Genomic DNA, 101,989 nt, shown 5'->3' on the forward strand with positions numbered 1-101,989 from the left:
TCTCCCTGTACAGATATCAGAGACAGTCAGACCAGTTACCCACTCATGTCTCCCTGTACAGATATCAGAGACAGTCAGACCGGTTACCCACTCACATCTCCCTGTACAGATATCAGAGACAGTCAGACCGGTTACCCACTCATGTCTCCCTGTACAGATATCAGAGACAGTCAGACCAGTTACCCACTCATGTCTCCCTGTACAGATATCAGAGACAGTCAGACCAGTTACCCACTCATGTCTCCCTGCACAGATATCAGAGACAGTCAGACCAGTTACCCACTCATGTCTCCCTGTACAGATATCAGAGACAGTCAGACCAGTTACCCACTCACATCTCCCTGTACAGATATCAGAGACAGTCAGACCAGTTACCCACTCATGTCTCCCTGCACAGATATCAGAGACAGTCAGACCAGTTACCCACTCATGTCTCCCTGTACAGATATCAGAGACAGTCAGACCGGTTACCCACTCATGTCTCCCTGTACAGATATCAGAGACAGTCAGACCAGTTACCCACTCATGTCTCCCTGTACAGATATCAGAGACAGTCAGACCAGTTACCCACTCATGTCTCCCTGCACAGATATCAGAAACAGTCAAACCGGTTACCCACTCACATCTCCCTGTACAGATATCAGAGACAGTCAGACCGGTTACCCACTCACATCTCCCTGTACAGATATCAGAGACAGTCAGACCAGTTACCCACTCATGTCTCCCTGCACAGATATCAGAGACAGTCAGACCGGTTACCCACTCATGTCTCCCTGTACAGATATCAGAGACAGTCAGACCAGTTACCCACTCATGTCTCCCTGCACAGATATCAGAGACAGTCAGACCGGTTACCCACTCACATCTCCCTGTACAGATATCAGAGACAGTCAGACCAGTTACCCACTCATGTCTCCCTGTACAGATATCAGAGACAGTCAGACCAGTTACCCACTCATGTCTCCCTGTACAGATATCAGAGACAGTCAGACCAGTTACCCACTCATGTCTCCCTGTACAGATATCAGAGACAGTCAGACCGGTTACCCACTCACATCTCCCTGTACAGATATCAGAGACAGTCAGACCGGTTACCCACTCACATCTCCCTGTATAGATATCAGAGACAGTCAGACCAGTTACCCACTCATGTCTCCCTGTACAGATATCAGAGACAGTCAGACCAGTTACCCACTCACATCTCCCTGTACAGATATCAGAGACAGTCAGACCAGTTACCCACTCATGTCTCCCTGTACAGATATCAGAGACAGTCAGACCAGTTACCCATTCACATCTCCCTGTACAGATATCAGAGACAGTCAGACCGGTTACCCACTCATGACTCCCTGCACAGATATCAGAGACAGTCAGACCAGTTACCCACTCATGTCTCCCTGTACAGATATCAGAGACAGTCAGACCAGTTACCCACTCACATCTCCCTGTACAGATATCAGAGACAGATAGACCAGTTACCCACTCATGTCTCCCTGTACAGATATCAGAGACAGTCAGACCAGTTACCCACTCATGTCTCCCTGTACAGATATCAGAGACAGTCAGACCGGTTACCCACTCATGTCTCCCTGCACAGATATCAGAGACAGTCAGACCGGTTACCCACTCATGTCTCCCTGTACAGATATCAGAGACAGTCAGACCAGTTACCCACTCATGTCTCCCTGTACAGATATCAGAGACAGTCAGACCGGTTACCCACTCACATCTCCCTGTACAGATATCAGAGACAGTCAGACCGGTTACCCACTCATGTCTCCCTGCACAGATATCAGAGACAGTCAGACCGGTTACCCACTCATGTCTCCCTGTACAGATATCAGAGACAGTCAGACCAGTTACCCACTCACATCTCCCTGTACAGATATCAGAGACAGTCAGACCAGTTACCCACTCATGTCTCCCTGCACAGATATCAGAAACAGTCAGACCGGTTACCCACTCATGTCTCCCTGCACAGATATCAGAGACAGTCAGACCAGTTACCCACTCATGTCTCCCTGCACAGATATCAGAGACAGTCAGACCGGTTACCCACTCATGTCTCCCTGTACAGATATCAGAGACAGTCAGAACAGTTACCCACTCACATCTCCCTGTACAGATATCAGAGACAGTCAGACCGGTTACCCACTCATGTCTCCCTGCACAGATATCAGAGACAGTCAGACCAGTTACCCACTCATGTCTCCCTGCACAGATATCAGAGACAGTCAGACCGGTTACGCACTCATGTCTCCCTGTACAGATATCAGAGACAGTCAGACCGGTTACCCACTCATGTCTCCCTGTACAGATATCAGAGACAGTCAGACCGGTTACCCACTCACATCTCCCTGTACAGATATCAGAGACAGTCAGACCGGTTACGCACTCATGTCTCCCTGCTCAGATATCAGAGACAGTCAGACCAGTTACCCACTCATGTCTCCCTGTACAGATATCAGAGACAGTCAGACCAGTTACCCACTCATGTCTCCCTGTACAGATATCAGAGACAGACGATGTGTAGCACCAAATTTCAGACCATTTGCCCATCGCTTTAAGATCCTCAATTTACTTGAGGTTCAAACATTGTTGGCAACAGGGAAAAGTTTCTGAGATGCTGAACCTCTTCAGAACCTGATACCTCTTTGTTTTTCTCAACTTACAGAGACATAGAAACAGGCCACTTGACCCTGTGTGTCAATGCTGACCCTTAGCTTAATTATACTAGTCCTCTTGCTGGGATTAATTCCACATCCCTCTGTGCTCCGATCATTCAGCTACCAGTCCAGGCATGTTTTCTATGTCGTTACTTTTGAACCTCCTCTGACAGCTCAGTCCAACACCAACTACCAGGTGAGTAAGACAAATTTAACCTTCAGATCCCCTTTAAACAGCTCTCTCTTAATTTATAGTTATGGATTCCCCTCTCATGGGAAAAGGATTTTTTCTAATTCTCTAATATGTTTCTCATAATCTTATACACCTCCATCGTGTAACCAGGGTAAACAGTCCCACCCTAGCCAATCTATTCCTTAAGCCCACAAATCTAGGCTACGTCCTTGTGAATTTTTCCTGCCCGCTTCTAGCTTAACAACATCCTTCCTGTAATATCGTGGTCAAAACTGCACATAATGTTTCAAGTGTAACCAAACCAATGCTCTGTCCTACTGAAGGGTTTTGGCCCGCAATGTCGATTGTATTTTTTACCATAGGTGCCGCCTGGCCTGCTGAGTTCCTCCAGCATTTTGGGTGTGTTGCTGTGGATTTCCAGCATCTGCAGATTTTTTCTTCTTTGTACAAGATGACATCCCAATTCTTGTACTGATTACCTCAGTCAATGAAAGTATATGCTTCCCTTTGTTGGCCAAGTCTCATAATTAAGCAGCAGTCTGTTATATTAATTCTTCTTACGGTCTTGTTTTCTCCACTTATCTTTGCTTCATCAACGAAGTACAGGTAAATTGATATTCTCTTCCCCACAGAGATGGATATGAAACCATCCCCACCCAGTACCCTGCCCTGCTTTAGGTCAGTTTGTGTCTTTCTCCCCACTGCTGTATCATGAGTAACACACTGAACAGGATCTCTGTTCTCCCCTTTCAAATACAAATACCTCGCACTGACTGGATGTTTCTTATCCATTCTGTGCGTTATAGCCTGGGTGTGAGTGTGAGAGAGATCACGTGGATATTATGGGGCATTGTGAGTGAGTGTGTGTTGTGTGAGAGTGTGCAGTGTGCGTGTTCAGTGTGCCAGTTGAGTGTACTCATGAGATCAGTGAGATAGAGGATTGAGATAGAGGATAGAAGATTTAACATCAGTTTGGCTGTGATACGTCTGTGAATGAATTGCCTTCTAACACTACCCAATGTTGCCTGACCCTAAGAGAGTGTGTGTGTATGTTTGTGCATGTGCTTGGGTCTATGTATGTGTGTTTGTGTCTGTGCTTATGCCTGTGTGTGTGTGTGTGTGTGTGTGTGTGTGTGTGTGTGTGTGTGTGTGTGTGTGTCTGCTTCTGTGTGTGTGTGCTTGTGTCTGTGTTTGTGTTTGTATCTGTACTTGTGTGTGTGTGTGTGTGTATGTATGTGTGAGTGAGAGTGCTTTGTGTCTGCGTGTGTTTATCTGTACTTATGTCTGTGCATGTGTATGTGTGTCTGTGTGTGTTTGTGTCTGCGCTTGTGTCAGTATGTTTGTGTCTGTATGTGTGCCTGTGCTTGTGTTCATATCTCTCTGTGTGTATCTGTGTGTTAGTACATGTGAGTGTGTGTGCGTGTGTATGTGAGATTTCTCCCCCAGTCTCTCCTTCCCCTGCCAACCACACACTCTCTGCCTGTCCTGAACTTGTTGCTATGGCTCTGCTCTCTCTTAAAGAGACTTCTTAAAGTTTGTGCAATTGGCTTCACTCCCCCTCCCCTCGCCTTTATTTTCCTGCTGAAACACTGGGAGATTGTCGGCTGAATCCTATTGTGGACAACAAGCATTCCCACTCTTGGCTCCTTCACACCAAACTCCTTATAAGGCAATCGTCTCCTTGGCAACGGTCCGGCTTCGATAGCACTGTCAAATCCCTGCACATGCAGTCACTGACTCTCATCTGCTCTATTCACAAAAATCACCCTCGTAACCTCTCCTGGACCTCGCATCTCCTCTCTCTCGCCCCTTTGCCTGTCCCAGCCTCTTGCAGCCCTGGGGCTGAGTCGCAGATGAGGCCACAGTCCCCCACAACTTGTACCTGCGTTCAATGGTCTCTGCTCAAAATCAGCTTGCGGAGGATTCAAGGAAACGAACTTCAAACTTTGTGAGTTCCACTGACGGATGAGCAAGCTGCACTTTTGTCTGCAGACGTAACTTTCTTCCTGGGCTGAGGAGTGCGGGCTGAGCCACACAGCGAGGAAGGCATGTGAGGTTGTTTACACATGACTTGCTCCTGGCCTCCCGGCGCAGTACGTTTGCTCTCCATCTAAATCGGACCAGTTCCTGGGGGAGGACAGCAGGAACTGCACTGTCTAAAGGACACCAACAATGTCTAAACAACTCGCCGTGCATTCCCAACTTCAGCATAGCCAGCCTGAATCCACCGATACTTGTGCTTTCTGATTCCTCGCTGGTGTTCCCGGAACTCCAACTGGATCTCACTTCTGTGAGGACGATACTGTTCCTTCCCCAGTTCAGTCGCACCAAGACTCCACCATTCTGCCTCCTGCTAACCGTCTGCAGAGGAGACTGGGCACAAGCAAAGGAGAGACTGACGGCCAGGCAGCAACGAGGGAAGGAGCAGGTGAGAGAGGGGACCGAGAGCATCGGGCTGGTTAGATGCCAAGCAGTGCAGAGATGTCCAGTGCTGCCACTGAGTGGGGAGACTCCCAGGATGACAACAAACCCTACAGCCACAATGGCACTGATGAGTCCCTGGAGAGTCCTGCACCATCCTCCTCGCAGACTGGGGGCAGTGACCTGGAGCTGGCTGATCAGGACAGGCAGTGTATGCAGGTTGACTGTGTGGTGTGTGGGGACAGGGCCAGCGGAAAACATTACGGCCAGTTTACGTGTGAGGGATGCAAGAGCTTCTTCAAGAGGAGCATCCGCCGGAACCTCTCATACATCTGCCGCTCGAGCAGGGACTGCCAAATAGACCAGTTCCATCGGAACCAGTGCCAGTACTGTAGGCTGAGGAAGTGCTTCAAGGTTGGCATGAAACGTGAAGGTACACACTCCCGATGTCCGGCCTGGTAGGGGGGTGGGGGGTGTGTGGGAACATGAAACGTGAAGGTACACACTCCCGCTGTCTGGCCTGGTAGGGGGGTGGAGGGGGTGGGAACATGAAACGTGAGGGTGCACATTCCTGATGTCCGGCCCTGGGGGGTTTAAACATGAAACGTGAAGGTACACACTCCCGCTGTCTGGCCTGGTAGGGGGGTGGGGGGTGTGGGAACATGAAACGTGAGGGTACACATTCCTGATGTCCGGCCCTGGGGGGTTTAAACATGAAACGTGAAGGTACACACTCCCGCTGTCCGGCCTGGTAGGGGGGTGTGGGAACATGAAACGTGAGGGTACACACTCCCGATGTCCGGCCTGGTAGGGGGGGGTGGGGGTGTGCGGGAACATGAAACGTGAGGGTACACATTCCTGATGTCTGGCCGTGGGGGGTTTGAACATTAAACGTGAAGGTACACACTCCCGCTGTCCAGCCTAGTGGGGGGGGGGGGGTGGGGGGGTGTGGGAACATGAAATGTGAGGGTACAGATTCCTGATGTCCGGCCCTGGGGGGGTTTAAACATGAAACGTGAAGGTACATACTCCCGATGTCCGGCCTGGTAGGGGGGTGCGGGAACATGAAACGTGAAGGTACACTCTCCGGATGTCCGGCCTGGTAGGGGGTGGGGGGGGGGTGGGAACATGGAACGTGAGGGTACAGATTCCTGATGTCCGGCCCTGGGGGGTTTAAACATGAAACGTGAAGGTACATACTCCCGATGTCCGGCCTGGTAGGGGGGTGGGGTGGGAGTGGGGACATGAAACGAGAGGGTACACGCTCTCGATGTCTGGCTCTGGGGGGGGGGGTGGGAGTGGGGACATGAAACGAGAGGGTACACGCTCTCGATGTCTGGCTCTGGGGGGGGGGGTGGGAGTGGGGACATGAAACGAGAGGGTACACGCTCTTGATACTCTGGTCCTGGGGGGTTTGAACATTAAACGTGAGGGTACACACTCGGGATGTCCGGCAATGGCGGGTTTGAACATGAAGCGTGAGGGTAAACACTCCCGATGTCCGGTCCTGAGGGGTGGGGTGGGGTTTGAACATGAAACGTGAAGATACACGCTCCCAATATCCGGCCCTGGGGAGTGGGTCATGATACGTAAGGGTACACACTCTCGATGTCCAGCACTGGGGAGTGGGTCATGATACGTAAGGGTACACACTCTCAATATCCGGCCAGGAGGAGTGGGTCATGATATGTGAGGGTACACACTCCTGATTTCAGGCCCTGGGGAGTTTCAACATGAAACGTGAGGGTACACATTCCCGATGTCCGGCCCTGGGTGTTTTCGCCATGAAACGTGAAGGTACACACATCTGATGTCTGGCCCTGGGGGGTTTAAACATGAAATGTGAGGGTACACATGCCCGATGTCCCGCCCTGGGATGATGGGTCATGAAACGTCAGGGTACACTCTCTCGAAGTCCGGTCCTGGGGGGAGGGGTTTATGGGGACATGAAAAGTGAGGGTACACACTCCCGATGTCTGACCCTGGAGTGGGGGGAGGGGTGGGAACAGGATACGTGAGGGTACACACTCCCAATGTCCAGCCCTGGGGGGGTGGGGAGAGGTGGGAACATGAAACATGATGAAACACACTCTCGATGTCTGGCCCTGGGGGTTTGAACATGAAAAGTGAGGGTACACTCTCCCGATGCCCAGCCCTGGGGTGTGGGGCATGAAATGTGAGAGTACACACTCCCGATGTCTGGCCCTGGGGAGTTTCAACATGAAATGTGAGGGTACATACTCCCAATGTCCAGCCCTGGGGGGTGAGGAGAGGTGGGAACATGAAACGTGATGGAACACACTCTCGATGTCTGGCCCTGGGGGGTTTCAACATGAAACGTGAGGGTACAGACTCCCAATATCCGGCCCTAAGGGGAGGGGAGGGGTTTGAACATGATACGTGAGGGTACAGACTCCCAATATCCGGCCCTGAGGGGAGGGGAGGGGTTTGAACATGATACGTGAGGGTACAGACTCCCAATATCCGGCCCTGAGGGGAGGGGAGGGGTTTGAACATGATACGTGAGGGTACAGACTCCCAATATCCGGCCCTGAGGGGAGGGGAGGGGTTTGAACATGATACGTAAGGGTACACACTCCCAATATCCGGCCCTGCGGAGCGGGTCATGAAACGTGAGGGTACACATTCCTGATGTCCCCCCTGGGAGGATAAAAACATGAAACGTGAGGGTACACACTCCTGATGTCCGGCCCTGGGGAGTTTCAACATGAAACGTGAGGGTACACACTCTCGATGTCCGGCCCTGGGGAGTTTCAACATGAAACGTGAGGGTACACACTCTGGATGTCCGGCCTGGTAGGGGGGTGGGGGGGATGGGAACATGAAACGTGAGGGTACACATTCCTGATGTCCCCCCTGGGGGGATAAAAACATGAAACGTGAGGGTACACACTCTCGATGTCCGGCCTAGTGGGGGGGGGGTGGGAGGGGGTGCGGGAACATGAAACATGAAAGTACACTCTCCGGATGTCCGGCCTGGTAGGGGGTGGGGGGGGGTGGGAACATGAAGCGTGAGGGTAAACACTCCCGATGTCCGGTCCTGGTGGGGGGGGGGGGGTTATGGGGACATGAAACGTGAGGGTACACACTCCCAATATCCGGCCCAGGGGGAGTGGGTCATGATTCGTGAGGGTACACATTCCTGATTTCCAGCCCTGGGGGGTTTAAACATGAAACGTGAGGGTACGCATTCTCGATGTCCGGCCCTGGGGAGTTTCAACATGAAACGTGAGGGTACACACTCTGGATGTCCGGCCTGGTAGGGGGGTGGGGGGGATGGGAACATGAAACGTGAGGGTACACATTCCTGATGTCCCCCCTGGGGGGATAAAAACATGAAACGTGAGGGTACACACTCTCGATGTCCGGCCTAGTGGGGGGGGGGTGGGAGGGGGTGCGGGAACATGAAACATGAAAGTACACTCTCCGGATGTCCGGCCTGGTAGGGGGTGGGGGGGGGTGGGAACATGAAGCGTGAGGGTAAACACTCCCGATGTCCGGTCCTGGGGAGTTTCAACATGAAACGTGAGGGTACACACTCTGGATGTCCGGCCTGGTAGGGGGGTGGGGGGGATGGGAACATGAAACGTGAGGGTACACATTCCTGATGTCCCCCCTGGGGGGATAAAAACATGAAACGTGAGGGTACACACTCTCGATGTCCGGCCTAGTGGGGGGGGGGTGGGAGGGGGTGCGGGAACATGAAACATGAAAGTACACTCTCCGGATGTCCGGCCTGGTAGGGGGTGGGGGGGGGTGGGAACATGAAGCGTGAGGGTAAACACTCCCGATGTCCGGTCCTGGTGGGGGGGGGGGGGGTTATGGGGACATGAAACGTGAGGGTACACACTCCCAATATCCGGCCCAGGGGGAGTGGGTCATGATTCGTGAGGGTACACATTCCTGATTTCCAGCCCTGGGGGGTTTAAACATGAAACGTGAGGGTACACATTCTCGATGTCCGGCCCTGGGTGGTTTCGCCATGAAACGTGAGGGTACACACTCTCGATGTCCGGCCCTGGGGGATGGGACATGAAACGTGAGGGTACACACATCTGATGTCTGGCCCTGGGAGGTTTAAACATGAAAAGTGAGAGTACACACTCTCGATGTCCATGCCCTGGGGAGTTTCAACATGAAGCGTGAGGGTACACACTCCCAATGTCCAGCCCTGGGGGGTGGGGAGAGGTGGGAACATGAAACATGATGGAACACACTCTCGATGTCTGGCCCTGGGGGTTTGAACATGAAAAGTGAGGGTACACTCTCGCGATGCCCGGCCCTGGGGGGTTTCATCATGAAAAGTGAGGGTACACACTCTCGATGTCCGGCCCTGGGCAGTTTCAACATGAAACGTGAGGGTACACACTCTCGATGTCCGGCCCTGGGGGGTTTGAACATGAAACGTGAGGGTACACACTCTCGATGTCCGGCCCTGGGCAGTTTCAACATGAAACGTGAGGGTACACACTCTCGATGTCCGGCCCTGGGCAGTTTCATCATGAAACGTGAGGGTACACACTCTCGATGTCCGGCCCTGGGCAGTTTCAACATGAAACGTGAGGGTACACACTCCCGATGTCCAGCCCTGGGGGGTGGGGAGAGGTGGGAACATGAAACGTGATGGAACACACTCTCGATGTCCGGCCCTGGGGGGTTTGAACATGAAACGTGAGGGTACACACTCTCGATGTCCGGCCCTGGGCAGTTTCAACATGAAACGTGAGGGTACACACTCTCGATGTCCGGCCCTGGGCAGTTTCATCATGAAACGTGAGGGTACACACTCTCGATGTCCGGCCCTGGGCAGTTTCAACATGAAACGTGAGGGTACACACTCCCGATGTCCAGCCCTGGGGGGTGGGGAGAGGTGGGAACATGAAACGTGATGGAACACACTCTCGATGTCCGGCCCTGGGGGGTTTGAACATGAAACGTGAGGGTACACACTCTCGATGTCCGGCCCTGGGGAGTTTCAACATGAAGCGTGAGGGTACACACTCCCAATGTCCAGCCCTGGGGGGTGGGGAGAGGTGGGAACATGAAACATGATGGAACACACTCTCGATGTCTGGCCCTGGGGGTTTGAACATGAAAAGTGAGGGTACACTCTCGCGATGCCCGGCCCTGGGGGGTTTCATCATGAAATGTGAGGGTACACACTCCCGATGTCCAGCCCTGGGGGGTGGGGAGAGGTGGGAACATGAAACGTGATGGAACACACTCTCGATGTCCGGCCCTGGGGGGTTTGAACATGAAACGTGAGGGTACACACTCTCGATGTCCGGCCCTGGGCAGTTTCAACATGAAACGTGAGGGTACACACTCTCGATGTCCGGCCCTGGGCAGTTTCATCATGAAACGTGAGGGTACACACTCTCGATGTCCGGCCCTGGGCAGTTTCAACATGAAACGTGAGGGTACACACTCTCGATGTCCGGCCCTGGGCAGTTTCAACATGAAAAGTGAGGGTACACACTCCCAATGCCCGGCCCTGGGGGGGTTTCATCATGAAACGTGAGGGTACACACTCTCGATGTCCGGCCCTGGGCAGTTTCAACATGAAACGTGAGGGTACACACTCTCGATGTCCGGCCCTGGGGGGATAAAAACATGAAACGTGAGGGTACACACTCTCGATGTCCGGCCCTGGGCAGTTTCAACATGAAACGTGAGGGTACACACTCCTGCTGTCTGGCCTGTTGGGGGGGGTGGGGGTGTGTGGGAACATGAAATGTGAAGGTTCACACTCTGGATGTCCGGCCTGGTAGGGGGGTGGGGGGGATGGGAACATGAAACGTGAGGGTACACATTCCTGATGTCCCCCCGGGGGGATAAAAACATGAAACATGAGGGTACACACTCTCGATGTCCGGCCCTGGGGAGTTTCAACATGAAACATGAGGGCACACACTCCCAATGTCCGGCTCTGGGGAGTGGGTCATGATACGTCAGGGTACACACTCCCGATGTCTGGCCCTGGAGGGTTTAAACATGAAAAGTGAGGGTACACACTCCCGATGTCTGGCCTTGGAGGGGTTTCATCATGAAACGTGAGGGTACACACTCTCGATGTCCGGCCCTGGGGAGTTTCAACATGAAACGTGAGGGTACACACTCCCAATATCCGGCCCTAAGGAGTGGGTCATGATACGTAAGGGTACACACTCCCAATATCCGGCCAGGAGGAGTGGGTCATGATACGTAAGGGTACACACTCCCAATATCCGGCCAGGAGGAGTGGGTCATGAAACGTGAGGGTACACATTCCTGATGTCCCCCCGGGGGGATAAAAACATGAAACGTGAGGGTACACATTCCTGATGTCCCCCCTGGGGGGATAAAAACATGAAACGTGAGGGTACACATTCCTGATGTCCCCCCTGGGGGGATAAAAACATGAAACGTGAGGGTACACACTCTCGATGTCCGGCCTAGTGGGGGGGGGTGGGGGGGGTGGGAACATGAAGCGTGAGGGTAAACACTCCCGATGTCCGGTCCTGAGGGGTGGGGTGGGGTTTGAACATGAAACGTGAAGATACACGCTCCCAATATCCGGCCCTGGGGAGTGGGTCATGATACGTAAGGGTACACACTCTCGATGTCCAGCACTGGGGAGTGGGTCATGATACGTGAGGGTACACACTCCCAATATCCGGCCCTGAGGAGTGGGTCATGATACGTAAGGGTACACATTCTCGATGTCCGGCCCTGGGAAGTGGGTCATGATACGTGAGGGTACACTCTCTCGAAGTCCGGCCCTGGTGGGAGGGTGGTTATGGGGTCATGAAACGTTAGGGTACACAATCCCAAAGTCCGGCCCAGGGGGAGTGGGTCGTGATACGTGAGGGTACACACATCTGATGTCCGGCCCTGGGGGGTTTAAACATGAAACGTGAGGGTCCACATTCCCGATGTCCCGCCCTGGGGAGTTTCAACATGAAACGTGATGGAACACACTCTCTATGTCCGGCCCTGCGGGCTTTGAACATGAAACGTGAGGGTACACACTCCAGATGTCTGGCTCTGTGGAATTTCAACATGAAACGTCAGGTTACACACTCCCGATTTCCTGCCCTGTGGAGTTTCAAGATGAAACATGAGGGTACACATTCCCAATGTCCGGCCATGGGGGATGGGTCATGATATGTGAGGGTACACACTCCCGATGTCCGGCCCTGTGGAGTTTAAACATGAAACGTGAGGGTACACACTTCTGATGTCCAGCCCTGGGGGTTACAAATGAAATGTGAGGGTACACACTCCAGATATCAGGCCCTGCGTGGTTTAAACATGAAACATGAGGGTACACACTCCCGATGTCAGGCCCTGTGGAGTTTAAACATGAAACGTGAGGGTACACACTCCCAATGTCCGGCCCTGGGGAGTGGGTCATGATACGCGAGGGTACACACTCCCAATGTCCGGCCCTGGGGAGTTTAAACATGAAATGTGAGGGTACACACTCGCGATGTCCAGCCCTGGGGAGTTTAAACATGAAATGTGAGGGTACACACTCCCGATGTCGGGCCCTGGGGTGGGGGGAGGGGTGGGAACAAAATACGTCAGGGTACACACTCCCGATGTCTGGCCCTGGAGGGTTTAAACATGAAACGTGAGGGTACACACTCCCGATGTTCGGCCCTATGGGTTGGGTCATGAAACGTGAGGGTACACACTCCCGATGTCCGGCCCTGGGGAGTTTCAACATGAAACGTCAGGTTACATACTCACGATTTCCGGCCCTGGGGAGTTTCAAGATGAAACATCAGGGTACACACTCTCAATGTCCGGCCCTGGGGGGTGGGTCATGAAACGTGAGGGTACACACTCCCGATGTCCGGCCCTGGGGGGTGGGTTATGAAACGTGAGGGTACACACTCCTGATGTCCGGCCCTGGGGAGTTTCAAGATTTAACATGAGGGTACACATTCCTAATGTCCAGCCATGGGGAATGGGTCATGAAACGTTAGGGTACACACACCCAATGTCCAGCCCTGGGGAGTGGGGCATGATACGTGAGGGTACACACTCACGATGTCGGGCCCTGGGGTGGGGGGAAGGGTGGGAAAAATATATGTCAGGGTACACACTCTCGATGTCCGGCCCTGGGGGGTGAGTCATGATACGTGAGGGTACACACTACCAATGTCCGGCCCTGGGGAGTGGGGCATGATATGTGAGGGTATACACTACCGATGTCTGCCCTGAGGGGAGGGGAGGGGTTTGAACATGACATGTGAGGGTACACGCTCCCAATATCTGGCCCTGGGTGGTTTAAACATGAAACGTGAGGGCACACACTCCCGATGTCTGGCCTTGGGGGGTTTCAACATGAAACGTCAGGAAACACACTCCACATGTCCGGTTACTGGGGGGTTTAAACATGAAACGTGAGGGTACACACTTCTGATGTCCGGCCCTGGGGGGTTACAAATGAAACGTGAGGGTACACACTCCAGATACCCGGGCCTGCGTGGTTTAAACATGAAACATGAAGGTGCACTCTCTCGATGTCCGGCCCTGGACAGTTTCAACATGAAACGTGAGGGTACACACTCCCGATGTCTGGCCCTCTAGGGTTTAAACATTAAACGTGAGGGTACACACTCCCGATGTCTGGCCCTGGAGGGTTTAAACATGAAATGTGAGGGTTCACACTCCCAATGTCCGGCTCTGTGGGGGTGGGGAGAGGTGGGAACATGAAAGGTGAGGGTACACACTTCTGATGTCCAGCCCTGGGGGGTTACAACATGAAATGTGAGAGTACACACTCCAGATTCCCGGCCCTGCGTGGTTTAAACATGAAACATGAAGGTCTCGATGTCCGGCCCTGGGCAGTTTCAACATGAGATGTGAGGGTACACACTCCCGATGTCTGGCCCTCTAGGGGGTTAAACATGGCCCTGAGGGGAGGGGAGGGGTTTGAACATGAAATGTGAGGGTACACTCTCCCGATGTCGGGCCCTGGGGTGGGGGGAGGGGTGGGAAAAAGATACGTCAGGGTACACACTCCCGATGTTCGGTTACTGGGGTGTTTAAACATGAAACGTGAGGGTACACACTTCTGATGTCCAGCCCTGGGGGGTTACAACATGAAATATGAGGGTACACACTCCCGATGTCCGGTCCTGGGGAGTTTCAACATGAAACGTGAGGGTACACACTCCTGATGTGCGGCCCTGGGGAGTGGGTCATGATACGTGAGGGTACACACTCCCAATGTCCGGCCCTGAGGGGAGGGGAGGGGTTTGAACATGAAACGTGAGGGTACACACTCCCAATGTCCGGCCCTGGGGAGTGGGTCATGATACGCGAGAGTACACACTCCCAATGTCCGGCCCTGGGGGGTTTCAACATGAAACGTCAGGAAACACACTCCACATGTCCGGTTACTGGGGGGTTTAAACATGAAACGTGAGGGTACACACTCCCGATGTCGGGCCCTGGGGTGGGGGGCGGGATGGGAACAAGATACGTAAGGGTACACACTCCCGATGTCTGGCCCTCTAGCGTTTAAACGTGAAACGTGAGGGTCCACACTCACGATGTCGGGCCCTGGGGTGGGGGGAAGGGTGGGAACAATATATGGCAGGGTACACACTCCCGATGTCTGGCCCTGGAGCGTTTAAACATGAAACGTGAGGGTCCACACTCCCAATGTCCGGCTGTGGAGGGGTGGGGAGAGGTGGGAACATGAAAGGTGATGGAACACACTCTCGATGTCTGGCCCTGGGGGGTTTGAACATGAAACGTGAGGGTACACACTCCCAATGTCCGGCCCCAGGGAGTGGGACATGGTACATGAGGGTACACACTCCCAATGTCCGGCCCCAGGGAGTGGGACATGGTACATGAGGGTACACACTCCCAATATCTGGCCCTGGGGAGTGGGTCATGATACATGAGGGTATACACTCCCGATGTCCGGCCCTGAGGGGAGGGGAGGGGTTTGAACATGACACGTGAGGGTACATGCTCCCAATATCCGGCCCTGGGTGGTTTAAACATGAAACGTGAGGACACACACTCCCGATGTCTGGCCCTGGGTGGTTTAAACATGAAACGTGAGGGTACACACTCTCAATGCCCGGCCCTGGGGGGTTTAAACATGAAATGTGAGGGTACACACTCGCGATGTCGGGCCCTGGGGTGGGGGGAGGTGTGGGAAAAAGATACGTCAGGGTACACACTCCTGATGTCTGGCCCTGGCAGGCTTAAACATGAAACGTGTGGGTACACACTCCCGATGTTCGGACCTGGGGGATGGGTCATGAACCGAGAGGGTACACACTCCCGATGTCTGGCCCTGGGGGATGGGTCATGAACCGTGAGGGTATACACTACCGATGTCTGCCCTGAAGGGAGGGGAGGGGTTTGAACATGACACGTGAGGGTACATGCTCCCAATATCTGGCCCTGGGTGGTTTAAACATGAAACGTGAGGGCACACACTCCCGATGTCCGGCCTTGTGGGTTTTCAAAATGAAACGTCAGGAAACACACTCCACATGTCCGGTTACTGGGGGGTTTAAACATGAAACGTGAGGGCACACACTTCTGATGTCCAGCCCTGGGGGGTTACAACATGAAACGTGAGGGAACACACTCCAGATACCCGGCCCTGCGTGGTTTAAACATGAAACATGAAGGTCTCGATGGCCGGCCCTGGACAGTTTCAACATGAGATGTGAGGGTACACACTCCCGATGTCTGGCCCTCTAGGGTGTTAAACATGAAACGTGAGGGTACACATTCCCAATGTCCAGCCATGGGGAATGGGTCATGATATGTGAGGGTACACACTCCCAATGTCCAGCCCTGGGGAGTGGGGCATGATATGTGAGGGTATACACTACCGATGTCTGGCCCTGAGGGGAGGGGAGGGGTTTGAACATGACACGTGAGGGTACACACTCTCAATGTTCAGCCCTGGGGAGTTTCAAGATTTAACATGAGGGTACACATTCCCAATGTCCAGCCATGGGGAATGGGTCATGATACGTGAGGGTAAACACTCCCAATGTCCGGGCCTGGAGTGTTTCAACATGAAACGTGAGAATACACACTCCCGATATCTGGCCCTGGGGAGTTTCAACATGAAACGTGAGGATACACACTCCCAATGTCTGGCTCTGGGGGGATTGAACATGAAACGTGAGGGTACACACTCTCGATGTCTGGTCCTGGGGTGTTTGAACATGAAACGTGAGGGTACACACTCTCGATGTCCGGCCCTGGGGAGTGGGTCATGATATGTGAGGGTACACACTCCCGATGTCCGGCCCTGGGGAGTTTAAACATGAAATGTGAGGGTACACACTCCCGATGTCCGGCCCTGGGGAGTTTAAACATGAAATGTGAGGGTACACACTCGCGATGTCCAGCCCTGGGGAGTTTAAACATGAAATGTGAGGGTACACACTCGTGATGTCGTGCCCTGGGGTGGGGGGAGGGGTGGGAACAAAATACGTCAGGGTACACACTCCCGATGTCTGGCCCTGGAGGGTTTAAACATGAAACGTGAGGGTACACACTCCCGATGTTCGGCCCTATGGGTTGGGTCATGAAACGTGAGGGTACACACTCCCGATGTCCGGCCCTGGGGAGTTTAAACATGAAATGTGAGGGTACACACTCTCGATGTCCGGCCCTGGGGAGTTACAACATGAAATATGAGGGTACACACTCCCGATGTCCGGCCCTGGGGAGTTACAACATGAAATATGAGGGTACACACTCCCGATGTCCGGCCCTGGGGAGTTTAAACATGAAATGTGAGGGTACACACTCCCAATGTCCGGCCCTGGGGAGTTTAAACATGAAATATGAGGGTACACACTCCAGATACCCGGTCCTGGGGGGTTTGAACATGAAAAGTGAGGGTACACACTCCAGATGTCCGGCCCTGGGGAGTGGGTCATGATACGTGAGGGTACACACTCCCGATGTCCGGCCCTGAGGGGAGGGGAGGGGTTTGAACATGACACGTGAGGGTACACACTCTCGATGTCCGGCCCTGGGGAGTTTAAACATGAAATGTGAGGGTACACACTCCCGATGTCCGGCCCTGGGGAGTTTAAACATGAAATGTGAGGGTACACACTCCCGATGTCCGGCCCTGGGGAGTTTAAACATGAAATGTGAGGGTACACACTCCCGATGTCCGGCCCTGGGGAGTTTAAACATGAAATGTGAGGGTACACACTCGCGATGTCCAGCCCTGGGGAGTTTAAACATGAAATGTGAGGGTACACACTCGTGATGTCGTGCCCTGGGGTGGGGGGAGGGGTGGGAACAAAATACGTCAGGGTACACACTCCCGATGTCTGGCCCTGGAGGGTTTAAACATGAAACGTGAGGGTACACACTCCCGATGTTCGGCCCTATGGGTTGGGTCATGAAACGTGAGGGTACACACTCCCGATGTCCGGCCCTGGGGAGTTTAAACATGAAATGTGAGGGTACACACTCTCGATGTCCGGCCCTGGGGAGTTACAACATGAAATATGAGGGTACACACTCCCGATGTCCGGCCCTGTGGAGTTACAACATGAAATATGAGGGTACACACTCCCGATGTCCGGCCCTGGGGAGTTTAAACATGAAATGTGAGGGTACACACTCCCGATGTCTGGCCCTGGGGGATGGGTCATGAACCGTGAGGGTACACACTCCCGATGTCTGGCCCTGGGGAGTTCCAACATGAAACGTCAGGTTACACACTCCCGATTTCCAGCCCTGGGGAATGGGTCATGACACGTGAGGGTATACACTACCGATGTCTGCCCTGAAGGGAGGGGAGGGGTTTGAACATGACACGTGAGGGTACACGCTCCCAATATCTGGCCCTGGGTGATTTAAACATGAAACGTGAGGACACACACTCCCGATGTCCGGCCCTGGGGGGTTTAAACATGAAACGTGAGGGCACACACTCCCGATGTCCGGCCTTGTGGGTTTTCAAAATGAAACGTCAGGAAACACACTCCACATGTCCGGTTACTGGGGGGTTTAAACATGAAACGTGAGGGCACACACTTCTGATGTCCAGCCCTGGGGGGTTACAACATGAAATGTGAGAGTACACACTCCAGATACCCGGCCCTGCGTGGTTTAAACATGAAACATGAAGGTCTCGATGGCCGGCCCTGGACAGTTTCAACATGAGATGTGAGGGTACACACTCCCGATGTCTGGCCCTCTAGGGTTTAAACATGAAACGTGAGGGTACACATTCCCAATGTTCAGCCCTGGGGAGTTTCAAGATTTAACATGAGGGTACACATTCCCAATGTCCAGCCATGGGGAATGGGTCATGATATGTGAGGGTACACACTCCCAATGTCCAGCCCTGGGGAGTGGGGCATGATATGTGAGGGTATACACTACCGATGTCTGGCCCTGAGGGGAGGGGAGGGGTTTGAACATGACACGTGAGGGTACACGCTCCCAATATCTGGCCCCGGGTGGTTTAAACATGAAACGTGAGGGCACACACTCCCGATGTCTGGCCTTGGGGGGTTTCAACATGAAACGTCAGGAAACACACTCCACATGTCCGGTTACTGGGGGGTTTAAACATGAAACGTGAGGGTACACACTTCTGATGTCCGGCCCTGGGGGGTTACAAATGAAACGTGAGGGTACACACTCCAGATACCCGGGCCTGCGTGGTTTAAACATGAAACATGAAGGTGCACTCTCTCGATGTCCGGCCCTGGACAGTTTCAACATGAAACGTGAGGGTACACACTCCCGATGTCTGGCCCTCTAGGGTTTAAACATTAAACGTGAGGGTACACACTCCCGATGTCTGGCCCTGGAGGGTTTAAACATGAAATGTGAGGGTTCACACTCCCAATGTCCGGCTCTGTGGGGGTGGGGAGAGGTGGGAACATGAAAGGTGAGGGTACACACTTCTGATGTCCAGCCCTGGGGGGTTACAACATGAAATGTGAGAGTACACACTCCAGATTCCCGGCCCTGCGTGGTTTAAACATGAAACATGAAGGTCTCGATGTCCGGCCCTGGGCAGTTTCAACATGAGATGTGAGGGTACACACTCCCGATGTCTGGCCCTCTAGGGGGTTAAACATGGCCCTGAGGGGAGGGGAGGGGTTTGAACATGAAATGTGAGGGTACACTCTCCCGATGTCGGGCCCTGGGGTGGGGGGAGGGGTGGGAAAAAGATACGTCAGGGTACACACTCCCGATGTCCGGTTACTGGGGTGTTTAAACATGAAACGTGAGGGTACACACTCCCGATGTCCGGCCCTGGGGAGTTTAAACATGAAATGTGAGGGTACACACTCGCGATGTCCAGCCCTGGGGAGTTTAAACATGAAATGTGAGGGTACACACTCGTGATGTCGTGCCCTGGGGTGGGGGGAGGGGTGGGAACAAAATACGTCAGGGTACACACTCCCGATGTCTGGCCCTGGAGGGTTTAAACATGAAACGTGAGGGTACACACTCCCGATGTTCGGCCCTATGGGTTGGGTCATGAAACGTGAGGGTACACACTCCCGATGTCCGGCCCTGGGGAGTTTAAACATGAAATGTGAGGGTACACACTCTCGATGTCCGGCCCTGGGGAGTTACAACATGAAATATGAGGGTACACACTCCCGATGTCCGGCCCTGGGGAGTTACAACATGAAATATGAGGGTACACACTCCCGATGTCCGGCCCTGGGGAGTTTAAACATGAAATGTGAGGGTACACACTCCCAATGTCCGGCCCTGGGGAGTTTAAACATGAAATATGAGGGTACACACTCCAGATACCCGGTCCTGGGGGGTTTGAACATGAAAAGTGAGGGTACACACTCCAGATGTCCGGCCCTGGGGAGTGGGTCATGATACGTGAGGGTACACACTCCCGATGTCCGGCCCTGAGGGGAGGGGAGGGGTTTGAACATGACACGTGAGGGTACACACTCTCGATGTCCGGCCCTGGGGAGTTTAAACATGAAATGTGAGGGTACACACTCCCGATGTCCGGCCCTGGGGAGTTTAAACATGAAATGTGAGGGTACACACTCCCGATGTCCGGCCCTGGGGAGTTTAAACATGAAATGTGAGGGTACACACTCCCGATGTCCGGCCCTGGGGAGTTTAAACATGAAATGTGAGGGTACACACTCGCGATGTCCAGCCCTGGGGAGTTTAAACATGAAATGTGAGGGTACACACTCGTGATGTCGTGCCCTGGGGTGGGGGGAGGGGTGGGAACAAAATACGTCAGGGTACACACTCCCGATGTCTGGCCCTGGAGGGTTTAAACATGAAACGTGAGGGTACACACTCCCGATGTTCGGCCCTATGGGTTGGGTCATGAAACGTGAGGGTACACACTCCCGATGTCCGGCCCTGGGGAGTTTAAACATGAAATGTGAGGGTACACACTCTCGATGTCCGGCCCTGGGGAGTTACAACATGAAATATGAGGGTACACACTCCCGATGTCCGGCCCTGGGGAGTTACAACATGAAATATGAGGGTACACACTCCCGATGTCCGGCCCTGGGGAGTTTAAACATGAAATGTGAGGGTACACACTCCCAATGTCCGCCCTGGGGAGTTTAAACATGAAATATGAGGGTACACACTCCAGATACCCGGTCCTGGGGGGTTTGAACATGAAAAGTGAGGGTACACACTCCAGATGTCCGGCCCTGGGGAGTGGGTCATGATACGTGAGGGTACACACTCCCGATGTCCGGCCCTGAGGGGAGGGGAGGGGTTTGAACATGACACGTGAGGGTACACACTCTCGATGTCCGGCCCTGGGGAGTTTAAACATGAAATGTGAGGGTACACACTCCCGATGTCCGGCCCTGGGGAGTTTAAACATGAAATGTGAGGGTACACACTCCCGATGTCCGGCCCTGGGGAGTTTAAACATGAAATGTGAGGGTACACACTCCCGATGTCCGGCCCTGGGGAGTTTAAACATGAAATGTGAGGGTACACACTCGCGATGTCCAGCCCTGGGGAGTTTAAACATGAAATGTGAGGGTACACACTCGTGATGTCGTGCCCTGGGGTGGGGGGAGGGGTGGGAACAAAATACGTCAGGGTACACACTCCCGATGTCTGGCCCTGGAGGGTTTAAACATGAAACGTGAGGGTACACACTCCCGATGTTCGGCCCTATGGGTTGGGTCATGAAACGTGAGGGTACACACTCCCGATGTCCGGCCCTGGGGAGTTTAAACATGAAATGTGAGGGTACACACTCTCGATGTCCGGCCCTGGGGAGTTACAACATGAAATATGAGGGTACACACTCCCGATGTCCGGCCCTGTGGAGTTACAACATGAAATATGAGGGTACACACTCCCGATGTCCGGCCCTGGGGAGTTTAAACATGAAATGTGAGGGTACACACTCCCGATGTCTGGCCCTGTGGGATGGGTCATGAACCGTGAGGGTACACACTCCCGATGTCTGGCCCTGGGGAGTTCCAACATGAAACGTCAGGTTACACACTCCCGATTTCCAGCCCTGGGGAATGGGTCATGACACGTGAGGGTATACACTACCGATGTCTGCCCTGAAGGGAGGGGAGGGGTTTGAACATGACACGTGAGGGTACACGCTCCCAATATCTGGCCCTGGGTGATTTAAACATGAAACGTGAGGACACACACTCCCGATGTCCGGCCCTGGGGGGTTTAAACATGAAACGTGAGGGCACACACTCCCGATGTCCGGCCTTGTGGGTTTTCAAAATGAAACGTCAGGAAACACACTCCACATGTCCGGTTACTGGGGGGTTTAAACATGAAACGTGAGGGCACACACTTCTGATGTCCAGCCCTGGGGGGTTACAACATGAAATGTGAGAGTACACACTCCAGATACCCGGCCCTGCGTGGTTTAAACATGAAACATGAAGGTCTCGATGGCCGGCCCTGGAAAGTTTCAACATGAGATGTGAGGGTACACACTCCCGATGTCTGGCCCTCTAGGGTTTAAACATGAAACGTGAGGGTACACATTCCCAATGTTCAGCCCTGGGGAGTTTCAAGATTTAACATGAGGGTACACATTCCCAATGTCCAGCCATGGGGAATGGGTCATGATATGTGAGGGTACACACTCCCAATGTCCAGCCCTGGGGAGTGGGGCATGATATGTGAGGGTATACACTACCGATGTCTGGCCCTGAGGGGAGGGGAGGGGTTTGAACATGACACGTGAGGGTACACGCTCCCAATATCTGGCCCCGGGTGGTTTAAACATGAAACGTGAGGGCACACACTCCCGATGTCTGGCCTTGGGGGGTTTCAACATGAAACGTCAGGAAACACACTCCACATGTCCGGTTACTGGGGGGTTTAAACATGAAACGTGAGGGTACACACTTCTGATGTCCGGCCCTGGGGGGTTACAAATGAAACGTGAGGGTACACACTCCAGATACCCGGGCCTGCGTGGTTTAAACATGAAACATGAAGGTGCACTCTCTCGATGTCCGGCCCTGGACAGTTTCAACATGAAACGTGAGGGTACACACTCCCGATGTCTGGCCCTCTAGGGTTTAAACATTAAACGTGAGGGTACACACTCCCGATGTCTGGCCCTGGAGGGTTTAAACATGAAATGTGAGGGTTCACACTCCCAATGTCCGGCTCTGTGAGGGTGGGGAGAGGTGGGAACATGAAAGGTGAGGGTACACACTTCTGATGTCCAGCCCTGGGGGGTTACAACATGAAATGTGAGAGTACACACTCCAGATTCCCGGCCCTGCGTGGTTTAAACATGAAACATGAAGGTCTCGATGTCCGGCCCTGGGCAGTTTCAACATGAGATGTGAGGGTACACACTCCCGATGTCTGGCCCTCTAGGGGGTTAAACATGGCCCTGAGGGGAGGGGAGGGGTTTGAACATGAAATGTGAGGGTACACTCTCCCGATGTCGGGCCCTGGGGTGGGGGGAGGGGTGGGAAAAAGATACGTCAGGGTACACACTCCCGATGTCCGGTTACTGGGGTGTTTAAACATGAAACGTGAGGGTACACACTTCTGATGTCCAGCCCTGGGGGGTTACAACATGAAATATGAGGGTACACACTCCCGATGTCCGGTCCTGGGGAGTTTCAACATGAAACGTGAGGGTACACACTCCTGATGTGCGGCCCTGGGGAGTGGGTCATGATACGTGAGGGTACACACTCCCAATGTCCGGCCCTGGGGAGTGGGTCATGATACGCGAGGGTACACACTCCCAATGTCCGGCCCTGGGGGGTTTCAACATGAAACGTCAGGAAACACACTCCACATGTCCGGTTACTGGGGGGTTTAAACATGAAACGTGAGGGTACACACTCCCGATGTCGGGCCCTGGGGTGGGGGGCGGGATGGGAACAAGATACGTAAGGGTACACACTCCCGATGTCTGGCCCTCTAGCGTTTAAACATGAAACGTGAGGGTCCACACTCACGATGTCGGGCCCTGGGGTGGGGGGAAGGGTGGGAACAATATATGGCAGGGTACACACTCCCGATGTCTGGCCCTGGAGCGTTTAAACATGAAACGTGAGGGTACACACTCCCAATGTCCGGCTGTGGAGGGGTGGGGAGAGGTGGGAACATGAAAGGTGATGGAACACACTCTCGATGTCTGGCCCTGGGGGGTTTGAACATGAAACGTGAGGGTACACACTCCCGATGTACGGCCCTGGGGGGTGAGTCATGATACGTGAGGGTAAACACTCCCAATATCTGGCCCTGGGGAGTGGGTCATGATACATGAGGGTATACACTACCGATGTCTGCCCTGAGGGGAGGGGAGGGGTTTGAACATGACACGTGAGGGTACACGCTCCCAATATCTGGCCCTGGGTGGTTTAAACATGAAACGTGAGGACACACACTCCCGATGTCTGGCCTTGGGGGGTTTCAACATGAAACGTCAGGAAACACACTCCACATGTCCGGTTACTGGGGGGTTTAAACATGAAACGTGAGGGCACACACTTCTGATGTCCGGCCCTGGGGGGTTACAACATGAAATGTGAGAGTACACACTCCAGATACCCGGCCCTGCGTGGTTTAAACATGAAACATGAAGGTCTCGATGGCCGGCCCTGGACAGTTTCAACATGAGATGTGAGGGTACACACTCCCGATGTCTGGCCCTCTAGGGTGTTAAACATGAAACGTGAGGGTACACATTCCCAATGTTCAGCCCTGGGGAGTTTCAAGATTTAACATGAGGGTACACATTCCCAATGTCCAGCCATGGGGAATGGGTCATGATATGTGAGGGTACACACTCCCAATGTCCAGCCCTGGGGAGTGGGGCATGATATGTGAGGGTATACACTACCGATGTCTGGCCCTGAGGGGAGGGGAGGGGTTTGAACATGACACGTGAGGGTACATGCTCCCAATATCTGGCGCTGGGTGGTTTAAACATGAAACGTGAGGGTACACACTCCCGATTTCCAGCCCTGGGGAGTTTCAAGATTTAACATGAGGGTACACATTCCTAATGTTCGGCCCTGGGGGATGGGTCATGAAACGTTAGGGTACACACACCCAATGTCCAGCCCTGGGGAGTGGGGCATGATACGTGAGGGTACACACTCACGATGTCGGGCCCTGGGGTGGGGGGAAGGGTGGGAAAAATATATGTCAGGGTACACACTCTCGATGTCCGGCCCTGGGGGGTGAGTCATGATACGTGAGGGTACACACTACCAATGTCCGGCCCTGGGGAGTGGGGCATGATATGTGAGGGTATACACTACCGATGTCTGGCCCTGAGGGGAGGGGAGGGGTTTGAACATGACACGTGAGGGTACACACTCTCAATGTTCAGCCCTGGGGAGTTTCAAGATTTAACATGAGGGTACACATTCCCAATGTCCAGCCATGGGGAATGGGTCATGATACGTGAGGGTAAACACTCCCAATGTCCGGGCCTGGAGTGTTTCAACATGAAACGTGAGAATACACACTCCCGATATCTGGCCCTGGGGAGTTTCAACATGAAACGTGAGGATACACACTCCCAATGTCTGGCTCTGGGGGGATTGAACATGAAACGTGAGGGTACACACTCTCGATGTCTGGTCCTGGGGTGTTTGAACATGAAACGTGAGGGTACACACTCTCGATGTCCGGCCCTGGGGAGTGGGTCATGATATGTGAGGGTACACACTCCCGATGTCCGGCCCTGGGGAGTTTAAACATGAAATGTGAGGGTACACACTCCCGATGTCCGGCCCTGGGGAGTTTAAACATGAAATGTGAGGGTACACACTCGCGATGTCCAGCCCTGGGGAGTTTAAACATGAAATGTGAGGGTACACACTCGTGATGTCGTGCCCTGGGGTGGGGGGAGGGGTGGGAACAAAATACGTCAGGGTACACACTCCCGATGTCTGGCCCTGGAGGGTTTAAACATGAAACGTGAGGGTACACACTCCCGATGTTCGGCCCTATGGGTTGGGTCATGAAACGTGAGGGTACACACTCCCGATGTCCGGCCCTGGGGAGTTTAAACATGAAATGTGAGGGTACACACTCTCGATGTCCGGCCCTGGGGAGTTACAACATGAAATATGAGGGTACACACTCCCGATGTCCGGCCCTGGGGAGTTACAACATGAAATATGAGGGTACACACTCCCGATGTCCGGCCCTGGGGAGTTTAAACATGAAATGTGAGGGTACACACTCCCAATGTCCGGCCCTGGGGAGTTTCAACATGAAACGTGAGGGTACACACTCTCGATGTCCGGCCCTGAGGGGAGGGGAGGGGTTTGAACATGACACGTGAGGGTACACGCTCCCAATATCAGGCCCTGGGTGGTTTAAACATGAAACGTGAGGGCACACACTCCCGATGTCCGGCCTTGGGGGTTTCAACATGAAACGTCAGGAAACACACTCCACATGTCCGGTTACTGGGGGGTTTAAACATGAAACGTGAGGGTACACACTTCTGATGTCCGGCCCTGGGGGGTTACAAATGAAACGTGAGGGTACACACTCCAGATACCCGGGCCTGCGTGGTTTAAACATGAAACATGAAGGTGCACTCTCTCGATGTCCGGCCCTGGACAGTTTCAACATGAAACGTGAGGGTACACACTCCCGATGTCTGGCCCTCTAGGGTTTAAACATTAAACGTGAGGGTACACACTCTCGATGTCTGGTCCTGGGGTGTTTGAACATGAAACGTGAGGGTACACACTCTCGATGTCCGGCCCTGGGGAGTGGGTCATGATATGTGAGGGTACACACTCCCGATGTCCGGCCCTGGGGAGTTTAAACATGAAATGTGAGGGTACACACTCCCGATGTCCGGCCCTGGGGAGTTTAAACATGAAATGTGAGGGTACACACTCGCGATGTCCAGCCCTGGGGAGTTTAAACATGAAACGTGAGGGTACACACTCCCGATGTCTGGCCCTCTAGGGTTTAAACATTAAACGTGAGGGTACACACTCCCGATGTCTGGCCCTGGAGGGTTTAAACATGAAATGTGAGGGTTCACACTCCCAATGTCCGGCTCTGTGGGGGTGGGGAGAGGTGGGAACATGAAAGGTGAGGGTACACACTTCTGATGTCCAGCCCTGGGGGGTTACAACATGAAATGTGAGAGTACACACTCCAGATTCCCGGCCCTGCGTGGTTTAAACATGAAACATGAAGGTCTCGATGTCCGGCCCTGGGCAGTTTCAACATGAGATGTGAGGGTACACACTCCCGATGTCTGGCCCTCTAGGGGGTTAAACATGGCCCTGAGGGGAGGGGAGGGGTTTGAACATGAAATGTGAGGGTACACTCTCCCGATGTCGGGCCCTGGGGTGGGGGGAGGGGTGGGAAAAAGATACGTCAGGGTACACACTCCCGATGTCCGGTTACTGGGGTGTTTAAACATGAAACGTGAGGGTACACACTTCTGATGTCCAGCCCTGGGGGGTTACAACATGAAATATGAGGGTACACACTCCCGATGTCCGGTCCTGGGGAGTTTCAACATGAAACGTGAGGGTACACACTCCTGATGTGCGGCCCTGGGGAGTGGGTCATGATACGTGAGGGTACACACTCCCAATGTCCGGCCCTGGGGAGTGGGTCATGATACGCGAGGGTACACACTCCCAATGTCCGGCCCTGGGGGGTTTCAACATGAAACGTCAGGAAACACACTCCACATGTCCGGTTACTGGGGGGTTTAAACATGAAACGTGAGGGTACACACTCCCGATGTCGGGCCCTGGGGTGGGGGGCGGGATGGGAACAAGATACGTAAGGGTACACACTCCCGATGTCTGGCCCTCTAGCGTTTAAACATGAAACGTGAGGGTCCACACTCACGATGTCGGGCCCTGGGGTGGGGGGAAGGGTGGGAACAATATATGGCAGGGTACACACTCCCGATGTCTGGCCCTGGAGCGTTTAAACATGAAACGTGAGGGTACACACTCCCAATGTCCGGCTGTGGAGGGGTGGGGAGAGGTGGGAACATGAAAGGTGATGGAACACACTCTCGATGTCTGGCCCTGGGGGGTTTGAACATGAAACGTGAGGGTACACACTCCCGATGTACGGCCCTGGGGGGTGAGTCATGATACGTGAGGGTAAACACTCCCAATATCTGGCCCTGGGGAGTGGGTCATGATACATGAGGGTATACACTACCGATGTCTGCCCTGAGGGGAGGGGAGGGGTTTGAACATGACACGTGAGGGTACACGCTCCCAATATCTGGCCCTGGGTGGTTTAAACATGAAACGTGAGGACACACACTCCCGATGTCTGGCCTTGGGGGGTTTCAACATGAAACGTCAGGAAACACACTCCACATGTCCGGTTACTGGGGGGTTTAAACATGAAACGTGAGGGCACACACTTCTGATGTCCGGCCCTGGGGGGTTACAACATGAAATGTGAGAGTACACACTCCAGATACCCGGCCCTGCGTGGTTTAAACATGAAACATGAAGGTCTCGATGGCCGGCCCTGGACAGTTTCAACATGAGATGTGAGGGTACACACTCCCGATGTCTGGCCCTCTAGGGTGTTAAACATGAAACGTGAGGGTACACATTCCCAATGTTCAGCCCTGGGGAGTTTCAAGATTTAACATGAGGGTACACATTCCCAATGTCCAGCCATGGGGAATGGGTCATGATATGTGAGGGTACACACTCCCAATGTCCAGCCCTGGGGAGTGGGGCATGATATGTGAGGGTATACACTACCGATGTCTGGCCCTGAGGGGAGGGGAGGGGTTTGAACATGACACGTGAGGGTACATGCTCCCAATATCTGGCGCTGGGTGGTTTAAACATGAAACGTGAGGGTACACACTCCCGATTTCCAGCCCTGGGGAGTTTCAAGATTTAACATGAGGGTACACATTCCTAATGTTCGGCCCTGGGGGATGGGTCATGAAACGTTAGGGTACACACACCCAATGTCCAGCCCTGGGGAGTGGGGCATGATACGTGAGGGTACACACTCACGATGTCGGGCCCTGGGGTGGGGGGAAGGGTGGGAAAAATATATGTCAGGGTACACACTCTCGATGTCCGGCCCTGGGGGGTGAGTCATGATACGTGAGGGTACACACTACCAATGTCCGGCCCTGGGGAGTGGGGCATGATATGTGAGGGTATACACTACCGATGTCTGGCCCTGAGGGGAGGGGAGGGGTTTGAACATGACACGTGAGGGTACACACTCTCAATGTTCAGCCCTGGGGAGTTTCAAGATTTAACATGAGGGTACACATTCCCAATGTCCAGCCATGGGGAATGGGTCATGATACGTGAGGGTAAACACTCCCAATGTCCGGGCCTGGAGTGTTTCAACATGAAACGTGAGAATACACACTCCCGATATCTGGCCCTGGGGAGTTTCAACATGAAACGTGAGGATACACACTCCCAATGTCTGGCTCTGGGGGGATTGAACATGAAACGTGAGGGTACACACTCTCGATGTCTGGTCCTGGGGTGTTTGAACATGAAACGTGAGGGTACACACTCTCGATGTCCGGCCCTGGGGAGTGGGTCATGATATGTGAGGGTACACACTCCCGATGTCCGGCCCTGGGGAGTTTAAACATGAAATGTGAGGGTACACACTCCCGATGTCCGGCCCTGGGGAGTTTAAACATGAAATGTGAGGGTACACACTCGCGATGTCCAGCCCTGGGGAGTTTAAACATGAAATGTGAGGGTACACACTCGTGATGTCGTGCCCTGGGGTGGGGGGAGGGGTGGGAACAAAATACGTCAGGGTACACACTCCCGATGTCTGGCCCTGGAGGGTTTAAACATGAAACGTGAGGGTACACACTCCCGATGTTCGGCCCTATGGGTTGGGTCATGAAACGTGAGGGTACACACTCCCGATGTCCGGCCCTGGGGAGTTTAAACATGAAATGTGAGGGTACACACTCTCGATGTCCGGCCCTGGGGAGTTACAACATGAAATATGAGGGTACACACTCCCGATGTCCGGCCCTGGGGAGTTACAACATGAAATATGAGGGTACACACTCCCGATGTCCGGCCCTGGGGAGTTTAAACATGAAATGTGAGGGTACACACTCCCAATGTCCGGCCCTGGGGAGTTTCAACATGAAACGTGAGGGTACACACTCTCGATGTCCGGCCCTGAGGGGAGGGGAGGGGTTTGAACATGACACGTGAGGGTACACGCTCCCAATATCAGGCCCTGGGTGGTTTAAACATGAAACGTGAGGGCACACACTCCCGATGTCCGGCCTTGGGGGTTTCAACATGAAACGTCAGGAAACACACTCCACATGTCCGGTTACTGGGGGGTTTAAACATGAAACGTGAGGGTACACACTTCTGATGTCCGGCCCTGGGGGGTTACAAATGAAACGTGAGGGTACACACTCCAGATACCCGGGCCTGCGTGGTTTAAACATGAAACATGAAGGTGCACTCTCTCGATGTCCGGCCCTGGACAGTTTCAACATGAAACGTGAGGGTACACACTCCCGATGTCTGGCCCTCTAGGGTTTAAACATTAAACGTGAGGGTACACACTCTCGATGTCTGGTCCTGGGGTGTTTGAACATGAAACGTGAGGGTACACACTCTCGATGTCCGGCCCTGGGGAGTGGGTCATGATATGTGAGGGTACACACTCCCGATGTCCGGCCCTGGGGAGTTTAAACATGAAATGTGAGGGTACACACTCCCGATGTCCGGCCCTGGGGAGTTTAAACATGAAATGTGAGGGTACACACTCGCGATGTCCAGCCCTGGGGAGTTTAAACATGAAATGTGAGGGTACACACTCGTGATGTCGTGCCCTGGGGTGGGGGGAGGGGTGGGAACAAAATACGTCAGGGTACACACTCCCGATGTCTGGCCCTGGAGGGTTTAAACATGAAACGTGAGGGTACACACTCCCGATGTTCGGCCCTATGGGTTGGGTCATGAAACGTGAGGGTACACACTCCCGATGTCCGGCCCTGGGGAGTTTAAACATGAAATGTGAGGGTACACACTCTCGATGTCCGGCCCTGGGGAGTTACAACATGAAATATGAGGGTACACACTCCCGATGTCCGGCCCTGGGGAGTTACAACATGAAATATGAGGGTACACACTCCCGATGTCCGGCCCTGGGGAGTTTAAACATGAAATGTGAGGGTACACACTCCCAATGTCCGGCCCTGGGGAGTTTCAACATGAAACGTGAGGGTACACACTCTCGATGTCCGGCCCTGAGGGGAGGGGAGGGGTTTGAACATGACACGTGAGGGTACACGCTCCCAATATCAGGCCCTGGGTGGTTTAAACATGAAACGTGAGGGCACACACTCCCGATGTCCGGCCTTGGGGGTTTCAACATGAAACGTCAGGAAACACACTCCACATGTCCGGTTACTGGGGGGTTTAAACATGAAACGTGAGGGTACACACTTCTGATGTCCGGCCCTGGGGGGTTACAAATGAAACGTGAGGGTACACACTCCAGATACCCGGGCCTGCGTGGTTTAAACATGAAACATGAAGGTGCACTCTCTCGATGTCCGGCCCTGGACAGTTTCAACATGAAACGTGAGGGTACACACTCCCGATGTCTGGCCCTCTAGGGTTTAAACATTAAACGTGAGGGTACACACTCCCGATGTCTGGCCCTGGGGAGTTTCAACATTAAACGTGAGGGTACACACTCCCGATGTCTGGCCCTGGAGGGTTTAAACATGAAATGTGAGGGTTCACACTCCCAATGTCCGGCTCTGTGGGGGTGGGGAGAGGTGGGAACATGAAAGGTGAGGGTACACACTTCTGATGTCCAGCCCTGGGGGGTTACAACCTGAAATGTGAGAGTACACACTCCAGATTCCCGGCCCTGCGTGGTTTAAACATGAAACATGAAGGTCTCGATGTCCGGCCCTGGGCAGTTTCAACATGAGATGTGAGGGTACACACTCCCGATGTCTGGCCCTCTAGGGGGTTAAACATGGCCCTGAGGGGAGGGGAGGGGTTTGAACATGAAATGTGAGGGTACACTCTCCCGATGTCGGGCCCTGGGGTGGGGGGAGGGGTGGGAAAAAGATACGTCAGGGTACACACTCACGATGTCGGGTTACTGGGGTGTTTAAACATGAAACGTGAGGGTACACACTTCTGATGTCCAGCCCTGGGGGGTTACAACATGAAATGTGAGGGTACACACTCCTGATGTCCAGCCCTGGGGGGTTACAACATGAAATGTGAGGGTACACACTTCTGATGTCCAGCCCTGGGGGGTTACAACATGAAATGTGAGGGTACACACTTCTGATGTCCAGCCCTGGGGGGTTACAACATGAAATGTGAGGGTACACACTCCTGATGTCCGGTCCTGGGGAGTTTCAACATGAAACGTGAGGGTACACACTCCAAATGTCCGGCCCTGGGGGGTTTCAACATGAAACGTCAGGAAACACACTCCACATGTCCGGTTACTGGGGGGTTTAAACATGAAACGTGAGGGTACACACTTCTGATGTCCGGCCCTGGGGGGTTACAAATGAAACGTGAGGGTACACACTCCAGATACCCGGGCCTGCGTGGTTTAAACATGAAACATGAAGGTGCACTCTCTCGATGTCCGGCCCTGGACAGTTTCAACATGAAACGTGAGGGTACACACTCCCGATGTCTGGCCCTCTAGGGTTTAAACATTAAACGTGAGGGTACACACTCCCGATGTCTGGCCCTGGGGAGTTTCAACATTAAACGTGAGGGTACACACTCCCGATGTCTGGCCCTGGAGGGTTTAAACATGAAATGTGAGGGTTCACACTCCCAATGTCCGGCTCTGTGGGGGTGGGGAGAGGTGGGAACATGAAAGGTGAGGGTACACACTTCTGATGTCCAGCCCTGGGGGGTTACAACATGAAATGTGAGAGTACACACTCCAGATTCCCGGCCCTGCGTGGTTTAAACATGAAACATGAAGGTCTCGATGTCCGGCCCTGGGCAGTTTCAACATGAGATGTGAGGGTACACACTCCCGATGTCTGGCCCTCTAGGGGGTTAAACATGGCCCTGAGGGGAGGGGAGGGGTTTGAACATGAAATGTGAGGGTACACTCTCCCGATGTCGGGCCCTGGGGTGGGGGGAGGGGTGGGAAAAAGATACGTCAGGGTACACACTCACGATGTCGGGTTACTGGGGTGCTTAAACATGAAACGTGAGGGTACACACTTCTGATGTCCAGCCCTGGGGGGTTACAACATGAAATGTGAGGGTACACACTCCTGATGTCCAGCCCTGGGGGGTTACAACATGAAATGTGAGTGTACACACTTCTGATGTCCAGCCCTGGGGGGTTACAACATGAAATGTGAGGGTACACACTTCTGATGTCCAGCCCTGGGGGGTTACAACATGAAATGTGAGGGTACACACTCCTGATGTCCGGTCCTGGGGAGTTTCAACATGAAACGTGAGGGTACACACTCCCAATGTCCGGCCCTGGGGGGTTTCAACATGAAACGTCAGGAAACACACTCCACATGTCCGGTTACTGGGGGGTTTAAACATGAAACGTGAGGGTACACACTCGCGATGTCGGGCCCTGGGGTGGGGGGCGGGATGGGAACAAGATACGTAAGGGTACACACTCCCGATGTCTGGCCCTCTAGCGTTTAAACGTGAAACGTGAGGGTCCACACTCACGATGTCGGGCCCTGGGGTGGGGGGAAGGGTGGGAACAATATACGTCAGGGTACACACTCCCGATGTCTGGCCCTGGAGCGTTTAAACATGAAACGTGAGGGTACACACTCCCAATGTCCGGCTGTGGAGGGGTGGGGAGAGGTGGGAACATGAAAGGTGATGGAACACACTCTCGATGTCTGGCCCTGGGGGGTTTGAACATGAAACGTGAGGGTACACACTCCCAATATCTGGCCCTGGGGAGTGGGTCATGATACATGAGGGTACACACTACCGATGTCCGGCCCTGAGGGGAGGGGAGGGGTTTGAACATGACACGTGAGGGTACATGCTCCCAATATCCGGCCCTGGGTGGTTTAAACATGAAACGTGAGGGTACACACTCTCAATGCCCGGCCCTGGGGGGTTTAAACATGAAATGTGAGGGTACACACTCGCGATGTCGGGCCCTGGGGTGGGGGGAGGTGTGGGAAAAAGATACGTCAGGGTACACACTCCCGATGTCTGGCCCTGGCAGGCTTAAACATGAAACGTGTGGGTACACACTCCCGATGTTCGGACCTGGGGGATGGGTCATGAACCGAGAGGGTACACACTCCCGATGTCTGGCCCTGGGGGATGGGTCATGAACCGTGAGGGTACACACTCACGATGTCGGGCCCTGGGGAGTTCCAACATGAAACGTCAGGTTACACACTCCCGATTTCCAGCCCTGGGGAGTTTCAAGATTTAACATGAGGGTACACATTCCTAATGTTCGGCCCTGGGGGATGGGTCATGAAACGTTAGGGTACACACACCCAATGTCCAGCCCTGGGGAGTGGGGCATGATACGTGAGGGTACACACTCACGATGTCGGGCCCTGGGGTGGGGGGAAGGGTAGGAAAAATATATGTCAGGGTACACACTCTCGATGTCCGGCCCTGGGGGGTGAGTCATGATACGTGAGGGTAAACACTCCCAATGTCCGGCCCTGGGGAGTTTCAACATGAAACGTGAGGATACACACACCCGATGTTCGGCCCTGGTGTGGGAGGGGGGGGGGTGGATGTGGGGACATGATATGTGAGGGTACACACTACCGATGTCTGGCCCTGAGGGGAGGGGAGGGGTTTGAACATGACACGTGAGGGTACACGCTCCCAATATCAGGCCCTGGGGAGTTTCAACATGAAACGTGAGGATACACACTCCCGATATCTGGCCCTGGGGAGTTTCAACATGAAACGTGAGGATACACACTCCCAATGTCTGGCTCTGGGGGGATTGAACATGAAACGTGAGGGTACACACACCCGATGTTCGGCCATGGGGAGTTTTAACATGAAATGTGAGGGTACACACTCGCGATGTTGGGCACTGGGGTGGGAACAAGATTCGTCAGGGTATACACTCCCGATGTCTGGCCCTGGAGGGTTTAAACATGAAACGTGAGGGTACACACTCCCGATGTTCGGCCCTATGGGATGGGTCATGATACGTGACGGTACACACTCCCAATGTCCAGCCCTGGGGAGTGGGGCATGATACGTGAGGGTATACACTACCGATGTCTGGTCCTGAGGGGAGGGGAGGGGTTTGAACATGACATGTGAAGGTACACGCTCCCAATATCAGGCCCTGGGTGGTTTAAACATGAAACGTGAGGGCACACACTCCCGATGTCCGGCCCAGGGGGGTGGGTAATGAAACGTGAGGGTACACACTCCCAATGTCCGGCCCTGGGGAGTGGGTCATGATACGTGAGGGTATACACTCCCATTGTCCGGCCCTGGGGAGTTTAAACATGAAATGTGAGGGTACACACTCCCGATGTCCGGCCCAGGGGGGTGGGTCATGAAACGTGAGGGTACACACTCCCAATGTCCAGCCCTGGGGAGTGGGGCATGATACGAGAGGGTACACACTCGCGATGTCGGGCCTTGGGGTGGGGGGAGGGGTGGGAAAAAGATACGTCAGGGTACACACTCCCGATGTCTGGCCCTGGAGGGTTTAAATATGAAACGTGAGGGTACACACTCCCGATGTTCAGCCCTATGGCTTGGGTCATGAAACGTGAGGGTACACACTCCCGATGTCCGGCCCTGGGGAGTTTAAGCATGAAATGTGAGGGTACACACTCCCAATGTCCGGCCCTGGGGAGTTTCAACATGAAACGTCAGGTTACACACTCCCGATTTCCAGCCATGCGGAATGGGTCATGATGAGTGAGCGTACACACTCCCAATGTCCGGCCCTGGGGAGTGGGGCATGATACGTGAGGGTATACACTACCGATGTCTGCCCTGAGGGGAGGGGAGGGGTTTGAACATGACACGTGAGGGTACACGCTCCCAGTATCTGGCCCCGGGTGATTTAAACATGAAACGTGAGGGCACACACTCCCGATGTCTGGCCTTGGGGGGTTTCAACATGAAACGTCAGGAAACACACTCCACATGTCCGGTTACTGGGGGGTTTAAACATGAAACGTGAGGGTACACACTCCAGATACCCGGCCCTGCGTGGTTTAAACTTGAAACATGAAGGTGCACTCTCTCGATGTCCGGCCCTGGGCAGTTTCAACATGAAACGTGAGGGTACACACTCCCGATGTTTGGCCCTGGAGGGTTTAAACATGAAATGTGAGGGTTCACACTCCCAATGTCCGGCTCTGGGGGGGTGGGGAGAGGTGGGAACATGAAAGGTGATGGAACACACTCTCGATGTCTGGCCCTGGGGGCTTTGAACATGAAACGTGAGGGTACACACTCCCGATGTCCAGCCCTGGGGAGTGGGGCATGATATGAGAGGGTACACACTCGCGATGTCGGGCCCTGGGGTGGGGGGCGGGATGGGAACAAGATACGTAAGGGTACACACTCCCGATGTCTGGCCCTCTAGCGATTAAACATGAGATGTGAGGGTACACACTCCCGATGTCTGGCCCTCTAGGGTGTTAAAAATGAAACGTGAGGGTACACATTCCCAATGTTCGGCACTGGGGGATGGGTCATGAAACGTTAGGGTACACACACCCAATGCCCGGCCCTGGGCAGTTTCAACGTGAAACGTGAAGGTCCACACTCACGATGTCGGGCCCTGGGGTGGGGGGAAGGGTGGGAACAATATATGTCAGGGTACACACTCCCGATGTCCGGCCCTGGAGGGTTTAAACATGAAACGTGAGGGTACACACTCCCGCTATCCGGCCCTGGGGAGTTTCAACATGAAACGTGAGGATACACCCTCCCAATGTCTGGCTCTGGGGGGTTTGAACATGAAACGTGAGGGTACACACACCCGATGTTCGGCCCTGGTGTGGGGGGGGGGGGTGTGGATGTGGGGACATGAAATATGATGGAACACACTCTCGATGTCCGGCCCAGGGGAGTGGGGCATGATACGTGAGGGTACACACTCCCAATGTCCGGCCCCAGGGAGTGGGACATGGTACATGAGGGTACACACTCCCAATGTCCGGCCCCAGGGAGTGGGACATGGTACATGAGGGTACACACTCTCGATGTCCGGCCCTGAGGGGAGGGGAGGGGTTTGAACATGACACGTGAGGGTACACGCTCCCAATATCTGGCCCTGGGTGGTTTAAACATGAAACGTGAGGGTACACACTCGCGATGTCGGGCCCTGGGGTGGGGGGAGGTGTGGGAAAAAGATACGTCAGGGTACACACTCCTGATGTCTGGCCCTGGCGGGCTTAAACATGAAACGTGAGGGTACACACTCCCGATGTTCGGACCTGGGGGATGGGTCATGAACCGAGAGGGTACACACTCCCGATGTCTGGCCCTGGGGTGGGGGGAAGGGTGGGAACAATATATGTCAGGGTACACACTCCCGATGTCCGGCCCTGGGGTGGGGGGAAGGGTGGGAACAATATATGTCAGGGTACACACTCCCGATGTCCGGCTCTGGAGGGTTTAAACATGAAATGTGAGGGTTCACACTCCCAATGTCCGGCTCTGGGGGGTGGGGAGAGGTGGAAACATGAAAGGTGATGGAACACACTCTCGATGTCTGGCCCTGGGGGGTTTGAACATGAAACGTGAGGGTACACACTCCCATGTCAGGCCCTGGGGGATGGGACATGATACGTGAGGGTACACACTCCCGATGTACGGCCCTGGGGGGTGAGTCATGATACGTGAGGGTAAACACTCCCAATGTCCGGCCCTGGAGTGTTTCAACATGAAACGTGAGGGCACACACTCCCGATGTCCGGCCCTGGGGGGTTTCAACATGAAACGTCAGGAAACACACTCCACATGTCCGGTTACTGGGGAGTTTCAACATGAAACGTGAGGATACACACTCCCAATGTCTGGCTCTGGGGGGATTGAACATGAAACGTGAGGGTACACACACCCGATGTTCGGCCCTGAAGTGGGAGGGGGGGGGGTGGATGTGGGGACATGAAACGTGATGGAACACACTCTCGATGTCTGGTCCTGGGGTGTTTGAACATGAAACGTGAGGGTACACTCTCTCGATGTCCGGCCCTGGGGAGTGGGTCATGGTACATGAGGGTAGACACTCCCAATGTCCGGGCCTGGGGAGTGGGCATGATATGTGAGGGTACACACTCCCAATGTCCGGCCCTGGGGAGTGTGGCATGATACGTGAGGGTATACACTACCGATGTCTGGCCCTGAGGGGAGGGGAGGGGTTTGAACATGACACGTGAGGGTACACGCTCCCAATATCAGGCCCTGGGGAGTTTCAACATGAAACGTGAGGATACACACTCCCGATATCTGGCCCTGGGGAGTTTTAACATGAAACGTGAGGATACACACTCCCAATGTCTGGCTCTGGGGGGATTGAACATGAAACGTGAGGGTACACACACCCGATGTTCGGCCATGGGGAGTTTTAACATGAAATGTGAGGGTACACACTCGCGATGTTGGGCACTGGGGTGGGAACAAGATTCGTCAGGGTATACACTCCCGATGTCTGGCCCTGGAGGGTTTAAACATGAAACGTGAGGGTACACACTCCCGATGTTCGGCCCTATGGGATGGGTCATGATACGTGACGGTACACACTCCCAATGTCCAGCCCTGGGGAGTGGGGCATGATACGTGAGGGTATACACTACCGATGTCTGGTCCTGAGGGGAGGGGAGGGGTTTGAACATGACACGTGAGGGTACACGCTCCCAATATCAGGCCCTGGGTGGTTTAAACATGAAACGTGAGGGCACACACTCCCGATGTCCGGCCTTGGGGGTTTCAACATGAAACGTCAGGAAACACACTCCACATGTCCGGTTACTGGGGGGTTTAAACATGAAACGTGAGGGTATACACTACCGATGTCTGGCCCTGAGGGGAGGGGAGGGGTTTGAACATGACATGTGAAGGTACACACTCCCAATATCAGGCCCTGGGTGGTTTAAACATGAAACGTGAGGGTACACACTCGCGATGTCGGGCCCGGGGTGGGGGGCGGGGTGGGAACATGATACGTCAGGGTACACACTCCTGATGTCTGGCCCTTTAGGGTTTAAACATGAAACGTGAGGGTACACACTCCCGATGTTCATCCCTATTGGATGGGTCATGAAACGTGAGGGTACACACTCCCAATGCCCGGCCCTGGAGGGTTTAAACATGAAACGTGAGGGTTCACACTCCCAATGTCCGGCTCTGGGGGGTGGGGAGAGGTGGAAACATGAAAGGTGATGGAACACACTCTCGATGTCTGGCCCTGGGGGGTTTGAACATGAAACGTGAGGATACACCCTTGTATCGGGCCCTGGGGGATGGGTCATGATACGTGAGGGTACACACTCCCGATGTCCGGCCCTGGGGGATGGGTCATGATACGTGAGGGTACACACTCTCTATGTCCGGCCCTGGGCAGTTTCAACATGAAATGTGAGGGTACACACTCCCGATGTCCGGCCCTGGGGGATGGGTCATGATACGCGAGGGTACACACACCCAATGTCCGGCCCTGGGCAGTTTCAACATGAAATGTGAGGGTACACAATCGTGATGTCCGGCCCTGGGGGATGGGTCATGATACGTGAGGGTACACACTCCCGATGTCCGGCCCTGGGGGATGGGTCATGATACGTGAGGGTACACACTCCCGATGTCCGGCCCTGGGGAATGGGTCATGATACGTGAGGGTACACACTCCCGATGTCCGGCCCTGGGGAATGGGTCATGATACGTGAGGGTACACACTCCCGATGTCCGGCCCTGGGGGATGGGTCATGATACGTGAGGGTACACACTCCCGATGTCCGGCCCTGGGGGATGGGTCATGATACGTGAGGGTACACACTCTCTATGTCCGGCCCTGGGCAGTTTCAACATGAAATGTGAGGGTACACACTCCCGATGTCCGGCCCTGGGGGATGGGTCATGATACGCGAGGGTACACACACCCAATGTCCGGCCCTGGGCAGTTTCAACATGAAATGTGAGGGTACACAATCGTGATGTCGGGCTCTGAGGTGTGGGGAGGGGTGGGAGCAAGATACTTCAGGGTACACACTCCGAATGTCCAGCCCTGTGGTTGGGGGGGGATTGTGGGGACATGAAACGTGAGGGTACATGCTCCTGATGTCCGACCCTGCGGGGTTTCAACATGAAACGTGAGGGTACACACTCCCGATGTCTGGCCCTGGGGGGTTTGAACATGAAGCGTGAGGGTACACACTCCCGATGACCGTCTCTGGGGGGTTTGAACATGACACATAGGGGTACACACTCCCGATGTCCGGCAATTGGTGGTGGGTCATGAAACGTGAGTGTACACACTCCCGATTTCTTTCTCTGGGGGCAGGGGAAAATCTAATGGGAGGGTATAGACTCCCGATGTCCTGCCTTGGTGGGTGTGGGGACATAAAGGATCACACTCCTGATATCTGTTGCTTGTTGGGGTGGGGTGGGGGATTCAGAAAGGCATGAAGCGTGAGAATGTACTCACTCACAGCGCCCGGCCCTGTTGGGGGAGGTGGCAACATCCCTCCCTTTGCTTCCACTGACCCACAACTGTGTCTTGCTTTAGGGTGTCAGCTCGGTCCCGTCTGGGCATGCCTGGCATCCATACGTGTGGTGAAATGTATGTGTGTGTTGATGCATGTGTATGCATGTCATAAAGATGTTCATGTATGTGTGATTCTGTGTCTTAGTGAGTGCATGTGTGAGCATGGACAAGAATGGATGTGCACTTGTTTGTATTTCAGATTTGCATGTGTGATATCTGTGTGTGTATATGAGTGTGCATATCTGTGTACATGTGTGAGTTTGTGTGTAGATGTGATACTTATCTCACACTTCTCATTCCTCTTTCCCTCTGTGCCCTCTGACTCTTTCTTCTCATTTCCCGTCCATTTCCTCCTCTCTCTCTTGTTCACCCTCTCCTACGCACTTTCACCTCTCCATTTCCTCTTTCCATTCCCTCAGTTGTTCTATTTTCCCCTCCTTCCCTCTCTCTCCTTTCTTCATCTTCCTATCTCGTGCTCCCCTCCTCCTGTGCTCTCTCACTCTTCGCACCCTACTTTCCCTCTCCCTCAGTCTCCCACTCTGATGAAGGATCTCTGCCGGAAACGTTCACTAATTATTCAGAGATGTGGTCTGAGCTGTTGAATGTTTGTGTGTTGTTCCCACTATCCCTCTGTCTCTGTCAATCCGCCCATGTGCAGGGTTGTGGGGAGACCTTGAAGTGGAGCAGAGACATCACACCCTGCCCTGCATTGCCATGCCAACCCAACCAAACCCGTGGGCTCAACACCAGCTGGTGTGGAAGGATGGGTGGTGCAACTACCAAATGGAGACGTTGCAGGGCTGATTGCACAAAATAATTCACAATATGCTGAAAACACTCAGCTGGTCAGGTAGTATCTGTGGTGTGACAGACAGGGGAGGAAATTTCAACAGGGAAAGGTCACCGATTTGAAACATTAATTCTGTTTCACATGGGATATATCCTGTTTTTATGAAAAACTTCTACAAAGAAGTATACTTTGATTAGGATTATCTGGTGTGTCTGCTCTGGAGTGTTCAGTGCACAGTGGGGCAGTGAGTAAAGCAACTGCACTGGAGTTCCAGTGATCTTAGTCCAATCCTTCCTCTGCTCTCTGTGCAGAGTTTGTACATTTTCCCTGTGACCCCATTAGTTATTTCCAGTATCATCCCACTTTGCAGAAAAGGGAGGCTTTATCGGACAATTGTTCACAGCGAATAGTTCCTACTGCATAGGTGTGTGATTGTGGTGGCATCCATCGGTCTCAAGAGACCATGGATCAGGGTTGTATGGGAGACCGGCAGTTGCCCAAGCTGCAGGCCTTCCCCTCTCCACGCCACCGAGTAGTCCAAGGGAAGGGCACTAGGACCCATGCAGCTTGGTACCGGTGACGTCGCAGAGCAATGTGTTGTTAACACGAACACGAACACGCTGCCTCAGCTGAGGCTCGAACCAGTGACCTTCAGGTTACTAGTCTGATGTCTTGCCCACTAGGCCACACGTCAACACATAGGTGTGTGGTACATAGTACACAACAGTACAGGAATAGGCCTCTTGGCCCACTCAACAGCGCAGATGATGATGCCATTACTTACTACTATCTGCCCTGCACATGCTGTGAATCCTCCACTGCCTGCCTGTTCATGGTTCTGGGGTAAATAATTACACCATGTCTTGGCTGCAGAATCAATGATGGGAATAAACTGGGTCCCTCTGAAAAAGGGTGGGGGAGATGAACAGGGGTCTATCTGAATCAGTGTGGGGGAGATGAACAAGGGTCTGTCTGAATCAGTGTGGGGGAGATGAACAGAGGGTCTATCTAAATCAGTGTGGGGGAGATGAACAGGGGTCTGTGTGAATCAGTGTGGGGGAGATGAACAGGGGTCCGTGTGAATCAGTGTGGGGGAGATGAACAAGGGGTCCATCTGAATCAGTGTGGGGGAGATGAACAGGGGTCCATGTGAATCAGTGTGGGGGAGATGAACAGGGGTCTGTGTGAATCAGTGTGCGGGAGATGAACAGAGGTCTGTGTGAATCAGTGTGGGGGAGATGAACAAGGGGTCCATCTGAATCAGTGTGGGGGAGATGAACAGGGGTCCGTGTGAAACAGTGTGGGGGAGATGAACAGGGGTCCGTGTGAATCAGTGCCATGAAGTTGCAGCATAGAGTTTAATGAGAAGCCCACAGAATCAGAGAGGCTGATAGGCAAAGAATTTTTCCCAGGGTGGAAATGTCTGATACGAGAGGGCATAATTATAAAGTGATGGGAGGAGAATATAGGGGATGTCAGGGTAGGGTTTTTACACACAGAGAGGTGGGTGCGTGGGATACACTGCCAGTGGTGGTGGTACCGGCAAATACACTAGAGGCATTTAAGTGACTCTTATATGGGCACATAGATGATAGAAAAATATTAAGGGCCAAAGGTTGGATTGATCTTAGAGTAGTTTAAAGGGTTAGTACAACATTGTGGGCTGAAGGGCCTGTACTGTGCTATAATGCTCTCTGTTCTGTGAAGCTTAGCTTTCATATCTGCTTCCACATTCCCTTGGCAGCCTGTTCCCAACACTCACCCGGAAAAAAAACCCACCTGGCAAATCCCCTTTAAACGCTCCCCCTCTTACCTTGAACTTGCGTCCCGTGGTATTTGATATTTCAACCCTGGGGAAAAGACTCTGACTGTCCACCCGATCAATGCCTTCATAATTACATCTCCACCCTTCCACACTTCCAGTAAGTAAATGAATGTGTGCGTATGTCTGTGTGCGTGTATGTGTGTGTGTGTGTGTGTGTGTGTGTGTGTGTGTGTGTGTGTGTGTGTGTGTGTGTGTGTGTGTGTGTGTGTGTGTGTGTATGCCTGTGTCTCTGTTTCTCTGATTATGTGTGTATTAATGTCTGTATTGTCTGTATGTGTGTGTCTGTCTGTGTAAGTCTGTGTGTTTTTGCATGTGTGTGTCTGTGCTGTGTGCATGCGCATGTGTATGTATGAGTGTGTCTGTCTGTTGTGTGTGTGTGTGTCCCTGCTGACAGTTTGCTGACAGGGTGTTGGATTGGTGGAGTTGCTAGTGGTTGAAGAGTGAATGCAGGGTAAACGTTCTGCAGTGGTGATTGTGTTTCGTCTTTACAGGACAATGTGGCGGGTGTTACAGGACAATGATATTCAGCACTGGCATCTACTACAATGTGCTCAGTCCTGTGAGTTACAGACACAACTCAGGGAAACAGGCCCTTCAGCCCAACTCATCTAAGCTAACCCACCTACATTTCATCCATTTTTTCCATGTTTGCGGGAATCCGGGGAGAAGGTGCAAACTCTGGACAGGCAGTGGCATTGTGCTAGTGAGGGCTGGCAGTACCTCAGTGCCAGTGTATCACAGTGTGAAAGTCCAGGCCAATGCTCTGGTGTAAGACAGAGGAGGGCTACTCCGCCTGAGATGTTAAACCTGGAACTCTCTGCTTGTTTTCTCTCCCATAGTCTGGAAGACCAGCAGCAATTCTCTACTGTTTTAGAGAATTATCCCAAAGGCTGTCACTGTACTTATGAGATCTTGCTGGGCACAGTCTGGTTGCTTAGTTTCAGGCCATGGCAAGGTCTGCCACATTGGTAGACAGAGTTAGGGAGTGCAGTGTGGTGGAAGGTGCTGTTGGAATGTGTCCCTCATTGGTTCTGCTTACACTTAGGCTCCTGTCAAACCTCTCACTCTCATTTCCACTCTCACAATCCATCCTGTTAACACCTTGCTCTCTCTACCTCTCCTTAATCACACTCTGCAGCCTTCCAGTGATGTCTGCATGCCCCCTCTCATCCCCTCTTCCTTTCAGTTCCTCAAAGTAAGTTTATTTTCTGGGTACATACATGTCACCATATTCATTTTCTTGAAAGCAAACACAGTAAATACAAACATAATATAATCAATGAGAAATTTCATCCATTTTCTCATTTAATCCAATCATATTCTGCCTTTCTCTCTTCCACTATGTCCCAATTTCTTCACTTTGCTCTTATATCTTCTGGTCTCTCACTTCCCCTGGTCTTTCATTCAGCTTCAGTGAACAGAGTGGATTTCTCTGGACTCTCTTCCAGTCTGACTTTTCCTTCCTTCCAATATTTCTCTCTCTCTCTCTTGTTCTCTCATCACCAGCCTTTTATCTCATCTATTTATTTCTTCATTCTTTCCTTCAGATAACTGATTCACCAGCCGCAAGAACATTCTGAAATTCCTCCTTTGTTTTCAAAATCAGGGAACTGATCACCATTTCTGACACAGGCATCCCCTGCTGTGCCCCACACAGCCAGCCAGTGTGTAACAACACGGGATGTGTTCTCGCCTGGGAGAAGATTGTCCGTGGTCCCCAGGGACCTCAGCTCTCACCAGGGTCAAGGTGCCTTTGACCTCGATGCAGCCGTTCCCCTCCCACTCTCAGTTACTAAACCCAAGCACCACCTGCTTGCTGCGAGCAGCACGAATTAACGCAGAGCCCAATCAATATCTTTGTGCTGGACGAGCTGTGTCCCAGTACACATAGACTCCCAAACAGGTTTCAGATGTGAGCCTTACTCATTGATGCCTCTTCAGTCAGTGTAAGAGTTAACTTATCATGCAGACCTTTGTTCTAATGTCACAGGTCACATCATAGAACAGTACAGGCCATTCAACCCACACTATCAGCATGTTCCCTGTGTGGCAAACATTATCAAATTTCCAAAAGCTCCCACTTTAGTGACAGCACCAGGTATAATCCAGGAATATCCTCTTTCCCTCTTCTACCACCAATCATTCCCCCTCTCATGTCTGGTCTCCCACCCTTTCCCTTGTATTTTTTTAAAACAGCAATTTAGGAATGTTAAGAACATGACTTGTGGTATGGAGCAGATTCCAGGCCCAGCCCTCTGGCCCTCTGCATGCTGTGGTAACCTAATACCAAACATCAATGCAGACACCATATGTCACCGTCTACTGACCTTTAGGGCATTGTTGTAACCTCACCTATCACTGCTCCAGTGTTCTGCTGCAGTTAGATAAAAACACTCCTATTGAAGCAGAACTCAGAGAGAATAGCCACAGCAACATCAGTCTGCATACTCACTGCTCTTCTGACAGGTCACCACCCCCTCCCTCCCCCACCAAGCCCTCAGAAATTGTTTAGGAAAAGTTTAAGAGCCACAAAACCAGCTCTGATCACCCAGCAAACACGAGGAAATCTGCAGATGCCGAAAATTCAAACAACACACACAAAATGCTGGTGGAACGCAGCAGGCCAAACAGCATCAATAGGGAGAAGCACTATTGACGTTTCAGGCCGAGACCCGTCATCAGGACTAACCGAAAGGAAAGGTAGTAAGAGGTTTGAAAGTAGTGGGGGGAGGGGGAAATGCAAAATGATAGGAGAAGACCAGAGGGGGTGGGATGAAGCTAAGAGTTGGAAAGGTGATTGGTGAAAGTGATACCGAGCTGGAGAAGGGAAAGGATCATGGGATAGGAGGCCTCGGGGGAAAGAAAGTGGTGGGGGGGAGCACCAGAGGGAGATGGAGAACAGGCAAACAACTAAATATGTCAGGGATGGGGTAAGAAGGGGAGAAGGGGCATTAATGGAAGTTAGAGAAGTCAATGTTCATGCCATCAGGTTGGAGGCTACCCAGCCGGTATATAAGGTGTTGTTCCTCCAACCTGAGTTTGGATTCATTTTGACAGCAGAGGAGGCCATGGATAGACATATCAAAATGTGAATGGGACATGGAATTAAAATGTGTGGCCACTGGGAGATCCTGCTTTTTCTGCCGGACCGAGCGTAGGTGTTCAGCGAAACGGTCTCCCAGTCTGCGTCAGGTCTCACCAATATATAAAAGGCCACACCGGGAGCACCGGACACAGTATACCACACCAGCCAACTCACAGGTGAAGTGTCACCTCACCTGGAAGGACTGTCTGGGGCCCTGAATGGTGGTGAGGGAGGAAGTTTAAGGGCAGGTGTAGCACTTGTTCTGCTTACAAGGATAAGTGCCAGGAGGGAGATCAGTGGGAAGGGATGGAGGGGGAATGAATGGACAAGGGAGTCGTGTAGGGAGCGATTCCTGCGGAAAGCAGAAAGGGGGGGGGAGGGAAAGATGTGCTTGGTAGTGGGATCCCGTTGGAGGTGGCGGAAGTTACGGAGAATTATACGTTGGACCTGGAGGCTGGTGGGGTGGTAGGTGAGGACAAGGGGACCCTATCCCAAGTGGGGTGGTGGGCGGATGGGGTGAGGGCAAATGTGCGGGAAATGGGAGAGATGTGTTTGAGAGCAGAGTTGATGGTGGAAAAAGGGAAGCCCTTTTGTTTAAAAAAGGAAGACATCTCCTTCGTCCTGGAATGAAAAGCCTCATCCTGAGAGCAGTTGCGGCGGAGACGGAGGAATTGCAAGAAGGGGATGGCATTTTTGCAAGAGACGGGGTGGGAAGAGGAATATTCCAGGTAACTGTGAGAGTCTGTAGGCTTATAGTAGATATCAGTAGATAAGCCGTCTCCAGAGATGGAGACAGAAAGATCAAGAAAGGGGAGGGAGGTGTCGGAAATGGACCAGGTACATTTGAGGGCAGGGTGAAAGTTGGAGGCAAAGTTAATGAAGTCGACGAGCTCAGCATGTGTGCAGGAGGCAGCGCCAATGCAGTCATCAATGTAGCGAAGGAAAAGAGGGGGAATGGATACCCATATAGACTTGAAACATGGACTGTTCCACAAAGCCAACAAAAAGGCAGGCATAACTGGGACCCATACGGGTTCCCATGGCTACACCCTTGGTTTGGAGGAAGTGGGAGGAGCCAAAGAAGAAATTATTGAGAGTAAGAACTAATTCTGCTAGACAGAGGAGAGTGGTGGCAGAGGGGAATTGGTTAGGACTGGAATCCAAAAAGAAGCGAAGAGCTTCGAGACCATCTTGGTGGGGGAGGGAGGTATATAGGTACTGGAAGTCCATGGTTAAAATAAGATGGTGGGGGCCAGGGAACTTAAAATCATTGAAAAAAATTCAAAGCATGAGAAGTGTCATGGACATAGGTGGGAAGAGATTGAACAAGGGGGGATAAGACAGTGTCAAGGTATGCAGAAATGAGTTCAGTGGGGCAGGAGCAAGCTGAGACAATAGGTCTACCTGGGCAGGTAGGTTTGTGGATCTTGGATAGGAGGTAGAAAAGGGAAGTGCAGGGTTCATGCGACAACTCTCTGATACATCCTCTTATTAAAGCCTCTACAATCTCTGCAGCTACCTCTTACAGAACCCTGGTGTGTAGTCCATCTGGTCCAGGTGACTTATCTACCTTCAGACTTTTCAGCTTCCCAAGCACCCCAAGCACCTTTTCCTTAGTAATAGCAACAACACTCACTTCTGCCCCCTGACACTCTCATATTTCTGGCATTCTGATAGTGTCTTCTACAGTAAAGATTGATGCAAAATACTTATTAAGTTCACCATTTCTTTGTCCCACATTACTACCTCTCCAGCATAATTTTCCAGCAGTCCAAAATCTACTCTCACCTCGATTTTTCTCCTTATACAGTATATTGGAAAAAAATTGTATCCTTCTATATTATTAGTTAGCTTATCTTCATTATTTCATCTTTTCTCTCCTTAGGTCTGTTTTAGTTGTCTTCTTTTGGAAGCTTTATAATCCTCTACCTTCCCTCTAATTTTTGCTATATTATATGTCCTCTCTTGCTTTTATGCTGTCTTTGATTTCCCTTGTCAGTCACAATTGCCTCATCTGCCCTTAAGGATATTTCTTCATCTTTGGGAGGCATCTTTCCTGTGCCTTCTAAATTGCTCCCAGAAATTCCAGCCATTGCTGTACTGCCACCATCCCTGATAGTGTCCCTTCAATCAACTTTGATCAGCTCTTCTCTCATGTCTCTGTAGTTAGCTTTACTCCACAGTAATACTGATATATCCAAGGTTAGCTTCTCCTTCTCAAACCGCAAGGTGAATTTTATTATAATGATCACTGCTTCCAAAGGGTTCCTTTACCTTAAGCTTCCTAATCAAATCTGCATCGTTAGATAATATCCAATCCAGAATTGCCATTCCCCTATTGGGCTCAACCATGAGCTGCTCTTAAAAAGCCAGTTCGTAGCCAGTGTGTAGGGAATATGTGAGGGGACAGTGTAGAGGGAGCTTTATTCTGTGTAGAACCCACTATCCATGCCCTAGAAGTGTGTGAGGGACAGCATAGAGGAGCTTACTCCGGATCCAATGCAATTTCTCTGCTCCAAGAATATGTGAGGGACAGTATAGAAGGAGTTTACTCTGTATCTAACTCAGCAATGGAATTTGTGAGGGGAGAGTTTACAGGAAGCTTTACTCTGTGTCTAACCCACTACCCCTGCCTTGGGAGTTTTTGAGGGACAGTGTAGAGGGAGCTGTATCCAGTATCTAACCAATGTCCTGAGAATATGTGATAGGATTCTGCCGAAGGAGATACAAGTGCTATCCTTGCCCTGTGACGGTGAGAATAATCTATTCACTGATACAGAAGAACACCCAGAAATTGGAGTGGGAGTCTAACCTACCCCACCATTTAATATGATCATGGCTGATCCACGTCAAACTCAATTCTCCTTCTGTCCAAAATGACTCTGTTCCTCCATCAAATATCTCCACGCTAATTATGTCAAATGCTCTTGTTTCCAAAACTCACCAGACAGAGAATTCTAGATATCCCTAAGACCATAAGACATAGGAGCAGAATTAAGCCATTTAGCCCATCAAGTCTGATCTGCCATTCTATCGTGGCTGTTCCCGGATTCCTCTCATCCCCATACACCTGTCTTCTCACCATATCCTTTGATGCCCTGACCGATCAGGAAACAATCAACTTTCGCCTCAAATATACACATGGACTTGGCCTTCACTGCAGTCTATGGCAGAGCATTCCACTACTGCTCACTAGCTAAAAAATTCTTCCTTACCTCTGTTCTAAAAGGTCACCCTCATTTTTGAGGCTGTGCCCTCCAGTTCTGGATACCCCCACCACAGGAAAATTCCTCTCCACATCAGCCCTATCTAGTCCTTTCAACATTCGGTAGGTTTCAATGAGACTTCCGCACCCCCCACCCCCGCATTCTTTTAAATTCCAAAGAGTACAGGCCGAAAGCTGCCAAACACTCCTCATTCCCTGAATCATCCTTGTGAACTTCCTCCGGACTGTCTCCAATGACAACGCATCCTTTCTGAGATGTGGGGCCCAAAACTGTCGACAATACTCCAAGTGCAGCCTCACTAGTATCTTATAAAGATTCAGCATTATCACCTTGCTTTTATATTAAATTCCCCTTGAAATTAATGCCAACATTATATTTGCCTTCTTTGCCAAAGACTTAATCTGCAAATTAACCTTCAGGAGTTTTGTATGAAGACTCCTAAATCTCTCTGCACCTCTGATGTTTGAGTGTTCTCCTCATTTAGATAATAGTCTGCACTATTGTTCCTTTTACCAAAATGCATTATCATACTTTTCCCAACACTGTATTCTATTTACCACTTTTTTTCCCATTCTTCCAATTTGTCTAAATCCTGCTGCAATCGCTTTGCTTCCTCAGCATTACCTAACCCTGCACCTATTGTTTTATCATCCGCAAAGTTTGCCACAAAGCCATCAATTCCATTATCTAAATCATTGCCAAACAATGTGAAAAGTAGCAGTCCCTGCAGCCAACCAGAAAAAGCCCCTGTATTCCCACTCGGTGCCTCCTGCCTGTCAGCCATATTATGTCAATCATATTGTGATCACTGGCTCCAAAGGGTTCCTTTACATTAAGCTCCCTAATAAGATCTGGGTTATTCCACAACACCCAATCTAAGAGAGGCTTTCCCCAAGTAGGCTCAGTCACAAGCTGCTCTAAACAGCCATCTCATAGGCATGCAACAATTTCCCCCTCTTGTGATCCGACACCAACCTGATTTTCCTCATCTCCTTACATATTGAAGTACCCCATTACAATTATGGTATTACCCTTATTACATGCCTTTTCCAGCTCCCTTTCTAATACATCAAAACCTACATCTTGGCTACTATTTCGAGGTTTATATATGATTCCCTAATGACTTCTTTACCTTCGCAGTTTCTTAACTCCACCCACAAAGATTCACATTCTCTGACCCTATGTCATCGCTTCCTAGAGGTGGAATTCCATCTCTTACAAACAGAACCACACCACCGCCTGTCCTTTCAATGCAAAGTATGTCCTTTGATGTTAAACTCCCAAATCTGGCCTTCTTTCAGCCACAATGTCATACCGACCAATCTCTAATTGCACCTCAAATTCATCCTCCTTATTCCTTAATCATCACCAATGTAAACCAACAGCCCTTTGCAGTTATATGCTCTGCTTCAAGACTCTCCCACTAGTGAAAATATCCCATCATTTCTCCTGTCAATCCTCTTCTCACCCCCACCATGGACCTAATATTTCGAACAAGGTCACCCTCATTTTTCTAAACTCCAATGAACCAAATAGAAAGCTATTTGGTTCTGTGCCGTAGGGCACCCTCTCATCCTTGGAATTATCCTAGCAAATCTCCTTTAGACTGCTTCCAAGGTCACTGCATCTGTGTTTTAGGTGCAGATACTGGAACTGTACATGGTACTCCAGGTGAGGCCTCACCAACAACCTATGTATTAAGGTTGTCTCCATTCACTCCATAATGCAGGCCAAAATGCCATTTGCCTCTTCACTACTTGTTGGACCTGCTTGTTGGCACTTGGACATAGATATCCCTCTGTACTTCTTGCATTTCTGTTCCACTCCTTTCAATAACCTGAACTTTGGTCTCTCTCTACCGAAATGCAAGATCTCACCCTTTCGCACATTCATCTCCATTTGACAGTCATCTGCACACTCACTCAGTTTGTGCATCTCTAGCCCACATCAGAATCGCAGAAACCTTATCACTTGTCATATCATTGGCAAATTTGGAAATGTTATACACCATTCTTTCTGCCAAATAGTGAACTGTTCTGGCCCAAGAAGTGACCACTGGCTACCTCCCAGTCTCAGAAGTCACCACTAAGTCTATCCTCTATTTTTCATGAGACATCCAGTTTTCAAAGCAATCCAAAACACTTCCACCAATTCCACAGGCTTTTAAATTATGCACCAACTCCTCCTTGTCAAACATGAATACATTATATTGACAGGTTACCCTCTATCACCTCTCTATGTCCATCTTCAAAGAATTAAAGCAAGTTGGTCAAAGGAACATCTGGCAAGTGGGAAGCTTTTAGATATGAGATAATGTGAACACAACCTCTCACCTTCCTGTTACAGTGAAGGGCAAGGCTGGCAAAAGAAAGGAATCCTGGACAAAGAAAGATATTGAGGGTCTGGTCAGGAAAACAGATGGTTTTGGTCAAGGCATCTCACATTGAGAGTCCCGGGAAGACTACAGAATATGGAGGAATGCACTCAGAAGGAAATCATACATAAGCGCAAAAGAGGACATGACTTATGACTCGATGAAATAACTTTGGCAGAGAATATTGAGGAGAATCCATATAAATTTTATATTAAAAGTCAAAGAGAAACTAGGGAGAGAATAGACTCCATTGAAGAGCAAACTGGATATTTATACATGGAACTACAGGAGAGTGGTAACGTTTTCAATCAATAGTTCTCCTCTGATTTTACTGTGAAGAAACACAGGAACACTAGGGAGATCAGGAATGTTGATAGGGACATTGTGAGGAAAATCAACCTTACAGGACAAGAGGAGTTGGCTCGTAAAGCTCTTCTGCACAGACGATAACCTTTCAACGTCAAGGTAGTGTTGATACCAGCACCTTGGGTACGGGCACTGTGTGTACTGGCACTGTGAGAATAGGCACTGTGGGTAAGGGCATTGTGTGCAGTGGGGCTGTGAGTATAGGCACAGTGAGTACTGGCACTGTGAGTATGGGTAGAGTGAGTACATTCACTGTGAGTATGGTCACAGTGACTACAGGCACTGTGAGTATGGACACAGTGAGTATGGGTACTGTGAGTACAGGCACTGGGAGTATGGGTACTGTGTGTATGGGTAATGTGAGTATAGGTACTGTGTGTATGGGCACTGAGAACAGGCACTGTGAGTATGGGCACTGTGAATATGGGCATTGTGGGTACAGGCACTGTGAGTATGGTTACTGTGTGTAGGGGTACTGTGAGTAATGGCAATGTGATTGTGCCCACTCTTAGTACGGTCACTGTGAGTATGGGCACTGTGACTATGGGCAAGGTGAGTACGGGTACTGTGTACTGGCACTGAGAGTATGGGCATTGTGAATATGGACACAGTGAGTATGGGTACTGTGAGTATGGGCACTGGAAGTATGGGTACTGTGTATATGGGCACTGAGAACGGGCACTGTGAGTATGGCCACTATGAATATGGTCACTGTGGGTACAGGCACTGTGAATATGGGCACAGTGAGTACGGTCACTGTGAGTATGGACACAGTGAGTATGGGTGCTGTCAGTATGGGCACTGTGACTATGGGCAAGGTGAGTACGGTTACTGTGTACTGGCACTGTGAGTTTGGACATTGTGAATATGGACACTGTGAGTATGGGCACTGGGAGTATGGGTACTGTGTGTATGGGCACTGAGAACGGGCACTGGGAGTATGGCCACTATGAATATGGTCACTGTGGGTACAGGCACTGTGAATATGGGCACAGTGAGTACGGTCACTGTGAGTATGGTCACTGAGTATGGGCACTGTGAGTATGGGCACTGTGTACTGACACTATGAGTATAGGACTGTGAGATTGGGTACTGTGAGTATGGGCACCGGGAGTATGTGTACTGTGTTTGGTCACTGTGAGTACGGGCACTGTGAGCATGGCCATTGTGAATATGGCCACTGTGAGTATTGGCACTGTGAGTATGGGCACTGTTAATACGGTCACTGTGAGTGTGGGTACTGTGAGTATGGGCACTGTGAGTATGGGGATTGTGAGTACGGGCACTGAGAGTATGGCCACTGTGAGTACAGACACAGTGAGCATGGGCGCTGTTAGTACGGCTACTGTGAGTACGCACACTGGGAGTATGTATACTGCATGTATGCTCACCGTGCGTATGGGTATATTGAGTATGGGCACGGTGAGTACGGGCACTGTGACTATTGCACAGTGAGTATGGTCACTGTGAGTATGGGAACTATGAATATGGTCATAGTCGGTATGGGCACTGTGAGTACGGGCACTGTGTACTGGCACTGTGAGTTTGGGCATTGTGAATATGGACACTGTGAGTATGGGCACTGGGAGTATGGGTACTGTGTGTATGGGCACTGAGAACGGGCACTGGGAGTATGGCCACTATGAATATGGTCACTGTGGGTACAGGCACTGTGAGTATGGGCACAGTGAGTATGGGCACTGTGAGTATGGACACAGTGAGTATAGCACTGAGTACAGGCACTGTGTGTATTGGTACTGTGTGTAGGGGCACTGTGAGTACGGTCACTGTGAGTATGGTCACTGAGTATGGGCACTGTGAGTATGGGCACTGTGTACTGACACTATGAGTATAGGACTGTGAGATTGGGTACTGTGAGTATGGGCACCGGGAGTATGTGTACTGTGTTTGGTCACTGTGAGTACGGGCACTGTGAGCATGGCCATTGTGAACATGTCCACTGTGAGTAAGGGTACTGTGTGTATGGCCACTGTGAGTACAGACACAGTGAGCATGGGCACTGTTAGTACAGCTACTGTGAGTATGCTCACAGTGAGAATGGGCATGGGAGTATGTGTACTGTGTGTATGCTCACCGTGCGTATGAGTATAGTGATTATGGGCACTGTGAGTATGGGCACTGTGAGTACGGGCACTGTGAACTGGCACTGTGAGTATGGGACTGTGAGTTTGGGCACTGTGAGTGTGGGCACTGTGAGTTTGGGTACTGTGACTATTGCACAGTGAGTACGGTCACTGTGAGTATGGGAAATATGAATATGGTCATAGTGAGTATGGGCACTGTGAGTATGGGCACCGTGAGTTTGGGCACTGTGAGTATGGGCACTGTGAATATGTTCACTGAGTACGGCCACTGTGAATATGGGCACTGTGAGTATGGGCACTCTGGGTACTGGCATTGAGAGTACGGTCACTGTGAGAATGGGACTGTGAGTTTGGGCACTGTGAGTTTGGGCACTGCGAGTGTGGGCACTGTGAGTGTGGGCACTGTGAGTTTGCGTACTGCGAGTGTGGGCACTGTGAGTAAGGGCACTGTGTTTATGGGTACTGTGAGCATTGGTCACTGTAAGTACGGGTACTGTGAGTACGGGCACTATGAGTACGGGCACTGTGAGTGTGTCTACTGTGAGTATGCTCACCGTGTGTATGGGTATAGTGAGTATGGGCACTGTGTACTCGCACTATGTGTATAGGCTCTATAAGTATCGGCACAGTGAGTACGGGCACTGTGAGTGTGTCTACTGTGAGTCTGGACCCAGTGTGTATGGGTATAGTGAGTATGGGCACTGTGTACTGGCACTGTGAGTATGGGCACAGTGAGTTTGGGTACTGTTATTTTGGGCTCTGTGAGTATGGGTACTGAGAGTATGGGCACTGGGAGTATGTGTACTGTGAGTATGGGCACTGTGAGTACGGTCGCTGTGAGAATGGGCACTGTGTGTATGGTCACCGTGAGTACTGTCACCGTGAGTACGGGCACTGTGAGTATGGGCACCGTGAGTACGGGCACTGTGAATACGGTCACTGTGAATACGGTCGCTGTGTATATGGTTACTGTGAGTACGGGCACGATTTGTACAAGCACTGTGAGTACGGGCACGATTAGTACGGGCACTGTGAGTACAGGCACTGTGAATATAGTCACTGTGAGTATGGGCACTGTGAGTTTGGGTACTGTGAGTACGGGCACTGTGTATATTGGCACTGAATATGGTCACTCTGAGTACGAGCACTGTGAGTATGGGCACTTTGAGTGTGTTTACTGTGAGAATGCTCACCGTATGTATGGGTATAGTGAGTACGGGCTCTTTGAGTACGGGCACTGTGAGTATGAGCGTGGACAGTACGGGCACTGTGTACTGGCACTGTGAGTATGGGCACAGTGAGTATGGTCACTCTTAGTACGGTCACTGTTTGTACGGGTACAGTGAGCATGGTCACTTTGAGAATGGGTACTGTGAGTACAGGCACTGTGAGTAAGGGCACTGTGGGTATGGGTACTGTGAGTACGTGCACTGGGAGTATGTGTACTGTGTGTGTACGCTCACCGTGCGTATGGGTATAGTGAGTATGGGACTGTGAGTTTAGGCGCTGTGAATGTGGGCACTGTGAGTGTGGGCACTGTGAGTTTGAGTACTGTGAGTAAGGGCACTGTGTGTATGGATACTGTGAGCATTGGTCACTGTAAGTACGTGTACTGTGAGTACAGGCACTGTGAGTGTGTCTACTGTGAGTATGCTCACTGTGAGTATGCTCACTGTGAGTATGGGCACTGTTAATACGGTCACTGTTAATACGGTCACTGTAAGTTTGGGTACTGTGTGTATGGGCACTATGAGTATGGGCACCGGAGAGTACGGGCACTGGGAGTATGGTCACTGTGAGTAATGCCACTGCAAGTATGGTCACTGTGAGTAATGCCACTGTGAGTATGGGCACGGAGAGTACGGGCACTGGGAGTATGGTCACTGTGAGTAATGCCACTGCAAGTATGGTCACTGTGAGTAATGCCACTGTGAGTATGGGCAATGTGAGTACGGGCACTGGGAGTATGTGTACTGTGAGTTTAGTCACTGTGAGTACGGGCACTGTGAGTGTGTGTACTGTGCATATGCTCACTGTGTGTATAGGTACAGTGAGTATGGGCATTGTGTACTCGCACTGTTAGTACGGGGGCTGTGAGTACGAGTACTGTGAATACAGGAACTGTGAGTATGGCCACTCTTAGTACGATCTCTGTGAATACGGGCACTGTGAGTATTGGCACTGTGAGTATGGGGACTGTGAGTATGGGGACTGTGAGTATGGGGACTGTGGGTACAGGCACTGTACGTATGAGTTCTGTGAGTACGAGCAATGTGAGTAATTGCACAGTGAGTATGGCCACTGTGTGTAATGGCACTGTGAGTACAGGATCTGTGAGAATGACCTCTGTGAGTATGGCCACAGTGAGTACGGGCACTCTGATTGTGGACACAGTGAGTTTGGGCACTCTGATTATTGGCACTGTGCGTATGGTCTCTGTGAGTATGGGTACTGTATGTTCGGGTACTGTGAGTATGGTTACTGTGAGTTTGGCCACTGTGAGTATGGTCACTGTGAGTGCGCGTACTCTGAGCACTGGCACTGTGAGTACGGGCACTGTGAGTTTGGGCACTGTGCATATGGTTACTGTGAGTATTGTTAATGTGGGTATGGGTACTGTGAGCATCAGCACAGTGAGTAGGGGCACCGTTGAACCCCAGCGGTAACCACAACTCCGTATTGTAATCACTTTACTGGACAATAGTTTAGCACTGACTTAAACACACAACCCACTGGATCGATGCTCAAGGCAATCACACGGCATCCAATGAAATCAATCCCAGCTGATATCCCCACAATTCCAACATTCTGGTTCCGTCAGCTACTTCAGTATCAGAGAGACACCCTCCGGCCTGGCCAAATGTAGGAGTTTGAAGTGCAAGCCTCCCAAATCCTGCTGTGTGACACAAAATCAGTACCATGAAGTAGCAGACAGTACAATTGAACGATATAGCTTTATAATTCTTAATTTGACTAAAGAGTTAGTAAAGAAAAAGCAAAACAACAAAAGGGCCATTTCAAATGAAACAGTCTAATGTGCACAAGCTGGAGCTCATGGTTTTCCCTTCGCCGATCCTCCTTCGATCTCCCCGGGCTTCATCAAAGACTTTGAATTCTTGTGGGTCGAGTTAAGAAACTGCAAGGGTAAAAGGTCCCTGATGGCAGTTATATACAGGCCTCCCAACTGTAGCTGGGATGTGGACCACAGATTACAACAGGAAATAGAAAATTGGTGTCAAAAGGACAATGTTATGATAGCCGTGGGAGATTTTAACATGCAGGTCGATTGGGAAAATCAGGTTGGTCATGAATGCCAAGAGAATGAGTTTGTTGAATGCCTACTAGATGGCTTTTTAGAGCAGTTTGTCATTGAGCCTACAAAGGGATCAGCTATACTGGATTGGGTGTTATGTAATGAACTGGAGGTGATGAGGTAACTTAAGGTACAGGAACCCTTAGGAAACAGTAATCACAATATGATTGAATTAAACGAAATCTGATAGGGAGAAAGTAAAGTCTGATAGACAGACAGACATACTTTATTGATCCCAAGGGTAATTGGGTTTCGTTACAGCCGCACCAACCAAGAATAGTGTAGAAATATAGCAATATAAAACCATAAATAATTAAATAATAATAAGTTAGTCATGCCAAGTGAAAATAAGTCCAGGTCCAGCCTATTGGCTCAGGGTGTCTGACACTCTGAGGGAGGAGTTGTAAAGTTTGATGGCCACAGGCAGGAATGACTTCCTATAACGCTCAGTGTTACATCTCGGTGGAATGAGTCTCTGGCTGAATGTACTCCTGTGCCTAACCAGTACATTATGGAGTGGATGGGAATCATTGTCCAAGATGGCATGCAACTTGGACAGCATCCTCTTTTCAGACACCACCGTCAGAGAGTCCAGTTCCACCCCCACAACATCACTGGCCTTATGAATGAGTTTGTTGATTCTGTTGGTGTCTGCTAACCTCAGCCTGCTGCCCCATCACACAACAGCAAACATGATAGCACTGGCCACCACAGCCTCGTAGAACATCCTCAGCATTGTCCGGCAAATGTTAAAGGACCTCAGTCTCCTCAGGAAATAGAGACAGCTCTGACTCTTCTTGTAGACAACCTCAGTGTTCTTTGACCAGTCCAGTTTATTGTCCATTCGTATCCCCAGGTATTTGTAATCCTCCACCATGTCCACACTGACCCCTTGGATGGAAACAGGGGTCACCAGTGCCTTAGCCCTCCTCAGGTCCACCATCAGCTCCTTAGTCTTTTTCACATTAAGCTGCTGATGATTCTGCTCACACCATGTGACAAAGTTTCCCACCGTAGCCCTGTACTCAGCCTCATCTCCCCTGCTGATGCATCCAACTATGGTAGAGTCATCAGAAAACTTCTGATATAGCAGTATTCTGCCATAGCAGTATTACAGTGGAGTAAAGGAAATTACAGTGGTATGAGAGAGGAGTTGGCCTAAGTAAATTGGAAGAAGCTGCTGGTAGGGATCACAGCAGGGCAGCAATGGCATGAATTTCTGGGGGAAATGAGGAAGGTGCAGGACAGATGTATTTCAAAAACAAAGAAATACTCAAATGACAAAATAGTACAACTGTGGCTGACAAGGAAAGTGAAAGCTAATGTAAAAATGAAAGAGAGGGCAAAAAAGCAAAGCAAAAAATAGTGGGAAGATAGAGGATAGGGAATTTTTGAAAAACCTACAAAGAGCAACTAAAAGAATTATTAGAAGGGAAAAGGTAAAATATGAAAGCAAGCTAGCAAACATTATTAAACTGGATAGAAAAAACTTTTCTCCAAGTATGTAAAAAATAAAAGAGAGATGAGAGTGGATATGTCACCACAATAAAATGAGACAGAAGAAATAATAACGAGGGACAAGAGATGGCAGATGAACTGAATGAGTATTTTGCTACAGCCTTCACTATGGAACACACGGGCAGTATGCCAGATGTTGTAGTGTGTGAAGGAAGAGAAGTGAGTGCAGTTACTATTACAAGAGAGAAGGTGCTCAAATAGCTGAAAGATCTAAGGGTACATAAGTCACCCGGACCAGATGAACTGCATCCTCAGGTTCTGAAAGAGGTAGTTTTAGAGATTGTGGAAGCATTAGCAATGATCTTTCAAAAATCATTGGACTCTGGCATGGTGTCGGAGGACTGCAAAGTTGCAAATGTCACTCCAGGAAGGCAGCAGAAAGGAAATTATAGACCAGGTAGGATAGCTCAGTGGTTGGGAAGATGGTGGAGTCAATTGTTGGGGATGAAGTTATGGAGTATTTGGTGACACAGGACAAAATAGAACAAAGTCAGCATGATTTCCTTAAGGGAAAATCTTGCCTGACAAAACTATCGGAGTTATTTGAGAAGGTTACAAGTAGGATAGACAAAGGGGTTGCAGTGCCTATTATATATTTGGACTTTCAGAGGCCTTTGACAAGGTGCCACACATAAAGCACCTTACTAAGTTAAGAGCCTGTGGTATTACAGGCAAGTTACTAACGGCGAGTGGGAATTAAAGGATCCATATCTGGTTGGCTGCCAGAGACTAGTGGTGTTCCACAGGGGTCGGTGTTGGGACCACTTCTTTTTATGCTGTATATCAATGAGTTAAGTAATGGATTAGATAGCTTTGTTGCTAAGTTTGCAGATGATTTGAAAATTGGTGGAGGGGCAGGTAGTGTTGAGGGAACAGGAAGGCTGCAGAAGGGCTTAGACAGATTAGGAGAATTGGTACAACATTGGTAAATGCATGGTCATGCACTTTGGTAGTTGAAATAAATATGCAGACTATTTTCTTAATGGGGAGGAAATGCAAAAATCTGAAATGCAGAGGGACTTGGGAGTCCTTGTGCAGAACACCCTGAAGGTTAACTTGCATGTTGAGTTGTTGGTGAGGAAGGCAAATGCAATGTTAGCATTCATCTCAAGAGGTCTTGAAGACTAGAGCAGGGTTGTGGTGCTGAGGCTTTATAAGGCATTGGTGAGGCCTCACCTTGAGTATTGTGAACAGCTTTGGGCTCATTATCTAAGAAAAGATGTGCTGGAAAGGTTTCACAAGGTGGTTCATAAGGATGATTCCAGGAATGAAAAGGTTACCATTCGAGGAACTTCTGATGGCTCTGGGTCTGTATTCGCTGGAATTCAGAAGGATGAGGGGGGATCTCATTGAAACCTTTCAAATGCTGAAAGGCCTAGACAGAGTGGATGTGGAAAGGATGTTTCCCATGGTGGAGGAGTGTCAGACAAGTGGGACAAGCCTCAGGATAGAGAGGTGTCCATTTAAAACAGAGATGCAGAGAAATTTCTTTAGCCAGAGGGTGGTGAATTTGTGGAATGTGATTCCACAGGGAGCTGTTGAGGTCAGGTCATTGGGTTTTTTTAAGGCAGAGCTTGATAGGTTCTAGACTGGACATGGTATCAAATGCTACAGGAAGAAAGCTGGAGAATGGGGTTGAGGAGGGGAGAAAAGAATCAGCCAAGATTGAGTGGTGGAGCAGACTCAATTGTCGAATGGCCTAATACTGCTCTTATCTCTTATAGTCTTTATAGAGACAGGGTTTTGAAAAGCTCTTTGTTGGACCTGCATGGGATTGTTCCTGTTGATTCTGCGCTGCAATCCAATCAACGACTCCCATCATAAAACTTGGTCCTGTGAATACTCACACTAAGAGCACTGACATTGTATTTTCAAGCAGAGTGAGTAAAGACACAAAATACAGATATTGTATGGTACAGGCAGGGAAGAAGACAAATTCAAAAGTTCAAAGATTCATTTATTATCATAGCATGAATACAGTATGCAGCTCTGGGCTTCATCTTCTCCAGACAGGCACAAAACAAAAAAAGAAATCATGCAAGTGGCAAGAGCAACAAACACCAAATCCAATCTCCCCCACCCCACTGCTCAAAAATAAAACTAATAAATTGTACCAAACAGTTACAAGAAAGGACAAGCGAAAACATATAATATGAGAAACATAAAGCTAAAAGAGGCCAATTTGAACTACAGTCCACAGGTGCTGAAGGTACAGGCGCCAAGTCTTAGAAAAGTAAAGCACGGAAGCAGGTTCTTTGGCCCATCTAGTCTGTGCTGAGCCATTTAAACTGCCTACTCTCATTAAACTGCACTAGGACCATAGCCCTTCATATCCTTATTTTCCAACTCTCTTAAACATTGAAATTGCACTTGAATGCACCACTTGCACTGGCTACCCTTTACACGATCTCATAACCCTCTGAGTGAAGAAGTTTCACTTCATGTTTTCCTTAAACTTTTCACCTTTCACCCTTAACCCATGGCCTCTGGTTGCAGTCCCACCCAACATCAGTGGAAAAAGCCTGTTTGCATTTACACTACCTATATCCCTCATAATTGTGTATACCTTTATCAAATATCCTCTCAATCTTCTATGTTCCCAGGAATAAAGTCCTAACCAATTCAATCTTCCTTATAACTCAAGCCCTTGTGACCTCTGTGGTCCTCCATGGAAAAGGGATGTAATAAAGGTAATGACACAATTGTAATGGGGGACTTCAAAGGGAATTGGGAAAATCAGTTTGGTGTCAGATCACAAGAAAGAGAATTTGTTGAATGCCTATGAGACGGCTTTTTAGAACAGTTTGTGCTTGAGCCTACTCGAGGAAAGGCTATCTTAGATTGCATGATGTGTAATAACCCAGATCTTATTAGGAAGATTAACGTAAAGGAACCCTTGGGAGGCAGTGATTATAATATGATTGAATTCATACTGCAATTTGAGCAGGAGAAGCACATCACATGTATCAGTATCGCAATGGAATAAAGGGAATTACAGAAGCATAAGACAGGAGCTTGTCCAGGTGCATTAGATCAGGATACTGGCAGGCATGATGGCAGAGCAGAAGAGGCTGAAGTTTCTGGTAGTTCACACAAGGCGCAGGATAGATATGTCCCATGGAAGAAGAAGTTCTCAAATGGCAGGATAAGCAACCATAGCTGATGAAGGAAGTTAAGGACTGCATAAAAGCCAAGGAAAGGGCATATAAGGTAGCAAAAGTGAGTGGGAAGTTGGATGATTGGGAAGCTTTTAAAGCCAACAACAAGTAACTAAAAAAGCCATTAGAATATTAAATATGAGGGCAGAGGAGCCAATAACAAAAAGCAGGTTACCAAAAGTTTTTTCAATAATATAAAGAGTGAGAGTTGATATTGGACCACTGGAAAATTATGCTGGTGAGATAGTCGTGGGGGACAAAGAAATGGCAGATAAGCTTAATGGGTACTTTTCCTCTGTCTTCACTCTGGAAGACAACAGCTTTATGCCAGAGGTCCGTGAGTGTCAGGGAGCAGGAGTGAGTGCCATTGCTATTATAAAGGAAAAAAGAGCTAGGCAAACTGAAAGGTCAGGCAGGAACTTGGAAGATTAAATTGGGAACAGATGTTCTCAGGAAAAAGTACAGAAGAAATGTGGCAAATGTTCAGGGGATATTTGTGTGGAGTTCTGCATAGGTACGTTCCAATGAAACAGGAAAATTATGTTAGGGTATGGAACCATGGTGTACAAAGGCTGTAGTAAATGTAGTCAAGAAGAAAAGCTTTCAAAAGGTTCAAAGAGCTAGGTAATGTTAGAGATCCAGAAGACTATAAGGCTAACAGGAAGGAGCTTAAAAAGGGATTTAGGAGAGCCAGAAGCGGCCATGAGAAGGCCTTGGCAGGCAGGTTTAAAGAAAACCCCAAGGCATTCTACAAGTATGTGAAGACCAAGAGGGTAAGATGTGAAAGAATAGGACCTATCAAGTGTGACAGTGGGAAAGTGTGTATGGAGCTGGAGGAAATAGCAGAGGTATTTAATGAATACTTTACTTCAGTATTCACTATGGAAAACGATCTTGGTGATTGTAGTGATGACTTGCAGTGGACTGAAAAGCTTGAGCATGTAGATAGTAAGAAAGAGGGTGTGCTGGAGGTTTTGGAAAGCATCAAGTTAGATAAGTCGCTGAGACTGGATAAGATGTACCCCCAGTCTACTGTGGGAGGTGATGGAGGAGATTGCTGAGCCTCTGGTGATGATCTTCGCATCATCAATTGAGACAGGAGAGGTTCCAGAGGATTGGAGGGATGCGGATGTTGTTCTTTTATTCAAGAAAGGGAGTAGAGATAGCCCAGGAAATTATAGACCAGTGACACTTACTTCAGTGGTTGGTAAGTTGATAGAAAAGATCCTGAGAAGCAGAACTTATGAACATTTGGAGAGGTATAATATGATTAGGAATAGTCAGTGTGGCTTTGTCAAGGATAGGTTGTTCCTTACGAGCCTGATTGAATTTCTTGAGGATGTGACTAAATATATTGATGAAGGAAGAGCAGTAGATGTAGTGTATATGGAATTCAGCAAGGCTTATTGAGAAAGTAAGGAGGCATGGGATCCAAGGGGACATTGCTTTGTGAATCCAGAAATGGCATGCCCACAGAAGGCAAAGAGTGGTTGTAGATGGGTCATATTCTGCATGGAGGTCGGTGACCAGTGGTGTGCCTCAGGGATCTGTTCTGGGACCCTTACTCTTCGTGAGGAAGTGGAGGGATAGGTTAGTAAGTTTGCTGATGACACAAAAGTTGGGAGGGTTGTGGATAGTGTGGAGGGCTGTCAGAGGTTACAGTGGGACATTGATAGGATGCAAAATGGGGCTGAGAAGTGACAGATGGAGTTCAACCCAGATAAGTGAGAAGTGATTTATGTTGGTAGGTCAAATATGATGGCAGAATATAATATTAATGGTAAGACTCTTGGCAGTGTGGAGGATCAGAGGGATCTTGGGGTCCGAGTCCATAGGACGCTCAAAGCAGCTGCACAGGTTGACTCTGTGGTTAAGAAGGCATACGGTGTATTGGCCTTCATCAATCATGGAAGTGAATTTAGGAGCCGAGAGGTAATGTTGCAGCTATATAGGACCCTGGTCAGACCCCAATTGGAGTACTGTGCTCAGTTCTAGTCACCTCACTACAGGAAGGAAGTGGAAACCATAGAAAGGGTGCAGAGGAGATTTACAAGGATGTTGCCTGGATTGGGGAGCATGCCTTATGAAAACAGGTTGAGTGAACTCAGCATTTTCTCCTTGGAGCGACGGAGGATGAGAGGTGACCTGATAGAGGTGTATAAGATGATGAGAGGCATTGATCATGTGGATAGTCAGAGGCTTTTTCCCAGGGCTGAAATGGCTGCCACAAGAGGTACAGAGGAGATGTCAGGGGTAAGTTTTTTTACGCAGACAGTGGTGAGTGTGTGGAATAGGCTGCCGGCAACGGTGGTGGAGGTGGATACGATAGTCTTTTAAGAGACTTTTGGATAGGTACATGGAGCTTAGTAAAATAGAGGGCTGTAAGTAACCCTAGTAATTTCTAAGGTTTGGCATAACTTTCTGAGCCAAAGGGCCTGTATTGTGCTGTAGGTTTTCTATGTCTCAAGGTGGATAAGTCACCTGGGCAAGATGGATACATCCCAGATTCTTGAGAGAGGTTGCTGAGGAGATAACAGATGTGCTGGTCATGACCCTTCAAGAATCACTTCATTTTGGCATGGTCCCAGAGGACTGGAACATTGCAAATGTCACTCCACTCTTTAAGAAGGGAGGAAGGTAAAAAAAAAAAGGAAATTATAGACCGGTTAGCCTAATCTCAGTGGTTGGGAAATTGTTGGTCTATTGCTAAGGATGAGGTTTTGAGGTGCTTGGAAACTAATGATAAAATAAGTCAAAGTCAGTGTGATGTCTGTAAAGGGAAATCTAGCTTGACCAACCTTTTAGAGTTCTTCAAGGAAGTAACAGGCAGGGTGGACAAAGGAGAAAAATTGGATTTCATTTACTTGGATTTTTTGAAGGCCTTTGCTAAGTTCAATATGAGGTTGCTTAACAAGATAAAATTCTATGGTGTTGCAGGAAAGAAACTGGCAAGGACAGTGGAACTGATGACAGGCAGGAGGCAGCGAGTGGGAATAAAACGGGCTTCTTCTGGTTGGCTGCCAGGGACTAGTGGTTTTCCTCAGGGGTCAGTGTTGGGACCGCTACTTTTCACAATGTTTGTCAATGATTTAGATAATGGAATTGGTGGCTTTGTGGCAAAGTTTGCAGATGATACACAAATAGGTGGGGAGGTCGGTAGTGCTAAGGAAGCAATATGATTGCAGCAGGACTTAAACAAATTGGAAGAATGGACAAGAAAGTGGCAGATGAAATACAGTGTTGGGAAATATATGAGAATGCATTTTGGTTAAAAGAATAATAATGCGGACTATAATCTAAATGGGGAGAAGGTTCAAACATGAAAAATGAGAGGAGATCTTATAAAAACATATGGAATTATGTAAGGGATAGATAAGATAGAGGCAAGAAGGTTGTTTTCACTGGTAGGTGAGACTAGAACTATGGGACATAGCCTCAAGATTCAGGGGAGTAGATTTAGGATGGAGCTGAGGAGGAACTGCTTTTCCCAGAGAGTGGTGAATCTGTGGAATTCTATGCCCGATGAAGCAGTGGAGGCTACCTCAGGAAAAGTATTTAAGACAAGATTGAATAGATTTTTGCATAGTTGGGGAATTAAGGGTTATGAGAAAAGGCAGGTAGGTGGAGAGGAGTCCATGGCCAGATCAGCCATGATCTTATTGAATGTTGGAGCAGGCTCGACGGTCCAGATGGCCGACTCCTGCTCCTATTTCTCATGTAACATCAGAGGTGCTGAGGGACTTAGAAATCCTTGTGCAAGACTCCCAGATGGTTAATTTACAGGTTGAGTCTGTGGTAAAGAAGGCAAATGCAATGTTGTCATTTATTTCAAGGGGAATAGAATATAAAATCAAGGAGATAATGCTGAGCCTTTATAAGGCACTAGTCAGGCTGCACTTAACAAGACCATAAGATATAGGAGCAGAAGTCGGCCAATTGGCTCATCAAGTCTGCTTTGCCATTCAATCCTGAGCTGATCCAATTCTTCCAGTCATAAAACCATAAAACCATAGAACATTGCAACACAGAAACAGGCCTTTTGGCCCTTCTTAGCTGTGCCGAACCATTTTTCTGCCTAGTCCCACTGACCTGCACCTGGCCCATATCCCTCCATACACCTCTCATTCATGTGCCTGTCCAAGTTTTTCTTAAATGTTAAAAGTGAGACCGCATTTATCACTTCATCTGGCAGCTCATTCCATACTCCCACCACTCTCTATGTGGAGATGCCCTCCCAATGTTCCCTTTAAACTTTTCCCCCTTCACCCTTAATCCATGTCCTCTGTTTTTTTTTCTCCCCCAGCCTCAGTGGAAAAAGCCTGCTTGCAGTCACTGTATTTATACCCATCATAATTTTATATACCTCTATCAAGTCTCCCCTCATTCTTCTATGCTCCAAGGAATAAAGTTCTAACCAATTCAACCTTTCTCGGTAACTCAGTTTCTCAAGTCCCGGCAACATCCTTATAAACATGAGGCTGCTAAACAAGATAAGAGCCCATGGAATTACGGGGAAGTTACATACTTGGATAGAGCATTGGCTGATTGGCAGAAAACAGAGAGTGGGAATAAAGGGATCCCATTCTGGTTGGCTGCCGGTTACCAGTGGCGTTCCACAGGGGTCTGTGTTGGGGCCACTTCTTTTTACATTGTATATCAGCGATTTGGATTATGGAATAGATGGCTTTGTGGCTAAGTTTGCTGATGATACAAAGATAGGTGGAGGAGCCATTAGTGCTGAGGCAACAGAGAGTCTGCAGAGAGATTTGGATAGGTTGGGGGATTGGGCAAAGAAGTGACAAATGAAATACAATGTCAGAAAGTGTACAGTCATGCATTTTGGTAGAAGAAATAAATGGGCAGACTATTATTTAAATGGGGAGAGAATTCAAAGTTCTGAGATGCAACAGGACTTGGGAGTCCTCGTGCAGGATACCCTTAAGGTTAATCTCCAGGCTGAGTCGGTGGTGAAGAAGGTGAATGCAATGTTGGCATTCATTTCTACAGGAATAGAGTATAGGAGCAGGGATGTGATGTTGAGGCTCTATAAGGCACTGGTAAGACCTCACTTAGAATACTGTGTTCAGTTTTGGGCTCCTTATTTAAGAAAGGATGTGCTGACATTGGAGAGGGTTCAGAGAAGATTCACTAGAATGATTCCGGGAATGAGAGGGTTAACATATGAGGAACGTTTGACTGCTCTTGGACTGTACTCCTTGGAGTTTAGAAGAATGAGGGAGGACCTCATAGAAACATTTCGAATGTTGAAAGGCATGGACAGAGTGCATGTGGCAAAATTGTTTCCCATGGTAGGGGAGTTTAGTACAAGAGGACATGACTTAAGGATTGAAGGGCGCCCATTCAGAACAGAGATGCGAAGAAATTTCTTTAGCCAGAGGGTGGTGAATCTGTGGAATTTGTTGCCACAGGTGGTAGTGGAGCCCAAGTCATTGGATGTATTTAAGGCAGAGATTGATAGGTATCTGAGTAGCCAGGGCATCAAAGGTTATGTTGAGAAGGTGGGGGAATGGGACTAAAGGGGAGATTGGATCAGCTCAAGATAAAATGGTGGAGCAGGCTTGATGGGCCGAATGGCCGACTTCTGCTCCTTGTGGTCTAAACCTTCTCTGCACTCTTTCAACTTTATTAATATTCTTCCTGTAATTCAGTGACCAAAACTGCACACAATACTCCGAATTCAGCCTCACCAATGCTTTATATAACCTCACCATAACATTCTAACTCTTATACTCAATAATTTGATTTATAAAGGCCAATGTACCAAAAGCTCTCTTTACTACCTTATCTACCTGTGACGCCACTTTTAGGGAATTTTGTATCTGTATTCCTAGATCCCTCTGTTCTACTGCACTCTTCAGTGCCCTACCATTTACCTTGTATGTTCTACCTTGGTTTTTCCTTCCAAAGTGCAATACCTCACACTTGTCTGTATTAAACTCCATCTACCATTTTTCAGCCCATTTTTCCAGCTGGCCCAGATCCCTCCGCAAGCTTTGGAAACCTTTCTCACTGTCCACTACACCTCTAATCTTTGTATCATCAGTAAATTTGCTGATCCAACTTACCACATTATCATCCAGATCATTGATATAGATGACAAATAACAATGGACCCAGAACTGATCCCTGTGACACACCACTCATCATTCTCACTCCCCTGCCTTTTCCCCATTCCTTTTAATGCCCTGGCTGTTCAAGAAGCTATCTATCTCTGCCTTAAATACACCCAATGACTTTGCCTCCACAGCCTCTTGTGGCAACAAATTCCATAGATCTACCACCCTCTGACTAAAGTAATTTCTCCACGTCTCTGTTCTAAATGGATGTCCTTCAATCATGAAGTTGTGCCCCCTTGTCCTAGACTCCCCTACCAGGGGAAATAACTTTGCCATATCTAATCTGTTCATTCAGAATGTTTCTGTGAGATCCCCCTTCATTCTCCTGAATTCCAAAGAATACAGCCCAACTGCCAGATGTTCCTCATATAGTAACCTCTTCATTTCTTGAATCATTCTTGTCAATCTTCTCTGAACCCTCTCAAATATCAGTTTATCCTTTCCAAAATAAAGAGCACAAAACTGCACACAATACTCCAAGGGTGGTCTCACAAGTGCCTTATAGAGCCTCAACATCGCATCCCTGCTCTTCTGGCGAGCATTCTGACAGGCTGCATCACTGTCTGGTATGGCAGGGGTGGTGGAGGTGGAGCTACTGCACAGGACCGAAAGAAGCTGCAGAGGATTGCAAATTTAGTCGGCTCCATCTTGGGTGCCAGCCAACAAAGTACCTAGGACATCTTTAAGGAGCAGTGTCTCAGAAAGGCAGTGTCGATTATGAAGGACAACCAGCACCCAGGGCATGCCCTTTTCTCACTGTTACCATCAGGTAGGAGATACAGAAGCCTGAAGGCACACACTCAGTGATTCAGGAACGGCTTCTTCCCCTCTGACATCCGATTCCTAAATGGACATTGAATCTTTGGACACTACCTCACGTTTTTTTTTAATATACAGTATTTCTGTTTTTGCACTTCTTTAAAATCTATTCAATATAGGTAATTGATTTACTTGTTTATTTATTTTTTTAAATTTTATTTATTATTTTTTCTCTCTCTGCTAGATTATGTATTGCATTGAACTACTGCTGCTAAGTTAACTAATTTCATGTCACAAGCCAGTGATAATAAACCTGATTCTGATTCTGATTATATTTTATATCTCTGGAAATGAATGCCAACATTGCATTCGCCTTCTTCACCACTGACTCAAACTGGAGGTTAACCTTTAGAGTATCCTGCAGAAGGACCCCAAGTGCCTTTACATCTCTGCATTTTGAATTCTCTCCCCATCTAAACAATAGTCTGCCTGTTTATTTCTTCCACCAAAGTGCATGACCATACACTTTCCAATATTGTATTTCATTTGCCACTTCTTTGCTCATCCCCCTAAACTATCTCAGTCTTTCTGCAGGCTCTCTATTTCCTCAGCACTACCTGCTCCTCCACCTACCTTTGTATCACCAGCAAATTTAGCTGCAAATCCATTAATCGCATAGTCTAAATCATTGACATACATCATAAAAAGCAGCAGTCCCAACACCAACCCCTGTGGAACTCCACTGGTAAATGGCAGCCAGCCAGAATAAGATCCCTTTATTCCCACTCACTGTTTTCTGCTGATCAGCTAATCAACCCATGCTAGCAACTTCCCTGGAATTCCATGGGCTCTTATCTTGCTAAGCAGCCTCATGTGCAGCACCTTGCCAAAGGCCTTCTGAAAATCCAAGTACATCGTATCTACTGCATCTCCTTTGTCTACCCTGCTTGTAATTTCCTCAAAAAATTGTATTAGGTTTGTCAGGCAGGATTTTCTTTTCAGGAAACCACATCGAGTATTGTCAACAGTTTTAGGCTCCATGTCTGAGAAAGGATGTGTTGGCATTGGAGAGAGTCCAAAGGAGCTTCACAAGTATGATTCCTGGAATGAAAGGGTTAACATATGAGTTGCATTTGACAGCTTTGGGCCTGTACTCACTGGAAGTTAGAAGATTGCGGGGAGATCTCATTGAAACCTACCAAATGTTGAAAGAACTAGATAGGGTGGATGTGGAGAGGATGTTCCCTTTGGTGGGGGTATCCAGAACTGGACAGCACAGCCTCAAGATTGAGGGGCAACCCTTTACAATGGAGGTAAGGAGGAAATTTTTTTATCCAAAGAGTAGTAAATCTGTGGAATGTTCTGCCACAGACTGCAGTGGAGGCCAAGTCTGTGCATATATTTAAAGCAGAAGTTGATCATTTCCTAATCGGTCAGGGCATCAAAGGATATGGCGAGAAGGCAGGTGTATGAATGGGATCTGGGATCAGCCATGAAGGAATTGCAGAGCAGACTCAATGGGCTGAATGGCCGATTCTGCTCCTATGTCATATGGTCTTATGGACCACAACATCCTTATAAATTTTCTCTTTATTTTTTCAACCTTGTTTACATCTTTCATTAGGTAAGTGACCAAAACTGCACACAATACTACAAATTAAGCCTCACCAATGTCTTATACAACTTCAACATAACATCCCATCTCCTATACTCAATACTTTGATTTATTAAGGCCAATGTTCCAAAAGCTCTCTTTATGACCCCACCTACCTGTGATATCACTTATTATGAATCATTGACCCCTTTTCTCTGCCACACTCCTAAGTGCCCAACCACTCACCATGTGAGACCTCCCCTAGTTGGTCCTATCCAAGAGCAACACCTTGCACTTACCTGCATGAAATTCCATCTGCCATTTTTCAGCCGCTTTTTTTCCAGCTGGTCCAGATCCTCGCTGTTCACTGCACCCCCAATCTTGGTATCATCTGCAAATTTGCTGATTCAGTTAATCACATTATCATCCAGATTGTTGATATAGTGACAAACAAAAATGTACCCAACACCAATCCCTGCGGCACTCCACTAGTCACAGGACTTTAGTCAGAGGGGTAACTTCCTACTACAATTCTCTGACTTCTCCCACAAAGCCAATATCGAATCTTATTTACTACCTCATCTTTAATGCCGAGTGACTGAACTTTCTAAACCAACCTCCCACACAGGACCTTGTCACAGGTGTACAGACACTATGGTTCAGTACCACGAGAACACTCCCTCATGCTTAGTCGTACAGTGGAAATGGCCATTACAGAGATTTGATTTCATGGTGATGTCTGGGCCACTGATCCAGTGCTGGTGGCTGATGAAGGGAATTAGTAAATGGTTATCTAGGTGGTCAGTATAGAGGTAGATGCATGGTAAATGTCTGCTTTTCTCAGTGTGATCAGAAACTGCTGGACTGTTGGAAAAACCAGCTGGATCTTGTGTTCTGTCTGACCTGCACTGTCCCATATGTAGCTCTACACTGCAACGTGCGTGAAAACTCCCCTCTGAAGTAGCCCAGTGAGGCTTAAAGCTTAGGGCTGATTGAGGGGTGGAAAGCAGCTGGTGGCAATGTCGCATTAATACTGAAGAACCCTGCAACCAGGTTATAATGCAGGAAACTGCAGCTTGTGAGTACACAGAAAGATTCCACAGAGTCTGCTGGTGCCAGCTGTGTGTTGTGCTGCATGATTGAAAGTTGAATGATTCACATCTCTCTCTCTCTCCCACCTCTCTTCCCATCACTCTCTCCACCTCTCACTACCTCTCTCCCCTTTTCTCTCCTCATCCATCTCCCTTACTCCCTCTCTCTCACCCTCACTCCCTCCTGCCTCTCTCTTCCCCTACATCTCCCCCTCTCTCTAACCCTCTCCCTCTCTCCCCCCCTTTCTCCCTCTCCCCCTCTTTCTTCCCCTTCTTTCTCTCCCTTTCTCTCTCTCCCCGTATCACCTCTCCTCTTTTCCCCTTTCTCTCTTTCTTTCCCTCCTCTCTCTCTCCCATCTTTCCCCACCTCTTCCCCTCTTTCTCTCACCCTTTCTTTCTCCCCCCTCTCTCTGTGTGCCTCTGCACTAGCTGTCCAGCGAGGACGGATTCCTGCAGCTCAGTCCAACCCTGGGGAGCTCTCACTGTCACCCGGAGACCAGCTCAAAGGAAACAACATCTCAGGCCTCATCTCCCTGCTGCTGCGAGCTGAGCCCTACCCCACTTCACGCTTCAGTACCCAGTGTACTCAGTACAACCTGCTGAGTATTGATAACATCTGCGAGCTGGCCGCACGCTTGCTCTTCAGTGCCGTCGAGTGGGCTCGCAACATCCCTTTCTTCCACGAGCTCCAGGTCTCGGATCAGGTGGCCTTGCTGAGGCTCAGCTGGAGTGAGCTCTTCGTACTGAATGCTGCCCAATCCTCACTGCCCCTCCATATGGCTCCTCTGCTGGCAGCCGCTGGCCTCCACTCCACACAGATGTCTGCCGACAGGGTGGTGACCTTCATGGACCAGATACGTGCCTTTCAGGATCAAGTGGAGAAGCTCAAGGTCTTGCAGGTTGACTCTGCTGAGTACAGCTGCCTGAAGGCCATCGCCCTCTACACTCCAGGTTAGTGGGACAGCACAATTGGCGGGACTGAAAAGTCTGTACAAAGGGACAGCGAGGTTAGCAGGGCTGAGTGGTCTGCACGAAGCACCTATACTGAGTACAGCTCCCTGAAATGCATCTACACATTAAGCTAGTGGGACAGTAGGGCTGGTGGGACTGAGGGGTCTGTACTGACCACTAAACTGGAGGGTAGAGGGTGATAGGCTTCAAGCTGCTGTACTCCCTCACTACCGTGCTAACTCAGTTGTTTACTCCTCTCCCCCAGATGCCTCAGGTCTCTCTGAACCAGCCCACATCGAGAGCCTACAGGAGAGGGTTCAGGAATGTCTGGCTGAGTACGTGCGCTGCCAGTATCCACCACAGCCTCAACGTTTTGGCAAACTGCTCCTCCGGCTGCCTGCCCTCCGTGCTGTACCAGCTTCCCTCATTGGACAACTCTTCTTCATGAGGCTGGTGGGGAAGACGCCCATCGAGACGCTTATCAGAGACATGCTGCTGTCTGGTGGCTCTTTCAATTGGCCTTATTTACCCACTCAATGAAAGGCCAGGATAGCCACGGGCTCCCACCCACTTCAGCGCCCTCACCGGCAATGCCACGAACATTACTGGAAATGATTTGTGGGATTGTTAAGAACCGAATGGGCTAAAGTATTTCAATTAGTGCAGATATGTGTTTTTCCTTTGCTTAAAGAGATTTGAGCTGTAATTTAAGAACATCTGGCCAGATGATAATGGCCTGTCCACTCATCCAATAAGAGTTGGTGATGCTGAGAGCTGGGGTAAGGGACCAATCAACCTGTGCTCCTGTTTGACCCCTGACCCTCCTTCCATTCCTACCCATACCCCACCAACATCCCTCTCCCACCAGTTCATGTTCGGACCCCATCCTTCTCCCACTCCTCCCCTAATCTTGTTCCGACTCCCAACCCTCTCCTATTCCCTCTCCTACCCCTGTTCTGACACCCATCCCTCTCCCACTCCTCCCCTACCCGTTCCGACACCCATCCCTCTCCCACTCCTCCCCTAATCCTGTTCCAACTCCCAACCCTCTCTAACTTCTTCTCCTACCCCGTTCCAACCTCCATCCCTCTCCCACTCCCTCCTCTACCCCTGTTCCAATTCTGACTCACATCACTCTCCCACTTCCTCCCCTACCTCTGTTCCAACACTCATCACCTCCCACTTTCTCCCCTACCCCTGTTCCAGTTTCGACTCCCATCACTTCCCACTCCCTCCCCTACCCCTATTCCAACTTCCATTCCTCTCCCACTCCCTTACCTGCCACTTATGACTCCCATCCCTCTCCCATTCCCTCCCGTAACCCTGCTCTAATTGTGAATCATATCCCTCTCCCATTCCCTTCCCTACTTCTGTTCCAGTTCTGACTCCCATACGCTCCCATTCCCTCCCCTAACCCTGCTCTAATTGTGACTCATATCCCTCTCCCATTCCCTTCCCTACCCCTATTCCAGTTCTGACTCCCATCCACTCCCATTCCCTCCCCTGACCCTGCTGTAATTCTGACTCCCATCCGCTCCCATTCCCTCCCCTACCCCTATTCCAGTTCCGATGCCTGTCTCTGCCCACTCCTGTGTGTTGAACTGGTTACCTGAACCTAGTGGGTAGAAAATGGTTCTGTGGATCCAGCACATGTGAATACCCAGCAGAAACTACTTGGCTGATTCAGCAGTTCTCACATGATGAATGATGAGAGAGTGTGTGGCTTGAGGTCAGTGAAACCCAGGAATACCTCGTAGCCTTGGAGAGAGAGATAAAAATCCAAAGGGAAAACTAGGGGAAACTTCAATTGGATTTAAGAATTAATAAAGGATAAAACCCACCTTCTTCTGCGTCCACCGCCAGTTGTGCTGAAATGGCCAACTTTATGTTTAACTAGGACCATTCCCTGCAGTTGGGTGGAGATGGGGCCACCACATCAATCATGCACAAGCTGTCCACCACTGTACAGCTCTGATTTGGGATGTTGTACCTTCTCCAATGTTGTTACGCTGGGAAGTCTGAGCAATCTTGAAAAGCACTTCACAATCTCCCAAGAACATGATGTTACCACACATAGGGTGATCAGAAGAGCCAACAGGGCTCTCAGGGTGTAATGAAAATGAAGCAAGGAAAGAGGGAAGAATAATTGAAGAGGCAGCATGAGCTCATTCTGCTGGGACAAATGCTTCCTTTGACATTACCACTTTTACAGTGCTGGACTCTTCCTTAGCTCAGCACTGCAAGGCAAGAGTCACATAATCTGGTCTAGATGTTGTCTAGTAATACTACATTCCTGCCGATTGGATCTTTGTGATGTATCTTTTAATTGTGCATTCTTGCTTGTGGTGTAGCTCTTGACCCGTGAAAAGTTGCAATAAAATATCCTTATTTTCTTCCTGTTTCTGATGAGAGTACAATACTGTCAAATACCTTTCTGTGTCTGCACGTAACAGTGGTCAACAGTGAATAGCTTCCACATCACAACACTGACGTCCAACTGTATCCTAAACAGCAGGTAGAAATTGCCAACACTGGCATTTCACAATTTAGCTGGGCATTCAGAAAGATACATTAGCAGTCAAATTCACTAGAGGTGGTACACGTTCAAGGTGAAATTCACTAGGAGAGATAAACATTAGGATACACATTCCCTGGGAATGAACTATCCAGAGTGAAGGCCTGGGATTCTTTAGGGTTAAACTTTTCCTGGCATTGTAGTGTCAGGTAGTCATTAGGCAAGGATAGAGCTATTTGGCCCATCATGGGTTTTCTGGCCATCCAGCCCTTGCCTGTACTTGGTCTGTGTACATATCAGTGCTCAAATTCACCATGAATGAGATGCATTCATAACGGAATGAGATACTTTTGTATGTGACACTCGTTAAGAGTGGAGTATGTCAGCAGGGAGATGTGAACATTATTTGGAATAACGTAAAACTGCATTGCATTAACTGGAGACACATGAAACTGCGTACCTCCCCTCTATCAGTCCATTCGAATATTGACCATCCATTTCCCTCTACAGGCGCCGCCTGTCCTTGTGAGTTGCTCAAAATCTTGATCCTTTTTCCACTCCATTGATTGCCTGTTTTCAGCCAGGGAACATTTGAACAATGTATCCAGTGGTCAATCTGAAGACAAGTAATCAAGGTTAGAAGTTCATTGGCTGGCAAGTGAGGAGTGTCTGTGCACAGAACATTAGCAAGTGTGTCCGCTGTTGGTTCTAAAGAGAGGAAGAGACCTTCCATCTGCAGAGGCTTGGTCAATGCTCTGCACTTCACTGGGAAGACGGAAGGGGCCTTGAGGTGGGAGTGGCAGGAGGAAGCAGTAGAGTGGGGAGAAGCTCTGTAAACTGTTATGTATTCCAGCAAGAGTAGAATGCAAAATGGTGGATAAATCCACAAGATTCAAGATTGTGTAACATTATTTCCAATACACAAGTGTAAAGGAGAACAGAATAATTGTTACTCCGGATCCATCGCAACACAAAAAAAAACACAATAAGAGAAATGACACAATAATAATAATAAAACGATATATATAAGTACATAAGATAGCTTATATACATAGATTGATCGTATGTCTATAAGATGACACTACGTACAGGAGTGTCTGTATATAGGTGACTCTTACAGGAAATGATAAAGTAGTGGTGTTTGGAGTGTGTGGTGAAGCAGGTAAGTGGGTGAAGGTATTGATCAGATTTACTGCTTGTGGAAAGTAATTATTTTTGAGACTGATGGTCCTGGTGTGGATATTATGTAGCCTCCTCCCTGATGGGCATGATCGGTCAATGAGCAGGGTCAGTGAGATCCTTCATGATGTTACTGGTCCTTTCCTAGTACCTTTTTGTATATATGTCTCTTCTGTATATATTTGGCTGGTGCTGGAGATGCAGTGGGCAGTTTTGATTACCCATTATAGAGCCTTCCTGCCCACCACAGTACCGTTTCTGAACCATGCAGTGATACAGCTTGTCGGGATGCTCTCTGCTGCACATCTGAGGAATGACATGGATATAGATCAGAGGAGAGAAATTATTTGCTGCGATGGTGGAGCCCAGAACGAGAGGTTGATCTGAGCACTTTGTTGAGGAGTCCAGAGGTGAGCCCCAACAGGTTGGTGGCACTAGGCCCACAGAAAGGGTCAGGACTGATCCAGCAGCCATAGTGAGCCTTCTGCTGCCAGGTGAGATTTGGTATCACCAGAAAGTGACAGAGCTGTGGATGAGTTTGTAGAAAACTGCCTGGTGAGCCTGCAGATTATAGGAAGGCCTTCACTGATCAGTCATCACAGGGTATCAGTTCCACCAACTCCTGCACCCTACAGTCTCCACACAAGTTATTTTCACAGATAGCACAGAACAAGGGAAAAATACAATTAAGTCTAAATATCTTCATGAGTCTGATTAAAGGGAGGCACACAAACATTTTGCTACCAGAATCAAGGGAAATCAGATACATTTTGCGAGTTTTCTAAGTTTACACTTGATACACTATCAATAACTCTAGGAGACTGGAAGTAGAGTAAATAACGATAGGTTTTTATTAACAGCGAAAACAGAGCACGACCATGTTGGATGACTGTGGGAGGAGCAGTGCCCCAATCGCCTTTATACAGGGATCTGTGGGAGGAGCCACAGGAGTAGTCAGCAGAGGGGCGTGTCCAGACAGGTATACATGGTTTACCACAACACTTTAAATTTTATAATATTTTAAAATATACATCCAAATGAACTACAATGCACAACATAGAATCAGTGTTTCAAGATCAATGGGTTTGTTAATCATTTGTTCAAGGCTTCCTTTGATGGAGCAAAGGAGATGATCTATGGGGTTGATTCTGAAATATTGCGGGCCTCACTCGATTCCTGTTCCTCATTCCTTAGATGCAGAGCAGTTTCACTGGTTTAGATGTGATAATGATGGAGAAGGTGCAGAGGAGTTTCATTGGTTTGGATATATCAGTGGTCCACAACCTCTGGGCAGCGGTAGCTGGTGCACACCCAGCACATCTTTAAGAAAAAAACCAAAATAAACAAGCTAATTAATTAGGTGACGCCCGGCACGTAAATGTGTGGGCTGACATTTACGTGTTGGGCAGTACCTAGTTAATTAGCTTGTTTATTTTGGCTTTTTTCTTAAAGATGTGCTGGGTGCGCTCCGGCTACTGCTGCACCCCTGCACGTTTCGTGGCCCAGTATCAGTCTGCGGCCTGGAGGTTGGAGACTACTGGGATATATAAAGGAGGAAAAGGTACAAGGGAGTTTCACAGGAGTGGTTGTGGTAGCAGTTGAGAAGGTGCAGAGGGGGTTCACTGGTTTTGATGTGGTTTATGGTGGAGAAGATAGAGAGAATATTTACTGGTTTGGATGTGATAGTGGTGTAGAAGGTGTGAAGGAGTTTCACTGGATTGGCTGTGAACGGTGAAGATGGTGCAGAGGAGGTTCACTGGGGTGGATCTGATACTGGTGGCAAATATACAGAGCAAGTTCACTCGTTTGGATGCAAGAGCAAAGGAAAAGGTGTAGAGCAGTTTCACTGGAAGGATGTGATAACAGTGGAAAACTTGGAGAGGGGGATTAATGGATTGAATGTGATTACAGTGGAATAGACACAGGGGAGTTTCATTGGGTTGGATGTGATAGCAGAGGAGATGGTGCAGTGGAGGTTACTGGTTTGGATGAGATAGAGATGTAAAAGATGTAGAGGAGTTCCACTGGATTGGATTTGATAGCTTGGGAAGATGCAGAGGAGTTTCAGTGGGGTGATCTGATACAGTGGAGAAGATGCAAGAGCAGTTTCACAGGGGTGGATCTGATAATGGTGGCAAATGTACAGTGTAGGTTTGGATGTAACAGCAGTGGAGAAGGTGCAGAGGAGGTTCACTGTGCTGCATGCAATAGTGGTGGAGAAGGTACAGGGGAGGACACTGGAGTGGATGTGACAACAGAGGAGAATGTACTGGGTTGGATGTGATAACGGTGGAGAAGTTACAGAGAAGATTCATTGGTTTGGATGCAATAGCGCTGGAGAAGGTGGAGAAGAGATTGGATGTGATAGTGGTGGAAAAAGTGCAGAGGTGTATCAGTAGGGTGGATCTGAAAATGATGGAGAAGGTACAGAAGAGGTTCACTGATCTGCACATGATAGCAGAGGAGATGGTGCAGAGGAGGTCATGAGATTGGATATGATAGAAGTGGAGGTGGGTTGGATTAGATAGCAATGGAGAAGGAGCAGAGGAGTTTCAGTGGGGTGGATTTGATCACACTGGAGATGGTACAGGGGAGGGCGCAGGGAAGACCATGAAACCTAACACATAGGAGCAGAAGTGGGCTATTTGGCCCATCGAGTCTAGGCCCAATGCTGCCAAACACTACTCAAGTTAACCCCATCGTTCCCAGATTCATCCCTGCGAAACCTCCTGTGGACTCACTCCAATGACAACACATCCTTTCTGAGATATGGGGCCCAAAACCGTTGCCAATATTCAAAGCGCAGCCTTATCTCAGCATTATCTCTTTGCTTTTATATTCTATTCCCCTTGAAATAGATGCCAATATTGCACTTGCCTTCTTTATCACAGACTCAACTTGTAAATTATCCTGCTTGTAGTCTTGCACAAGAGCTCCAAACTCTCTCTGTACCTCTGATGTTTGAACCTTCTCCTCACTATTGTTCCTTTTACCAAAATGCATTATCATACATTTCCCAACACTGTATTCCATCTTCCACTTCTTTGCCCATTCTTTCAATTTGTCTAATTCCTGCTTCAATTGCATTGCTTCCTCAGCACTATCCACCACTGCAGCTATTTTTTGTACCATCCACAAACTTTGCCACAAAGTCATCAATTCAATTATCCAAATCACTGACAAACAATGTGAAAAGCAGCAGTCCCAATACTGACCCCTGAGGAACACCACTAGTCACCGGCAGCCAACCAGAAAAGGCCCCTTTTATTCCCACTCACTGCCTCCTGCATGTCAGCCATTCCTCTATCCATGCCAGTACCTTTCCTATAAAGCCACAAGATTTTATCTTGTTAAGTAGCCTAATGTGTGGCACCTTATCAAATGCCTTCTAAAAATACAAGTGAATGACATCCACCACCTCTCCTTTAGCTATTCTGTTTGTTACTTCCTTGAAGAACAGATTTGTCAGACAAGATTTCCCTTACAGAAACCACACTGACTTTGATTTATTTTATCATTAACCATATAACCATATAACCATAAAACAATCACAGCACGGAAACAGGCCATCTCAGCCCTCCTAGTCCGCGCCGAACTCTTAATCTCACCTAGTCCCACCTACCCGCACTCAGCCCATAACCCTCCACTCCTGTCCATATACCTATCCAATTTTACCTTAAATGACACAACTGAACTGGCCTCCACTACTTCTACAGGAAGCTCATTCCACACAGCTATCACTCTCTGAGTAAAGAAATACCCCCTCGTGTTTCCCTTAAACTTCTGCCCCCTAACTCTCAAATCATGTCCTCTCGTTTGAATCTCCCCTACTCTCAATGGAAACAGCCTATTCACGTCAACTCTATCTATCCCTCTCAAAATTTTAAATACCTCGATCAAATCCCCCCTCAACCTTCTACGCTCCAATGAATAGAGACCTAACTTGTTCAACCTTTCTCTGTAACTTAAGTGCTGAAACCCAGGTAACATCCTAGTAAATCGTCTCTGCACTCTTTCTAATTTATTGATATTTTTCCTATAATTCGATGACCAGAACTGCACACAATATTCCAAATTTGGCCTTACCAATGCCTTGTACAATTTTAACATTACATCCCAACTTCTGTACTCAATGCTTTGATTTATAAAGGCCAGCTTTCCAAAAGCCTTCTTCACCACCATATCTACATGAGACTCCACCTTCAGGGAACTATGCACTGTTATTCCTAGATCTCTCTGTTCCTCTGCATTCCTCAATGCCCTACCATTTACCCTGTATGTTCTGTTTGGATTATTCCTGCCAAAATGTAGAACCTCACACTTCTCAACATTAAACTCCATCTGCCAACGTTCAGCCCATTCTTCTAATCGGCATAAATCTCCCTGCAAGCTTTGAAAACCCACCTCATTATCCACAATACCTCCTACCTTAGTATCATCGGCATACTTACTAATCCAATTTACCACCCCATCATCCAGATCATTTATGTATATTACAAACAACATTGGGCCCAAAACAGATCCCTGAGGCACCCCGCTAGTCACCGGCCTCCATCCCGATAAACAATTATCCACCACTACTCTCTAGCATCTCCCATCTAGCCACTGTTGAATCCATTTTATTACTCCAGCATTAATACCTAACAACTGAACCTTGTTAACTAACCTTCCATGTGGAACTTTGTCAAAGGCTTTGCTGAAGTCCATATAGACTACATCCGCTGCCTTACCCTCGTCAACATTCCTCGTAACTTCTTCAAAAAATTCAATAAGGTTTGTCAAACATGACCTTCCATGCACAAATCCATGCTGGCTACTCCTAATCAGATCCTGTCTATCCAGATAATTATTAATACTATCTCTAAGAATACTTTCCATTAATTTACCCACCACTGATGTCAAACTGACAGGTCTATAATTGCTAGGCTTACTTCTAGAAACTTTTTTAAACAATGGAACCACATGAGCAATACGCCAATCCTCCGGCACAATCCCCGTTTCTAATGACATCTTAAAGATCTCCGTCAGAGCTCCTGCTATTTCTACACAAACTTCCCTCAAGGTCCTGGGGAATATCCTGTCAGGAACCGGAGATTTATCCACTTTTAAATTTCTTAAATGTGCCAGTACTTCCACCTCTTTAATTGTCATAGGTTCCATAACTTCCTTACTTGTTTCTCACACCTTACACAATTCAATATCCTTCTCCTTAGTGAATACCGAAGAGAAGAAATCGTTCAAAATCTCTCCCATCTCCCTCAGCTCCACACATAGCTGACCACTCTGATTCTATAAGGGGCCAATTTTATCCTTCACTATCCTCTTGCTTTTAATATAACTGTAGAAACCTTTCGGATTTACTTTCACCTTATTTGCCAAACCAACCTCGTATCTTCTTTTAGCTTTTCTAATCTCTTTCTTAAGATTCCTTTTACATTCTTTATATTCCTCGAGCAATTCCTTTACTCCATGCTGCCTATATCTATTGTAGACATCCCTCTTTTTCCGAACCAAATTTCTAATATCCCTTGAAAACCATGGTGCTTTCAAACCTTTAACCTTTCCTTTCAACCTAACAGGAACATAAAGATTCTGTACCCTCATAATTTCACCCTTAAATGACCTCCATTTCTCTATTACATCCTTCCCATAAAACAACTTGACCCAATCCACTCTCTCTAAATCCCTTCGCATCTCCTCAAAGTTAGCCTTTCTCCAATCAAAAATCTCAACTCTAGGTCCTGTCCTGTCCTTCTCCATAATTATATTGAAGCTAATGCTATTGTGATCACTGGACCCAAAGTGCTCCCCAACACATACATCTGTCAGCTAACCTATCGCATTCCCTAACAGGAGATCCAACACTGCCCCATCTCTAGTCGGTACTTCTATGTATTGTTGCAAAAAACTATCCTGCACACATTTCACAAACTCTAAACCATCCAGCCCTTTTACAAAATGAGCTTCCCAGTCTACGTGTGGAAAATTAAAATCTCCCACAATCACCACCTTGTGTTTACTACAAATATCTGCTATCTCCTTACACATTTGCTCTTCCAACTCACACTCCCCATTAGGTGGCCTATAATACACTTCTATCAGTGTTACTACACCTTTCCCATTCCTCAACTCCACCCAAATAGCCTCCCTAGAGGAGCTCTCTAATCTATCCTTCCAAAGCACCGCCATAAGATTTTCTCGGACAAGCAATGCAACACCTCCTCCTCTGGCCCCTCCTACTCTATCACACCTGAAGCAACTAAATCCAGGAATATTTAGTTGCCAATCACACCCTTCCTGCAACCTGTTTCACTAATAGCTACAACATCATAATTCCAGGTATCAATCCACGCTTTAAGCTCATCCACCTTTCTTACAATGCTCCTAGCATTAAAATAGATACATTTAAGATACTCTCCACCTCCTCCTCTCTTTCCATCCCTAACAATGCATTCAAATTTATTATCCTTTTCTTTCTTCTCCCCTACATCTTTGGGCTGAGCGCATCCCTTCTCCATCACCTGCCTTTCCTCCCTCACACACTGTCTCTTTACTTGCTCTACTGGTGAACTAACCTCCTCTCCCATAGTTTCCTCAAATTGATTCCCACTCCCCCATCTTGCTAGTTTACAGTCTGCCCTGTAGCCCTAGCAAACCTCCCCGCTAGGATATTGGTCCCCCCACGATTCAAGTGTAACCCGTCCTTCTTGAACAGGTCACGCCTGCCCCAGAAGAGGTCCCAATGATCCAGAAACTTGAATCCCTGCCCCCTGCTCCAATCCCACAGCTACCCATTCATCCTCCACCTAATTCCATTTCTACTCTCACTGTCGCGTGGCACAGGCAGTAATCCCGAGATTACTACCTTTGTGGTCCTTCTTCTTAACTGCCTTCCTAACTCCCTATACTCTCATTTCAGGACCTCTTCCCTCTTCCTACCTATGTCATTGGTACCTACATGTACCACGACCTCTGGCTTCTCACCCTCCCACTTCAGGATATCTTGGACGCGATCAGAAACGTCCCAACCCCTGGCACCAGGGAGGCAAATTACCATCCGGGACTCCCGATCACCTCCACAGAACCGCCTGTCTGAACCCCTGACTATCGAGTCCCCTATTACTATGGTCCTCTTTCTTCTATCCCTACCCTTCTGAGCTACAGGGCCATCCTCTGTGCCGGAGGCCCGGCCACTGTCACTTCCACCAGGTAGGCTGTCCCCCCCAACAGTACTCAAACATGAGTACTTATTGTCAAGGGGTACAGCCACTGGGGTACTCTCTAGTACCTGCCTCTTCCCCTTCCTGACCGTGACCCACCTATCTGCCTCCCGTGGCCCCGGAGTGACCACCTGCCTGTAACTCCTCTCAATCACCTCCTCACTCTCCCTGACCAGGCGAAGGTCATCTAGCTGCAGCTCCAGTTCCCTAACTCGGTCCCTCAGGAGCTGCAGTTTGGTGCACCTGGCGCAGATGTGGACGTCCGGGAGGCTCAGAGACTCCAGGACCTCCCACATCCGACACCAAGAACAACAAGCTGCCCTCACACTCATACTTCCCAAATAACTGAAAATAACAAGAACTAAAAGATAAGCCTACTGTGCCCTCTTCCGCCTAAGCCCTCTGAGCCCAAGCCCTACACTCTGCTCCCGGCGCACTCTGCAGCCCGCAAATGAAGCTGCCGGCTTCTTAAGGCTGCGTTCTTTTTATATCTTCCCTCCTTCCCAGGCCTCCTTCACGCGCCTGTGCAGTCCCACCTCTCAGAACTCTGATCTGAGAAGCAATTGGACAATTTGAAAATGGCCGCCGCCGCACTTCCTCTCAAAGCCTCGCTGTCCTCTTCCAAAAGAGCAATTAATCTCCAAGTATCCCAAAACATCATCATTAATAATAGACTCCAACACTTTCCCAACCACTGAGGTTAGGTTAACTGGCCTATAATTTCCTTTCTTTTGCTTTCCTCCCTTTCTAAAGAGAGCAGTGACATTTTCAATCTTCCAGTCCTCTGGGATCATGCCAGAATCAAGTGATTCCTACAAGATAATGACCAATGTATCTGCATTCTCTTCAGCAACCTTTCTCAGGACTTTGGGAAGTGGTCCATCTGGTCCAGGTGACTTATCCACCTTAATACCTTTGAGTCTGCCTCGCTCTTTTTCCTTTGTAATAGCAATGGCACTCACTCTTGCTCCCTGACACTCATGGACCTCTGGCACACTCCTAGTGTCTTCCACAGTGAAGACTGATGCAAAGTACTCATCAAGTTCATCTGCCATTTCTTTGTTCTCCATTACTACCTCACCAGCGTAATTTTCCAGTGGTCTAATATCAACTCTCACCTTCCTTTTACTCTTTATATAACTGAAAAAACTTTTGGTATCCTGCTTTATATCATTGGCTAATTTGCCCTCATATTTCATCTTTTCCCTTGTTGTAACTTTTTGGTTACCTTTTATTGGATTTTAAAAGCTTCCCAACAATCCAACTTCCCATTCACTTTTGCTACTTTATGTGCCCTTTCCTTAGCTTTTATGCAGTGTGCCAAATTTGTGAGGGAAGGGATGTGAGTGCAAGGGAGAAGGTGCTCAAAAAGCTGAAAGACTTAAGGGTACATAAGTCACCTGGAACTGCACCCTAGGGTTCTGAAAGAGGTAGCAATAGACATTGCGGAGACATTAGTAATGAACTTTCAAACATCATTGGACTCTGGCATGGTGCCAGGGGACTGGAAAATTGCAAATGTCACTCTACTCTTTAAGAAAGGAGGAAGGCCACAAAAAGAAAATTATACACCAGTTAGCATGACCTCAGTGTTGGGAAGATGTTAGAGTTAATTGTTAAGGATGAGGTTATGGAGTATTTGGTGACACAGGACAAATTAGGAGAAATCAGCATGATTTCCTTAAGGGAAAATCTTGCCTGATGAACCTGCTGGAACGCTTTGAAGAGATTACACATAGGGTAGATAAAGGAGACACAGTGGATGTTGTATATTTGGACTTTCAAAAGGCCCTTGACAAGGTGCCACACATGAGGTTGCTTACCAAGTTAAGAGCCCATGACATTATAGGAAAGTTACTGGCACGGCTAGAACTGGCACTGGTCGGTAGGAAGCAGCCAGTGGGAATAAAAGGACTCTTTACTGGTTGGCTGCTGGTGACTAGTGGTGTTCCACAGGGGTTGATGTTGGGACCACTTCTTTTTATGCTGTATATAAATGACTTAGATGATGGAATATATGGCTTTTTGGTCTGGTCTGTAGATGATACAAATATTGGTGGAAGGACAGGTAGTGTTGAGGAAACAGGAAGGCTGCAGAAGGACTTAGACAGATTAGGAGAATGGGCAAGAGAGTGGCAAATGAAATACAATGTTGGAAATTGCATGGTCATACACTTTGTTAGGAGAAATAAATGTGCAGACTATTTTTTAAACAGGGAGAAAATTCAAAAATCTAAGATTCAACGGGACTTGGGAGTTCTTGTGCAGAACACCCTAAAGGTTAACTTGCAGGTTGTGTTGATGGTGAGGAAGGCAAATGCAATGTTAGAATTAATTTCAAAAGGTCTAGAAAGTAAGAGCAGGGATGTGATTCTAAGGCTTTATACCGCACTGGTGAGGCCTCACCTTAAGTATTAGAACGTAGAACATAGAAAACCTACAGCACAATACAGGTCCTTTGGCCCACAAAGCTGTGCCGAACATGTCCTTACCTTATAACTTATAGGCTTACCCATAGCTCTCTATTTTTCTAAGCTCCAACAGTTTTGAACAGTTTTGGGCTCCTCATCTAAGAAAAGATCTGCCGGCATTGGAGAGGGTTCAGATGGACGATTCCGGGAACAAAAGGATTATTATATGAGAAACATTTGATGGCTCTGTGTCTATACTAGCTGGAACTTAGAAGGATGAGGGGGGGGGGGTGGTATCTCATTAAACCCTGTTGAATGTTGAAAGGCCTAGACAGAGTAGATGAGAAAAGGATGTTTCCCATGGTGAAAGAGTCTAAGACAAGAGGGCAGAATCTCAGGATAGAGGGGTAACCATTTAAAACAGAGATACAGAGACATTTCTTTACCCAAAGGGAGGTAATTTGTGGAATTTATTTTACCACTGGCAGCTGTGGAGACCAGGTGGTACTTAAGGCTGAGCTTGATAGCTTTTTGATTGGACCTGGCATCAAAAGTTATGGGGAGAAGACAGGGGAGTGGAGCTGAGGAGGGGAGAAAAGGATCAGCCATGACTGAATGGTGGATCAGACTCGATGGGCCAAATGGTCTAATTCTGCTCCTATGTCTTATTGTCCAATGGATGTGATAATGGTGGAACAGATACAGAGAAGGTTCACTGCTCTGGATGTAATAGCTGTGAAGGTGGAGAGGAGGTAACTAGATTCGATGTGATAGCAGTAAAGCTACAGAGGATTTTCACTGGGCTGGATTTGCTAGTGGTGGAAAAAGTACAGAGGAGTTTCAGTGGGGTAGATCTTAAAACAGTGGAGAAGATGCAAAGGAGGTACACTTGGTTGGATGTGATAGCAGAGGAGATGGTGCAGAGGAGATCATGAGGTTGGATGTGATAACGGTGGAAAAGGTGTAGTGCAGTTTCACTGGATAGGATGTGACAGTAGCAGAGAAGGTGCAGAGGAGGTTCTCTGGACCTGATAACACTTTTGAAGGTGCAGAAGAGTTTCACGGGTTTGGAAATGATAGCGGTAGGGTAGGTACAGAGGTAGTTCACTGGTTTGGAAGTGATAGTGGTAGAGTAGGCACAGAAGAGGTTCACTGGCTTGCATGTGATATCAGTGGAGAAAGTGGAAAGGAGGTTAACTTGGTTGGATGTGATAGCATTGGAGAAGCTACAGAGGAGATTCACTGGCTTTGAAGTGATAACAGTGGAGGAGGTGCATATGAGTTTCACTGGATTGGATGCGAATACAGTGGAGAAGGTACGGAGTAGTTCCACTGTGTTGGATGTGATAGCATTAGAGAAAATGCAGAGCAGATCATTTAATTTCGATGTGATGTTGGTGGAAAAGTTTCAGAGGAAGTTCACTGGTTTGGATGTGATATTGGTGAAGGTTCAGAGGAGGTCCACTGATTTGTATGTAATATCAGTGGAAAAATGTAGAGAGAAGTTTCACTGGATTGGATGTGATAGTGGTGAAGAAGATGCAGAGGAGGTAAGAAATATGTGATATTCTATGTTCTGGTAAAGCATAGATGATATGTTTGTTAGCACTGTGTGCAAATTAACTTCACATCTCCAACAGTTCTGTAACTTTTCAAACCCACCTGCTGACCTTTAGCAACATCCCAAGCTGCAGCAAGGATTGAATCTATGTGAATGTCTTTAAACCATTTAACCACAGGGTGGTGGTAGTGTACTTCTGCTGCCTCAGAGGGCAGCAAATTCACCATCTCCAGAAATCTGCAATGCTGCAAATCCAAGGCAGCACACACAAAATGCTGGAGGAACTCAGCAGGCCAGGCAGCATCCGTGGAAAAGAGTAAACAGTCGACAGTTCAGACCAAGATGCTTCTGATGAGGTCTTGGCCCAAAATATCAACAGTTTTCTCTTTTCCATAGATGCTGCCTGGGCTGCTGAGTTTCTCCAGCATTGTGGGTGTTGCTTTGGATTTCCAGCATCTGGAGACTTTCTCATGCCTGTATCTCCTTTACTGAGAAGCTCATGTTCAGGCATACAGATTCACACACAATAACACACATTCATACTTACACTTGCTTCAAACCTGCTTCAAGTAGGCTTCAATTATACCAGTGCCCAAGAAGAGTGTGGTGACCTGCTTCAGTTACTATCAACCATTAGTAGTATTTACCTGTGCATGCCCAGTGGTGACGTGTTTGAGAACTTGGTGATGAAACATATCAACTCTCGCCTGTTTGCAACTTTGATCCGCTCCATTTTGCCTACTGAAGCAACAGGTCCACAGCAGATGCCAAGTCCTTGGCTCTTCACTCAACCCTGGAACATCTGTACAGCAAAGATACATCCACTAGGATGCTCTTTATTGACTGCAGCTCAGCACTCAGTATCAGAATCAGAATCAGCATGTGTCATGAAATTTGTTAACTTAGCAGCAGAACTACAATGCTATATGTAATATAGAAGCAAAAAATAATAATAAATTAATAAGTAAATCAAGTACAGTATACATATACTGAAATAGATTAAAGATCGTGCAGAAAACAGAATTAATATATATTTAAAAAGTGAGGTCGTCAGATGGCAGAGGGGAAGAAGCTGTTCTTGAATCACTGAGTGTGTGCCTTCAGGCTCCTGTGTCTCCTACCTGATGGTAGCAGTGAGAAAAGGGCATGCCCTGGGTGCTGGAAATCCTTAATAATGGATGCTGCCTTTCTGAGACACTGCTCCCTAACGATGTCCTGGGTACTTTGTAGGCGAGTACTCAAGATGGAACCTACTAAATTTACAACCCTCTGCAGCTTCTTTCAGTCCTGTGCAGTAGCCCCTCCCATATGGATCATTTGGGAGGCAGAGACAGAGATAGATAAGAGTTATCGGGAGGTAGTCACACCGAAAAGACGGGAGGTAGGCAAATGGGTGACAGTCAAGAGAGGCAGGGGGAGCAGACAGAGAGAGCAGAGCACCCCTGTGGCCGTTCCCATCAACAATAAGTATACCGTTTTGGATACTGTTGGTGGGGATGACCTACCAAGAACAAGTTGCAGTGGTCCTGTCTCTGGCACTGAGATAGGACCCTCGACTAGGAAGAGGAGGAGGGAAGAGAAGAGAGCGGTAGTGATAGGGGATTCTATAGTCAGGGGGGCAGATAAGAGATTTTGTGGGGAAGATCAGGAGTCTCGGATGGTATGTTGCCTCCCTGGTGCCGGGGTCCGGGACATCTCAGATCGGGTGCAGGTTATTCTCGAGAGGGAGGGCAAGAACCCAGTTGTTGTGGTCCATGTAGGGACCAACGACGTGGGTAGGATGAGTGAGGGGGTCCTGCGTAGTGAGTTCAGGGAGCTAGGTGTGAAGCTGAAGGGCAGGACCTCCAGGGTAACAATCTCAGGATTGCTACCTGTGCCACGTGCGAGTGAGGCAAGGAACAGAAGGATTATACAGATTAATACATGGCTGAGAGGATAGTGCAGGAGGGAGGGCTTCAGGTTTTTAGATAATTGGGCTTTGTTCCAGGGAAGGTGGGATCTGTTCTGATGGGACGGTTTACACCTGAACTGGAGCGGTACTAACATTCTTGCAGGAAAGTTCGCTAGTGCTGCTCGGGGGGGGTTTAAACTAAATTTGCAGGAGGCAGGGATCCAGAATGTGAGAGAGAATAGCGAGATGAAGAATAAAGGACAGGTGGGGACTACACGGTTCCAGAATATTAAGTGTGTAGTAGAGATAGGTGAGGCAGAACAAGTGATAAGGAGGACACATGTACAGAGGGATGGTCTGACGGAACATGGAGTTAAATGTGCAGAAAGAATAAGTAAATTTAGGAAGGACAACAAAATTCAAGGGGCGTATAGCCCAATGGGAGTTCAGGGAGCTGGGTTAAGCACAATAGGCAGCGATTTAAACAGAGGGAGGAGAAATGGGCTAAAAATTCTATATCTGAATGCACTAAGTGTCAGAAATAAGGTGGATGAGCTTGAAGCTCAGGTGTGAATGGGTAACTATGATGTTGTTGGGATAACGGAGACATGGCTGCAGGGAGATCAGACCTGGGAAATGAATGTACAAGGGTATACGTGCTATCGTAGGGACAGAAATGTGGGCAGAGGGGGTGGGGTGGTCCTGTTGGTGAGGAATGAGATTCAGTCCTTTGCAAGGGGGGGGGACATAGGATCAGGAGAAGTAGAGTCTGTGTGGATAGAACTGAGGAACGGTAAGGGCAAAGAGACCCTAATGGGTGTTGTCTACAGGCCCCCAAACAGTAGCATGGATATTGGGTGCAAGTTGAATAGGGAGTTAACATTGGCATGTGGCAAAGGTAATGTCGCAGTAGTTATGGAGGGGATTTCAACATGCAGGTGAACTGGGAGAATCAGGTTGGTGCTGGACACCAGGATAGGGAGTTTGTAGAGTGCCTCTGGGATGCATTCTTGGAACAGCTTGTACGAGAGCCGACCAGGGACAAGGATTTGATAAGCGATCTTGAAGTAAAGGAGCCATTAGGAGGTAGTGACCATAATATGATAAGTTTTTATCTGCAATTTGAGAAGGGTAAGGGCAGATCGGAGGTGTCAGTGTTGCAGTTAAATGGATGGATATCCTAGCAGAAAAGACAGTGGAACAGCAATGGCAGGTATTCTTGGGAATAATGCACAAGGTGCAAAATCAGTTCATCCCCCGGAGAAGGAAGGATTCAAAGGGGGGAAATGGGCCACAGTGGTTGACAAAGGAAGTCAGAGATTGCATAGCATTAAAAAAAAGGAAGTATGACAGAGCTAAGGTGAGTGGGAAGACAGATGATTGGGAAAAAGGCAATACGGGGAGAAAAAATGAGGTATGAATGCAAGCTAGCCAGGAATATAAAGGAGGATAGCAAAAGCTTTTTTAGGTATGTGAAGAGAAAGAAGATAGTTAAGAACAATGTTGGGCCCTTGAAGAATGAATTGGGTGAAATTGTTATGAGAAACAGAGAAATGGTAGAGGAATTTAATAAGTATTTTAGATCTGTCTTCACTAAGGAAGACACAAGCAATCTTCCAGATGTATGGATGGGCCAAGGACATAGGGTAACAGAGGAAATGAAACAGATTGCCATTAGGAAGGAAACAGTGATGAGTAGACTGATGGGACTGAAGGCTAACAAATCCCTAAGTCCAGATGGTCTGCATCCTAGGGTACTAAAGGAGGTGGCTCTGGAAATTGCGGATGCATTGGTAATCATTTTCCAATGTTCCTTAGATTCAGGATCAGTTCCTGAGGATTGGAGAATGGCTAATGTTATCCCACTTTTTAAGAAAGGAGGGAGGGAGAAAACAGAGAACTATTGTCCTGTCAGCCTAACATCAGTGCTGGGGAAGATGCTAGAGTCCATTATTAAAGATGAAATAGTGGCATATCTAGATAGCAGTGATAGGATTGGGCCGAGCCAGCATGGATTTACCAAGGGCAAATCATGCTTGACTAATCTATTGGAGTTTTTCAAGGATGTAACCAGGAAGTTAGACAAGGGAGATCCAGTACAAGGGATGTAGTGTACCTCGATTTTCAGAAGGCATTTGATAAGGTCCCACATAGGAGATTGGTGGGTAAAATCAGAGCTCATGGCATTGGGGGGAAGATATTGACATGGATAGAAAACTGGTTGGCAGATAGCAAGCAAAGGGTAGCGGTGAATAGGTGTTTCTTGGAATGGCAGGTGGTGACTAGCGGGGTGCCACAGGGCTCGGTATTGGGACCACAGCTGTTTACGATTTACATCAACGATTTAGATGAAGGCATTGAGAATAACATCAGCAAGTTTGCTGATGATACTAAGCTGGGTGGCAGTGTGACATGTGATGAGGATGTTAGGAGAATTCAGGGTGACTTGGATAGGCTGGGTGAGTGGGCAGATACTTAGCAGATGACATTTAATGTGAATAAGTGTGAGGTTATCCACTTTGGGAGTAAGAACAGGAAGGCAGATTATTATCTGAATGGTGTAGAGTTAGGTAAGGGAGAAATACAAAGAGATCTAGGAGTCCCTGTTCATCAGTCAATGAAGATGAATGTGCAAGTGCAGCAGGCAGTGAAGAAGGCTAATGGAATGTTGGCCTTTATTACAAAGGGAATTGAGTACAAGAGCAAGGAAATCCTTTTCCATTTGTACAGGGCCCTGGTGAGACCACACCCGGAGTATTGTGTACAGTTTTGGTCTCCAGGGTTAAGGAAGGACATCCTGGCTGTAGAGGAAGTGCAGTGTAAATTCACAAGGTTAATTCCTGGGATGTCTGGACTATCTTACGCAGAGATGTTAGAGAGACTGGGCTTGTACACACTGGAATAATGGAGATTGAGAGGGGATCTGATTGCAACATATAAGATTATTAAGGGATTGGACAAGATAGAGGCAGGAAATATGTTCCAGATGCTGGGACAGTCCAGTACCAGAGGGCATGGTTTAAGAATAAGTGGTAGGTCATTTAGGACAGAGTTAAGGAAAAACTTCTTCTCCCAGAGAGTTATAGGGGTGTGGAATGCACTGTCTCAGAAGGCAGTGGAAGCCAACTCTCTGGATGCTTTCAAGAAGGAGCTAGATAGGTTTCTTATGGATAGGGGAATCAAGGGATATGGGGACAAGGCAGGAACCGGGTATTGATAGTAGATGATCAGCCATGATCTCAGAATTTCAGTGCAGGCTCAAAGGGCCAAATGGTCTACTTCTGCACCTATTGTCTATTGTCATACCAGACAGTGATGCAGCCTGTCAGAATGCTCTCCACAGTACATCTATAGAAGTTTTTGAATGTATTTGTTGACATACCAAATCTCTTGAAACTCCTAATGAAGTACAGTTGCTGTCTTACTTTCTTTATAACTGCATCAATATGTTGGGACCAGGTTAGATCCTCAGAGGTCTTGACACCCAGGAACTTGAAACTGCTCACTCTCTCTACTTCTGATCCTGCTGAGGATTGGTATGTGTTCCTTCGTCTTACCCAACCTGAAGTCCACAATCAGCTCTTCTGTCTTACTAACGTTGAGTGCCAGGTTGTTGCCGCAACACCACTCCACTAGCTGGCAAATTTCACTCCTGTACGCTTTCTCATCACCATCTGAGATTCTATCAACAATGGTTGTATCATCAACAAATTTATAGATGGTATTTGAGCTTTGCCTAGCCACACATTCATGGGTATAGAGAGAGAAGAGTAGTGGGCCAAGTACACACCCCTGAGGTGCACCAGTGTTAATCATCAGAATAGAGGAGATGGTATCACTACAATCCATACACATTGTGGTCTTCTGGTTAGGAAGTCGAGTATCCAATTACAAAGGGAGGTACAGAGGCTCAGATTCTGTAACTTCTCAATCAGGATCGTGGGAATCAAAGATGGCTGAGTGGTGTGATAAGAGCACCATTTTACTCAATGTCAGCAAGATCAAGGAGCGCATTATAAACTTCAGGAGAGGAAAACAAAAGTGCATGAGCCCATCCTCATTGGAGGATCAGAGCGGGAGAGGTTAGCACTATTATTTTGGAGGACCTGTCCTGGACCCAGCATACAGGTGCAATTATCAGAATTAGAAACAGGTTTAATATCACTGGTATGTCATGAAATTTGTTCAGGTAATGGCAGGAGTACAATGCAATACATAATAACATAGAATAAATACATAAATTACAGTAAGCGTATATATGTCTATGAAAGAGTTAAATTAAAAATAGTGCAAAAGCAGAAATAATAAAAAGAGTGAGGTAGTGTTCATAGGTTCAATATCAATTTAGGAATCAGATGGTAGAAGAGAAGAAGCTGCTCCTGAATCACTGGGTCTATGCCTTCAGGCTTCCGTCCCTCCTTCTTGACAATAACAATGAGAAGAGGGCATGTCTTGAGTTGTAGGGGGTCCTTAATAATGGATGCTGCCCTTCTGAGGCACCAGTCCTTGACGATACTTTGGATACTACTGACTAGTACCCAAGATGGAGCTGACTAGTTTTACAACTTTCTGTAGCTTCTTTCAAACATGCATAATAGTGTCCCCCAGACCAGTGATACAGCTGTCAGAATGCTCTCCGTAGTACATCTATTGAAATTTTCATGTGTTTTAGGTGACAAACTCTTAATAAAATATAGCTGGTTGTCTTGTCTTCTTTATAGATGCATTTGGGACCAGGTTAGATTCTCACAGATCTTGACAACCAGGACCTTAAAATTACTCACTCTTTCTCTTTCTGATCCCTTTGAGGACTGGTTTGTGTTCCCTCATCTACTCTTTCTGAAGTCCACAATCAACTTGCTGATCTTACTGACGCTGAATGCAAGATTGTTGCTGCGACACCACTCATCTAGCTCATATATCTCACTCCTGTATGCCCTCTCGTCGCCATCTGAGATTCTGCCAACAATGGATGTATCATCAGCAAATTTATAGATGGCATTTGAGCTATGCCTGGCCACACAGTCATAAATATAGAGAGAGTAGAGCAGTGGTCACACATCCCTGATGTGAGCCAGTGTTGATCGTCAGTGAAGAGAAGATACTATCACCAATCTGAACAGATTGTGGTCTCCCATTTAAGAAGTCGAGGATCCACTTGCAGAGGGAGGTACAGAGGTCCAGGTTCTGTAGCTTATTGATAAGGACTGTGGGAATGATGGCAAAAGTTTTCAGAGCCTTACCAGGTACTCCATCGGGGCCTGGATTCATCCTCCTGAAAGATAGCCTGACGTCAGCCTCTGAGACAGAGATCACAGGGTCACTGGGAGCAGCTGAGATCTTCACAGCTGTAGTTATATTCTCTCTTCCAAACTGGGCATAAAAAGCATTGAGCTTGACTGGTAGTGAAGTATTGCTGCCATTCATACTATTGGGTTTCACTTTATAAGTAATGTCCTGCAAACCCTGCCAGAGTTAACATGTATCCAACATCACTTTCAGCCTCACTCAGAATTGTTTATTTGCTCTTGAAATAGCCCTTCACATCATACCTGGTTTCCTGGTACAGACCTGAGTCGCCAGACTTAAGTTCCACAGATATAGCCCTCAGCAGACAAATTATGAAGAAAGCACACCAGTGCCTCTACTTCTTTAGGAGTTTGTGGAGATTCAACATGACATGTAAAACTTCAACAAAATTCTATAGATGTGTAGTGGAGTGTATACTGACTGTAGTTTAGCTGGTGTGGTGTAGTATTAGTGGTTGCATCACAGTGCCCTTGAACAGAAAATCCTACAAAAAGTAATGGCTATGGCTCAGTCCATCATGGGTAAAACCCTTCCAACCACTGAGCACATCTACATGAAACAATGTCACAGGAAAGTAGCATCTATCATCAGGCACTCCCACTACCCAGGACATACCCTCTTCTCGCTACTGTCATCTAGAAGAAAGTACAGAAGCCTCAGGACTCGCACCATCAGGTTCAGGAACAGTTACAATTCTTCAGCCATCAGGCTCTTGAACTAAAGCGGATCTTCGCCCAACTTCACTTGCCTCGTCATTGAAATTCTGGAGGACCAGTCTGCGGTGGGAGTGGAGCACAGCGACAAGATTTCTCACAAGTTGTTGATGCTTATTTAATAGGAGAACTTCGCAAGCATTCAGACATTCTGGAAGCCCAATCAGCGGTGGGAGCAGAACACGGTGAATTAAATAAAAGTACAGAAGGGACAAGTGGGATAACCATTGTTGGGAGTAGACTAGAGTTGAGAGTAGGAGTGTCAGGCTCTAGCTCAAAGGAGGCTTCCATTTGGAAGAGGCTTTGCCTAAGTTTCTAAGTTTCTGTTAAGGTTTCCTTTTTCACTCTCTCCTGCTGTACCTAGTGTAGTAAATGGCTGTTGTGTGTTCTTTATGCTGGATGTTGGAGTCCTGGGAAACCCAGAATCTCCCAGGGAACTACATCTGTGTGGTGCATCCAGCTGCAGCTCCTTGAAGTCCGTGTCAGGGATCTGGAGCAGCAGCTGGATGACCTTCAGCTTGTACGGGAGAGCAAGGAGATAATTGATCAGAGTTACAGGGAAATAGTCACCCCAAGGTTGCAGGAGATGAGTAGTTGGGGGGAGATAAGCAAATGTGAATAAGTAGTTAGTGCAGAGCACCCCTGTGGCTATTCCCTTCGTTTTGGATACTTTTGTGGGGGATTACCTCTCAGGGGAATGCCATAGGGACTAGGTTATTGGCACTGAGCATGGGTCCATGGTGCAGAAGGTAAACAGGGAGAAGAGGGGATCAGTAGTGATAGGGGACTCAGTAGTCAGAGGAACAGACAAGACATTCTGTGGACATGAATGGGACACCCAGATGGTATGTTGCCTCCTAGGTGCTAAGGTCAGGGACATCTCTGATTGCATCCACAGCATTTTAGAGAGGGAGGGAGAGCAGCCAGATGTCTTGGTACATATTATTACCAATGGCATAGGAAGGAAAAGCAATGAGGTCCTGAAGAGAGAATTCAGAGAGCTAGACAGAAAGCTGAGCAGCAGAATCTCAAGGACAGTAATTTCTGGATTGTTATTGTGCCATGTGCCAGTCAGGGGAGACTTGGCAGATAAATGTGTGGCTGATAAGCTGGTGCAGGGGGTAGGGTTTTAGGTTCTTGGATCATTGGGATGTCTTCTGGGGGAGGTATGACCTGTACGAAAGTGATGGGTTGCACCTGAATCTTGGGGGGGGATCCAATATTCTCACGGGCAGGTTTGTTAGAGCTGTTGCAGGAGGGTTTAAACTAATTTAGCAGGGGGTGTGGGATCCTGAATGAAGGGACATTGGATAGAACGGATGGTTATAAAGCAAAGATAGCTTGTAGTCAGACTGCAGGAAGTGCAGGCAGATGATGGGACAAAACTGCACCCAGTACAGTGAGTATCAGTGCATTAGGGTGCAGAATCAGAAAGGGTAACAAATACTATAAGTGTTATATCTCAATGCACAGAGTATGAGAAATAGGTAGATTATCTTGTTGCACTATGACAGATAGTCAGGTATGATGTTGTGGTCATCACTGAATCTTGGCTGAAGGATGGTTATAGCTGGGAGTTGATTGTCCAAGGTTACATGTTGATTTGGAGGGATAGGAAAGTAGACAGAGCAGGTGATGTGACTCTGCTGGTAAAGAATGTCATCAAATCAGTAGAAAGATGTGACATAGGATGGGAAGATGTTGAATCTTTGGGAGTTGAGTTTAGAAACTTCAAGGGTGAAAGAACCCTGATGGCAGTTATATACAGGCCTCCCAACAGTAGCTGGGCATGTCAAAAGGGCAATGAAAGTCATGGGAGATTTTAACATGCAGATCCATTGGGAAAATCAGGTTGGTAATGGATCTCAAGAGAGTTATTTTTCTGAATGCCTAGGAGGTGGCTTTTTAGAGCATTTTGTCTTTGAGCCTACTAGTGATCAGCTATACTGGACTGGGTGTTAAGTAATGAACTGGAGGCAATTAGAGAGCTTAAGGTAAAAGAGCCCTTAGGAGGCAGTGATCACAATATGATTGAGTTCAACTTGAAATTTGATAGGGAGAAGTGTGACATAGCGTTTCAGAGGAGCAAAGGAAATTACAGTGGTATAAAAGAGGTGTTGGCCAAAGTAAATTGGAAGGAGCTGCTGGCAAGGAAGTTTCTGGGAAAAATGAGGAAGTTGCACAATGGATATATTTTAAAAAAATACTCAAATGGCAAAATAGTACAACTGTGGTTGACAAGGGAAGTCAAAGCTAATGTAAAAACAAAAGAGAGGGCATACAACAAAGCAAAAATTAGTGGGAAGATAGAGGATTGGGAAGCTTTGAAAAACCTATAGAGAGCAACTAGAGAAGCATTAGAAGGGAAAAGATGAAATATGAAAGCAAGCTAGCAAACAATATCAAAATGGATAGTAAAAGCTTTTTCAAATGTGGAAAAAGTAGCAGAGAGATCAGAGTGGATATAGGATGGCTAGAAAATGAGGCTGGAGAAATAATATCAGGGGACAAGGAGATGGCAGATGAACTAAGAGGATTTTGCATCAGTCTTCACTGTGGATGACACTTGCAATGCTGTAGTGTGTGTGAAGGAAGGGAAGTGAGTGCAGTTACTATTACAAAGGAGAAAGTGCTGAAAAATCTGAAAGACCTAAAGGTACATATGTCACCAGGACAGGATGAACTGCATCCAGGGTTCTGAAAGAGGTAGTGGTAGACATTGTGGAAGCATTAGTAATGTCCTTTCAAAAATCATTGGCCTCTGGCATGGTACCAGTGGACTGGAAAATTACAGATGTCACTCCGCTCTTTGAGAAAGGAGGAAGGCAACAGAAAGGAAATTATAAACCAGTTAGCCTGGCCTCAGCGGCTGGGAAGATGTACATAATAAGAACATAAGAAACAGGAGCCTGCCAGGTGGCCCGTCGAGTGTGCTCCACCATTCAATAAGATCATAGCTTAACTGGCCCATCTACCTTTTCCCCATAACCCTTAATTCCCCTACTATGCAAAAATCTATCCAACCATGTCTTAAATATATTTACTGAGGTGGCCTCCTCTGTGTCATTGGACAGAGAATTCCACAGATTCACCACTCTTTGGGAAAAACAGTTCCTCATCTCCGTCCTAAATCTACTCCCCTGAATCTAGAGGCTATGTCCCCTAGTTTTAGTCTCACCTACCAGAGGAAACAACTTTCCTGCCTCAATCTCATCTATCCCTTTCATATTTTATATGTATCCATAAGATCTCCTCTCATTCTTTTGAATTCCAAGCCACTCAAACTCTCCTCATAGTCTATCCCATCATCTCTGGAATTAACTTGGTGATCCTCCTCTGCACCACCACTAAAGCCAGTATGTCCTTCCTCAAGTAAGGAGACCAGAACTGCATGCAGTGTTCAGATACGGCCTCAACAGTACACTATACAGTTACAGCATAAACTCCCTGCTTTTAAATTCAATCCCTCTAGCAAAGAAGGCCAACATTCCATTTGCCTTCTTGACAGCCTGCTGCACCTGAAAACCAACCTTTTGTGATTCATGAACAAGCACTCCCAAGTCCCTCTGCACAGCAGCATGCTGCAATTGTTTTACCATTTAAATAATAAACTGCTCTTTCACTTATCCTTCCAAGGTGGATGACCTCACATTTACCAACATTGTACTCCATCTGTCCGACCCTTGCCCATTCACTTAACCTATCTTTATCTCTCTGCACTCTCCATATCTTCTGCACAATTTGCTTTTCCACTCAATTTAGTATCAACAGCAAACTTAGATACACTACACTCGGCCTCCTCTTTCAGATCATTAACGTATATTGTGAACAGTTGCAGGCCCAGCACTGATCCCTGCAGCACACCGCTCACTATTGATTGCCAACCAGAGTAACATCTATGTAACCATATAACAATTATAGCACAGAAACAGGCCATCTTGGCCCTTCTAGTCTGTGCCGAACGCTTACTCTCACCTAGTCCCACCTACCTGCATTCAGCCCATAAACCTCCATTTCTTTCCTGTCCATATACCGATCCAAATTTTTTTTTTAAATGACAAAATCAATCTTTCCTCTACCATTTCAACTGGAAGCTCATTCCACACAGCTACCACTCTCTGAGTAAAGAAGTTCCCCCTCGTGTTACCCCTAAACTTCCACACCTTAACTCTCAACTCATGTCGTCTTGTTTGAATCTCCCCTACTCTCAATGGGAAAAGCCTATCTACGTCAATTCTATCTATCCACCTCATAATTTAAGTACCTCTATCAAGTCCCCCTCAACCTTCTACACTCTAAAAAATAAAGACCTAACTTGCTCAACCTTTCCCTGTAGCTTAGGTGCTGAAATCCAGGTAACATTCTAGTAAATCTCCTCTGTACTCTCTATTTTGTTGACATCTTTCCTATAATTTGGTGACCAGAACTGTACACAATACTCCAAATTTGGCCTTACCAATGCCTTGTACAATTTTAACATTACATCCCAACTTCTGTACTCAATGCTCTGATTTATAAAGGCCAAGATACCAAAAGCATTATTCACCAACCTATCCACATGAGATTCCACCTTCAGGGAACTATGCACCATTATTCCTAGATCACTCTGTTCTACTGCATCTAGCTCTCTGAACCTTTTGTAAGCTTTTCTTTTCTTCTTGACTAGATTTACTACAGCCTTTGTACAACATGGTTCCAGTATTCTACCATAATTTTCCTGTCTCATTGGAATGTACCTATGCAGAACTCCACACAAATATACCTTGAATATTGCCACATTGCTTCCATACCTTTCCCTGAGAACATCTGTTCCCAATTTATGTTTCCAAGTTCCTGCCTGATAGCCTCATAATTCCCCTTACTCCAATTAAACACTTTTCTAACTTATCTGTTCCTATCTCTCTCCAATGCTATTGTAAAGGAGATAGAATTATGATCACTATCCTCAAAATGCTCTCCCACCGAGAGATCTGACACCTGACCAGGTTCATTTACCAATACCAAATCAAGTACATTCTCTCCACTTGTAGGCTTATCTACATATTATGTCAAGAAACCTTCCTGAACACACCTAACAAGCTCTACCCCATCTAAACCCCCTGTTCTAGGGAGATGCCAATCGATATTTGGGAAAATAAAATCTCCCACCACGACAACTCTGTTATTATTAAACCTTTCCAGGATCTGTTTCCCTGTCTGCTCCTTGATACCTCTGTTACTATTGGGCAGCCTATAAAAAAAAGCACCCAGTAGAGTTATTGACCCCTTCCTGTTCCTAACCTCCACCCACAGAGACTCCATAGACAATCCCTCCATGACATCCACCTTTTCTGCAGCCATGACATTATCTCTGATCAACAGTTGCACACCCCCACCTCTTTTGCCTGCCTCCCTGTCCTTTCTGAAACATCTAAATCCCAGCACTTAAAACCCATTCTTGTCCCTGAGCCATCCAATTCTCTGTAATGGCTACCACATCATAGCTCCAAGTACTGATCCATGTTCTAAGCTCATCCGCTTTGTTCACAATACTCCTTTCTATAAAATAGACACATCTCAAACCATCGGTCTAAGCGCGTCCCTTCTCTATCACCTGCCTATCCTCCCTCATACACCGTCTCCAAGCTTTCTCTGTTTGTGAGCCATATGCCTCTTCCCCAGTCTCTTCGGTTCAGTTCCCACCCGCAACAATTCAAGTTTAAACTTTCCCCAGCAGCCTTAGCAAACCTGCCCGCCAGGATATTGGTCCCCCTGGGATTCAAGTGCAACTGGTCCTTTTTGTACAGGTCACACCTGCCCCAAAAGAGATCCCAATGATCCAGAAATCCGAATTCCTGCCTCCTGCTCCAATCCCTCAGCCACGCATTTATCCTCCTCCTCATTCTATTCCTATGCTTACTGTTACGTGGCACAGGCAGTAATCCTGAGATTACTACCTCTGCAGTCCTTCTTCTCAACTTCCTTCCTAACTCCTTGTAGTCTGTTTTCAGGACCCCTTCCCTTTTCCTACCTTTGTCATTGGTACCAATATGTACCATGACCTCTGGCTCTTCACCCTCCCACTGCAGGATATCTTGGACGTGATCTGAGATATCCCGGACACTGGCACCTGGGAAGCAAACTACCATCCGAGTTTCTTTCCTGCGTCCCTAGAATTGCCTGTCTGACCCTCTAACTATAGAGTCCCCTATCACTACTGTCTTTCTCTTCCCTCCCTACAATTCTGAGCCACAGGGCCAGACTTTGTGCCAGAGGCATGGCCACTGTTCCTTCCCCCAGGTATGCTGTCTCTCCCAAAAATACTCAAACAGGAGTACTTATTGTTCAGGAGGACAGCCACAGGGGTACTCTCTAGTACCTGACTCTTGCCCTTCCCTCTCCTGACTGTTACCCACTT

General features: G+C 48.5%; 1 protein-coding gene across 1 annotated transcript; it reads left to right on the plus strand.

The window, feature by feature from the left end:
- Window positions 1–4,642: 4,642 nt before the first annotated feature.
- On the plus strand, window positions 4,643–75,150 carry LOC132405935 (nuclear receptor subfamily 2 group F member 1-A-like). The gene is made up of 3 exons (XM_059990936.1): window positions 4,643–5,713; window positions 72,271–72,792; window positions 73,058–75,150. The coding sequence occupies exons 1-3, from the start codon at window positions 5,323–5,325 to the stop codon at window positions 73,330–73,332; spliced, it is 1,188 nt and encodes a 395-aa protein (XP_059846919.1). The 5' UTR covers window positions 4,643–5,322; the 3' UTR covers window positions 73,333–75,150.
- The last annotated feature ends 26,839 nt before the right edge of the window (window positions 75,151–101,989 follow it).

This window comes from Hypanus sabinus, chromosome 16 (genome assembly GCF_030144855.1).
Source record: "Hypanus sabinus isolate sHypSab1 chromosome 16, sHypSab1.hap1, whole genome shotgun sequence".
Taxonomy (NCBI): domain Eukaryota; kingdom Metazoa; phylum Chordata; class Chondrichthyes; order Myliobatiformes; family Dasyatidae; genus Hypanus; species Hypanus sabinus.

Bases quoted from the DNA above. Each gene is read 5' to 3' on its own strand.
- LOC132405935 (XM_059990936.1), top strand. From the start codon at position 5,323: ATGCCAAGCAGTGCAGAGATGTCCAGTGCTGCCACTGAGTGGGGAGAC. The intron at 5,714-72,270 runs GTACACACTCCC...CCTCTGCACTAG, and splicing joins GGTTGGCATGAAACGTGAAG to CTGTCCAGCGAGGACGGATT. The intron at 72,793-73,057 runs GTTAGTGGGACA...CCTCTCCCCCAG, and splicing joins CATCGCCCTCTACACTCCAG to ATGCCTCAGGTCTCTCTGAA.